General features: G+C 49.2%; 43 protein-coding genes across 43 annotated transcripts; 23 read left to right on the top strand and 20 right to left on the bottom strand.

Moving 5' to 3' along the window:
* Window positions 1-1,305: 1,305 nt before the first annotated feature.
* On the bottom strand, window positions 1,306-2,184 carry HETIRDRAFT_428428 (uncharacterized protein; the record flags this gene model as incomplete). The annotated part of the gene is made up of 1 exon (XM_009550406.1): window positions 1,306-2,184. One exon carries the CDS (start codon window positions 2,182-2,184, stop codon window positions 1,306-1,308), a length of 879 nt encoding a protein of 292 aa, XP_009548701.1.
* A 2,149-nt stretch (window positions 2,185-4,333) lies between these two features.
* Window positions 4,334-4,552, top strand: HETIRDRAFT_322226 (uncharacterized protein; the record flags this gene model as incomplete). The annotated part of the gene is made up of 1 exon (XM_009550405.1): window positions 4,334-4,552. A coding segment is annotated over one exon (219 nt), but the record flags the coding sequence as incomplete, so codon positions are not given.
* A 1,421-nt stretch (window positions 4,553-5,973) lies between these two features.
* Window positions 5,974-7,125, bottom strand: HETIRDRAFT_171330 (uncharacterized protein; the record flags this gene model as incomplete). Its single annotated transcript, XM_009550404.1, has 1 exon — window positions 5,974-7,125. The coding sequence occupies one exon, from the start codon at window positions 7,123-7,125 to the stop codon at window positions 5,974-5,976; it is 1,152 nt and encodes a 383-aa protein (XP_009548699.1).
* A 4,748-nt stretch (window positions 7,126-11,873) lies between these two features.
* On the top strand, window positions 11,874-13,097 carry HETIRDRAFT_322125 (uncharacterized protein; the record flags this gene model as incomplete). Its single annotated transcript, XM_009550403.1, has 1 exon — window positions 11,874-13,097. The coding sequence occupies one exon, from the start codon at window positions 11,874-11,876 to the stop codon at window positions 13,095-13,097; it is 1,224 nt and encodes a 407-aa protein (XP_009548698.1).
* Window positions 13,098-13,174: 77 nt separating this feature from the next.
* Window positions 13,175-13,552, top strand: HETIRDRAFT_49444 (uncharacterized protein; the record flags this gene model as incomplete). Its single annotated transcript, XM_009549655.1, has 1 exon — window positions 13,175-13,552. A coding segment is annotated over one exon (378 nt), but the record flags the coding sequence as incomplete, so codon positions are not given.
* Window positions 13,553-21,136: 7,584 nt separating this feature from the next.
* On the bottom strand, window positions 21,137-22,576 carry HETIRDRAFT_321458 (uncharacterized protein; the record flags this gene model as incomplete). Its single annotated transcript, XM_009550402.1, has 1 exon — window positions 21,137-22,576. The coding sequence occupies one exon, from the start codon at window positions 22,574-22,576 to the stop codon at window positions 21,137-21,139; it is 1,440 nt and encodes a 479-aa protein (XP_009548697.1).
* Window positions 22,577-26,116: 3,540 nt separating this feature from the next.
* HETIRDRAFT_49544 (uncharacterized protein) lies at window positions 26,117-26,482 on the bottom strand (the record flags this gene model as incomplete). The annotated part of the gene is made up of 1 exon (XM_009549659.1): window positions 26,117-26,482. A coding segment is annotated over one exon (366 nt), but the record flags the coding sequence as incomplete, so codon positions are not given.
* A 77-nt stretch (window positions 26,483-26,559) lies between these two features.
* HETIRDRAFT_321432 (uncharacterized protein) lies at window positions 26,560-27,783 on the bottom strand (the record flags this gene model as incomplete). The annotated part of the gene is made up of 1 exon (XM_009550401.1): window positions 26,560-27,783. One exon carries the CDS (start codon window positions 27,781-27,783, stop codon window positions 26,560-26,562), a length of 1,224 nt encoding a protein of 407 aa, XP_009548696.1.
* A 1,136-nt stretch (window positions 27,784-28,919) lies between these two features.
* On the top strand, window positions 28,920-30,046 carry HETIRDRAFT_103325 (uncharacterized protein; the record flags this gene model as incomplete). Its single annotated transcript, XM_009550400.1, has 4 exons — window positions 28,920-29,147; window positions 29,201-29,218; window positions 29,274-29,873; window positions 29,939-30,046. 4 exons carry the CDS (start codon window positions 28,920-28,922, stop codon window positions 30,044-30,046), a joined length of 954 nt encoding a protein of 317 aa, XP_009548695.1.
* Window positions 30,047-35,159: 5,113 nt separating this feature from the next.
* HETIRDRAFT_322917 (uncharacterized protein) lies at window positions 35,160-35,390 on the top strand (the record flags this gene model as incomplete). Its single annotated transcript, XM_009550399.1, has 1 exon — window positions 35,160-35,390. One exon carries the CDS (start codon window positions 35,160-35,162, stop codon window positions 35,388-35,390), a length of 231 nt encoding a protein of 76 aa, XP_009548694.1.
* A 3,860-nt stretch (window positions 35,391-39,250) lies between these two features.
* Window positions 39,251-41,520, bottom strand: HETIRDRAFT_103326 (AAA+-type ATPase; the record flags this gene model as incomplete). The annotated part of the gene is made up of 8 exons (XM_009550398.1): window positions 39,251-39,388; window positions 39,450-39,604; window positions 39,659-40,162; window positions 40,227-40,395; window positions 40,463-41,029; window positions 41,092-41,314; window positions 41,370-41,378; window positions 41,441-41,520. The coding sequence occupies 8 exons, from the start codon at window positions 41,518-41,520 to the stop codon at window positions 39,251-39,253; spliced, it is 1,845 nt and encodes a 614-aa protein (XP_009548693.1).
* Window positions 41,521-42,678: 1,158 nt separating this feature from the next.
* On the top strand, window positions 42,679-43,240 carry HETIRDRAFT_428423 (uncharacterized protein; the record flags this gene model as incomplete). Its single annotated transcript, XM_009550397.1, has 2 exons — window positions 42,679-42,840; window positions 42,872-43,240. 2 exons carry the CDS (start codon window positions 42,679-42,681, stop codon window positions 43,238-43,240), a joined length of 531 nt encoding a protein of 176 aa, XP_009548692.1.
* A 1,000-nt stretch (window positions 43,241-44,240) lies between these two features.
* HETIRDRAFT_322989 (uncharacterized protein) lies at window positions 44,241-44,527 on the bottom strand (the record flags this gene model as incomplete). Its single annotated transcript, XM_009550396.1, has 2 exons — window positions 44,241-44,420; window positions 44,471-44,527. 2 exons carry the CDS (start codon window positions 44,525-44,527, stop codon window positions 44,241-44,243), a joined length of 237 nt encoding a protein of 78 aa, XP_009548691.1.
* Window positions 44,528-48,139: 3,612 nt separating this feature from the next.
* HETIRDRAFT_477720 (uncharacterized protein) lies at window positions 48,140-53,211 on the top strand (the record flags this gene model as incomplete). Its single annotated transcript, XM_009550395.1, has 4 exons — window positions 48,140-50,124; window positions 50,662-52,306; window positions 52,364-52,959; window positions 53,016-53,211. The coding sequence occupies exons 1-4, from the start codon at window positions 48,182-48,184 to the stop codon at window positions 53,209-53,211; spliced, it is 4,380 nt and encodes a 1,459-aa protein (XP_009548690.1). The 5' UTR covers window positions 48,140-48,181.
* Window positions 53,212-53,710: 499 nt separating this feature from the next.
* Window positions 53,711-55,209, top strand: HETIRDRAFT_435264 (uncharacterized protein). The gene has a single exon (XM_009550394.1). It carries the CDS (start codon window positions 54,375-54,377, stop codon window positions 55,077-55,079), a length of 705 nt encoding a protein of 234 aa, XP_009548689.1. The 5' UTR covers window positions 53,711-54,374; the 3' UTR covers window positions 55,080-55,209.
* Window positions 55,210-56,477: 1,268 nt separating this feature from the next.
* HETIRDRAFT_35279 (uncharacterized protein) lies at window positions 56,478-61,262 on the top strand. The gene is made up of 6 exons (XM_009549611.1): window positions 56,478-56,924; window positions 57,204-57,437; window positions 57,483-58,679; window positions 59,337-60,236; window positions 60,306-60,913; window positions 60,974-61,262. Exons 2-6 carry the CDS (start codon window positions 57,252-57,254, stop codon window positions 61,167-61,169), a joined length of 3,087 nt encoding a protein of 1,028 aa, XP_009547906.1. The 5' UTR covers window positions 56,478-56,924; window positions 57,204-57,251; the 3' UTR covers window positions 61,170-61,262.
* A 104-nt stretch (window positions 61,263-61,366) lies between these two features.
* HETIRDRAFT_410586 (uncharacterized protein) lies at window positions 61,367-62,382 on the bottom strand. The gene is made up of 2 exons (XM_009550393.1): window positions 62,099-62,382; window positions 61,367-62,035 (listed from the first exon to the last, which is right to left on the bottom strand). Exon 2 carries the CDS (start codon window positions 62,019-62,021, stop codon window positions 61,857-61,859), a length of 165 nt encoding a protein of 54 aa, XP_009548688.1. The 5' UTR covers window positions 62,022-62,035; window positions 62,099-62,382; the 3' UTR covers window positions 61,367-61,856.
* Window positions 62,196-62,586, bottom strand: HETIRDRAFT_322244 (uncharacterized protein; the record flags this gene model as incomplete). Its single annotated transcript, XM_009550392.1, has 2 exons — window positions 62,196-62,375; window positions 62,524-62,586. The coding sequence occupies 2 exons, from the start codon at window positions 62,584-62,586 to the stop codon at window positions 62,196-62,198; spliced, it is 243 nt and encodes an 80-aa protein (XP_009548687.1).
* Window positions 62,587-63,136: 550 nt separating this feature from the next.
* On the bottom strand, window positions 63,137-63,466 carry HETIRDRAFT_103331 (uncharacterized protein; the record flags this gene model as incomplete). Its single annotated transcript, XM_009550391.1, has 1 exon — window positions 63,137-63,466. The coding sequence occupies one exon, from the start codon at window positions 63,464-63,466 to the stop codon at window positions 63,137-63,139; it is 330 nt and encodes a 109-aa protein (XP_009548686.1).
* Window positions 63,467-65,278: 1,812 nt separating this feature from the next.
* On the top strand, window positions 65,279-69,162 carry HETIRDRAFT_477710 (uncharacterized protein; the record flags this gene model as incomplete). Its single annotated transcript, XM_009550390.1, has 14 exons — window positions 65,279-65,378; window positions 65,512-65,591; window positions 65,791-65,913; window positions 65,967-66,368; window positions 66,424-66,777; window positions 66,841-66,995; window positions 67,043-67,111; window positions 67,169-67,328; window positions 67,389-67,506; window positions 67,565-67,797; window positions 67,844-67,980; window positions 68,038-68,061; window positions 68,118-68,738; window positions 68,832-69,162. The coding sequence occupies 14 exons, from the start codon at window positions 65,279-65,281 to the stop codon at window positions 69,028-69,030; spliced, it is 2,775 nt and encodes a 924-aa protein (XP_009548685.1). The 3' UTR covers window positions 69,031-69,162.
* Window positions 69,163-72,159: 2,997 nt separating this feature from the next.
* Window positions 72,160-72,641, top strand: HETIRDRAFT_419738 (uncharacterized protein; the record flags this gene model as incomplete). Its single annotated transcript, XM_009550389.1, has 2 exons — window positions 72,160-72,178; window positions 72,415-72,641. 2 exons carry the CDS (start codon window positions 72,160-72,162, stop codon window positions 72,639-72,641), a joined length of 246 nt encoding a protein of 81 aa, XP_009548684.1.
* Window positions 72,642-78,565: 5,924 nt separating this feature from the next.
* Window positions 78,566-79,789, top strand: HETIRDRAFT_322290 (uncharacterized protein; the record flags this gene model as incomplete). Its single annotated transcript, XM_009550388.1, has 1 exon — window positions 78,566-79,789. One exon carries the CDS (start codon window positions 78,566-78,568, stop codon window positions 79,787-79,789), a length of 1,224 nt encoding a protein of 407 aa, XP_009548683.1.
* A 77-nt stretch (window positions 79,790-79,866) lies between these two features.
* On the top strand, window positions 79,867-80,244 carry HETIRDRAFT_48849 (uncharacterized protein; the record flags this gene model as incomplete). The annotated part of the gene is made up of 1 exon (XM_009549634.1): window positions 79,867-80,244. A coding segment is annotated over one exon (378 nt), but the record flags the coding sequence as incomplete, so codon positions are not given.
* A 954-nt stretch (window positions 80,245-81,198) lies between these two features.
* Window positions 81,199-81,414, bottom strand: HETIRDRAFT_322932 (uncharacterized protein; the record flags this gene model as incomplete). Its single annotated transcript, XM_009550387.1, has 1 exon — window positions 81,199-81,414. A coding segment is annotated over one exon (216 nt), but the record flags the coding sequence as incomplete, so codon positions are not given.
* Window positions 81,415-83,781: 2,367 nt separating this feature from the next.
* HETIRDRAFT_428419 (uncharacterized protein) lies at window positions 83,782-85,221 on the top strand (the record flags this gene model as incomplete). Its single annotated transcript, XM_009550386.1, has 1 exon — window positions 83,782-85,221. One exon carries the CDS (start codon window positions 83,782-83,784, stop codon window positions 85,219-85,221), a length of 1,440 nt encoding a protein of 479 aa, XP_009548681.1.
* Window positions 85,222-89,154: 3,933 nt separating this feature from the next.
* Window positions 89,155-89,517, bottom strand: HETIRDRAFT_322539 (uncharacterized protein; the record flags this gene model as incomplete). Its single annotated transcript, XM_009550385.1, has 2 exons — window positions 89,155-89,331; window positions 89,395-89,517. 2 exons carry the CDS (start codon window positions 89,515-89,517, stop codon window positions 89,155-89,157), a joined length of 300 nt encoding a protein of 99 aa, XP_009548680.1.
* A 532-nt stretch (window positions 89,518-90,049) lies between these two features.
* On the bottom strand, window positions 90,050-90,407 carry HETIRDRAFT_322514 (uncharacterized protein; the record flags this gene model as incomplete). The annotated part of the gene is made up of 2 exons (XM_009550384.1): window positions 90,050-90,276; window positions 90,332-90,407. The coding sequence occupies 2 exons, from the start codon at window positions 90,405-90,407 to the stop codon at window positions 90,050-90,052; spliced, it is 303 nt and encodes a 100-aa protein (XP_009548679.1).
* Window positions 90,408-90,878: 471 nt separating this feature from the next.
* HETIRDRAFT_419734 (uncharacterized protein) lies at window positions 90,879-91,171 on the top strand (the record flags this gene model as incomplete). Its single annotated transcript, XM_009550383.1, has 2 exons — window positions 90,879-91,032; window positions 91,092-91,171. 2 exons carry the CDS (start codon window positions 90,879-90,881, stop codon window positions 91,169-91,171), a joined length of 234 nt encoding a protein of 77 aa, XP_009548678.1.
* A 1,223-nt stretch (window positions 91,172-92,394) lies between these two features.
* Window positions 92,395-93,010, bottom strand: HETIRDRAFT_171351 (uncharacterized protein; the record flags this gene model as incomplete). The annotated part of the gene is made up of 2 exons (XM_009550382.1): window positions 92,395-92,859; window positions 92,915-93,010. 2 exons carry the CDS (start codon window positions 93,008-93,010, stop codon window positions 92,395-92,397), a joined length of 561 nt encoding a protein of 186 aa, XP_009548677.1.
* A 999-nt stretch (window positions 93,011-94,009) lies between these two features.
* Window positions 94,010-96,555, bottom strand: HETIRDRAFT_386615 (uncharacterized protein; the record flags this gene model as incomplete). The annotated part of the gene is made up of 8 exons (XM_009550381.1): window positions 94,010-94,850; window positions 94,905-95,041; window positions 95,096-95,171; window positions 95,220-95,867; window positions 95,930-96,063; window positions 96,119-96,194; window positions 96,246-96,445; window positions 96,504-96,555. The coding sequence occupies 8 exons, from the start codon at window positions 96,553-96,555 to the stop codon at window positions 94,089-94,091; spliced, it is 2,085 nt and encodes a 694-aa protein (XP_009548676.1). The 3' UTR covers window positions 94,010-94,088.
* A 700-nt stretch (window positions 96,556-97,255) lies between these two features.
* HETIRDRAFT_453123 (uncharacterized protein) lies at window positions 97,256-97,831 on the bottom strand (the record flags this gene model as incomplete). The annotated part of the gene is made up of 1 exon (XM_009550380.1): window positions 97,256-97,831. One exon carries the CDS (start codon window positions 97,829-97,831, stop codon window positions 97,256-97,258), a length of 576 nt encoding a protein of 191 aa, XP_009548675.1.
* A 4,136-nt stretch (window positions 97,832-101,967) lies between these two features.
* On the top strand, window positions 101,968-102,186 carry HETIRDRAFT_321803 (uncharacterized protein; the record flags this gene model as incomplete). The annotated part of the gene is made up of 1 exon (XM_009550379.1): window positions 101,968-102,186. A coding segment is annotated over one exon (219 nt), but the record flags the coding sequence as incomplete, so codon positions are not given.
* A 1,046-nt stretch (window positions 102,187-103,232) lies between these two features.
* HETIRDRAFT_322785 (uncharacterized protein) lies at window positions 103,233-103,541 on the bottom strand (the record flags this gene model as incomplete). Its single annotated transcript, XM_009550378.1, has 1 exon — window positions 103,233-103,541. A coding segment is annotated over one exon (309 nt), but the record flags the coding sequence as incomplete, so codon positions are not given.
* Window positions 103,542-103,548: 7 nt separating this feature from the next.
* HETIRDRAFT_428415 (uncharacterized protein) lies at window positions 103,549-105,354 on the top strand (the record flags this gene model as incomplete). Its single annotated transcript, XM_009550377.1, has 6 exons — window positions 103,549-103,668; window positions 103,771-104,075; window positions 104,124-104,467; window positions 104,516-104,674; window positions 104,804-104,958; window positions 105,052-105,354. The coding sequence occupies 6 exons, from the start codon at window positions 103,549-103,551 to the stop codon at window positions 105,352-105,354; spliced, it is 1,386 nt and encodes a 461-aa protein (XP_009548672.1).
* Window positions 105,355-105,399: 45 nt separating this feature from the next.
* Window positions 105,400-105,765, top strand: HETIRDRAFT_171353 (uncharacterized protein; the record flags this gene model as incomplete). The annotated part of the gene is made up of 1 exon (XM_009550376.1): window positions 105,400-105,765. One exon carries the CDS (start codon window positions 105,400-105,402, stop codon window positions 105,763-105,765), a length of 366 nt encoding a protein of 121 aa, XP_009548671.1.
* A 4,753-nt stretch (window positions 105,766-110,518) lies between these two features.
* HETIRDRAFT_322118 (uncharacterized protein) lies at window positions 110,519-111,550 on the top strand (the record flags this gene model as incomplete). Its single annotated transcript, XM_009550375.1, has 4 exons — window positions 110,519-111,100; window positions 111,166-111,246; window positions 111,300-111,400; window positions 111,460-111,550. The coding sequence occupies 4 exons, from the start codon at window positions 110,519-110,521 to the stop codon at window positions 111,548-111,550; spliced, it is 855 nt and encodes a 284-aa protein (XP_009548670.1).
* A 696-nt stretch (window positions 111,551-112,246) lies between these two features.
* Window positions 112,247-113,872, top strand: HETIRDRAFT_322938 (uncharacterized protein; the record flags this gene model as incomplete). Its single annotated transcript, XM_009550374.1, has 8 exons — window positions 112,247-112,369; window positions 112,434-112,538; window positions 112,608-112,835; window positions 112,894-113,017; window positions 113,074-113,211; window positions 113,272-113,483; window positions 113,554-113,699; window positions 113,749-113,872. Coding segments are annotated over 8 exons (1,200 nt in total), but the record flags the coding sequence as incomplete, so codon positions are not given.
* Window positions 113,873-114,438: 566 nt separating this feature from the next.
* HETIRDRAFT_49589 (major facilitator superfamily) lies at window positions 114,439-116,823 on the bottom strand (the record flags this gene model as incomplete). The annotated part of the gene is made up of 19 exons (XM_009549662.1): window positions 114,439-114,505; window positions 114,569-114,582; window positions 114,635-114,684; window positions 114,742-114,814; window positions 114,869-114,897; window positions 115,070-115,138; window positions 115,198-115,260; window positions 115,335-115,389; window positions 115,447-115,457; window positions 115,520-115,565; window positions 115,616-115,797; window positions 115,851-115,899; window positions 115,957-116,001; window positions 116,053-116,112; window positions 116,165-116,293; window positions 116,350-116,383; window positions 116,434-116,505; window positions 116,613-116,653; window positions 116,701-116,823. Coding segments are annotated over 19 exons (1,212 nt in total), but the record flags the coding sequence as incomplete, so codon positions are not given.
* Window positions 116,824-117,637: 814 nt separating this feature from the next.
* On the top strand, window positions 117,638-119,380 carry HETIRDRAFT_103344 (uncharacterized protein; the record flags this gene model as incomplete). The annotated part of the gene is made up of 12 exons (XM_009550373.1): window positions 117,638-117,659; window positions 117,724-117,752; window positions 117,812-118,043; window positions 118,095-118,137; window positions 118,198-118,250; window positions 118,306-118,382; window positions 118,439-118,546; window positions 118,600-118,684; window positions 118,750-118,921; window positions 118,980-119,042; window positions 119,100-119,212; window positions 119,268-119,380. The coding sequence occupies 12 exons, from the start codon at window positions 117,638-117,640 to the stop codon at window positions 119,378-119,380; spliced, it is 1,110 nt and encodes a 369-aa protein (XP_009548668.1).
* Window positions 119,381-121,057: 1,677 nt separating this feature from the next.
* On the top strand, window positions 121,058-122,254 carry HETIRDRAFT_321666 (uncharacterized protein; the record flags this gene model as incomplete). Its single annotated transcript, XM_009550372.1, has 2 exons — window positions 121,058-121,695; window positions 121,780-122,254. The coding sequence occupies 2 exons, from the start codon at window positions 121,058-121,060 to the stop codon at window positions 122,252-122,254; spliced, it is 1,113 nt and encodes a 370-aa protein (XP_009548667.1).
* Window positions 122,255-126,103: 3,849 nt separating this feature from the next.
* HETIRDRAFT_428410 (uncharacterized protein) lies at window positions 126,104-128,983 on the bottom strand (the record flags this gene model as incomplete). The annotated part of the gene is made up of 7 exons (XM_009550371.1): window positions 126,104-126,540; window positions 126,724-126,844; window positions 127,101-127,120; window positions 127,226-127,299; window positions 127,673-127,719; window positions 127,891-127,978; window positions 128,250-128,983. The coding sequence occupies 7 exons, from the start codon at window positions 128,981-128,983 to the stop codon at window positions 126,104-126,106; spliced, it is 1,521 nt and encodes a 506-aa protein (XP_009548666.1).
* A 2,149-nt stretch (window positions 128,984-131,132) lies between these two features.
* Window positions 131,133-131,351, top strand: HETIRDRAFT_322127 (uncharacterized protein; the record flags this gene model as incomplete). Its single annotated transcript, XM_009550370.1, has 1 exon — window positions 131,133-131,351. A coding segment is annotated over one exon (219 nt), but the record flags the coding sequence as incomplete, so codon positions are not given.
* Window positions 131,352-132,772: 1,421 nt separating this feature from the next.
* On the bottom strand, window positions 132,773-133,924 carry HETIRDRAFT_171362 (uncharacterized protein; the record flags this gene model as incomplete). Its single annotated transcript, XM_009550369.1, has 1 exon — window positions 132,773-133,924. One exon carries the CDS (start codon window positions 133,922-133,924, stop codon window positions 132,773-132,775), a length of 1,152 nt encoding a protein of 383 aa, XP_009548664.1.
* Window positions 133,925-135,867: the final 1,943 nt, after the last annotated feature.

Here is a 135,867-nt window from a genome sequence, read left to right as displayed (position 1 = left end):
GTGTTGCTCCCAATTAGGAAATTAGACACTTTTAGATACTATCAACACTTTTAGACACTTTTAGATACTATTGGATATAATCCAGAGCTAATACATGAGAGTGGTTTTCCATATGTAGTTGTTTAATGGAACATCTGAATGCTTTATCATCTAGACTATCCATACTGGACCATCAGTGACACATCATATCACCTGATAGATAACAAGAGGATAGACGCATCAGTCATATTGCTTGAGTCAAAACAGTCCCTAGTGAATTAGGAGAAGAAGAGCAAAGGAAAATCATCATGGGATTCGTGGAGCATTTTGCCTGACCTCTCCCTTACTAGCAAAGGTGAGAGGTCAAGCAAAGCCCAAGTTTGAAACAGCAAAATATATTCATATTGGAGGAATAAGCAGTTATATCATCACTCCCATTCACTTAAACATGCAAGTTTCAAACTAGGCCCATTATACTGGAGCAAAGGTAACCATTGACTTCACATGTGAAGGGATTATAGTAAACGAAGGATAGGTCAAGAAACACAGATTCCCCATATACTCCATATTAGACATGAACCTTAAAATTTGGGATATCCATGGATGAACACACACCAAATGAGTTCAGATGTTTATTTTCAATTTGGGGAAATATTATCTTATCCTAGAGATAGATTGGCTGAAATACCACAATCTGTCACGAACGGCTGTTCGGGACGAGAGGATCCTAGGCCACAAATAACACAAGAGGATTTGGGAGGATGATCGGGACTGATCAGACTAGTGTCTTGCAATCAGAGAAGACTGTGTGAACAGCAGTTCTTAGATTGGACAGAAGTGGATAGCCTAGGGCTTCTATCCTGCGCCGCAGTATCTATAAATATGTACAAGCAGATGCACGGACCAAGTATCAGTGGAACGGGAACGCGAGGTATAGTCGGGAGAAAGGTCCTACGAGTCCTTATCAAGAAGGTGGGAATAGGTGAGTAAGCATAGGTGAAACGTTTCGTAACATTACCCCCCCCTCTAGGCCGTCAGTGCCAGAGACGGTAAGTAAAAGTTCAGGAAAAACATAAGCAATGCGCGTAGTCCGAGTCGTACAAAATAATACTTAGGGCACATATTCTCGCTGCCCACAGTCGAGTCATGACGCGATAGCCCTTGAGTACGGACGTCATGATACCCCACCTCGTTACCAACCATGCGGGGACTGCGTTCTAGAGCCGAGTCCCTCTTCTCATCATGGCAGTGGGTACCGGCCCAACGGATTCGAACCGTCGTTTGCCCCGGCAGTTTTACGTCATACCGGACGAGGGCGTCTGTCGTTTAAGCTCCACGAGGACGGAGTATAACGGGCGCGGTGTCGGACTCGCTGGAGTCGTATTCAGTGAAGGGGAGAGGGGGTCGGGTTCGTAGCGAAGGACGGATGAGGCCGGGGGGCGCGGGAAGAAGGTGAATGCGGGGGGAGACAGGTGTGAATCGATATACACCTCGTTCCCTGTCGGTTCTCGTGGGGTAGGTCCCCGGCATTGGGCGAAGCGGAGCGCCATTTGAGGCCGTAGACGAGGCATGAGATACCACAGCCGTGGTAGGCATGTGATACTCGGTGGAGGGAGTGGGGTCGTCGGCGGGGTGAAAGGAGTCTCGAAGATTCTGCAAGCCCATGAGTTTTCGCTCTCCAGCGTTAATACGGGCGATGATCGTGCCCTCTCGGATCTGCAGAGCTCGCTGTGCGTGTCGGACAAAACTCCTTTCTTCCTCTAGAATCTCCAACGCCCTCTGAATCTCTGGTCTGGTCGGTCCTGACACAAATTCTGTGTTAGGCGTCCCCTCGATAAGTCCCATCATATACGCAACGGGGGTCGTGAGATAAGTTTCTCTATCCGGAAAGATGACGCCTTCGTTAGCTTCGCGAATCAGAGGGGGTGGTGAGGGAGAGTGGGAAGGTGAAGGTCTATCGAAATCCTCCGTCAGTAGTCTGATCATCTCGTCTTGTCGTCGTTCGTCCTCGTCCAGTCCTTCCAGGTACTCGCTGAATCCTTCTTCCGCCTCCCGCGCTGCTTGTTCTTCGTCTGTGTCCCACGGTACGGACCGTTCTTCTACTACGGACATCTCGGGGGTCGAAGGAATGGAGGGGTCGGTGGAGGGCGTTTGTTCGATGAGAGTGTTCTCAGAAGAGAGGTGGGTGGACTCGTTGGAAGGCATGTTCGTTGGGAGGATGAATGAGTGATTGAAGGAATGGGGGAATTGTAATGATTGAATTTGGGTTTTTATACGTTTCTGATTTTGTTTGTCCGATGTTTGCAAGGGCTGCCCGTAATGGTAGATTATGATGTCGCGTATCGTATGCTTCCAGAAGTTCTTTGGCGTTCCCTAGGTTTGCTCTCGTGACCCATTCGTCCGCGGAGCTCGGGTATCCTTTCCAGTGTACTAGGTATTGATACCCGCGTCCTCGTTTCCTCTTGTCAAGAATCTCTTCGACTTCGTATTCCTCCTGTCCGTCTATGAGGTCGGGTGGTGGTTGTTCGAAGTTGGGGCCGTGAGCTGTTGTTTCTTTGTATGGTGTAAGTAGGGAGGCATGGAACACGGGGTGTATTTTCCATGTCGGCGGGAGCTTTAATCGGTACGTAATTGGCCCTAGTTTTTCTTCTATTTGGAATGGTCCGTGTAATTTAGGGGCTAATTTGTCTTTTGGATGCGTGGTGGTAATGTTTTTTCCCGAGAGCCAAACTTTCTGTCCTGCTTCTAATTTGACTTCGTTCTCGGCGGTTTTTCTTTTCATTAGTTCTGCCGCAACTTCCAAGCTGGCCTTCGTTTCTTTTCGGAGTTGGTCTAGCCTTTCCAGCCTTAGCTCCACTCCGGGGATGTCGGACCTTGGTGCGATCTGGGGTACGAAGGTCGGGTTGTAGCCGTACATGAGTTCAAACGGTGATTGGTGCGTGGCTGAGTGTTCCCTTACGTTGTGTGCGAATTCAGCGTATGGTAATAGTTCAGGCCAGTTCGTCTGCTCGTAGTTGCAGAACGCTCGTAGATACTGTTCTAACTCTTGATTTACTCTCTCCGTTTCACCGTCTGTTTCGGGATGATAGGCGGTTGATAACGCTGTTGTGACTCCTAGCTTCTTCCATAGTTCTTTTGTGAATCGAGCGGCAAATTGTGGACCTCTGTCGGAGATGATCTTTTGTGGGAGTCCAAATCGTCTCCAGACGTTTTTCATGTAGAGGTCGGCCGTTCCTTCCGCATCTATGGTCTTGTTGCACGGAGTGTAGACGACTCCTTTAGTGCTTCTGTCCACTGTTACGTGTATTGCGTTATATGGTCCGACTTGTGGAAGATCCGTAATGAAGTCCATGGTGACTGTCTGCCAGGGTCCTTCTGGTATTTCGTTAGGAATGAGTGGAGTGCGTGTGGGGTGTGTGATATTCTTGGTGTATTGACATGTTGCACATCCTGTTACGTACTCTTTTATGAACGTGGACATTCCTGGCCACCAGAAGTTATCGGATACTAGGACATAGGTCTTCCATCTTCCCGGGTGTCCCGCTGCTGGTGAATCGTGGTACATTTTCGTGATTTGTCTTTTAAGTCCGTCGTCTGGTGGAACGTATATTTTTCCCCTGTGCCAGATGAGATCGTCTTCGTAATTCCATTCTTGTAGACCTTTGGAGAGGGCTCTGGGTCCGGATGCTTTGATAAGTTCCATCGCATCTGTTACTTCTTTATCTTTGGCTGTGACTTCTCTTAGCTTTCGTCTCAGCTGGCTATCGAGCATTTCAATTGTTCCTCGTCCCGTTGCACTTTTGACGAACATTTGAGGTTGTAGTAGTACCTGGTTTTTGTTGTCAAATTTTACCCCCTCTTTCAGGTCTGGACGCCTGGACAGAGCATCGGGTCGGTGGGTAGTGCCCGGTTTGTGGACGAGGGTGAAGTCGAAGCGGGAGAGGAAGAGTGACCACCGTGCTTGCCGGCGGGAGAGAGTTCGCGCGGTGGAGAAGTATAGGAGGTTCTTATGATCGGACCAGATCTCGAATGGGTGCCGTGCGCCTTCAAGGTATACGCGCCAGTGATCAAGGGCGTGTATTACGGCGAGCAGTTCCTTATCGAAGATGTCGTAATTCCGCTCGGCCGCAGTGAATGACTTGGATAAATAAGCGACTGGGTGCCATCCATCATGGGGCGTCTCTTGTGACAAGATGGCTCCGGAAGCGAAGTCGGACGCGTCAGTCTCGAGACGGAATGGGCGATTACCGTCCGGGTACACAAGAACGGGAGTTGACGTGAAGCAATGCTTCAGTCGTTCGAATGCTTCGTTCCTTTCGGGGGTCCATTCGAATGGAACATCCTTCTTCGTTAGGTCGTTAAGGGGTCGGGCTATAGCGGCAAAGTCTTTGATGAACCTGCGATAGAAGTTTCCAAAGCCCAGGAAGGATTGTACTTCCTTCAGGTTCTTCGGAGTTGGCCAGGCAGCGATTCCATCAACCTTGACGGGGTCCATGGATATACTGTCCGCGGAGATGATGAATCCGAGGTATTCGACTGTGTCCGTTTCGAAGGTGCACTTGGAAGGCTTTAGGAATAGGTCATTGTCCAAGAGTATCTGCATAACTTGGGTTGTCACGCGTCGGTGTTCTTCGATGGTTTTCGTGAACACTAAGATGTCATCCATGTAGACTGCCAGGACTTGTGCTACGATGAGGTCATGGAAGATAATGTTCATCATTGTTTGGAAGGTGGCGGGTGAATTGCAGAGACCGAAGAACATCACGAGGCATTCGAATAAGCCGAATTTGGTCATGAAGGCTGTTTTCCATTCATCGCCTTCTGCTATGCGGATGTTGTTGTACCCCCATTTTACGTCAAACTTGGAGAAGATCCTCGCCTTCGATTTGGCGATGGTTCTTATTACGTCGTCAATCAGGGGTAGCGGATATTTGTTTTTTATGGTCCATTCGTTTAGTCTCCGATAATCTTGCACCGGTCGTAGACTTCCTTCCTTCTTTTTTACGAAGAAAAAGGGTGACGCTTGCGGGGATTTAGATATCCTAATGGTTCCTCTTTTTAGGTGCTCTTGGAGCATCTCGTGGAGCTGGTCTTCTTCCTCTTCCGTTAACGGGTACAGTTTACACCCCGTTGGCTCCCATCCTGGTTTCATATCGATCTTATGGTCCCATTGTGAGTGTTCTGGAAGTCGCTGTGAAGCTTCCTGACTGAAGATTTTGGCGAATCGTTTAAGTACGTATGCCGGAACGATTTCCTCGATAGGTCGTTCTGTTTTTGCCTTGTTTGCCTCTTCTGCTAGCTGTTGCGATTTGTTTCCGATGGAACCGATATGAATTGCTTCAAGGGGGTGTACTTCCAATGGATTTTGATAGTACCATTCCTCATAGAATTCGGAGAAGAAGGTATCGTCGATTTCGTCTTCTTCCGGATCGTCTTCTATTCTGGAATATCCGACTGTTCTGTTTTTCCTTTGCTGTGCGGGCGCCAGTGCTTGTATGGTAAACTTGGGCCGGCTGACTAGACATGTGGTAGCGCAGTTTGAAAACGTAAGGCTGTTTTTTGCCCAATTGATTTGTGGGTTATGTTCATGCAGCCAGTCCGTTCCCAAGATCACATTTTCGCCTCCTAGGTTAGTGACTAACAGCTCGCATTGTTCGTCGTGATAGTCGTCCTCTTTGTTTGTCATTCTCATAAGCATGCAGGCTTTGTTGGTGATTTTTCCTCCGTCGTTGGCCGTTCCATCTACGTTGAATACAGGGATAGGTCTGTCAATTTTCTGCATTGGTATGTTGTTTTTCAAGCAGAATTGTTTGTCGATGAGAAGTCCTTCTGCTCCTGAATCGATCAATACTCGAGCTTCGGTGGTTCCTCCTCTATGTTTCAGATGCACGTTTATTCTCATAGATGATTTCCGATTTGATTTGGTGAGCCGTACAAATGTTTTTACAGGAGGAGTTGGGACAGGTCTACGGTACACCGGAGCCGTAGGCCTAGTTAAAAATCCGATTCCTTTCGCTTGCTCATCTCGCTTAACTCCTGAAGGAGTGCTTCCTGTTCGTCCCACCTCATCTTCCCGATAACCCTTTGGATCTCTTCTCGGCTAATCTCAGGCTCCGTCTCACGTACAGGCGCATCCGGTCCGGGTGCGTGGGCCTGGCGAGCTGCGAGTCGGGCTCGGAACGGGTTAGTCGTCGCCACGCTTCTACCTTGCGTCGCAGTGCCTCCTTGAGGACTGCTTGAAGTTCCTGTCGAGAACGTTCGGCCATAGCTGCTTCCTCCGCCTCCCATCCTGCCGCCGGTCTGAGCCGAGCGGTTCCCCATCGCTCCACTACTCTGTTGAACATATCTAGCTGACCCTTCATGTACCCTAGACGAACCCCTGACAGGGCATTGGTTGGCCATATGTCCTTTTTGACGACAGTAGAAGCACCCACCCTCCATCCTGAGGCGGTTGCGTTCTTCGTCGGTGAGAGTCGTTCTGACCGAATCTACGGCCATGGGTACGACGGAGTTGTTCATGGAGGAGGGAGTGTTGGAGGAGTTGTAGCGGAATGGGTTGTTGGATCGAACAGTAGCTGAGGGTACGGAGCTTTTTATGCTCTGTAGCTCTCTCCATTGATTATCGAACCTTCGGGTGTATTTTACCCAATCATCCATTGTCGTCGGCATGTCAGGGAGTCTGTAAATTTGTTTGAGGATCTCCGGGTGTATGGCGCGACGGAAATAGTCGACGGTGGATTCGAGATCAAATCCACTTTCTCCTGCCGTCATGAGATAGTCCGTGACAAACTCGTCTGCGGACCGCTTTCCCATTCTCATTGTGAATAATTTTTGTCTCGCCTTCTGTTCGAGACTCTCATCTTTGAATGCAGCGGCCAGTTCGTTCAAGAAATCCTTGAACGTTCCCCATACTTTTCTCGTCTCCGTCGGTTTGTACTCCCGAAGTTCCCTATCGAAATAATATTTCTGTGCAAAAAGTGACGCCGTTCCTTCTCTCATGTATGATAGCACCATCAGGGTTTTGTCCTTGTCGGTGTCATACTTGGTTGGGTTGGCGAGGATATACATGTGACATTCGTATATCCATTCCCTATATTTTGACCTCGTGCCATCGAAGTCCTTCGGTTTGTTTCCTCTGTCCGACATTTCGTCTTCGTCGTCTGTGGTGTCTGTTGTCGGCGGAGGGTTCGGTTGTGGGTTTGGGTTTGGGTTTGGGTTTGGCTGGCTTGGTCCTGCTACAGGTTCCAGGTCTTCTTCGTCGACCGGGGTTAATACTCCTGCGGGAATTGGGGTTTCTTCGATATCTTCTTTGGGAATATCGATCGGTAATAGAACAGGTTTTGTTCGGATGGGGGAGTCTACGGTTCTGAGAGGTGCCTTCCTGTCTTCCCAGGGTACTAGCGGGGCGTCGACTGTTTTTCCACTGTTCTGTCCTCCTACGTAAACCCAGTTTCCCTTGGATGTTCTTCTGATCGGTTGTCCGAAGTGGACGAATGTGTCGGAGTGTTTTAAGTAGTCGGTTCCGTGTGGAACTCGTCCTACGCTTCTTCCTGAACTTTTGGAAGTCGTCTTGTTGGATCAAAGAGCCCGCGCTAGTCTCGACCTGATCAAGGTTCGAGGGTCAAGGCAACAGCAGCTCGTTCTGGCCTGGTACAGTATTTTCTGCTTTTGGTATAGTACCGTACGTAACGTCGAGTGCAGTTGTTTCGGTCGTACCTCCACTGGGTTGACTACCAGATAGAAGTATTCTACAACCTGAAACGACCCACACTAAAGTGGAATCGTCCAACCGTTCGCTCGAAGTGTATAGTAACTACTACGGTCGACGGACACTTGTCTTTTGGGACTGCCTAGTGCCGTATGTATCTAGCCGGTGTTCTGCTGCAAAGAAAAGGGTGGAGTAGGATTGTGTGGAGAGGCTATCCAGATGTCACGAACGGCTGTTCGGGACGAGAGGATCCTAGGCCACAAATAACACAAGAGGATTTGGGAGGATGATCGGGACTGATCAGACTAGTGTCTTGCAATCAGAGAAGACTGTGTGAACAGCAGTTCTTAGATTGGACAGAAGTGGATAGCCTAGGGCTTCCATCCTGCGCCGCAGTATCTATAAATATGTACAAGCAGATGCACGGACCAAGTATCAGTGGAACGGGAACGCGAGGTATAGTCGGGAGAAAGGTCCTACGAGTCCTTATCAAGAAGGTGGGAATAGGTGAGTAAGCATAGGTGAAACGTTTCGTAACACAATCCCTCCATTGAGTAGAGGCAATGTAAAGTGTACTTTGATCAGTGCCCTTAGAATTGCCACCAACTACATGGGTTTACCAAGGCAAGCATCTTGGAAACTACCCCCTTATATTAGCTCTGGATTATATCCAATAGTATCTAAAAGTGTCTAAAAGTGTTGATAGTATCTAAAAGTGTCTAATTTCCTAATTGGGAGCAACACATTGTGAGCATTGGATTGGTTTCTAATTTCATGATATTAGCATTAATTCCATACCAAAAAGTCTTTAATTAGCAGTAAGAAACAGTAAGTACTACTGCTCTATTAGTAAAAAGGTAAAGATGTGGCACATTCTACACTATTTTAGTATATTACTCTCCTTCATATATGCCTGCACCATTATCTTGTAGCTCTTTTGCTAACTTTCCAGCTGCCTTTACAAGGGATATAGAAAGAAAGAAATGTGCATTGATGCCCCCAGCCACTTTGTTGGCAGCTTGGCAGCTGCCACAAGAGGCTATGAAGACCTCAGTACCTTGGCCTTGCACACAAGATCATTTAAGTTATCATTGTTAGCCAATGCCTGCTACTGGTCATTATAGGACACAACCTGTGGGTTGGACTTAGGGATATGCTATATGTAGCCTTGCAGACCTTGTCTATTAGTACAGTGGCTAATACTGTCTTGTGCAGCACACAATCATCATCACTATTAATACTACAATTTTTAGCACTATTTATATTGTCTATTACTTGTTATACAGAAGATGCTCAAACTTGGTGTTTTTCTCTAGCTATTGGGGTGTGGAAAAGACAGTTATGTTGGTATGTGGTGCCAGAATAATATATTTGCCTGCCATACAGGAAATATGTGCACTAAGCATATTAAAATCATTTCTAACAATCTTGTGCTTATTTATATATAGGCATGCCATATATATACCCTTGTCCCCACCCTCCACCTCACTAGTGGCTATTTGGAAAACCCCTCTCTCTTATTAGATCTGAATTATTGATAATCATTAATGATACTAATTTGAGCTAATTATGGCCAATTATTCATAATTATGTTTTTGATCAAATTTGAAAATTAAGATAGCATTGTTTATACTAGTAGGGTCCCATTGGATATTATACTCAATTATAGTTTTACACATTCTAAATCTAAATTGTGTAAGTGCCACAATCTATTTTTATCCTATATAAAGTGTATTATTGATTTTCCATTGGTTTATTATCTTCTTAGCTGGTGTTTAAACTAAATCCTAAAAGACCTGACTTTTTGGGTATTTATTGTCCTGTTTATTTATTGGATAGAGGAAAGATAAATGTTGAATAAAATCAGAGATGTTGAGGTTGCCTATATTATGTCTACTTATTTAGATTACAAAGTTTATATATTAGACCTTGTGGCTTAGTGGCCTAGAGCATCTGTTTAGGGTGCTTGTATACATGAGGTTGTTGGTTCAACTCTGGCAAAAGGCAAGTTTGTTATAAGGTATATTCTGTGTTTAGGTATTTAATTAGTGCTCTAATAGACATGACTCTATAAGAAGGCTATGAGAACTGTGATGCTTGATTTATTATGATTTTTCAGAAATGACAAGCTATAATCAATTCTAATAATTCCTAATTTAGGAAAATTATGTCTAATTGGAACAGGTTTAGGGAGGGATAAGCAAATAATCTTTAATCCTAATCATTCTTAATTATGCATAAATAGAACTAATTAGAGCATAATACAAGAGAGTGATTTCCCAAATAATAGAATAGGCTCAGGATCTTTAGTCTATTCTCTTCATTCTGGGGTAGTCTTCACACTATCCTCTTTATTCATCACTGTCTCCCTACAGTGCTATCTTTGTTCTATAGTAATTGTCAAACTACTGTCCCATTGCAATATATCAGGCTTCTATGCTATGTATGCAGTTGAGACTATCATCCCACTCTTTCTCCTCAAGCAACCTAGGGAAAAACCTCCTACTCTTGCATCTGGAAAACCATATCCTTGTATTAGCTCCGGATTATATCTAATAGTGTCTAAAAGTATCTAAAAGTGTCAATAGCATCTAAAAGTGTCCAATTTCCTAATTGGGAGCAACATATTATGAGTATTGGATTGGTCTCTAATTTTATAATATAAGCACTAATTCCATACCAAGAAATCTTTAATTAGCAGTAGGAAATGGTAAGTACTACTGCTCTATCAGTGAGAAGGTAAATATGTGGCACATTTTATACTATTTCAGCATATTACTCTTCTTTATATATGCCTGCACCATTATCTTGTAGCTCTTTTGCTGAACAATAGCTGCCTTTACAAGGAACATAGAAAGAGAGAAATATATATTGATGCCCTAGCCACTTTGTTGGCAGCTTGGCAGCTGCCACAAGAAGCTATGAAGACCTAGGTACCTTGTCCTTGCACACAAGATCATTCAAGTTATTATTGTTAGCCAATGCCTGCTACTAGTCATTATAGGACACAACATGTGGGTTGGGCTTAGGGATATGCTATATGCAGCCTTATAGACCTTGTCTATTAGTACAGTGGCTAATACTGTCTTGTGCAGCACACAATCATTGTTATGATCATGTTCTGTCGGGCCTTAACGGCGGTCTATACCGACACAATCATCACAAATATCAAGCGGCCTCACAAGGTGAGGCGTACAAACAAGGTACAGATAGTAACCTTGGTCATCCACTCCCAACGGATCACCTTATCATTGGTCGAGTATCACGAGCCATATTGCGACGGGCATAGAATGCCACCTTACAAACTACTCACACACTGGGCATTGAGCTCCTAGTCTTTCCTGGCCAGAAGGAGACTAACGGAGAAGCACAAGAGTAGTCGTTAATGAGAGAGACGACTTAGAGAAATACCTACGGATACATATACGGTATTCTCACGCCCTATTTCCTAAAGTAGTATAAAAGGCCCATAGAGTAGGCTGAGGTTCTTCAGTCTATTCTCTTCGTTCCCCTGTATTTTCACATACAGGGATCTTCGTTCAGTACTATCTTCCTACAGTACTCTTCATTGCTACATCGCAATACACCTCTGGCTCCTGTGCTACACGTACAGTCAAGACCACCGTTCCACACATCCTCCACAAGTGACCTAGGCAAGAACCTCCTACTCTTGGGGTTATTGAATGAGCAGTTCGTAACACTAGAATAGACTCTTCTGCCCCTACCTTGCTCGCACTAGCTTGCTGCCACACTCTCTCTCATAACCTTACTCGGTGGGGACATAGACCCCCATTGAGAAAGCGTTACTGCACACACTCTGGAGCAAGACCTAGGCCAGGAATATCCACCCAGCACTAGACGTATCAATAACCAACTCCGTCACAACAATCGCCCTATCCGGCACGAAGGGGACTTCTGGATCTACGAAGACAATAACAGATTTGCCCCTCCGAATTACGATAACTGCTCATACCGAAACGGGTGTTATTACTTCACCCTTGAAGACGGAACAGAAGAAGAGGATATTTGGAACGAAACAGAAGCCCAGTGGGAACTAGCCCCACAATACAGGGAACCGGCGCCGGTAATCCCCGAAGACTCGGAGCAAGAGGAAACAACCTCAGAATCAGACTCCAACTCACCAGACCAAACACCGATCAACACCCGAAACGAACCGCTTGCTGACATGTCGGGACAAGCTTCGACTTCTACAGACCCCCCTTCCGCGACAGTACAACCCGGAAGAGGAAAAGTCAAACTCCCAGACAACTACACAGGCAACCACATTGAATCCCAGAAATTCATGCTCCAATGCCTCCTTCTTTTCGCAGCAGAATCCGATTGGTACAAGACCGATCAAGACAAGATATCCCTTGTGCTCTCATGCATGAGATATGGCACGGCAGGAGCTTGGGCCGAGAACTTCCTCCTCAAATCAGTAGGAGCGGACCCGCCCACTGATCTAGGTACCTGGAGGGACTTTTTAACAAAATTCAAGCTCCAATTTAGGGAGACAGGCAAGACCGACAAAGCGCGAAGCGCACTCATGGCCTTCTCCCAAGGACGAATGACGGTTGATGAATACTCCAACCAATTCATTCTCATTGCCGCCGATGCTGACATCTCCGACAAGGAACAAGTCCCTTACTTCCAACGCGGGTTAGACCCAAGCGTCATGGACAAAATATATGACAAAGAAGTACAGCCAAAAGACACCATTCAGGATTGGATTAACACAGCCTGCAAAATAGACAGACGACTCAGAGCTAGATCTGCTCAAAAAGCCATCCTCGCTAACTCCACCTCCTTTCGCAGCAATTACTTGAATCGTTTCCACACTCAACCAGCCGTCTGCTACAACTCCACCACCGCTCCTCGCAGAATGAACAACCAGGTGGTTGACATGGACATCGACACTACCAGGAAGCGTAACGCCGAAAGTCAAAAGAGAAAATTTGACGGCAAGCGAACCCCCCATTGCTCAAATTGTGGAAAGTTAGGGCACTCTAGCGCTAACTGCTGGTCGGCCCGTAGAGGCGTTCAACCAGTTCAAGGAAACTCGAAGAGACGCCTGGGTACGACAGGGAGAGGAAACCGCACGGTTGATTTGGAAGGAGAAGACTACGCACCCGCTATGGGAAACCAAGCGGGAATATATCGAGGAGTGGAGACAGAAGATGTTCCTCGCAATGACCAGCGGGTACCACAACCTGGTCCTTCGATGGAACGTCCTTATTCTGCCCCATCCGGACGACCCCAAAAGAACCATGGGCAACGCGCTGTGTTACCTAACGGACGACGGGGAGACGGAAGCGTCAGTCATTCTGCTCGAATCGGAGCAGTACTCGGAGAATTAGGAGAAGATGAAGCAAGAGAAGTGATCTTGGGACATGCGGAGCGTTTTTCCTGACCTCTCCCTCACCAGCGAAGGAGAGAGGTCAAGGACGACCCGAGTTTGACGCCCGCACTTGTATTCGTATCGGAGCAATGAATGATCGTATCATCACTCCCATACGCCTGAACGTGAAGGTATCAAACAGGGATCAATACGCTGGAGCAAAGGCGACCATCAACTCAGCATGCGAGGGGGTTATAGTAAACAAAACTTGGGTCAGGAGACATCGTTTCCCCACCTATACACTCAACAACCCCATTTGCGTCCGGAACGTCGATGACACCATTAATAAAGCAGGTCTCATCCGATCCGCCTTGGATGTGAACCTCACCATTCGGGACATCAGTGGACGAACACATACTGAGCGCGTCCAGATGTTTATCTCCAATCTAGGGAAGGACGACCTTATCCTAGGAACAGATTGGTTGAAATACCACGATCCCTCCATCGAATGGAGGCGACGTGAAGTGCACTTTGATCGGTGCCCCCAGAAATGCCAGCAACCGCATGGGTTCACTAGGGCAAGGGAAGAACCGCAATACAATAGGCGGTTATCAGACGTGGAGCCACGGCACAAACCACGCATTAACGAGCGCGAAAAACAGCGCCTAGAACATCTCCGAAGGTTATCGGAAGATGTAGGACTCCGCGATCATAGTGGAACGTTTGGTGTCCAACTACGAGCATACCTCAAAAGGAAATGGCTCCTACAGGACATAAGGAAATATGCAGAAGAGAAACAAAAGGCTCAAGCCAAACCATCTCTTTCACCAAACGAGGGAGAGCCTGATCTCCCAGACAAAACCTCAGGAAAACAGGCCATAGAGGAACCAGTTATTCGGAAACTGGCTCCCGAACCGTCAGGATTTGCCAGCTTCGACCAGGACTTGGAGGACGAAATCGTCGTCACCAATCTAGAGGAAAGAGTCCCCAAGGCGCATCACGAATTTTTGGACATTTTTAGCGAACGAAAGTCGCAGCGACTCCCAGAGCACACTTATTGGGACCACGCCATAGACCTGAAACCAACTTTCAAACCTCAAGTACCAAAAATCTACGCCTTAAGCCCAGAGAAACATGATGAACTAGGAAAATTCATCAAGGAACACCTCACTCGGGGGACCATCCGACAATCCACCTCACAAACGGCAGCCCCATTTTTCTTTATAGGAAAGAAAGATGGAAAACTGCACCCGGTACAGGACTATCGCCATTTGAACTTGTACACCATCCCAAATGTGTGCCCCCTTCCACTAATCCAAGAACTATTAGACGTGATCAAAGGGGCCACCATTTTCAGCAAATTGGACGTACGGTGGGGATATAACAATATACGAATCAAAAAGGGCGACGAATGGAAAGCAGCCTTCATCACTCCACTGGGTTCTTACGAACCCACGGTGATGTTCTTTGGTCTTACCAACTCACCAGCCACCTTCCAGGCCATGATGAACATGATCTTCAGAGAACTTATCACAGCCCGGAAAATAACCGTATATATGGACGACATTCTCATCTTTTCCAAAAATATGGTGGAACATATTCAAGTCCTGAACCAAGTTTTCCAGATCTTACGCGACAACGACCTCTATTTAAAGCCAGAAAAATGCGAGTTTTATAAAGAAAAACTCCAATACCTGGGATACACAATTTCAAAGGACCATGTCGCTATGGAAGACTCAAAGGTGGATGCCATACAAGATTGGCCAGTCCCACGCACTGTCCGAGATATTCGCTCCTTTTTAGGTCTAGGAAACTTTTACAGGCATTTCATCGATAAGTTCTCCCTTATCGCACGCCCTCTACATGACCTCACCAAAAAGGACGCAAAATGGAACTGGACTTCGAAGTGCCAGGAAGCTTTCAAACGATTAAAAAGGGCATTTATCAGTAAACCCGTTCTGAATTACCCGGACCCCATGCATCCATATCGACTAGTAACGGATGCCTCACTAATTGCTTATGGAGCCACCCTCCTGCAAGAAGGAAAAGATGGCGACTGGCACCCAGTCGCATTCCTTTCCGGGTCATTTTCACCAGCAGAACGGAATTACGACGTCCATGATCGCGAACTCCTGGCCATCATAAAGGCGTTGGAACACTGGAACCACTACCTCGAAGGCGCACGACACCCATTCGAGATTTGGACAGATCACAAAAATCTGGAACATTTCCAAACGGCGCGAGACTTGTCACGACGACACGCCCGTTGGAGCCTTTATTTGAGCAGATTCGACTTCACACTCAGCTATAAAGCAGGGTCAACGAATCATTCCGATGCTCTGTCCAGGCGTCCAGATCTAAGTGAGGGGGTGGAATCAGACAACAAAGCTCAAATCTTGCTCCCGGCCGACCTTTTCAATAAATCCGACGAAACACTGGTAGAACCGTCCCCGACAAGGCATATTAAGTCCACAGAAATTGCATCCTCGGACCTCATCTCCCTCATCCGACTCTCAAAATCGGAACACGATGCCCTGACAAGGGTAGCCCTCGCCAAACTCTTACGAGTAGGGCCACAAGGAATGAGAGGTGTATTGGGACATTGGACACACGAAGACGGAATCACCAGACGAAATGGCCAAATATGCGTCCCAAAAGACGACGCCATTCAAAGACTTATTGTCAAAACGCATCATGATGCACCCGCAGTAGGACACCCGGGGAGAGCCAAAACACTGGAAATGGTACAGCGACACTATTGGTGGCAAAATATGACAAAGTTCGTTCATGAATACGTGGACGGATGTGCCGTATGTCAATCGACCAAGAACTTGACACACAAGACACACCCTCCTATCCATCCCTTGGAAACTACCAACGTCCCCTGGCGATTTATTTCGACAGACTTCGTTACGGACTTACCCAAGAGCAAGGGTTTCGACTCAATCAACGTAGTAGTGGATCAAGGTCTGTCCAAAGGCATAGTCATCACCCCATGCAAGAAAACGATCACGGCAGAAGAAACAACCGTGCTTTTCCTGAATAACGTCTTTAATCGACATGGGTTGCCGACCAAGATAGTATCCGATCGCGGCCCTCAATTTGCGGCCAAGTTCACCCGAGAACTCTGGAAGCGGCTAGGAATCACCGCTGCTCTCAGCACGGCTTATCATCCCCAGACGGACGGAGAGACAGAACGAGTAAACCAGGAGATCGAACAGTTCCTGAGAACGTTCTGCAACTACCACCAAGATAACTGGGTGGACCTTCTGCCGTTTGCCGAATTCTCGCACAATACGCGAAAACATTCAGCCACCGGAAAATCTCCTTTCAAAGTGCTATACGGGTTCAATCCTCCTTATTCAGCCGACACGGCGCTAGAAACAAAGGTACCCGCGGTAGCTGAGCGTATTAAGGTGATCGCAGAAGTCCAGGAAGAAGCCGCGGCCAGCCTACAAATAGCTAGCAATTACGCCAAAGACCGGGACCTCCATAGGAAACTCCCCCAGTGGAAAGAAGGAGACCAAGTATGGCTAGAAGGAACCCATATCCGGACGACCCACCCAAAGTTCAAGCTCGCCCCTAGGAGGTATGGCCCCTTCAAAGTATTGGCAAAAATAGGAACCCTGGCATACAGACTTCAAATTCCCCAACACTGGAGGATCCACCTGGTGTTCCACGCCGCAACACTCACCAAGTACAGGGAAACCGAGGCACACGGGGAAAATTTCGCAAGGACATTACCGGAGGTATTAAACGATGAAGAGCATTACGAAGTGGAAATGATCATGGACTCAAAAAGACAAGGATGGGGAACCAAGTACTTGGTCAAGTGGGCGGGATACCCCGAGGCAGATAACACCTGGGAACCCTACACTCTCCTAAAAGGGACAGCGGAAGAAGCTATGAAGGAGTTTCATGACCAATACCCTGATAAACCTCGTCCGAGAGCACCCTGAAAGGCAGAGGAGAAGTCTATAAAAGAGCAATCCGAGAGCTCTAAAGAATCATCTTCCCCCACTTTTCGCTCAAGCCCCTTTTCCTTCACTCAAATGCTCCTTCACAAAGACCACAATGCTTTATCACCATCCAGAAACTCCTCCCCCGATGTCGTCCTTATGGTGTCCAATCCAGACATCGGACAAGTGGATAGAGGAACCAGTCCTCACCTAGGAAATGCTGGACGAATTGATAAAGGAACCAGTCCTCACCGCCCAGAGCCCGCCGTCGTCACCCTCACTCCACACCTCAATAACTTCTCAGATGACGACGCTGAGGACTACGCCAAGTTCAAAGAAAGAGAAAGAACTCGCTGTTACGACTGCTCGTCGGTAACCCCAAGAGTAGGAGGTTCTTCCCTAGGTCACTCGTGGAGGATGTGTGGAACGGTGGTCTCGACTGTACGTGCAGCACAGGAGCCTGAAGTGTATTGCAGAGTAGCAATAGGAAGTACTGTAGGAAGACAGTACCAGAACGAAGGTGCTGTGGTAGGAAGACCACAGTGAACGAAGAGAATAGACTGAAGATCGTCAGCCTATTCTATGGGCCTTTTATACTACTTTGGGAAGTAGGGCGTGAGAATACCGAATATGTATCTGTAGGTATTCTCTAAGTCGTCTCTCTCAATAACGACTACTCTTGTGCTTCTCCGTTGGTCTCCTTCCGGCCAGGAAAGACTAGGAGGTTCATGCCCTGTGTGTGAGTAATTTATAAGGCGGCGTTCCATGCCCGCTAATACAATAGGCCCGTGATACTCGACCAACGATAAGGTGATCCGTTGGGAGTGGATGACCAAGGTTAATATCTGTACCTTGGTGTACGCCTCAACCTGTGAGGCCGCGTGATATTTGTGATGATCGTATCGGCATAGACCGCCGTGTAGGCCCGATAGAACGTGATCATAACAATACCCCCTTTCTACGTCCTATTCGCCTGGTAGGACCACGCCTTGCGTGTCATCGCCACCCCATATACGATTTGCTTTCTTGATCCAATGATGGTCTTCGGATGCGACTTCCGAGACATGACTTCGTTTTCTGGGAGGAAGACCGACTTACGTCGTTTGATCCTCTGGGAGTTTTCCATCTCCGTTGAGCTGTTTGTTTGTCGAGTCGTGAGGGTATCCAAGCCTCCGCTCTCTAGGATGTTCTTCCTTCACCCGTGGGATTGATTTTGCCGCGGGTAAACCCCATCGCGGTCTTACTTCCAGCCCGCTTCTGGAATAGCATCAAGAAAGGCGTATGAATGCGAGTGGTGTGTGGATGTGTAGAAATTCGAGCGTGTGGGTTCCAGTTCGTGTCATCAGGTTCTTCTTCTTCCTTCTCCGAGGGCCAAACCTCAGTGTTTCCAGGATAGTCGTCTATCCTCATGATTTGTTGTTCCTCTTGACGACAGTGGATGGCGCCCATGGACAAGTAGGTTGATCGCTTTACGAAGGCTTAGGCCTACTTCTCCAGGCTACCAGTCATGACGCCCCAAGCAGTATCGCTCCCATACGGTGAGCTCATCTCCGGTGAGGTTGCAGCCAAATCCCAAGCAGTATTGTCCCCATACGGTGGACTCATCTCCGGTGAGGCAGTTTACGGCGTCCAGAGTTTGTTTTTCACAAACGTGGGCCTATGGTGGGGAATACCACGTGTAGTGTTGGGTTCGAGGCAAGGATGTGAAGAGAATTAGACTTGAAGGGCGCAGCGAGGAATAAGGAGGAGTCTGACTCCTTTTCCAAGTCTGCCCGTTCGTTTGCACGAATGGACATCAGGACCACAGCTGATATATTTGTCGGGTTGCGAGATATATCCACGACTGGCAGTTTAAAACGTCATGCGGGACGGTCCGTAGTTTATCGTCGTTTCGGACGATCCGTAGTTTAACGTCTTTGCGGACGTCCTTCATCATCAACATGGAGTATCTGTGGGGAAAGGTGTTTCTGCACGCCGGAATTTCCATCGGTTGTGTGCATAGGGCCATAGACCAGACTTTACCCACTCCAGATTCCACTGAGGCATGATGGACGGTTTATACTATATCAAACCGGATAACTTGTACGTCTCAATTTTTGGAGACCGCTCAGTTTAATGCCATGAGGTAGGCATCCTCGCAGTTTAATGCCGTGCGATAGGCATCCTCGCAGTTTAACGCCGTGCGATAGGCGGACTATCGTCTGACTGTGTCCCTCGAGTCACGATAGGCTTTTCCTCCGAGGATGAGGGTAGTTTAACGTCATCTCGGACGTTGTCGACATATTCTCGTCAAGAATGATGTCGACCGATGATCCCTGTACTAAAAGGGACAAGTAGTTTAACGTCGTTGCGGACGATTGGTGACCACGGTCTTGGTCAACAATCACAACTCCTATCCGGTAAGGAGCACGTAGTTTAATGTCATTGCGGACCGATTGACACCATGGCGGTCAATCCACAACTCCTATTCGGTAAGGAGCAATAGTTTTGTGTCATTGCGGACGATTCAGCACCAGAGTGATGAATCACAACTCCCATACGATCGGGAGCAAGTAGTTTAGCGTCGTTACGGACGCATTGGCGGCCAGGGGATTGGACGTCAATGACAACCCCTAGGTTCAGGGGCACTAGTTTAACGTCGTTGCGGACGCGCGGTATCTTGTCAAGATCGCCACGCACAATCCCTAGAACGAAGGGACGGTAGTTTAGCGTCGTTTCGGACGCCCGTAGTTTATCGTCTTTGCGGACGTCGAGATACCATTGGCCTCGAACAATCCCTATGTGGAAAGGGACAATAGTTTAGCGTCATCGCGGACGTTGTTTCGCCACAAATATTGTGGAAAAACAATGCTTAGTTTAACGTCATCCCGGACGCGACCTAGTTTTACGTCGTCGCGGACGATTGGCGGAATAGACTTTGGATGAGTGGCCCGCTCTTTGTCGTTCTTCCGCTATGTGGGCCAGACGAGAGTCGCGTGATCTAGTCCCTTCCCACTAGATCTTCGACTCGAGGCACGTGTCCTAGTTGCCTCCTGACTAGGTCTTGGAGCGGAATTTCTTGTACTTCGACTCCAAGACTAGACTGAGCACTCCATGAAGAGATGCTTGCTCTTCCACGTCCCCAGACCCCTCGCTTGGATTTGAACCAAGACGACCCGATATTCTTTTACCGAAAAGCGAGTGAATATCGGAAGCGCTTCGACCTTTTATAGGCAGGGTTCTGTGACGCGAGTCCTTCCGCGCTTCGCCAGAATGCAACCACGCTCCTTTGGTCAATGGTAGTTTAACGTCATCTCGGACGGGGATAGTTTTCCGTCGTTTCGGACGAAGACTAGTTTAACGTCATTGCGGACCCTAGTAGTTTATAGTCATTGCGGACCAAGCCTTTGGTAGTTTTACATCGTTCCGGATGTGATTTGTGGCCTCGCATCATTAGGAAGACTTGTGAGGTAGAGGCGGCCCGCTCTCTACATCATCTCATGCGCCAGCTGTAGGATCCCCTAATGCGGAAACGATCCTGTAAAACGGGAGATCCAAAGTGGGACGTCCCAAAACACCAGTCAGACCTTGACTGTGAGGGTTCACGATACGAGTTATGCATCATAATTTCTTGACTCGGACTTGCAACCGGTTATGTATGGGCACTTCGCTGTACCAAGGCGAAGGGCCTGCTTGTCGACACCTACGAGTAGAGTATATGTCATGTAGAGGGTTCCCTAATGCGGAAAAAACCCTGTAAAACTGAGGATCCAAATGGGACGCTCGATGCATCTGTCAGATTAACTCCTTGACAGCGAGGATGTGAAAGGATTCTGCCGTAGGTCGTACGTGGAATTATGCCCGCTGTTGTCCTTGATTCGTACCATCATTTGAACCTAGGACTAATGGTCAGGTACTTCCCCTGCCTTCTTATCTTTTCACAGTTTTAAGACATGCAGGTCCGATAGTTTAGTCGTCATTCCGGACGCGGGGTAGTTTAACGTCTCTTTCGGATGAGGTCGTACAGTTTAACGTCTTGAGGGACGATCCTAGTTTTACGTCGTTGCGGACGATTGTAGTTTTACATCGTTTCGGATGTTTTTGTGTCAGGGGAAAGGAGTTCCTCAACTTCCTTACCCCCTTTCTTCTTCCTATGCCCTGTTATTAGTCCGTTTAATAATCGAAGGGTCCTTGATAATCCCCGCCCCCTTCGTCAGGTCGGTAGTAGGGGTCAGCGTCGTCGTAATTTCCTGGATCGTCTAGAGCATCCCATGCATCGAGCTCGGATCTAGTCCAAGAGCTATTTCTTCGAGCCTCCGAATCAGCGCGGCGAGTTCTGCGGCTACTTCGGTTATCCTCTCTTTCGTTCGTACGAAATCGAGCACTAGGAGGAGGCGATCCAGGCCGGTGTCGAATACTCCGGCCAGCAGTTGTTCCGCGTCCGAGGGTTGCCTGGTTTCCCCGACTCCGCCTTCCCTCATTTCTTCGATAGACGGGCGGTTCCTCCTCGTCGGTATTTCCTTGGGATAAGGGAAAACCTCGTATCCGGTGAGAGGGGGGAGTCGCGGTATGGCTATGCGCTGTAGGAACCTCTCGTTGTCTCGGTGGAGGGCGCTCCACGACCGTACGCGGAACCCTTCTTGGATTTGATACAGGCGTGGGATGTTCTCCGGGACGTGGTACGTTCCAAGTGACAACTCGGAAAGGGTCGGTTCTGCTTGGTTGGACGTTTCCCAGTTCTCCTCCGAAGAGGAGAGCTGGAAGGAGCTCTCGGTTGACATATTGGGAGAACTCGTCAGGGTGGATGAGGAGGGCTCGGGGTCGCCCGTCATTATGGGCGTACCAGGAGGCTGTGTCCGGGTCGGTTTGGAGGGCAAGCGTCCTGATCTGGAGACTGGCACTAGCCAGTCGTCGAGGTACGTCGCTATGTTCATTCCCGGGTTGTCCTGCCGAGAAGTTAGCAAGTCTTTGGAGGGCCATGGCTGTGGCCATTTGTATTACCGCGGAGATGGTGTTCCGCTGGAGGAGCGCGTCCGCGTGTCGCTCCAGTTCTCCGGTGTGAGGATCTGTACGAGGGGTAGGTCCTCCCATGGAGCTGGGAATCGGTCCACTAGTTGGTACTGGCGGAGGTGCAGTTTCTGATAGAACTGGTATTGGTTCAGCTTCTCCATGGCCTGGGAGTTGAGCTGCCGTTCTTGCTCGAAATCCCGAGGGACCTGAAACTCCACTAGGACGCGTGCCTTCACTAGGAGGTGGAACTCCCACTGGTAATGGGCCAAGGCTCGACTGGTTTCGGTCATCAGAACCTTCATGCCGTGGTGCATCTCGTGAGGCCCTCTCCGGTGAGGGTCTTCGGGTTCTTTCCCTTTCCTTGAACTTGGCATAGTCTTCGGCGTCGTCGTCGGAGAAGTTGTTGGTATGAGGGGTGAGGAGGACCCCGGTAGATCCTGGTTGTTGAGGACTTGTTCCTCTATCAATTCGTCCAACATCTGGTCGGTGAGGACTTGTTCCTCTTTCCACTCGTTCGACATCTGGATTGGCGACCATAAGGACGACATCGGGGGAGGAGTTTCTGGATGGAGACGAAGCATCGTGGTCGTCGTGGAGGAGCATTCGAATGGGGGAAAGTGTTTGAGAGGGAAAGAAGGTGAGAAGATGTTCTTGTTGGAGTCCTCTTGTCGCTCCTTTTATAATCTTTTGTCTCTCCTCTCAGGCTGTTCCCGGACGAGGTTTGTCAGGGTATTGGTCATGGAAATCTTTCATGGCTTCTTCCGCCGTTCCCTTTAGGAGAGTGTAGGGCTCCCAGGTGTTGTCTGATTCGGGATATCCCATCCATTTGACCAAGTATTTGGTTCCCCGTCCTTGCCGTTTTGAATCCACGATCATTTCCACTTCATAATGCTCTTCATCGTTCAATACTTCCGGTATTGGTCGCGCGAAGTTTTCTCCGTGGGCTTCGGTTTCTCTATATTTAGTGAGCACTGCGGCGTGGAATACCGGGTGAATCTTCCATTGCGGAGGAATTTGGAGTTTGTACGCCAGGGTTCCCACTTTTCCCAGTATCTTGAAAGGGCCATATCGCCTAGGGGCGAGTTTGAACTTAGGATGGGTTGTTCGAATGTGGGTTCCTTCTAGCCATACTTGGTCTCCTTCTTTCCACTGGGGAAGTTTCCTGTGAAGATCCCGGTCTTTGGCGTAGTTGCTGGCTATTTGTAAGCTAGCCGCGGCTTCTTCCTGAACTTCTATGATCGTCTTAATGCGTTCAGCTATCGCAGGTACCTTTGTCTCCAGTGCCGTGTCAGCTGAATAGGGAGGATTGAAACCGTATAGCACTTCGAAAGGGGATTTTCCGGTGGCCGAGTGCTTCCGTGTGTTATGTGAGAATTCGGCGAACGGCAGAAGGTCTACCCAATTGTCTTGATGGTAGTTGCAGAACGTTCTCAGGAATTGTTCGATCTCCTGGTTTACCCGTTCCGTTTCTCCATCTGTTTGGGGATGATACGCCGTGCTGAGAGCGGCGGTGATTCCTAGCCGTTTCCAGAGTTCTCGGGTGAATTTGGCCGCGAATTGAGGGCCCCGATCGGACACTATTTTGGTCGGCAGTCCATGTCGATTGAAAACGTTATTTTGGAAAAGCACGGTTGTTTCTTCTGCCGTGATTGTTTTCTTGCATGGGGTGATGACTATGCCTTTTGACAGACCTTGATCCACTACCACATTAATTGAGTCGAAACCTTTGCTTTCGGGTAGGTCCGTGACGAAATCCGTCGAGATGAATCGCCAGGGAACGTTGGTGGTTTCCAGAGGGTGGATAGGTGGGTGTGTCCTGTGTGTCAAATTCTTCGTAGATTGGCATATGGCGCATCCATCCACGTATTCATGGACGAATTTTGTCATGTTTTGCCACCAGTAGTGTCGTTGCACCATTTCCAATGTTTTTGCTCTACCCGGGTGTCCTACCGCGGGTGCATCATGGTGTGTTTTGACGATAAGTCTTCGGATGACGTCATCTTTGGGGACGCATATGTGGCCGTTGCGTCTGGTGATTCCGTCCTCATATGTCCAATGTCCCAATAATCCTCTCATCCCTTGTGGTCCTACTCGTAAGAGTTTCGCAAGAGCTACTCTTGTTAAGGCGTCATGTTCCGATTTCGAGTGTCGGATGAGGGAGATGAGGTTTGAAGAGGCAATTTCCGTGGATTTTATATGCCGTGTCGGGGACGGTTCTACCAATGTTTCGTCGGATTTGTTGAAAAGCTTGGCCGGGAGTAAAATTTGAGATTTGTTGTCAGATTCTACCCCCTCACTTAGATCTGGACACCTGGACAGAGCATCAGAGTGATTTGTCGCTCCTGCTTTATAGCTGAGTGTAAAGTCGAATCTGCTCAAATAAAGGCTCCAACGGGCGTGTCGTCGTGATAGGTCTCGCGCCGTTTGGAAGTGTTCCAGGTTTTTATGATCTGTCCAAATCTCGAAGGGGTGTCGTGCGCCTTCGAGGTAATGATTCCAATGTTCCAACGCTTTGATTATAGCCAAGAGTTCCCGGTCGTGAACGTCGTAATTCCGCTCTGCTGGTGAAAACGATCCAGAGAGGAAAGCGACTGGGTGCCAGTCACCATCTTTTCCTTCTTGTAGAAGGGTAGCTCCATAGGCGATTAGTGATGCGTCCGTTACTAGTCGATATGGGTGCATGGGATCTGGATAGTTCAAGACAGGTTTACTGATAAAAGCTTTCTTTAATCGTTCGAAAGCTTCTTGGCATTTTGTGGTCCAGTTCCATTTCTCATCCTTTTTGGTGAGGTCATGTAGGGGGCGCGCGATGAGTGAGAACTTGTCAATAAAGCGCCTGTAAAAATTCCCTAGACCCAGGAAGGAGCGAATGTCGCGGACTGTACGTGGGATTGGCCAATCTTTTATTGCGTCCACCTTTGAGTCCTCCATGGCGACATGGTCTTTTGAAATTGTATATCCCAGGTATTGGAGCTTTTCCTTGTAAAACTCGCATTTTTCGGGTTTCAAATATAGGTCGTTGTCGCGTAGGATTTGGAAAACCTGGTTTAGGATTTTGACGTGTTCTGCCATGGTTTTGGAGAAGACGAGGATGTCGTCCATATATACGGTTATCTTCCGGGCTGTGATGAGCTCTCTGAAGATCATGTTCATCATAGCTTGGAAGGTGGCTGGTGAGTTGGTCAGGCCGAAAAACATCACCGTGGGTTCGTAAGAACCTAACGGAGTGATGAAGCTCGCCTTCCACTCATCTCCTTCTTTGATGCGTATATTGTTGTATCCCCATCGCACGTCCAATTTGCTAAAAATGATGGCCCCTTTTATCACATCCAGTAGTTCCTGGATTAATGGAAGGGGGCACACATTCGGGATGGTGTGCGAATTTAAGTGGCGATAGTCCTGTACCGGGCGTAGTTTTCCATCCTTTTTTCCTATAAAGAAAAATGGGGCTGCTGTTTGCGAGGTGGATCGACGGATGGTTCCTCTCTCCAGATGTTCCTTGATGAATTTTCCTAATTCGTCGTGTTTCTCTGGGCTCAGGGCGTAGATTTTGGGCACTTGAGGTTTGAAGGTTGGTTTCAAGTCGATGGCATGGTCCCAGTAAGTGTGTTCTGGGAGTCGCTGCGACTTTCATTCGCTAAAGATGTCCAAAAACTCGTGATGCGCCTTGGGAACTCTTTCCTTTAGATTGGTGACGATGATTTCGTCTTCCAGGTCTTGGTCGAAGCTGGCAAATCCTGACGGTTCGGGGGCCAGTTTCCGAATAACTGGGTCCCGGGTGGCCTGTTTTCCTGAGGGTTTGTCTGGGAGATCAGGTTCTCCCTCGTTTGGTGAAAGAGATGGCTTGTCTTGCGCCTTTCGTTTCTCTTCTGCGTATTTCCTTATGTCCTTTAGGAGCCATTTCCTTTTGAGGTATGCTCGTAGTCGGACACCAAACGTTCCGCTATGGTCGCGGAGTCCTACATCTTCCGATAGTCTTCGGAGATGTTCTAGGCGCTGTTTTTCGCGCTCATTGATGCGTGGTTTGTGCCGTGGCTCCACGTCTGATAACCGCCTACTGTATGGCGGTTCTTCCCTTGCCCTGGTGAACCCATATGGTTGCTGGCATTTCTGGGGGCACCGATCAAAGTGCACTTCACGTCGCCTCCATTCGATGGAGGGATCGTGGTATTTCAGCCAATCTGTTCCCAGGATAAGGTCGTCTTTCCCTAGATTGGAGATAAACATCTGGACGCGCTCAGTATGCGTTCGTCCACTGATGTCCCGAATGGTGAGGTTCACATCCAAGGCGGACCGGATGAGACCTGCTTTGTTAATGGTGTCATCGACGTTCCGGACGCGAATGGGGTTGTTGAGTGTATAGGTGGGGAAACGATGTTTCTTGACCCAAGTTTCGTTTACTATAACTCCTTCGCAGGCCGAGTCGATGGTTGCTTTTGCTCCAGCGTATTGACTCCTGTTTGATACTTTCACGTTCAGGCGTATGGGGGTGATGATACGGTCGTTCATTGCTCCGATACGAATACAAGTGCGGGCATCAAACTCGGGTCGTCCTTGACCTCTCTCCTTCGCTGGTGAGGGAGAGGTCAGGAAAAACGCTCCGCGTGTCCCAAGATTACTTCTCTTGCTTCATCTTCCCCTAATTCTCCGAGTACTGCTCCGATTCGAGCAGAATGACTGACGCCTCCGTCTCCCCGTCGTCCGTTAGGTAGCATAGCGCGCTGCCCATGGTTCGTCTGGGGTCGTCCGGATGGGGTAGAGTGAGGACGTTCCATCGAAGGACCAGGTTGTGGTACCCGCTGGTTGTTGCGATGAACATCCTCTGTCTCCATTCCTCGATATATTCCCGCTTGGTCTCCCATAGCGGATGCGTCATCTTCTCCTTCAAGATCGACCGCGCGGTTTCCTCTCCCTGTCGTACCCAAGCGTCTCTTCGAGTTTCCTCGAACTGGTGGAACGCCTCTACGGGCCGACCAGCAGTTAGCGCTAGAGTGTCCTATCTTTCCACAATTTGAACAAGAGGTGGCTCGCTTGCCATCATATTTCCGCTTTTGGCTAAGGGCATTGCGCTTGCGTGTTGCGTCAATGTCCATGTCAACAACTTGGTTGTTCATTCTGCGAGGGGCGTTTGTGGAGTTGTAGCGGGGAGAGACTTGGTTATGAAAACGATTCAGATAATCGCTTCGAAAGGAGGTGGAGTTGGCGAGGATGGCTTTTTGAGCTGTTCTGGCTCGAAGTCGTCCATCTATTTCGCAGGCTGTATTGATCCAGTCCTGAATCGTATCCTTTGGCTGAACTTCCTTGTCGTATATTTTGTCCATGACGCGCGGGTCTAACCCGCGTTGGAAGTAAGGGACCTGCTCTTTTTCGGAGATGTCGGCATCGGCGGCGATGAGAATGAATTGGTTGGAGTATTCGTCAACCGTCATTCGTCCTTGGGAGAAGGCCATGAGTGCGCTTCGCGCTTTGTCTGTCTTGCCCGTCTCCCTAAATTGGAGCTTGAACTTTGTTAAAAAGTCCCTCCAGGTTCCTAGATCAGTGGGAGGGTCCGCTCCTACTGATTTGAGGAGGAAGTTCTCGGCCCAAGCTCCTGCCGTGCCATATCTCATGCATGAGAGCACCAGGGATATTTTGTCTTGATCGGTCTTGTACCGATCGGATTCTGCTGCGAAAAGAAGGAGGCATTGGAGCATGAATTTCTGGGATTCAATGCGGTTGCCTGTATAGTTGTCTGGGAGTTTGACCTTTCCTCTTCCGGGTTGTACTGTCGCGGAAGGGGGGTCTGTAGAAGTCGAAGCTTGCCCCGACATGTTGGCGAGCGATTCGTTTCGGGTGTTGATCGGTGTTTGGTCTGGTGAGTCGGAGTCTGATTCCGAGGTTGTTTCCTCTTGCTCCGAGTCTTTGGGGATTACCGGCGCCGGTTCCCTGTATTGTGGGGCTAGTTCCCACTGAGCTTCTGTTTCGTTCCAAATATCCTCTTCTTCTGTTCCGTCTTCAAGGGTGAAGTAATAACGCCCGTTTCGGTATGAGCAGTTATCGTAATTCGGGGGGGCGTATCTGTTGTTGTCTTCGTAGACCCAGAAGTCCCCTTCGCGCCGGATAGGGCGATTGTTGTGACAGAGTTGGTTATCGATACGTCTAGTGCCGGGTGGATATTCCTGGCCTAGGTCTTGCTCCAGAGTGTGTGCAGTAACGCTTTCTCAATGGGGGTCTATGTCCCCACTGAGCAAGGTTATGAGAGAGAGTGTGGCAGCAAGCTAGTGCGAGCAAGGTAGGGGCAGAAGAGTCTATTCTAGTGTTACGACTGCTCGTCGGTAACCCCAAGAGTAGGAGGTTCTTCCCTAGGTCACTCGTGGAGGATGTGTGGAACGGTGGTCTCGACTGTACGTGCAGCACAGGAGCCTGAAGTGTATTGCAGAGTAGCAATAGGAAGTACTGTAGGAAGACAGTACCAGAACGAAGGTGCTGTGGTAGGAAGACCACAGTGAACGAAGAGAATAGACTGAAGATCGTCAGCCTATTCTATGGGCCTTTTATACTACTTTGGGAAGTAGGGCGTGAGAATACCGAATATGTATCTGTAGGTATTCTCTAAGTCGTCTCTCTCAATAACGACTACTCTTGTGCTTCTCCGTTGGTCTCCTTCCGGCCAGGAAAGACTAGGAGGTTCATGCCCTGTGTGTGAGTAATTTATAAGGCGGCGTTCCATGCCCGCTAATACAATAGGCCCGTGATACTCGACCAACGATAAGGTGATCCGTTGGGAGTGGATGACCAAGGTTAATATCTGTACCTTGGTGTACGCCTCAACCTGTGAGGCCGCGTGATATTTGTGATGATCGTATCGGCATAGACCGCCGTGTAGGCCCGATAGAACGTGATCATAACACTCGCCGACCATCACCCCAGGGGGCCCCACGAGATGCATCATGGAATGAAAACCCTGATGACAGAAACTTACCAGGCTCTGACGAAGTACCAGTGGGAGTTCCACCTCCTGCTACAATCACGGCAAGCATTGGAGCTGCAGGTCCCTCGGGACTACGAGCAAGAACAGCAGCTCAACTCCCAAGCCATGGAGAAGCTGAATCGATACCAGCTATACAGGGAGCTGCATCTCCGCCAGTATCAACTGGTGGACAGGTTCCCCGCCCCATGGGAAGAACTACCCTTGGTACAGATCCTCACTCCGGAGAATTGGAGCGACACAAGGACGCGCTCCTCCAGCGAAGCACTATCTCCGCGGTAATACAAATGGCCACAGCCATGGCCCTACAACGACTCGCTAACTTTGCCGCAGGGCAACCCGGGAATGAGAATAGTGACATACCTTGACGACTGGCTAGTGCCAGTCTCCAGATCAGAGGACTTGCCCTCCAAACAGACCCTGACACAGCCTCTTGGTACGAACATAATGACGGACGACTACGAGCTCTTCTCATCCATCCCGACGAATTCTCCTAGTATGTCAACAGAGAGCTCCTTCCAGCTCTCCTCTTCACCAGAGAACTGGGCGCCGTCCAACCAAGTAGAACCGACCCCTTCCGCGTTGTCGTCTGGAATGTACCACGTCCTGGAGAACGTTCCACGCCTATACCAAATCCAAGAAGGACTCCGCACACAGTCGTGGAACGCCCTTCACCAAGGCCACGGGAAAGTCGTACAGCACATAGCAATCCCACGACGTCCTCCTCTCACCGGGTACGAAATTTTCCCTTATCCCATGGGGGTACCGACGAGGAGGAACCACCCGTCTATCGAAGAAACGAGGGAAGAAGGAGTCGAGGAACCCAGGCAACCCTCCGCCGCGGAACAACTACTGGCGGGAGTGTTCAACACCGGCCTGGAACGCCTCCTCCTAGTACTCGATTTCGTACAGACGAGGGACAGAATAACCGAAGTAGCCGCAGAACTCGCCGCGCTGATTCGGAGGCTAGAAGAAATCGCTCTTGGACTCGATACAAGCTCGATGCATGGGATGCTCTAGATGATCCCGGAAATTACGACGATGCCGACCCCTATTATCGACCTGACGAAGGAGGCGATGGCTATCAAGGACCCTATGATTACTAGGGAGGATCAACTGTGGGGTAAGAAAGGGGGTAAGGAAGTTGAGGAACTCCTTCCCCACGAGGGTCCAAAATGACCTTAAACTACCGATCATCCGCAATGACGTAAAACTAGGTTCGTCCCTCAAGATGTTAAACTGTATGACCTCGTCCGAAAGAGACGTTAAACTACCCCACGTCCGGAATGATGTCTAAACTATCGGACCTGCATGTCTTAAAACTGTGAAAAGATAAGAAGGCAGGGGAAGTACCTGACCATTAGTCCTAGGTTCAAATAATGGTACGAATCAAGGACAACAGCGGGCATAATTCCACGTATGACCTACGGCGGAACCTTTCACATCCTCGCTGTCAAGGAGTTAATCTGACAGATGCATCGAGCGTCCCATTTGGATCCTCAGTTTTACAGGGTTTTTTCCGCATTAGGGAACCCTCTACATGACATATACTCTACTCGTAGGTGTCGACAAGCCGGCTCTTCGCCTTGGTACAGCAAAGTGCCCATACATAACCGGTTGCAAGTCCGAGTCAAGAAATTATGATGCATAACTCATTAAGTGAACCCTCACAGTCAAGGTCTGACTGGTGTTTTGGGACGTCCCACTTTGGATCTCCCGTTTTACAGGATCGTTTCCGCATTAGGGGATCCTACAGCTGGCGCATGAGATGATGTAGAGCCCAGGCCACCTCTACTTCACAAGTCTTCCTACAAGGAATGCGAGGCCATATAATAACATCCGGAACGATGTAAAACTACCAAAGGCTTGGTCCGCAATGACTATAAACTACTAGGGTCCGCAACGACGTTAAAATAGTCTTCGTCCGAAACGACGGAAAACTATCCTCGTCCGAGATAATGTAAAACTACCATCGACCCAAGGAGCGTGGTTTTATTCTGGTGAAGCGCGGATTTTTCGGGAGGATCCGCGTCGCAGAACCCTGCCTGTAAGAGGTCGAAGCGCTTCCAATATTCACTCGCTTTTCGGTAAAAGAATATTGGGTCGTCTTGGTTCAAATCCAAGCAAGGGGTCTGGAGACATGGAAGAGCAAGCATCTCTTCATGGAGTGCTCAGTCTAGTCTTGGAGTCGAAGTACAAGAAATTCCGCTCCAAGACCTAGTCAGGAGGCAACTAGGACACGTGCCTCAAGTCGAAGATCTAGCAGGAAGGGACTAGGTCATGCGACTCTCGTCTGGCCCACATAGCGGAAGAACGACAAGAGCGGGCCACTCATACCGAGAAGTTTATTCCGCCACTCATCCGCAACGACGATAAACTACGAACCGTCCAGGATGACGTTAAACTAAGCATTGTTTTTCCACAATATTTGTGGCGAAACAACGTCTGCAAATGACATTAAACTATTGTCCTCTCAAGAATGAGGATTGTAATGGATATCTCGACCAGATGTCCATTCGTCCGCAATGACGATAAACTACGACGCGTCTGAAACGACGTTAAACTACCGTCCCTCAACCCTAGGGATTGTTCGAGGCCATTTTTGCAATGGAAATGGCGTCGACGTCCGCAACGACGGTAAACTACGGGCATCCGAAATGATGTAAAACTATCGTCCCTTTGTTCTAGGGATCGTGCATGGTGGAAATCAAGGTTATCCCCACGCGTCCGAAACGACGCTAAAATACTTGTCCCTTCAAGCATAGGGATCGTGTGTGGTGATCTTGACAAGATACCACGCGTCCGCGACGACGTTAAACTAGTGCCCCTTGGACTTAGGGGTTGTCATTGATGTCTATGCCCCTAGACACCAATGCGTCCGCAATGACGGAAAACTATTTGCTCCTTACCGCATAGGAGTTGTGGATTGACCGCCATGCTGTCAATCGTCCGCAATGACATTAAACTACGTGCTCCTTACCGAATAGGAGTTGTGGTTGTTGACCAAGACCATGGTCATCAACCGTCCGAGATGACGTTAAACTATTCGTCCCTTTTGGTACAGGGATCATTGGTCGACATCATTTTTGACGAAAATGTGTCGACAACGTCCGAAATGACGGTAAACTACCTTCATCCTTGGAAGGAAAAGCCTATCGTGACTCGAGGGACATAGTCAGACGATAGCTCGCCTAAAGCACGGTATTAAACTGCAAGTCACCTACCTCACGGCGTTAAACTGAGCGGTCTCCTAATATTGAGACGTTATAAGTTATCCGGTTTGATATAGTATAAACCGTTCCCATCATGCCTCAGTAGAAACCTGCGGGACAAAGTCTGGTCTAGGGCCCTATGCACATAACCGATGAATGGTCCGGCGTGCAGAAACATCTTTCCCCACAGATATTCCATGTTGATGATGAAGAAGGTCCGCAAATGACCTAGAAGTAAACTACAAGGCAGCGCAGGGCGCCTTAATGACATCCGAGACGATGTAAAACTATTGTCGTCCGCAACGACGTAAAACTAGGTATCGTCCGCAACGACGATAAACTACGGAACGTCCGGCAAGACGTTTAAACTGCTATCGTGGATATATCTCGCAACCCGACAAATATATCAGCTGTGGTCTTAATGTCTATTTGTGCAAACGAACGGGCCGATCAGGAGAAGGAGTCAGACTCCTCCTTACTCCTCACGACACCCTTCAAGTCTAATTCTCTTCACATCCTTGCCTCAAACCCAATACGCATAGTGAATCAAACAAACTCTGGACGTCGAACTAACTCACCGGAGATGAGCCCACCGTATGGGGGCAATACTGCTTGGGACGTTAAGATGGTAGTCTGGGGAAGTAGGCCTAAGCCTTTGTAAAGCGATCAACCTACTTGCCCGTGGACGCCATCCTCTGAACGCCAAGAGGAACAACAAAAATCACGAGGATAACGACTATCCTGGAAACACTGAGGTTTGGCCCTCGGAGAAGGAAGAAGAAGAACCTGATGACACGAATCAGAACCCACATGCTAGAGTTTCTATTCATCCATACACCATTCGCATTCATACGCCTTTCTTGACACCTGTCCGGAGACCAACCGGACTGACATCCTAGCTTGAGAACCCAGGAAAGATCACAACAACCGAGGGGTGAAGGAAGAACATCCTACAGAGCGGAGGTTTGGATACCCTCACGACTCGACAAACAAACAGCTCAACAGAGATGGAAAACTCCTAGAGGATCAAACGACGTAAGTCGGTCTTCCTCCCAGAAAACCAAGTCATGTCCCGGGAGTCGCACCCAGAGACCAATTTTTGGATCAAGAAAGCAAACCGTATATGGAGTGGCGATGAAGCGCAAAGCGCTGTCCTACCAGGCGAATAGGACGTAGAAAGGGGGTATTGTTATGATCACGTTCTGTCGGGCCTTAACGGCGGTCTATACCGACACGATCATCACAAATATCAAGCGGCCTCACAAGGTGAGGCGTACAAACAAGGTACAGATAGTAACCTTGGTCATCCACTCCCAACGGATCACCTTATCATTGGTCGAGTATCACGAGCCATATTGCGACGGGCATAGAATGCCACCTTACAAACTACTCACACACTGGGCATTGAGCTCCTAGTCTTTCCTGGCCAGAAGGAGACTAACGGAGAAGCACAAGAGTAGTCGTTAATGAGAGAGACGACTTAGAGAAATACCTACGGATACATATACGGTATTCTCACGCCCTATTTCCTAAAGTAGTATAAAAGGCCCATAGAGTAGGCTGAGGTTCTTCAGTCTATTCTCTTCGTTTCCCTGTATCTTCACATACAGGGATCTTCGTTCAGTACTGTCTTCCTACAGTACTCTTCATTGCTGCATCGCAATACACCTCTGGCTCCTGTGCTACACATACAGTCAAGACCACCGTTCCACACATCCTCCACGAGTGACCTGGGGAAGAACCTCCTACTCTTGGGGTTATCGAACGAGCAGTTCGTAACAATCATTATCACTATTGATATTACAATTTTTAGCACTATTTATATTGTTTATTGCCTTGTTATACAGAAGATGCTCAAACTTGGTGTTTTCCTCTAGCTATTAGGCTGTGGAAAAGACAGTCATGTTGGTATATGGTATCAGAATAATATATTTGCCTGCCATATAGGAAATATGTGCACTAAGCATATTAAGATCACCTCCAACAATCTTGTGCTTATTTATATATAGGCATGCCATATATATACTCTTGTCCCCACCCTCTACCTCACTAGTGGCTATTTGGAAAACCCCTCTCTCTTATTGGATCTTGATTATTCATAATCATGTTTTTGATCAAATTTGCAAATTCAGGTAGCATTGTCTATACTAGTAGAGTCTCATTGAATATTACACTCAATCATAGTTTTACACATTCTCAGTCCAAATTGTGTAAGTGCCACAATCTATTTTTATCCTATATAAAGTGTATTATTGATTTTCCATTGGTTTATTATCTTCTTAGCTGGTGTTTAAACTAAATCCTAAAAGACCTGACTTTTTGGGTATTTATTGTCCTATTTATTTATTGGATAGAGAAAAGATAAATATTGAATAAAATCAGAGATGTTGAGGTTGCCTATATTATGTCTACTTATTTAGATTACCAAGTTCATATATTAGACCTTATGGCTTAGTGGCTTAGAGCATCTGTCCCAGGTGCTTGTATATATGAGATTGTTAGTTCAACTCTGGCAAAAGGCAAGTTTCTTATAAGGTATATTCTGTGTTTAGGTATTTAATTAGTGCTCTAATAGACATGACTCTATAAGAAGGCTATGAGAACTGTGATGCTTGATTTACTATGATTTTTCCGAAATTTCAAGTTATAATCAATCCTAATAATTCCTAATTTAGGAGAATTATGTCTAATTAGAACAGGTTTAGGGGGGGGGGGGGGTAAGCTAAAAATGTCTAATCCTAATCATTCTTAATTATGCATAGAACTAATTAGAGCTCAATACAAAGGAGTGGTTTTCTAGATGAACTCTGTATTACTCTGAAAATTGGGAGCAAGATTTCAAGCAGACTTTATTTACTATACATGACTATCCATTGACTTTTACTTGACTGTGCACACTTGACTTTTCAGATGAAACTTGACTTCCACATGACTTCCACATGACTTTCTTTCCTTGTCATTCAAGCAGCGTTTGGACATATCAACATTAAACTTTCCTCTCACCACCATGCTACAGCTCAATAACCTCTTCAAATTTCTCCCTCCTAATACTTTTGTTCTATCTTCTGGAAGCAAGAGCACCACCCCTAGTGCTACTGACACCTGGCTACAACCACTCCCTCTAGTGGACAATCTGAGCTCACTATGTGATGAGTCTATTGTGTATGGTGAGTCAACCTCACAGGCTTCCAGCTCTCTGAGCTCAAGTTTGATTGATACAGCCAATAAGTGCCTCTAATCACACATATTCACCTACTAAATACCACTATTAAATGATATTCAGGTCTTGAATAGTGAGTCCACGAAGAGCCACTGACGACACAGTCTGTCTCTGTTCAGATTCAACCTTTCTGCTCCAATCCCACCTAGTACAAGCTCAAGTGCAAGGCAATTGCCTTGTGCTAAGCACTGCCAGTGTATACTAGGTGCATGTAGTTGAGCATGGCCAACCATGGCAGCCTTGTACACTTTGGTGGCCTCTTTTTTTTCATATAACTCATCTCATTCATTCTTCATGCAAACAGAGGTGGGTAAGAGATGGGCAGCCCTAGAACTAAGTAGTCATGGAATTGCTCAGACATCCACTCTGACCTTGACAATAATTGGTTTACCTGATATGGCTTTGTATCTGACTGGCTTGGTGAATTGTTCTGCTTTTTGAGCATGTGGATGATGGAGAGGCAATACTTGAACTGTGCATTTGAAAGTGTAGAGGTGTGAGGTTTAGAATCAATGACCATTAGAAGTGTTTAAGCTGAGGAAAGAGTGGCAGCAGTCTTCAGAAGAGAACCCAAGTAGATTCCATATCAGCACCTCTATAAGGGCATACAAAATATCCAACAACACTTGCATACCTTCTTTTATATACATTGGTTTGACTTCTCTTAATAACAAATTGACTTTTCAATGACTTTCAATATACTTGACTAATACTGACTGAACATGATGCATGTGCAACTTTAAGTTGACTGTAGTCAAACCTAAGTAATTGCCCTTTGAGGAACATCAACTTGACTTTGACTTGACTTTGCCTTGACTTTGACTTGACTAAGTTTCAGTGCTCTCAACACCAAGAGAATTTAAAAATAGATGGATATTGATGTCAACTTTTGCACAACTTTGTCAGTCAAATCTCAGTCACAAAACTGGGCTTTTCATCAATTTTTAGTCAAACATGAATAGAACATGCTAGGACCACAACTATTACATGAATTTCTGTTTTTACTAAGCTTGATGAAAGAGAAAACTTGAGAGCGATGTTGGCACTTGCCAATTGGCCCTTGGCATAGAGTTCAGTGAGGTTAGGGTTCAATTCCTTCAATGCCTCTGACAACCACCTCAGTGACTCAATCACTGCTCCTTGCACCATGCTCCTGTTGATGGATCCGCTTTCACAGAGACTTCATGTTGAATCCTATTGTACCCTAGGCATATCCAATCAATTTCTTTGAAGATTCTGCATAAGACGTCTATTAGTCAGTATTCTAAATTGCTAATGCTCCTACTAATAACATTCTATCTTTTTTACTACTCATCACATACAAAGACTAACAGGTTGATTCAACGGATGTGGATGGAGTAAATCTCTCATTTAACCAGTTTGGAACTCAACATATCATAGGTCAGCTCAGTCACTCTTAATGATTGATGCTGACTTTGACCTGACAGATCATGGCAGAACCTCTTGTGTGTCCCAATATCTTGTATGGGATGTCTCTTTGTCTCTCTTTGACAGCTATTTGACAGAAACACAAAGATTAATCCATTGTGATAGAGGATGATACCAATGAGATGGAAGAGCTTACAACATTCATTGTCAGGGAAACAAGGAAGAGAGCCAGTCATCATTACTGGAGACAGCTCTATATCTTTTCTGGGAATTCTTCAATCTCCATTCTGTAAATCACCCCCTTTACTCAAACTCTTCTCATAATCTAGCTAATGAAATCCTATTGGACAGGAGATAGCTTGGCTATGAATGAGGCCACACTCTTAATACAATCCAAGCTGACTGGAGGCATTGTTAAACATCTGTCATGATGTGTTTTTTGAGCAGACAAGACATATAATGGACCTCAATGAAGGAATATTACTTTACCAAGAAGCCCCCAGTTTCATGCTCTCCCACCTAGCCACCAGTCTCCTTATGAAACCTAGCTCAAGTTATTCTTCTTCCAATAAATCTCTGAATACCACAATCAACCTGTTTTGGATTGCAGTCAGATGTGAAACTGCATCTGCATTTGATTGCCTAAAGGCTGCTTGAGCATGGGCACACCATGCAGATCAACTAAACCATGCATCTGCATTGGAAGCATATTAGGCCACCATCTAGTTATATCCTCTTGTTTCAATGCTCATCTCAAGTGTCAAGTCTTGGTCCAAACTCCTCCTTAACAAACTCGATTGGAATTTTCCTGCAAATACTGCAGCTTGTGCTATCTGGATGTGCAAACTCAAGCAGGCTATTGAACTACTTTAGGGCTTAGAGATGTCTTTCAATGTCTTTGATACAAGTGGCTCTGTGCTGATGAGGGTATTCCATTTCACACACATTTCTTCCTCCATGGTCTATACCTCTCCACTAGTGATGTATTTTCCAGAGATGTTGATGATCTGGCTGCTGGGAGGGAGTGATACACTGTTTGCAGATTTTGTTGTGAAGACCTATTTCTTAAGGTCCTTGGTACCTTCAACTTTACACTGTGAGTGATTTATTTTTCCATTTATGTTTGTACTCTAAGGCTATCACATTGCCTAACCTTTCTTCATAGAATGCCACTTCTTCCTATGTGGTCAATACCTTCACATTGTTATGCTTGAAAGACAGAGCAGGCCCATTTCTTGACACAACATAACACAACCTCCCATCATGAAGCTGGCACTTCTTTTCTCAACCTATCATTCCTCCTCTCATAAGCTTACTAGAAGCTCCTCAGGTGCCCATTCATCATGCAAAGGTCAATTTAGGCTCTCAATTAACCTTCTCAGTGTCAAAACTGCCATATACATTGACTTGGGTGCAAAATGAGCTGTACTTCACTTGTAGCAGTGATCCACTCAATGTATACTGCATTCATCTATTCTCAACCAACATTTCCTATAATCTGGAAGAGGTATGAATTCCAAAGAAAATGGTGCCCTTGCCTGTCACGGTGCAGCCCCAAGTGGTATATTACTTTCCTTATGCAGGTAAGAAAAAAGAAGGCTGAATTATTATTAGGGACCCTATATCTGGTTTGAAGGGGGCTTGGCTGTCACCTATTGGATGCTTTTTGCAGGAGCAAGAGGACTTGGGGGGCAGAACCAGGTGATCACTTGGCCATTCCAGATGATTCAAGTGTAGGGAGGTTGAATTACTATCAGTAGAATCAAATCAAAAATATGCTTGTGATTGTAAGTGCACTACTCTCAGCAATAGCAATCACTCACTCAAATTTGCACAGTGAAACCATGCCTTGTCTAACTGTTGAAGGACTCTGGAAATGGGTTAAATTGAATCTGCTTATTGTCAAATGTATGTACAATGTATCTGAACTCTACCTGCCTCAAAAAAAATTCCGTGCATTCTGCCAATGCGCCTGTATTTGAGAGACAATGAGATAGCGAACTACGAAGGAGAATAAAGGACTGAATAGGAAGAGTGAATGACTTCGAAGGACCCTCTCGCGCTGACGTCACCACACCATTGTGAAGTCAACGATCAACCTCTTCCAGCACGAGTGGGATGGGATTACAGTTCGAAGACAATAGATGCACTTGTACACGATTTGGTACCGCGAATGAGTTCGCCTCAACCATCGCTTGCTTTGGAAATTGAGATTGAGGACTGGGATCAACATGTGTCAAGCTCTTGCAATCGAAATTTAGATCCTCTTGTGCACCAATCTTTGCAATAATCTCAACTAGATGAATCCTTGATTCAAATAGGACAAATGCATATACAAACTCAGACGTTCGGTAACAAAATCAAGTACATACGATCATGATCATGATCACTATTTTTCAAGTTTTCCAACAATTCCCAAGACCTGATCATATCCTTCTCTAACGATCATTCACAGTCGTCTATATCTCCCTGTACGAGACAGAACCTGATCACACATTCGTCAGCTGGCGTGTGTTGGAGGAGTGCCAAGCCGTCACGACTTCGAGCACAGCGTTCACGTGCTCGATGGACAACGGGGAATCGCTCTCCAGCGCGATGCACTGTGCACTGCTGATCGCATTCTTGATCTAGCAGTGGCAGTGTTAGCGGTATGTACGTCGCAGCAAGGAGACATGCTGAATAACGAACCTGGCGCCCATTCATCTCGTGCACCGCCAGCCGATCGATGTCCTCCTCATTGAACTTCTCAGCACCGCTCGTGGCCTTGCCAAAGAACATCTTCCAAATCCTCTTGCGCGCCTCGAAGTCCAGATCCGGATACGGTATAGAGAAATGAATCCGGCCTGTGATGTAGGTGAGGACCAGCCAAAGATAGAGCAAGGAATAATCATGCGCACTCTCGAACGCCGCGTCGCACTGATCGAGCAAGTTTGTCGTCAGAATCAGGATCCCCTGATAATACTCCAGTTGTCTCAGGAAAATTGACACGAGCGCATTCCTCTTGACGTCCGTGGCGCTCCTCTGCTGCAGAAACACCTCCGCCTCGTCGAGCAGCAACACCGCGTCCCACGTCTGCGCCAGCTCCAGGATCTCGGTCAAGCGCTCGTCCAGGTCGCACGGCTGGATGCCCAGGTCTCCCGCACTGATGACGTAGAGAGGCCTGTGCGTGATCTCCGCAACGGCTTCCGCAGTAAGCGTCTTTCCGCACCCAGGTCTCCCGGACAGGAGCCCAATGAGGCCTTGGCCCTTGCCGGGGATAACGTCATCGAAGCGCGTGGTGTGGGCTTTGTGCTGCTTGACGAGCGAATGGATGAGTGTCTTTTGCTTGGGCCCGATGACGAGCGACCGGAAGGCCTCGTCCGACCAGACTACATCGCGCAAACGGTCCATTGCAAATCCACCTGAAACAGAGGGCAGGACATGTGTACACCGAGACGATGGTGTCAAAAGGGCAGGGGCACGTACCCCATGTCTTAGTAGCAAAGGAGAACCCGAGCACAACAGGCGTGCATATGACATACTGCTCTTCGGTGAGCGTGGCCCTCTCCAGAAGTTTGTGGACAAAGAGATTGTAATCTGCGTTCGGCTGATGAACACGGAACGCGACGGGGTCGATCATGACGCGTCCATATATCTGCACATCCCATCCCTTGATCAGTACCAACGACGAGAAAGTACATTCCAACGGAGCGAACACATACATGGAACTTCTGTTTCTCACCACGCATCGCCTGCCCACTAATTTCACAAAAGGTAGGCTCGACCATCTTTGCAAACTTTCTGCCCCTCTCCGCGGCATGCCTGCGGAGGGTGTACTTGTCCCGATGGTAATCGAGGGGGTACACCACCAGCTCTTGAATCTTGCGCACCCCAGCAAACCTCGGGATCGAGAGGCAGACTTGTGCGAGCCCAAAGGCGTTCCCGTCATCAGTAACGACATCGCACTTGATGTTAGCGTACAGAACGCCGTTGCTGCGGTCCAGATCAAAACTTCGAGCCAAAAGGATCTCGTCTTGCTCTGTGGGGTCGTGACGGTTGTACACGAGTGTGTTCGGCACGATCAGCGCCCACAGGAGGTCGAACGTGATTTCCTGCTGAGTGGCGAGCTTCTTGAAGTCGACGAGGGTGCTGGCAAAATCTTCTTCGACGAACTGGATAGCCGTCTCGAGGTCGGCTATAAGCTCGGCGTTGCGTAAGCATCGTGCTTCCTCCTGTGCGAGCCTGCTCTTGAGGCCATCGTAGGAAAGGAAGAACAGCTGCGAGTTTGCCTGGTGATAACAAAGATGAAACAGTCAGCAACCTGTCCAGTTGCTTTGACCTGGCGGCTTACGGTGGGCTGAGCTCGAGTCAGTTCCAGGCCTTCGACATCTCGATTGATCTCCATGAGCACTTGACACAACGCCGCACTCTTGATGTCGATTTCGGTGCTCTCGACCTGGCCCTGCGTATTGACGATCCGTCGAACAACTAAGACCACCTTTTTGGAGACCTGGTGCTGGCGACTCTGCTTGACGTCTTTGTTGGTCTTTCGAAGAGCGGTAGAGGACGTCCGTCTAGTAAGAACAAGTCAGCTGAAAACCTCAGCATAATGTCGGGAAATGAGCAGACGTGTCGAAGCTGGTATAGTTCCGCGTCAGCATGGCCCTTCTCTGTCAGTGGAAGTGACAGCAGAGGCTCACTATTGATCATAACGAGCAATGCGCTTTGTGATAGGCGTAGCAACCGGCTCTTCGGATGCATGAACTTCGGTGAAGCTCATGGTGACTGTCTAGCTGGATAGCTTAGTATGCGTTTGAGGATGATCTTGGGGCAGAACGTCTCAGTACTCGCCTGCTTCTTAAATCTTCTTCGAGCGCGTCTATCGTCTTGGTCAAGAGGCGCTGTAGCACTCGGCTTGGAAGGGCTGATCATTGCTCTCGTTATAGCATTAGGAGGTGCGTTCCACAGAAACCCACGATACATTGAATTTAAAGAGTGGCACACCGCCATTTGCACGAGACTTGACGCTGTGCTCTGACGCGAAGAGTATGCGATGCTTGAAAAGCAGGTTCAACATTAGTCGACATGTCATGAATGGAATGAGAACTTTCGACATGTACACTTGCGATTCAAATAAGCTTGCCTTCCGCATCGAGGTGTGCCATGTGAACGTGAGAGAGAAGATTGATAATGGCGATGCCTGCATGACATACCCGTTCTATCCTATGGAGCTGCCAAAGTAGAGTTCCTCTTACATGATAAGGAGTCATACTTTGACGTAGCGCTTCTGACTGCGATCTTGATACGACTCGCCCTCTGATGAAGCTGCTCTCTGCCTGAATGGAATATCAGGATCCCGGATGGTGACGATGTGGAAGTGGTAATGCTAGAAAGCTCTGCGGGGCGCTTAACGCGCGCATATGACCAGCTTTTACGAGGGCAGCACAGCGCTTTCAAAACACGTTGTGAGGCGAGAATGGCGCGCACACCGCTGACATCTGTCTGGAAAAAAGGAGGGGCAGCAGATATCGATCGGGCGGCGCGCCCAAAGACAAGGACTCCGCGATCACCGGGTGGCTCACGATGTAGCACGGAGGCCAGGCGTTATGACAGTGTCGTGAGCGATGGAGAGCGCTCGCATTTGTAGTCTGGAGCGCTAGGAAGTGTAAGGTGGGGACGTTGGATGGATTCATGGAGTCGTAACGGGGAGACAAGATGATACCGCAAGGGCAGCGGAGAAACGCAGACCCGACAAGACAAACGAGAGTCCACGTCGCGCGCGCCAGGCACCCGCAGTCCCGAAGCCTCCTCGCTAGAGACTGTATAGCGCGATGCGGTAGGGAAATTTCAGAGCAGAGAGGGGATCAGATAAGGAGGTAGGAAGCGGAAAGGGTCTGAATGGGGCCGTACCTCGCGTATGTCTATCGCCTCGCCGACAATGACCGCGCGAGGCAGTACACTCATAGATCATGGATCACACGGTGAAGACAACAACACAGTGGCCGGGGGCGGGATGCACGCGGGACGTGCGATGAAGCCAGTCCCAATGGGGCGCGACGAGCCCAGGGCCGATGCGCGGCTACAGACAGACGATAGAGAGGTTAGGGCTTGGGCTAGATGGCCTCTCCCAGCTCGAACCAGCAACAACGCTCTCGACTAGGATCCGCCCCCGGAAGCGCAACCCGGAGCGCCGATCGTCGTGTCGCGAGCGGGATCCGCACGGACGACGGCTAGCGGGAGCACCGGCGGAGGGCGCGGGGATGAGACAGGCGGGCGCAGATCGGGCCCAGCTGCATCCGGACGACGCTAGCCGCCGTCTGTTGCGCGCGATCCGGCGGCGTCACTTCCGCTGCTCGCGATGGTGCATATATGCGCCGAAAGAGAACGAGAGGAGGGACGAGGGTGGATTGAATAGACATAGCGGTCTCATTTTGAACGCGTGGGGCAGACAAAATCACCGTGCATCGGCTGGACCTAATGCGTCTGCCCTCGCAAGATGAGATGCTGGATCGAAGGTGCCGCGGAGGGGCACGTGAGGATCGCGAGGGCGGACTCAGAAGACTATTCATCTGCGTCTCTTTCTCACGGCATTCGTATCCCCGGAGGCCTCGTCATCGACGACCACTCTCAGGTGCGACAAGGACCCACCTTCGCTCCAGGCGCAACTCGGATCTGTATCGGCAGGACCGGTCAGTCGGATCCTGCTTCCATCGGCTGTGAGGAACGAGAGCTGCGCTGCTAACGTTGAGATTATAGACCCCTTTGCGACCGCTTCGCTGCGGAGATGTGTCGACACAACAAAAGAGTCAAAGGGGTCCTATAAAAAACGTAACGAGAGTCGTACTGTACTCACCTCGCTGTATGTACTACAGTCATCCTTGCTCCTTTGTTTGGAGTATGGAAATTACCGCGCACATACAGCCAGAGGCAGCGTCGACGTCAAGCCCATCCGCTCTCGTCACTTCATCTCAACGTTCAGTGGAGCCAAGTGCAGGGAAGGATTTCAATGCGGGTTGGGTGAGGAAGAAGGCTCATCGAGAAAGTAGGCAGCGACCTCGCTGTTGTGATCGTCGGCCAGCGCGAACCCAAGCACGAGCGCTCAGCCTTGGTCTATCCTCTGATCCATCAAAAAGAGATCCGTCAGGAGAGGTAGTGGACATGAAGGACAGCGTCACGATAAAAGGCGCCTGAGGCATAGTACCGACGATTCGGTCGTAGGACGACAACTCACCTGACTACTGCCGCGCGGATACTTGGCTTGCGATATCACATAGCCGATCAGAATGTATATCGCCTACAATGTGGGCTTCTGCGCCGTACAGCGTCACCAGGGGTCATATGAAAGGGGACGAAGTGTGTCGTGCGAGAAGGCGATGGTCTGACCTCGATGTATCGTCCGACCGACGGGGAACTGACGGGGGTGGTACGATGAGAAGAACGCTTGATATCCAATAGAATCGAAACGCAGCGTCTGACGCCTGCGCACGCACAGAATGACGTTCATGATCCGGGAGTGCATTGCGAGACCGGAGGAGATGTGGAGATGTTAGGTTCAGAGAACGCAGAAAGATTGCGATCGTCGGGCGATGAACGGCATCGATCTGGTTCGTGGATGGATATCGGTGACTTGAATGTTGGGACCGGTAGCGGATCGTGCGAGGTCGATGATGTCAAGAAGAACTGGCACATCAAGTCAGGAAAGCGCAGGCGAGTCAATAGGAGAAGCGTACCAGCTGTTCTCGCTGTCTCCTCCGCCAATCTTCCCGAAGCTCTCCTTGAGTCCCCATTCAACGTCCTACAATAGCGACCACTGAATCGTGAGGGGATGCAACAGATTCGCGTGCCGAAATCACCTCAGGGAGTGATCCGTTTGAGAAGATGACGTGGACGTGGACGACAGACGTCCAGAATCTGATAAAAACGATTGGAGAAAGGAAACAGACGTGAGGGTGATGAGAAACGCGGAATGGGGAAAAGAGAGCCGCGGAAGTGAGAAATGTAGGGAAAACAGTGTGAGGCGACCTGTGAAGATAAACAGCAAAGCGTACTTATAGACACCCGATTCCAGAGCCCTTCCTCTTCTCCTGCTTGTTGTTGGCCGTCAAAGCGCCTCATGTGCGGCCTTCTTGAATGAGGCTTGCCTGTGATGAATTGGCTCCATGGCCTGTCCCAGGTGGGCGCGCTTGGCGGCAGGGTTAGGGTCCAACTGCCCGCCTTTGCTACCCGACTAAATCCATGTCTAAGGCCTTTCTAGATAATATTTGATTATCTCAGCCTGCATGCGCCGCCTTTCTTGGAAGCGGCTTACGAGTGTCGCCTACTCTGGATCTATCTCTGCTCAAGATGAATTGTACGAGTCGCAGTGTTTGACTAGCCTTTGATACAATTCCTTCATCTTCAATATCCGTTCGCGACTTGCATGACACCATTTCCCACTTTTCACTCTTCCCTTCTTCTTGAAAACCCAACCCGCGCTCTATCGTGCCTCTATCAGCCGCCGTCCACAGCCGTACGTGTACTGCCCGTCTCAGCGGATGCAGTCGGACCAACATCGCCAATGCTTCCACCGACAATTACTCACCCCATTCGGCGCAGGGATGCGAGCCCCGCCTAATGCCTCAAGCATGAAGAAAAAAGAAAAGAGGCTGTATCGTGCACAGGATTGGAGGATGTCAGAACTCAAGGAAAAGTCGACGAGGGACCAGCAGGAGACGCTGGACGCCACAAACGCGCACGGCTCCATCGACCAGTGCACAACACACCGCCGCCTCAGAGTTTTATCGCCATACAAAGTGCATAGCTGTCTTTCCATTTCGATCCCATCAGACTCAGTCTGGAGCGGATGTAGCCCTTTGCCCACAGTCCTTGCCGATCATGACAGACTTGATGCTGTGAACCAGGTACATGACAACTACCCACCACTCACATCTGGTCCGATACGTCTATCCGATAGAATGGGTGCGACTGGAGTGATCTAATATTGAATTGCTGATCCTGTGCAGACTCGCCGACTCGCTCCTGTGCTGATGGCCGGAGAGCTCTTCATTTCGAGCCCTTAGCCTCGGTACCGTGTTTTTGAAACTTCACACTACTCTTACTTGCGAGTAAATTCTATCTCTGCTTTGACGTCTTCTCGGCTCTTGACGCCTGTCCCACCCTCGAGCGCCGCTACGCGTACCTGCTTGGTCAGGAGTGTCTCCGCTCGAGTTTCCTCCAGTGCAATACAACGATCAATGCTGTTTTCTCCTCCACCAATGGATGTGAGGTCTGTGATGCCTAGAATGCATCTTGGAAGATCTGAGCGCTAGTGCGCTGATACAGATGGTTTGGGGCCAAAGGTCAGCGCTTAATCAGTATTCGGGTCCCAAATGTTCTTCTTTCTGACCGATCGAATCAACACGCACAGGCCCCGTGGAATGCACGGGCTTATGGGTATATGCGAGTCCATACCGATTGCTCCACGTTGAAAACACGCAGCGTGCACTGCAGTCTGAAGCGGGTGTGGTGAATATGACTATTACACATGTATGCTACTGATCTCCTCCGTCTCGTTTGGCTGATAACGATGGAAAATGTACAGATGTCCGTCTAGCTCTAACAACGAGACGGCCACCACTTCCCCTGGACCTGACTCCCTCCTGCTCCATATTGTTTCGTAGTGCGGAAGCCGCGTTGCCTTGCCTCCACTTACACCGCAAGATATCTAGCGCTCGTTATCGACTCCGATACGAACATCACCTTCAGCCTCACCTGTGCCCAGACCCATTCTCTAGATGCTCTACCGTCTCTGCTGTGACCTAGCTGTGGTCCATGTTATCACTTCAAGGCGGATATCATTCTTCTAGAGTTCCGATTGGAAAGTCAGAAGCTCACGAGTTCGGTATACAGTTTTATCAGTGATTACAATGCGATGTACCAGTCGATGCTCAGGTTCATTTGGAGATTCTTTGATTGGAATCATAATACAATTAGGTATTGGGACCCAAGAGAGCACTCGGAAACGATCGAGAAAGCGCTACCCACCAAAAGGGTCATATATCCGTGGCATGAACTTCTTTCGACCGCTGTGCAAAGGCATCGAGGGAAATGTCGTATTTGTTTTCTGAGGACACTGCACCTCACTTTGGTGCGTATGCAACTGTGGACATGGAAAGAAATCTACCGAATACTGGCATGACCACTTCATGATGTGCATCATATCTCTTTCCGCGCTGACGTTCATGAAAGAGACGCTGTCAAAGACATGCTGCACCCGTATTTGGTTGCTCATCAGATGTCATAGAATTGGCTCGAACGAGATCGTACAGGCTTGGGCATAAGCTGTGCGCACCTCATGTTTTCAGTGAGTTCTCTTGTCTTCATATAAGACCGCCAGGATACTTCTCCACGCTAGCACTCTTTACACCTTCACTCAACTGCATTCCACCTTCTTCAATAATCATTATGAGCGACGACCCGCAGGTTGATCTAATGAATGTCGACGGCCCGACCCCTCCATCTGATCAGTCTGGAAATAGAGATATTGTAGGTCTGCTCGGTTACTCTCGATGACGGATGCTGACTTTGATGACAACAGATCATGGCAGAGCCCCTTGTACGTGCCGATATCATGTATGGGACGTCTCTTTGTCTATTTCTGACAGCTCTCTCGTAGGAGCGCGAGGAACGATTTGTTGAGATCGGAGACGACGATCTGTTTGGTGATGAAGGATTGGATTCCGACGAGATGGAAGAGCTTGCAGCATCCATTGTCAGGGAGTTCAAGGAAGAGAGCCAGTTGTCATCGCTGGAGACACCTCTGTATCTTCTCCGGGAATCTCTTGGCCTCCGTCCTGCGGATCACCCCCTTCACTCGAACTCTTCGGACAATCTTGCTCTAGCTTTGCTCGTTAAGTTCCATTGGACAGGAGACAACTCGTCTTTGAACGAGGCCATGCTCCTGATGCACTCCAAGCTGAGCGAAGGCACGCTTCCACAACAATCGGCTCGAGCGCAACCCGAAATCGAGGTCTCGGAAGAAAAGAGACTACGAGTATGTCAATGTATACCATCGTTCTCCAAAATTTTAACTCATTTCACTGCAGGACGAATTTGACAAGGAGAGCTACGATGCCCTTCCAAACGAGGACGAAGCCTCCTCAATGACAGAGTTCGCTCTTGACTCATTGACAACCTTTTGTCAGTCTGAACCGATCTCGAGCCTCGACACTGCAATCCTTCTCTACCGCCAGGTCGCCAGTAGGTGTGGACATACAGGTGGCAAACAAGTAGCTGCCATGTATGGACTTGCAGACGCTCGCGTCTTGCGATGGTTTCACAGCCAACAATCCGAGGATCTGGATGAAGCGGTGTCCATATTACGGGACTGCATCCGACTCCCGCCTGCTGCGTATCCTAATAGACCACAGCTGCGTTCCAGGCTCTGTGCGTGTCTGGTGACAATGTTTCTTGTGACTGGGCAGCCCAACCTCATCGCTGAGGCAGTGCGTCTGCGTTTTCAGGAATCTCGACATAATCAGGATATGGAAGCATTGTATTTGGCGCAGCAGGCTACGGAGCTCTACCAGCAATACGTGTCGTCTGGGGACATCACAGACCTCGACTGTGCTGCCCTGATTTTTGAGGAGGCCGTTTGCATGATAGCGGAACAGCATCCTGCGCGTTGCGAAATTCTCAAATTTTTGGCTAGCATGTTTATCCTCAGGTTCCGGCAGACTAGTCAGAGCATGGATCTGGATCGTGCTGTCGCATTGCTGGAAGAGATGATGCCACTCGTCTCGACCACTGACGAACATGTTTCGGCTATTTTGGGAGCGGTCGCCAGTGGTCTCTTGGAACGATTCGTGGACACGTCTCAGAGAGCTGGAGACCTCGAGCAGGCGATTTCAATGTATCGAAAGGGCCTCACGCTTCTCCCCTTCCCGCATGCCCTTCGTTCGACCTCTTTGAACAATCTCGCGTCTGCAGTCCTGACGCGATTTGAGCGGACAGGACAAGCGGTAGACCTCGAGGAGGCCATCTCGCTTCACAGACAGTCTCTCATGCTCCACCCTGCCCCGCATCCCCATCGTTCAGGCTCTCTGAACAATCTCGCTGGTGCAGTCCTGACGCGATTTAAGCAGACAGGACAAGCGATAGACCTCGAGGAGGCCATCTCGCTTCACAGAGACTCTCTCATGCTCCGCCCTTCCCCGCATCCCGATCGTTCAACCTCTTTGAACAATCTCGCCAATGCAGTCTGGACGCGATTTGAGCAGACAGGACAAGCGGTAGACCTCGAGGAGGCCATCTCGCTTTACAGAGAGTCTCTCATGCTCCGCCCTGCCCCGCATCCCGATCGTTCAACCTCTTTGAACAATCTCGCCAATGCAGTCTGGACGCGATTTGAGCAGACAGGACAAGCGGTAGACCTCGAGGAGGCCATCTCGCTTCACAGAGACTCTCTCATGCTCCGCCCTGCCCCGCATCCCGATCGTCCATCCTATTTGAACAATCTCGCCAATGCAGTCCTGACGCGATTTGAGCAGACAGGACAAGCGGTAGACCTCGAGGAGGCCATCTCGCTTCACAGACAGTCTCTTATTCTCCGCCCTGCCCCGCATCCCGATCGTTCAACCTCTTTGAACAATCTCGCTGGTGCAGTCCTGACGCGATTTGAGCAGACAGGACAAGCGGTAGACCTCGAGGAGGCCATCTCGCTTTACAGAGACTCTCTCATGCTCCGCCCTGCCCCGCATCCCGATCGTTCAACCTCTTTGAACAATCTCGCTGGTGCAGTCCTGACGCGATTTGAGCAGACAGGACAAGCGGTAGACCTCGAGGAGGCCATCTCGCTTCACAGACAGTCTCTCATGCTCCACCCTGCCCCGCATCCCCATCGTTCAGGCTCTCTGAACAATCTCGCTGGTGCACTCAAGACGCGATTTGAGCAGACAGGACAAGCGGTAGACCTGGAGGAGGCCATCTCGCTTTACAGAGACTCTCTCATGCTCCACCCTGCCCCGCATCCCCATCGTTCAGGCTCTCTGAACAATCTCGCCAATGCAGTCCTGACGCGATTTGAGCAGACAGGACAAGCGATAGACCTCGGGGAGGCCATCTCGCTTTACAGAGACTCTCTCATGCTCCGCCCTGCCCCGCATCCCCATCGTTCAGCCTCTTTGAACAATCTCGCCAATGCAGTCTGGACGCGATTTGAGCAGACAGGACAAGCGGTAGACCTCGAGGAGGCCATCTCGCTTCACAGAGACTCTCTCATGCTCCGCCCTGCCCCGCATCCCCTTCGTTCAACCTCTTTGAACAATCTCGCCAATGCAGTCATGACGCGATTTGAGCAGACAGGACAAGCGGTAGACCTCGAGGAGGCCATCTCGCTTCACAGGCAGTCTCTCATGCTCCACCCTGCCCCGCATCCCCATCGTTCAGGCTCTCTGAACAATCTCGCTGGTGCACTCAAGACGCGATTTGAGCAGACAGGACAAGCGGTAGACCTCGAGGAGGCCATCTTGCTTTACAGAGACTCTCTCATGCTCCGCCCTTCCCCGCATCCCGATCGTTCAGCCTCTTTGAGCAATCTCGCTGGTGCAGTCCTGACGCGATTTGAGCAGACAGGACAAGCGGTAGACCTCGAGGAGGCCATCTCGCTTCACAGAGACTCTCTCATGCTCCACCCTGCCCCGCATCCCCTTCGTTCAACCTCTTTGAACAATCTCGCGTCTGCAGTCTCGATGCGATTTGAGCAGACAGGACAAGCGGTAGACCTGGAGGAGGCCATCTCGCTTTACAGAGACTCTCTCATGCTCCACCCTGCCCCGCATCCCCTTCGTTCAACCTCTTTGAACAATCTCGCGTCTGCAGTCTCGATGCGATTTGAGCAGACAGGACAAGCGGTAGACCTGGAGGAGGCCATCTCGCTTTACAGAGACTCTCTCATGCTCCACCCTGCCCCGCATCCCCATCGTTCAGCCTCTTTGAACAATCTCGCCAATGCAGTCCTGACGCGATTTAAGCAGACAGGACAAGCGATAGACCTCGGGGAGGCCATCTCGCTTTACAGAGACTCTCTCATGCTCCGCCCTGCCCCGCATCCCCTTCGTTCAACCTCTTTGAACAATCTCGCGTCTGCAGTCTCGATGCGATTTGAGCAGACAGGACAAGCGGTAGACCTCGAGGAGGCCATCTCGCTTCACAGAGACTCTCTCATGCTCCGCCCTGCCCCGCATCCCCTTCGTTCAACCTCTTTGAACAATCTCGCCAATGCAGTCATGACGCGATTTGAGCAGACAGGACAAGCGGTAGACCTGGAGGAGGCCATCTCGCTTCACAGAGACTCTCTCATGCTCCTCCCTGCCCCGCATCCCCATCGTTCAGGCTCTCTGAACAATCTCGCGTCTGCAGTCTCGATGCGATTTGAGCAGACAAGACAGGCGGTAGATCTCGATGATGCGATCTTCCTTTTTAGAGAAGCCCTCGACTGTCTTCCTGAATCACACCCTGCTAGATGTGCCACTCTTTACCATCTGGCCCTCAGTCTCCTCAAGAAAATCAGCTCAAATGATTCTTCTTCCAATGACTCCCTGAACGCCGCTATCAACCTGTTTCGTACCGCAGTCAGATGTGAAACCGCATCTGTACTGGATCGCTTGAAGGCCGCTCAACTGTGGGCGCGCCATGCAGATAAACTCAACCACGCATCTGCATTGGAAGCATATCAGGCGGCCATTCAATTATATCCTCTTGTTTCCATGCTCGTCTCAAGTGTCAGTTCTCGCACTCAACTCCTCGCCGAAAAACTAGATTCCCATCTCCCCAATGATGCAGCGGCGTGTGCTATCCGGATGGGCCATCTCGAGCAGGCTGTTGAACTCCTTGAAGAGGGGAGAGCTGTTTTTTGGTCGCAGGCCTTGAAGCTCAGGACTCCCTTGGATGATCTTCGGCCGGCACATCCTGACCTCGCGCAACGATTCCAAGATACATCTCAGGCTCTGGAGCGACGCTCACTTCAACCCACTCCAATGACTATACAGGACAATGCACGAGGCGTAATGACTATGGAGGCTGAGGCTGCGGCATTCCGTCGACTGCACGAGGATTGGTTAGCGAGACTCGAAGACATCCGGGCTCTTTCGGGATTCGAGGAGTTCATGCGTCCGAAGAAATTTGCATTATTGAAGCGAGCTGCATCTCATGGACCAGTCGTTCTTCTCAATACTGCCAGATCATCATGCGATGCATTGATAGTCACGTCAGCTGGCATTCAGCACATTCCGCTTTCCACTGATGATCGATCTCCCTCGGATGCTATCGTTCTTGCCAACTCCATACTGAGGGCTCCGCACGCATTATCGAATTCGTTTCCGCAAGATCTCCTGGGTACCCTAGACACACTTCATCAAAATGCACTGAAGGCTCGTGACATTGCTCTATCCGAACAAGACCGTCACTGGAATAAGGGTGGAAAGCCTCGTCGAACAACTCATTTGAGTCCAGACGACATTATCAATAGGGTGCTGGTGACACTATGGACATTCGTCGTCAAACCAGTGGTCTGCGGATTGAAGCTCGAGGTAAGCTAATCTCCTCCGCCGCACTGTTGAGACACGGCTAACCTATAACCTGTGCAGAGATCAGAGTCACCGCCGCGAGTTTGGTGGTGCCCAACTGGCCCATTCGCGTTCCTCCCGATCCATGCAGCTGGAATTTATGACCCAGATCTAGGAGATCTCAAGAACGCATCAGAATACATGGTGTCATCTTACACACCGACGCTCAACGCCTTGCTTGTTTCTCCACCCACTACAAGCGCAAATCCATTCAGAATGTTGGCGGTCACACAACCCAATGCCCCGAGGCAAGCGCCGCTGTATAACGCCCAAATTGAAATGGATAAGATCGAGGCACGCGTACCGGCGTCGAGCCTCATCAAGCAGTGTTCTTCATCGGCATCCGAGGTTCTGTCCTCCCTTCTGAATATCTCCATAGCACACTTTGCATGCCATGGTGTCCAAGATCCCTCCGATCCGCTCGAGAGCGCGCTGATTCTCCACGACGGTCCTTTGAAGATCTCTAAAATCATGGAAATGGCTCTCCCGAACGCTTCCTTGGCTTTCCTCAGTGCATGCCAGACTGCCAAAGGAGACCTGAAACTTGCCGATGAAGCGACACATCTTGCGGGGACGATGCTATTCTCTGGATTCCGCGGAGTGGTTGGTACTATGTGGTAATTCTTTAATCTTTCATCCGACCATGATATCCATCTCACTCGGAATCCACTAGGTCCATGTCTGATCCTGACGGCCCCGTGATTGCCGACGAATTTTACAGTCACCTTTTTGAAGGTCATCAAGACGGCTCACATCCCGACACTACGCAAGCCGCTCGAGCGCTGCACCTCGCGGTGAAGAAGTTGCGTGAAAATCTTGGCGACAAGTCTTTTTTGCGATGGGTTCCGTTCGTTCATTTCGGGTTGTGATTATTCAATGTGAGGGTGGAAACGAGGGTGGTAGGGTACGCTGGTCATCCCTGTTTGTCTTTAGAATGCACATTCCGTATTTCATCATGTTAATTCCTCTGTTTCTCGACCCCTGCTCTCATTTCTTGCCATATCCGTACTGTGTTCTGCTTTCAATAGTCCTATCGCTGCCGGACAAGATTGTTCCTGTTCATGTGTTTCATTGACGCGTCACTCTTTTTGTTTGTCTCACAGTGCCTCGCCCCGTTCGATTATGTACTATGCATATGCTCTCGTATAGAAATGCACCACATGCATACGTGCGGACAGGTGGGGTTCGCCTACGTCGAGATCCTGAGCTGAAGACCCGATGCAGTATACTTGTGTTGCGAATGAGAATGCTGCTCGATTATACGAGGCCTGGATCCTGCTGCGTTATACGGACCAAGGGTCGCGAGTAACAACAGCGTGCAAGAACTCATGTAGGGTTGTGCTTGTCTGAGTCGACACTTCTGCATGCCATCTTAGACTTCCTCACGCTCCGTTGCGAAGAGATTCGTGCTGGTGACAAGGAAAAGGGTATGCAAGTAGGTCAGAAGCTGGTTTATCAGGGTGGAATGGGTGTGGGTGTGGTTCAACGCGCGCGCACTACGGATCTCAGCAGATAGAAAAAGAAATTTGCGCGACGCTCGTTGGATGCGTCTGCCAGCCACCTGCTCTAGCAGAGGCGAGAGAGGAGACGCATACAGCAACGGAATGAAAATCAGCATACATGCCGAGGGATGTATAGTATTTTGCACGTACCAGACTCTGTACGGCCCCGACCGGCGACGTCGAGGTGAATGTATGCGCGATCGTCGGCCCAGCGCTGTCGCACAGAAAGTGAAGGGTGCTGTCGTCGACTCGACGCGATCACTGACGGCTGCCAGTGGACGGCGCACGTGCGAAGCCGCGGATGCTCGGCGAGCTCGAACGAGCACAGTGTTGATCGGGCAGAAGATCGGTCTTTTCTAGTGTCACACGAAAGCAGGAGGGCAGAAGGACGAGGGAAATGATGATGGTCTTGCTGAAAAGACAAGTGTACGCGCCGATCATGCGGGCACGCTGCGAATCAGCAGGAGGATAGAGAAGAGGGAGGATGGCGAGGTGATGTAGAGCCTTCTACGTGTAAGCAAATAAAACGTATGAAGTACGACCTGTCGCATGGCATCGATGCGCGGCGTCGAGTACCGCCCACCGCCTGCTCTTGCACGCCTCGGCCGAAGTGCTGCGAAAGGAGTGCTAGCGAAGGGCAGTGTCGGTGGCGAAGACAAGTGCCAGGAGATGGGATCTCGCGGGGAGCAGCACGACCGCAGAGGATCGCAGAGGGGATCCGCGCTAACCCAGGCCTTAACGAGCCGGATCGAGCGAGATGTCGGCGTTGCCAATCGCCGAGTCTGTCGATGGGCGGATCTGGTGCGATCACGTTGCGGGGAAGAACAGAGGGCGAGGATCCGCGCTGCTCTGATTCGCAGGCTCCGCATCGGCGGGGAGTGGATCCAGCGTCCTGGAGAAGGGAGGAAAGACGCAGTGATGGGCGGCAGGATGGGGCCGCATACGCAATGGGGAGATGCACACTTGAGAATAACGAGGTCGGAGATCTTGGAGGGTATGCGAGGCCAGTATCAAGGCGTACCAGTCAATTAAACCCTACACTGAGATCATTCTGCCTTTCCAGCTCTCCCCAAGGTCCTTCCGCATTCCTCGTTGAAGCAATGTCCTTTAAGACATCGCACCCTGCAGAGCACCCCTTGCCTCGCAAGATTTTTTGTTCAAAGATAGATCAAAAGGGATTCAGAGAAGAACAGAGCATGGTTGCAGGTGCTCTGAACACAAGCAGGAGTGAGTGAGTAGGAGACGCCCGGTGGGAACCAAACTCTCTGGAGTCTTCTTCAAGGAGGCTTGGCCTCGGTCGTGCGGTTTAGTCGGACTGGCTCGAGGTTCGAAGAGCAGGCAATAAGACAAGAGAGTCGATAGCCCGTTAATGTGGGCGTCTTGACGTCGTGACGACAAAGCGGAGGCAGCAGCAAGGCACTTGACGGCGGGGTTAGGGTCAAACTCATCCTTTGCCTCCGAAAGCAGTGACCATTGTTCAAATGACCTGTGCTCACATGCCCTTGCCAAGTGGACAGCATCCTCCGCAGTCCCCACCCGGTGAATCGGGCGACAGCTGTATTTGACAGAGAACTCGTAGCGCGGGTGCATTTCCACCGCCTACCCAGCCTTCGCTTGGCCTCACGGACTAGCGACCGCTCTGCATTTGCACTCTAATTCCCGGTGTGAACCAGATCAAGGATTCAAGGTGAGCTCGCACGATTTCCTGGGGTCACTATCCCATTTGCTTTTGCTCAACGCTACATATCTAAACCGCACCCCAAATTAGAGCGTACGCGATGCTAGACAAGGAAATAAATTTCACGAATATGGTACGACCAGTCGATCATGTGCGTATCCTCTCTTTGTGCGCTGTCATTCGAATAGACACTGACAAATACATACAGCACCTCTATCATAGCACTGGCCCGGAGAGACATGCAGTCCTGTTCATGAGCTGTACATCGCCTCGTGTTTTAATTTGACTCCCATCGACATAAACCCACCAATGGCCAACTCTCTAGCGGGCGTGGACGGCGTAACTCTCTCATCTGACCAGTTTGTAATTAGGAATATCGTAAGCCTCCTCGTTTGCTGGCGATGATTGATGCTAATTTTGACGATGACAGATGATGGGAGAGCCCCTTGTGCGTCCTTGTATTGTACCGGTCATCTCTTTGTCACTTCCCGACAGCTATTTTGAAGGGACTCGAGGAATCCGCGGAGATAGGAGAGGACGATCTCTCTGACGATCAAAGGATTGATCTGGATGCGATGGAACAGCTGGCGGCACCCATTGTCAGGGACTACAAGGAAGAGAGTCAAGTAATACCACTAGAGGCTGCTCTGGATCTTCTCCATAAACCCCTCGACCTCTGTCCTGCGGATTATCCTCTTCACTCCAACTCTTTGGACAATCTTGCTCTTCCTTTATCAGATAAATTCCATTGGACTGGAGACGTCTCGAATATGGACGAGGTCATACGTCTGATGGATATCAAGGTGACCGAAGGTACGATGCTACAGCAGTCAAATCAAAAGATTGAGGTTCCCAAAGACAAGGAATCACGAGTATGTGGATACACGTTATTATCTCTCGACAATGAGAACTCATCGCACAGCAGGGCGAATGTAACAACGAGAGCTACAATCTTCTGCCAAACAAGGACAAAGCATCTTCGATAATCGAACTCGCTCTTGACTCGTTGACAAAACTCTGTCAGTCTGGATCGATCTCGAACCTCGAATCTGCAAACCTTCTCTACCGCCAGGTCATCAGTCAGCGTGGGCGCCTGAATGACAAACATGCGGCTGCCATATATGGGCTCGCCGAAGCTCGTGTTTCACGCTGGTTTCATAGTCGACAGACTGGGGATTTGGATGAAGCAGTGTCCACATTTCGGGACTGCCTCCAATTCCCGCTTACTGTCTATTCTGATCGACCACAACTTCAATCTAGACTTTGCGCATGTCCGGTCACAAAATTTCTTGCGACAGGGCAGCCCCACTTCATCACCGAGGCAGCGCGTCTGTGTCTTCGGGTCTCAGAACGATATAACCAGGGTGCAGAAGCATTGTATTTGGCGCAGCAAGCCGTGGGGGTTGGCCTGCTACTCATATCGTCGAAGGACGCGACAGACATCGACCGTGCTGCTCTGCTTCTAGAGGCAGCTGCCTGCATGATACGAGAACAGAATCCTGCATATTGCCATATACTCAAACACCTCGCTATCGCGGTTACTCTCAGGTGTCTGCAGACTGGTCAGGGTTCTGATCTGGATCGTTCCAGTGTATTACTGGAAGGCATGATGCAGTCTCTACCGAACAAGGACAGAAGTGTTTCATTCATGTTTGGGGAGGTCGGCGATTCATTTGTGGAGCGATTCAAGCATACGACCCAAACTGGAGACCTCGAGAAGGCTAATTCAATGTGTCGAAAGGGTCTCATGCTTCTCCCTACCCCACATCCCGATCGGTCTTCCTATGTGAACAGCCTTGGAAGCGCATTCATGGTGCGATTCAAGCAGAGTGGCCAGGCGGTAGACCTCGAAGAGGCCATCTCGCTTTACCGAGAGACTCTCATCCTCTGCCCTGCCATACATCCTATTCGTTCAGTGTCATTGAACAATCTCGGGAACGCAGTCAAGACGCGATTTGAGCAGACAGGACAGGTGGCAGACCTCGAGGAGTGCATCTCGCTTCACAGAGAGTCTTTCATGCTCCGCTCTGCCCCGCATCCCCTTCGTTCAGACTCTTTGAACAATCTCGCGTCTGCAGTCAAGACGCGATTTGATCGAGCAGGACAGGTGGCAGACCTCGAGGAGGCAATATCGCTCCACCGAGACTCTCTCATCCTCCGCCCTGCCCCGCATCCCGATCGTTCGGCCTCTTTGAACAATCTCGCCAATGCAGTCCTGACGCGATTTAAGCAGACAGGACAAGCGGTAGACCTGGAGGAGGCCATCTCGCTTTACCGAGAATCTCTCAAGCTCCACCTTGCACCGCACCCCGATCGTTCAATGTTATTGAACAATCTCGGGAACGCAGTCAAGACGCGATTTGAGAAGACAGGACAGGTGGCAGACCTCGAGGAGGCCATCTCGCTTCACAGAGAGTCTCTCATGCTCCGCTCTGCCCCGCATCCCCTTCGTTCAGACTCTTTGAACAATCTCGGAGCGGCTGTCCTGACGAGATTTCAGCAGACGGGACAGGTGGCAGACCTCGAGGAGTCCATCTCGCTTCACAGAGAGTCTCTCGGGCTCCTCCCAGCCCCACATCCCAATCGTTCAATATCATTGACCAACCTCGGAAATGCAGTCTTGATGCGATTTCATCGAGCAGGACAGGTGGCAGACCTCGAGGAGGCAATATCGCTCCACAGAGACTCTCTCATCCTCCGCCCTGCCCTGCATCCCGGTCGTTCAAGGTCTTTGGCCGGTCTCGCCAATGCGATCATAACGCGATTCTGGCAAACAGGACAGGCGGTAGACCTCGAGGAGGCCATCTCGCTTTACCGAGAATCTCTCAAGCTCCGCCCTGCACCGCATCCTGTTCGTTCAGCGTTATTGGACAATCTCGGAGTGGCAGTCATGACAAGGTTTCAACAGATAGGACGGGCGGTAGACCTTGAGGAGGCAATTTCGCTTCACCGTGACTCTCTCACTCTCCGTCCAACCCCACATCCCGATCGTTCAATGTCATTGATGAATCTCGGAAGCGCGGTCATGGTGCGATTTCAGCAGACAGGACAGATGGTAGACCTTGATGAGGCAATCTCGCTTTACAGAGGCTCTCTCATGCTCCGCCCTGCACCGCATGTTGATCGTTCCAAGTCGTTGAACAACCTTGGAATCGCAGTCAAGATGCGATTTGAGCGGACAGGACAGGTGACAGACCTCGAGGAGGCAATCTCGCTTCACAGAGATGCTCTAATGCTCCGCCCTCCATCGCATCCCGATCGTTCAATGTCATTGAACAACCTCGGTAACGCAGTCATAGCGCGATTTGAGCAGACAGGACAAGCGGTAGACCTCGAAGAGGCAATCTCGCTTCACCGAGACTCTCTCATCCTCCACTCTGCCCCGCATCTCGATCGTTCAACCTCTTTGAACAATCTCGCCATTGCGGTAATGACGAAAGTTGAGCAGACAGGCCAGGCAGTAGATCTCGATGAGGCAATCTCGCTTTACCGAGAATCTCTCATCCTTCGCCCTGCCCCGCATCCCTTTCGTTCAGGCGCTTTGCACAATATCGCAAATGCACTCATGACACGATTCAATCAGACGCGGCACATTGCAGACCTCGATGAAGGAATCTTACTTCGTACAGAAGCCCTCGACTGTCTTCCTATGTCACATCCTCATAGATGCTTCATCCTCTTCCGCCTAGCTTCCAGCCTCCTCAAGAAAATCAGCTCGAATGATTCATCCTTGAATGGATCCCTGGATACAGCGGTCGACCTGTTTCGTACCGCAGTCAGATGTGAAACCGCATCTGTACTGGATCGCTTGAAGGCTGCTCAAACGTGGGCTCGCTGTGCAGATGAACGCAACCATACATCTGCATTGGAAGCATATCAGCTGGCCATTCAATTATATCCTCTGGTTTCTATGCTCGCCTCAAGTATCAGTTCTCGCACTCAACTCCTCGCTGACAAACTCGATCCTCATCTACCTGCTGATGCCGCGGCATGTGCCATCAGGTTGGGACAACTTGAGCAGGCCGTTGAGCTCCTTGAAGAAGGCAGAGCCATTTTTTGGTCCCAGGCCTTGCAGTTTAGGACTCCCTTGGATGATCTTTGGCAGGCACATCCGGACCTCGCACACAAGCTTCAAGATCTTTCGCAAGCTCTCGAATGGAGTTCATTCCGCGATAGCCAGATGTCTCTCCGTGAGGATGCACGAGGTGTGGTGACGATGGAAGCTGAGGCCGCAACATTCCGCCGACTGCACGAGGATCGGTTGGCGACCTTGGAGCGAATTCGGGCCCTGGAAGGATTCAACCAGTTCCTTTTTCCGCAGAATATCGAGTCGTTAAAGAGGGCTGCAGCTCGTGGGCCTGTCGTTCTCCTCAATGCCAACCTAGCTTCATGCGATGCATTGATAGTCACGCCAACTGGTGTCCAGCATGTCCCACTTTCCATCAACTTGACTGGTCTAGATATCGCTACTCTTGCCGCCTCCGTATATTCTGCCGCATCCAAGTCTCGGCTGCCCCAGACGATTCAAGATTCCCTCAAATCCCTAGTGCAAGAAGCGGGAGGCAGTCGTAGTGGTCTCGATGAAGAGGATCGCAAACAACGGCCAAGCGCTCAATCTCGGCCTAATCGACCTCCTCCCGACATCTTACGCGACGTCCTGGCAATATTATGGAGATCGGTGGTACGACCCGTGATCGTCACTTTGAAGCTGAAGGTACGTTTCGAGCTTGCACAGTCTGACATCGGTTGGCTGACATGATTTGATCAGAAAATGGATTGCGAGTCAATCGAGGGTCTTCCACGCGTATGGTGGTGCCCAACTGGGTTATTCTCCATTCTCCCTGTCCATGCCGCCGGAATCTATCACACCACTATGGGCGACCTCGAGAATGCATCGGAGTACATGATCTCATCCTATACTCCTACTCTGCGATCTCTACTTGTTCCTCCGCCTATAATCAATAGACATCCTTTACAGATGCTGGTCGTCATACAGCCCGAAACCGAGGGTTACAATGCTTTACACGGCACCAGAGAAGAAATGAGACGAATCGAGCGACATGTTCCATCGCCCAGTCTCGTCAAATTCGGGTCTGTCGGTGCTCCACCATCAAATGTTGAAGCTGTTCTTGGACATCTTCCTCATGTTTCGATCGCACACTTTGCATGTCACGGTGTGCAAGACCGCGACCCGCTCGAGAGCGCACTTCTTCTGAACGATGGTCGTCTTGATATCGCCACCATCATGAAGCTGCCTCTCCCGAATGCTTCGCTGGCTTTTCTCAGTGCATGCGAGACTGCGCAGGGAGATCTCAGACATATCAATGAGGCTATGCATCTTGCCGCCACGATGCTGTTTGCTGGATTCCGCGGAGTGGTCGGCACCATGTGGTGAAGCATTGTGTTTATAATTCACTCGCTCTCGATGTGTACTCACTCGGTGCTCAACAGGTCTATCGCTGATCCTGACGGCCCTGTGATCGCGGACGAATTTTATGGCCACCTGTTTCAAGGACATGAGGATGGATCACAGCCCGACTGCACACAAGCTGCTCGAGCACTGCACCTCGCTGTCATTAATCTGCGCAAACGGTTCCAAGAGGGGTCCTTTCTACGCTGGGTGCCGTTTGTTCATTATGGGCTGTAGTAGATCGCTCGGGGGTGCAGTTTCGGGTTATAGGACTCTATGTTGGTTATCTCTGTCTGCAGAATAGGAGTACTTCATTGTGGAGTCTATACGAACGACAGAGCGTGAATACAGATTGTGGGAAAGGAACCGTTTAGGTTGAACATGTATTTGTCGACACTGCTGCCTGCCAATCCATGGGCTCCGCAGCGAGAACAAACCTGCCCAAGCAATGTATTGACAGAGATATGTTCGTACGTCAGACAGCGGTATATCGGGGGAAAAGGGGTTTGGGAATGATGTAACACTTGGAGAGCGTACTCTTCTGTGCTCCAAGTCCAAGTCACCCTCTGCCTCCGAAAGCATCACCTTTCAAACGCCCGAGCTCGGAGAACCCGCGCCTGCCACCCTCGCTTGTCCTCGCGGACTAGTGACCGCTCTGCATCTGCACTCCAATTCCCAGCGTGTGAGCGTTGGGAACCAGATCAAGAATCCAACTGAGCTCGCACGGTTTCGTGGTCGCTGTCCCAATTGCTTTTGCTCGATGCTACATATCTTCGCGCGGCAGGTTTCTTTCATGATTTCCTTTCCCTCCCCTGACGTGTGTCCAGCCCGTACGAGCGTTCTCAATCGGCACCGGCTAATGATTCTCATGCCTCGACCAGCGCGCCACTGGCTTTCCGGACAAGCCCGCGCCCGCCCTCACGATCACACCTGATACCACTTGACCTCTAGTCGACTATACCATGCTGGCAGAAACGCTGCGGTACGCATAGCGCATGTAGGATTGCCTTCTTCTCTTGAACGTGTATGGGATAGATTTACGAGGAGCTGGAGGAGAATCCTCGAGGAAGCGAGGTTCATGCACTTCATGGTGCACTCGCCGTCTGCTTTGTCGAGCGTTTCCCTCAGAGACGGCGCACGAGCTAGCAAGGTACACGTCCACGCACCTGAATCTCACTGCCCATGCCACGGTATATCAAAAATATTCACGGCCATCAGGTCCATGGCCTCCCACACGAGCCACGACGTCAGCGAGGTTGTTGCTCACGCTACCTTCGACTGCTTCGGCGCGTCGGGATCTACAGCTGCTCGCTTGCAATAGTCGAGCGCCGCGAATACCGGTAGCGTCACATGCGGCAAAAGTCGACCATGAGCGGTCCCTCCTTGGTCAAGGCGTGAGATGCTCACCGCGCATGCTTGGACTCGTCCAATCCGAAGGATACACTGAGCCAGGCTATGAGCATTGCATATGGGCGATCACATGCGAGCGTTCATAGTGAAAGCGACGCAGACAGCCATCAGCGGCTACGCGCCTCCACTATCGACAGTCTGGCCTGGAACAGCGTGCTGGGCGGAACGAAGGACCACTCACCTGGCCTCGAGTGAGTTGCGACGAGTCCGCGAGCGACGCAGAGCGCTCAAGAGCGTAAAGCATGACAGCCACGCAGGGAGTGGGAAGCGGGGACGTTGAGCGCGGTGTATGCTGTCGTGATAGGGAGACGAGGAACTACGGCGACCAACACAAGAGCAAAGCGTACACATTCATTGCGAGCGCCGCACGGTGTCCTCAGCCGCTCTCTATCGGACGTGCAAAACGCATATATGCAGGAAGAGAATCGCAAAATGACGATCGATGATGAATCCACGCAAGCACGCACCCATCCTGCTTTGCTGAGTTCCGCGCGGAGCCTCCGCGAGCTCGTTGCCTCTGATGAAAGAGTATGCATGGCATCATTCAATCGAGAGTCGTTGCGCAAAAAGGGAGAGGAAGAGAGGGGCCCAAGCCGTCGCTGGTCTGCAGACGAACACGAGGGACAGACACGAAAGGGTGTTCACGGCGGACTCACGGCGCGAGCGCCATACGTGCGCACCGCTGACTAGATGCCTTTCACTCACCAGTTCCTCTGCAAAACCCCTCACCTAAAAGCTAAAGGCTGCTTCGTTGACAAGAGCAGATCAGACGGTGGGCAACGCGATCAGAATGATCAGGGAGAAAACGAGCGCGCGATGGGGATGGCTTCGGTAACGAGCGAGGAGCACAGCGTCGATGCGGGGCCGTGGACAGGCACGAGGGAGGGGATGGGCCCGCGAGTTGCTCTATATATAGCCCGCGGGTTGGAGGCAGCCTCGAGCGGCGTTGATCTGCGCCGGAAGAGCGACGTGGAACGCCGAGCTGCGTCGCGTTCCGGGCCCAGGCAAGGGCGGGATCCGCGTCGATGAGCGAGCGAGAGCACCGGCGGAGGGCGGAGCGATGAGACAGACGGGCGTGGATCGGGCCCGGCCGGGACCAGTCGAGGCCAATCGCTGTGTCCCATCGTGTCACTTCCGTCCATGTATGCGCTGTGAATATACGGTCAAGGCGTCTTCAGCGCATGGCGAGTGGAGCTGACAATGTGTCCGTCCGCTCGCAAGCTCACGCCCAGCACGATCCAGGTGCAATGAGTGGGCAGGAAGTGCGTTGTGCAATGCGACGAGTGGAAGAAATCACCGTCGGTGCCGCCGTGGAGACTCCTTCGGAATCCATTTGTCCAAATGAGAAACCCTCGTATGCCGGTTTAGGTTAAACGCATCCCGGTGTCCCCAGCCGCCGGGCGACACGGACGAGCGATAGATTTGGAAAGGGACTGGTGGTCGAAGATCCGCGTCAATCTGGCATGCCGGTGCTAATGGGGCATCTCGATTCCGGGAAGTTGGAGGGGAATCGAGAGATTTCAGAGAGCTGGTGTTCGGGCGAGGAAGTAGGGAGAATACAGCCACGGCACCAGGAGACAACTAAAATGATGATCAGACTAACCATAAATGTCCGCAGGAGAGACTGTGTCCTCGCGATAGAGACCTAGAGAGTTAGAACATTTCAACTCACTGTTTCACAAGCATTATTGGCCCAACGGCGAGATAGAGCGTTGGCAACAAGGAAGGGGGTAAAAATGTCAACTTCGCAAAGTCAGCACTTATTGTCAGGGTTAGGGTTACACCTCTTTGCTCCTCCCGCCGCTCTACGGTTACCAGAAGATTTTCCTCTATGCCGATCGCTATAGCTTCCTGATGCCGCTGCACGCAAATTCTCATTCGACATGGATATTTCAATGATAGAAGGGTGGAGCTGGTTCCCGTGCAACAAATTCTACTTCGGCAAAGTTCACCAGAGCCGGGAGCATACGACACTGGCTCGGAGTAATCAACACACTGTCATGACGCTTCGACACACCTTGACAAACCGAGAGGTCTTTTGCAGCCCGTGTGCGTAGCTTTTGATCTCAACTTGTGAGCACGCAAGAGCTGGAACATCACTTCGAATAGATTTCGAACCCTCGAATGACAGGTAAGGCTCTAACTATTCAATTGCTCTACTTGAGATGTTTTCTTACGCCCGTTTGGCTCCATCGTACAGAACATACGCCTCCTTCGATATCGTGATGCCTTTCGTGGTACGTCATGCCTCTGCATAACATGTTGAACTTTGGTGGTCGGCCGGGTCGTCTACTGTCTCATATTTTTGCCGATCACGCAATAACATGAATGATGCCGTAGGATCGACCGACCCCTCCCCGAACGCCGAACGCGTGAAAGTGAGCGGCCTTGGAATGAGATCAATGGATTCCGGAAATGCCAGCAGCGGTGCCGACGCCATTTGTCCAACGATCCAAGTGGCGACGTCATCCATCGTGCGCCAAGCCCGAGATCCGCTATCCATGAACATTTTTGAATCGCAGGACGGAGCATCGGACGAGACAAAAGTTCTGTGGGTCCAGAATAGTATAAATGCATGGTTGATAGCACTGTATGACGTGATGGAGTTTACACCGCAAGACTTGCTCTGACCCCGCTCAGAAGACGCGTGCAATGGATATGCAGGGTTCCCCCCGAGGATCAATGTCGCCAACCTTCGAATGTTTCATCTTTCGGGGTTGCTCAGACGTTGCGTGGTAGAGATTTCAATTCTATGGCGCCCGAAGACATTCCGTGAAGAGCCCAAGTGCTCACCAGTATCGCCCGTACGGAGTGCTTATGTCTCATGGATTTGTCATTTACTTCCCTATTAATACTGCCATCGACGACAGTGACTTCAGTCCGCTTGTCTCTACTCATCATCCAGTCAATTCTCCTGTCTCTAGCATTCAGCAACTATGTCTTCTGCAGAAGATTCATCTGACCCGATCTCTCGAATCGTGAAAAAGAAAAGGCAACAAACTCAAAGAGCGTGTGACCGATGCAGGAAAAAAAAAGGTTTGTCACATGTCTTGACTCCTTGCCCTGATCTCACCGATCTCGCAAATCGTCAATCTCGGATTTAGTTCGCTGTGAGAGACGACATTCGCTTGCTCTGGTGGAAGCTTTCTGACTTGACATGGTTTCTCAGGCGATGGAATGGAACAGCCAGGCCACTGCTGCTCCAATTGCCTCTCTTTCAATACAGAATGCACTTATCTGTACGTCAAGGTGAGTTACTCGTCCTAACCTCTTTCTGGCAGAGCTCGGCGTTCTACCTCTGACCTCGGATCATAACTTGGAGTGTGCTCGGAGTTGTCGCTGATACTGGCACTGTCCGAGTTCGAGGTCAGGCTCGGTAGGGGTATGCCGATCCGTTTGCTTTTTGTTTCTGACGTTGAGCGCTCGAATGACATTCCTGACTATCTAGAAACGTCGAATCGCGAAGGAGCCCAAGAAAGGGAAACTTCGTTTTAGTCTAGATGCAGGCATGCAAGGATATGTAGATGGTTTGGTAGCGCGAATACAGTCCATGGAGGGCCTCCTCAAGAAGGTACGTCTTCATCGAAGTTGACTTGGTGCATTTATGAATACGCAAACATGCAGGTGTTCCCAGACACTGACATCGATGCCGCGTTGGATGACCGTACGGCGACAACCTCCAGGGAAACCCACAACATCTCTCTAGCAATGACGACGCTTCCGGGGGCAACGCAAATTCAAAATTTCGATCATCCACGGTCCACCGATCGCTTGCCATTCGCTGATCGAGATCCCGACCCCAGCGACGACGAATACGAATACGGCATGTCGCCACAGATCATGGAAAAAATAGAAGCCCTGTCTCTCTATCCTCTTCGCTCTCTCTGGCTGGGGAAATCAAGTGATGTCCGATTGCTCCAGAGGGCCGTCGATGCGAAGTCCAGTTTTTCGGGCGAGCCGCGTGAACGTGATAACTTGGATCCTTTATCATCAACCGCTAGCGCTCAAGTCCCAAAACAGTACCCAGTTTGTCCCGTCCTCTCTCTATATATGTTTTCTTGACTCATCGGAACTGGTTTAGTGGGAGCATCTCGGGGACGACGATAGGCACTATCCGTATCTTTTCCCAGAGGACGACCTCCTTCACAGGCTTGTGAACGTATACTTCCAGCGCATCAACACTTTTCTACCTCTCCTCCACCGACCTACATTCGAGAAATCTATAGCTGACGCTCACCATCTAACCGATGCGCAATTTGGGAAGGTTCTACTGCTGGTCTGCGCGGTCGGTGCCAGATACCTGGACGATCCACGGGTTGTACTAGAGAGGGCAAGTGACTGGTATTCGGCCGGTTACAAGTGGTTTTCGCAGGTTGAGATGGTACAGAAATCTGTGGTGAGCATACCAACTCTGTACGATTTGCAAATTCACGCGGTCAGTGTTCATGTCGTATCCTCGTTGCCTGATCGTTGAATCCGCTTATTCGGCTCAACACAGATTACTGTTCTATACCTGTACGGTTTACAGTCACAAGCGGCTTGGGTGACTGCCGGCGTCGGTCTTCATCTCGCAGTCGACGTGGGCGCGCATAGGAAAAGGGCATATAGAGCCGAAACAACTGTGCGAGATGAGCTTTGGAAACGCGCATTCTGGTCAGCACCGTTGTCGTTGTCCTGGCCGTGAACTGACTAGTTTTCAGGGTCTTGATGTTTGAGGACGTGGCGTTGAGCTCTTATTTGGGCCGACCGTGTGGGATTCTGGAAGAAGAGTGAGTGCGAGCGAGTGTCAGTTGTACTTCTTTGTTGATTGGCTGAAATTTTGCCAGATATGATCTCGAATTTCCAACAGAATGCGACGACGAGTTTTGGGTGCATTCAGATCCCAGAAAGGCGTTCAAACAGCCTCCGGGGGTGCCGTCAACAGTAACAACCTTCTCACTCGCCCTACGGCTCACACAAATACACGCTCGTACCCTTCGAACCATTGTCAGTGTATCTATGAAACATGATTGGACGCGACTGATAGCTTGGAATTTATGACAATAGTATCAGACCAATAAATCCAAAATTTTACATGGATTCCATGGACCTGATTGGGAGCAGCGAGTAGTCTTAAAGTTTGATTCGGATCTTAACAATTGGGTAGATTCTCTTCCCAGTCATTGTGCGCCAGCTCCATTGTCTGTTCCATATGGTCTGCTGACATCACACTCTTTGAATAGTACAGTGGGACATATCACGAAATGACGCCTACACCGACAGCTCTGCTTTTCTTCGTTGTATCTATCATGCCGCTCAGATTCACTTGCACAGACCATCCATTAGCGCGAGAAGCATTGAGTCTCCACTCGCTAGTACCTCGCTTTCAATCTGTATCAATGCCGCACGGTCAAGCGTTCGTATAATATTGATCGAACGGCAAAGGACACATCGGGTTGCAGGCCCACTGCAACAGGTGAGCATTATATCGCTATTCATGGATATTTTCTGATCCTCCGCAGGCAATTTCATTCGTATCTGGTGTGGTTTTGGCTATCAACATCCTGGGGATGAATCGAGCGGATCCCGCCATGGATTTAATCCCACAGTTGAACACTGCGCGTACATGTGTACAGATTTTGAAAGAAGCCGAAGTGAGGTGAGCTCCCTTGTTACCACGCAATCGTCTTGTGCACCGCTAAGTGTTGAAATACAGATGGCATGACGCGGGCAGGATGCGGTAAGTCTCTCTAAGTATCGCTCGCTTCGTCGTTGGTTACTCACAATGACCGGAAGGGACGTTTTGGCCGAGTTGGTCAACTGCGCTGATCATAATCAGCACACGCCCTCATTAACTCACGTTGGCGATCCAGTACCTTCTCACAAAGAGGCGACCATTTCTCCCGAAGCCTACACTTCTGCTTCTACGAGGGCCAAATTCAATGTGACAGGCTATGCCTCTTCTGAAGAATCGCGACCACCGCCAAACTGGAACGGCATCGAACTCCCCCGTGCCGCCATGGTTGACCCTCCAAGGATGGGCGAAAGGACCCCTTACAGTACTGATAACGCGAACGCTGCGTATGCCGAGTACAGCGACTTGCCGTCCATGGTCGCTAGTGACGCCCCATCTGACGTTGCGTGGAACACGCATCTTCCCCAAAACCCGACCGCTGAAGAACAAACCCCCTTGGCGCCGACGACAAACGCGTATAGCTTTGTCCCAAGGTTCTTGCCTGACACATCTCTGCCTGAGTCTTTTACGAGTGGGGCAAGCCAGCAATTATCGGGTCACGCGCCCATTGAAGCTGATTTTACGGCTCTGGTGGCCTCACGGCCTCGCCTCGGCTTCGACGAGTCGGTGCAGGCTCACGACGGCACGTTGGCGACGTGGAATGGTGTGCCGACTTCCTTAGGGTACGTTGATCGCTGTTCAGCTTCCCTTTTGTTTTTGTGATTGTTTCTGTCGCTGACTCGTGGACGTGCGACGTGCAATGTACGGCAGCTTAGACCAGTGGGATGCTTATTTTCGACTTCGACAAATGCACGCTCCACCCGGCGCGCCATCGCAGACGCCCTACCACCGATGAGGCATACAGCAGCTCGGGTTGGCGCGTCCGTGGTGTCATTAATATGTACGATGCATGCAAACGCTGTCAAACAGTGTTTTTATAGCCGGACTATCGATTTGTTCTATTGTCTCTCCTGATTAATATTGCGCTTAGCAATACGCCTTCCGATTCTGGCTTGTGCCTTGGGATATACCTCCAGTTTGCATGTATCATTTGTACAGTCTCTACTGTTATCACTCAGAATTGACATCATTCCGGATTCCATACGTAACGTTGACCTTGACACGAATGTAAAAGGGCAACAGAAAACCACAGGAAAGGAGAAGGTTTTGATCCTACATTTGTCAATGCCATCGAAACGCTACTGCATATTCGGATAAGTGTAGGGAGGTTGTCGTTGTAGCCAATACAAGGCAAGGTTGATATTCTAAGGAAGATTACGAAGGGTTTTCTTGGACAAAATTCGAACTTTTTAGGGTCTGGTCAGCAATATATAACATTTTGTATCAATTGCTGGCACATACCACGTAAACACCACAATTGCCGGCAATTGTGAAAAATTGTCAGGTGATCTCTTGTCAGCAATTGTCAGCAATTGTTGTCAATCAGGCACTGTTGGCAAGATGTGTCAATTGCCTACAATTGCCCACAATTCCTGGCAATCTGTCCTCAATCTCATTGCTGATAATTGTCCACAATTGTCCACAATCATGATTGCCTTTTGATCCTGCCTGATCTCAATGTCATATCTGCTCTTCAACCTTTCTTGGATCTTGTTGGATCTTGTCCAATATTATTACACCTTGCTACTCTATCTCTAAGTCATATTTGGATGCACTATGCTGCACTGCTCATGAACCTGGATAATTGTCAGCAATTGTTGGATATTGTTGGGTCCTGGGCTAGGTTGTAGACTTGGACATTGCTGGCAAATGTTGGCATTTGTTGAATATCTGAGCAGAGTTTTTGATGGGCTAAAAATTGGTGAGTCTAGTAGAATAGAATTGCCAAAGTGGTAGTTGGATGAGTTGTGCCCAATTGCGGCAATTTGCAACAATTGTGTTTGAGCATTGTTTCAAATTGCTAACAAAAGCTGGGAATTGCTAGCAATTCCTGCCAATTGTCAGCAATTGCCAATAATGTCCAACAATTGATGGCAATTGGCAGGAATTGCTAAGATTTGTTGAAAAATAGGTAATATTGAGGTAAAAGTTTTGATTTTTGTCCAGGTTGGTCCCTTATAGAAGATACAAAGATACCAAAGGGGTGACTAGGTCAGATGCTTACTTTGTTGATAGGGAAAATAAGATGGTTCCAAACAATCAACTTGCAATACAATTCTGGTCAACAATTTCCAAGAAACTCAATATTTCATATATCAAGCGCAAGCAGATTATACCCTTCACAATGATATAGAGAATAAGCTGCTACCAGAGCCAAGCAGGTGCTTGGCTCTGGTTTATGAGGGACTATGCCCACCTCAAACATGCCAGCTTGGAATGTGAACAATACTTGAGGAACATATGTAGTGTGTAGATCCAGTGACATCATTAGCATTGGCGATGCCAAGTGACTTTTCTATGAGATATGACAAGTCACCAACATAAGTCTTATAAGAGTTGAGATAAAAATGCATCTATAGCTCTTTCCTTCAGTCTGTGTCATTTTATAAGCCTGTAATGTGCCGCACAAGCTATGAGTACCATCTTAATATACTGGGAGAATAATCTTTCAGACCATATGGTATTTATTCAAGGTTACTGATAGATATCAATGAGAATGGTGCCCTTGACAAAATATGCTCTTGAGTTTGTAATTGTGCAATGAAGCAATGAAAACCTATGAAGACTCCCTTGTGCCACAATCTGAGTAGAGATACATGTGACTGTGACTTACTGTGACAATGATAGCTCTACCAGTCACAAATGGAACAATCTCAGTAATTAGTGAAGATAACTTTTGAATCATGATAACTGTTCCTTTGTTAATTGCTTCCTCTTCAAAAAACATCCTAACTCCCTATCCTGACCCTCTAGCTGATGAGTCATTGCTCAGCTCTCAATTGCAGTCTATGTTAAGGGTCTATAACTGTAAGCTATGGCACCGTTATCCTGCAGATTAAAGCACAAGGCTACAGAAACACCAATACACCAGCCCAAAGACCATATAGATTGATGCCCCATCATAGAGACTTTTTCTTTCAAAACACAATTGTATTGTTGTCATTTACTAAAAAAACACCACTGGATCAACCATCTCATGGTCTGTTACTACTTATGCTTTATGCTCATCACTCATGATTAGGTCCTTTTTAGCTATCATATATAGATAGGGCTTTCAGAATGCAATATAATTCAATAGATTTGAATACTAGCTCAAACACTGTAATACATGCATGAGCTTCTTCCTACCCTATGGTACCAACTAATGCCCTTTCAGTTTGCCATAAATAGCATTATCTGTTAAAATCTGGGTATTTTTCCTTTGATAGACATTATAGATAAGCTATGGGATTGGTAGTTTCAAGTTGATCCTGGAAAAAGCTGTAAAATCCCCTCTATCAATAATGTAGGCATCTCAAACAAGCAAACTGACTTGTTTGCTTATTTCCTCTTTAGCTTTATAATAGCACAGAGACATTTGAATATTATCTTATCCCATTATTTGATAATCTTTCTAAGATCACGTAGTTTCAACAAGATAGTTTCAACTCACAAGTTGAGATCCTTGTATCCCTTTAACACCCTTCCACCACTAATATTAAGAGTCAAGCCACACTTTGTCATGTTGAATGCTGGAAAAAAACTTGGCAACTTGGTGTTTTGTCATATGTCTGTTATCTCTAGCATCTGCAGCAAGTATGGAACCTCAAATGAATATATGTAGCCAGTCATATTACTTATGAGTTAAGCCAAATCCTCCCCTATCATTTGTCTCTCAACCTCAGACATTTGCCCCTCAGTGCAAACATTGAGCTATTCGGAAACTTAGTATTGAACCTTCAGAATGGACCCCTTGCCAACTTCATAAGCGGCAAAAGTTAGGACCCCCACTTGTCAGCTCCAATGCTTCTACAGGTAGAAGTCGGGCACCTTACCGCAACCTTCTCACCCCAAGTATCCCAGATACTAATTTAGGCCACTTATTTGATGTTGTCCCAAATTACAAGGTCAATGATGAGCAGCTGGAATCAGATGTTGGCCAATGGGTGCAGTGTTGTGCCGTAGCAGTAGCAGGATCAGGAGGCTAGACTAGAAGTCTCCTCAATGAAGAAAAAGCTGAAAAGTATTGTTGTGATACTACTTAAAGGACATGGCGTAAGATTAGGACTTAGAGAGGGGATTGTCTTGCATTCATTTATGCTGTTTATTGTCATCTTAATTGTTACATTTCTTCTATCCCAATTTATCCTTGTCTTCCTCTTAATGTTTGCGCTGCTATTCAATGCATTGACTATTATTCTGTCTATTTTTTGTCAACTCTAGGCTACAGACCAAACAACTCATGGTAGCCACATATAGGTAGCGGTGATGAGCATGCACCCGCGCTAGAGTCCGAGGGAGGAATTCAGGAAGCTTGGGGGAGATACCAAATAGTGCTCGACAAGTACCGAAGATGCCAACTTTTACCGAACATGGTCAGTCCCTACCTGACCAACGACAAGCCACCGAAGGACGTTCAGCAGCACTTGGGTCAGTTTGCCCACACTTCACGCACCCACCATGACCACATAGGAGTGTTACAATAAGTGTTTACAAGATCAAAGCCAGTAGGCCGTATTGGCCAATATCCTCTGTGAGTCGGTTGGTCCTTATTGCTTATCTTCCCGACTTCCATATAGTCGGTCAAACACAAGCTTGCACCATTACTTGGCTATCCTAGTCATACGATATGTCTTCTTTATTTTCATTGGTTCTCCAATGCCTGTTCTGGCTACCTACACTTGGGCAATGGATCCCAAACGTTTGGGATTTCGCCATCGCTGATTAACTTTTACCTTGTCACCTTTGGAACCCATATGGACATCTCACCTACCTTCTTATCTTCTCTGATTGCTAAGGCTTGGCACCCATTTGACATCTACTCTCATTTCTTGTTTAATATTTTACTTAGGGGCTCTGTTTACTATAAAAACCTACATACACCTCTGGAATAAACCAGCTTTTGCACCCCACAGTTCAGAGCTCATTCGCACTTGTCTCAACCATCGAAATCATCTCCATCAACTCCTAAAAACTTGTCATCTTTGTCGTTTGGCCTTGTTCACGTTCGTACTCGTCTCTTTGCTCATACCCCTTGTCCTCCCTCATATATTGTCAGAGTCCTGTGCGGCTCTTAAAGCACATAGTTGTCGGTCACGACACTACCCCCCCCGTTACTGGCCGAATTGCCAATACGACTGACCGAACGTTTGGTCGGTGTTTGGTGCAGTCCTGAAACTGTTTGGGCGCTATAATCTCACACTCCTCGCTGCTTTTCAAGTGCGCCATCTATTTCTAAAGTCCTCATTAACAATTCCTTGTGTATCAGATACTAGCTCTAGCACCCCCTGCATTAGAGGTTGTTTTGGTGTTGTGCTCGGCACTTAGAACCACCTCTAGCATATCAGCGGAACTATCTATTGTTCTCCCACTTACATCTGCTGGCTCATTGCATGGATGTTATAAACTGCTTGTTCAGTAACCCAAGAGTAATAGGTTCTTCTTTAGGTTACACAAAGGACTGAGTGGATGAGGGAGTCTCAACTGTATCAAAAAATTAATACAGGAGTGGTTGCAGTGATCTTACTATAGAAAGACAGTAGGGGACAAGATTTTGTATGTGAGGATATAGAAAGAACAAAGGTTCCACTGTAAAAAGTCAGTGGCAGACAAAGAGAATAGACTAAAGTTCCTCAGCCTATTCTATGGGCCTTATATACTGTATAAGGCATAGGGTAAGTGTCCGTGTGCTTTTCCTAGTTCCCATTCCAGGAGAGCATGGGTCACTATCTTTCTCAGTCAGCACCTACTTTTGTACTTTTCCAATCGAACCAATTTATCTCAGTACAATAAAGTGCTTGCCTATATGCCCTTAGCCTATGGCATGTGAATGCTATCTTACTAAGCTGCTCTACCTATAACCCTGTCATTTATCCTCTTCTGATGTCTTGAAGATCCATTAGACCAGTTAGCTCCTAAGGACATGCCAAATACCTTGATGTATGCTCCAGAGTAGAGCTGCCTAGCATGTAATGCTAGGACTATCAGATAGACTGACTTCATAGGGTCCCAACAGGTCAAGTCATAACATCACCCCCTCTCTAAGTCTTAACTCCTAGGAGGACTACCCACTGCTTATGAGCCTCATTGTCATTCCATAAGCAATTGCTTTCTTAACTGGTAAGACCAGATGCAACTTCTTGTATGACTTCATTGATACACTAGAGGTGTCTCTAAGTGCCTACCACAACACCAAAACAACCTTTAGAGCAAAGGGGTGCTGGAGCTAGTATTTAATACACAAGGAATTGTTAGCAATGACTTTAGAAATTGAAGGTGTACTGAGAAGCAATGGGGGTGTAAGATTATGGTACCCAAATGGTTTTGGGACTGTGCCAAACACTGACCAAATGTTTGGTCGGTCATGTTGGAGATTTGGTTGGTAACAAAAAGGTAGTGCTGTAACTGACAACTGTGGGCTTCAAGAGCCACATGGGACTCTGACAATATATAAGGGAAGACGAGGGGTACAAGTGAAGAGATGAGTACAAATGTGAATGAGGCTGAATAACAAGGATGACAAGTTTTTGGGAGTTGACAAAGACAATTTTGATAGTTGAGATGAGTGCAAATGAGCTCTGAACTGTGGGGTGTGAAAGCTTATCTGGGAAACTACCCCCTTGTATTGACTCTGGATTATATCTAATAGTGTCTCAAAGTATCTAAAAGTGTTAATAGCATCTAAAAGTGTCTAATTTCCTAATTGGGAGCAACACATTGTGAGCATTGGATTGGATTTCCAAATTAGGAACTACCTCTTTCTGTGGCTAAAAAGATAGTTTCTAAGTTCATGAGATTAGCACTAATTCCACACCAAGTCTTTTATTATCAGTAGGAAATAGTAGGTACTACTGCTCTATCAGTAAGAAAATAAAGATATAGCACATTCTATGTTATTTCAGCACATTACTCTCCTTCATATATGCCTGCACCATCATCTTATAGCTCTTTTGCTAACATTCTAGGTGCCTTCATAAGGGACATGGAAAGAGAGAAATGTGCATTAATGCCCCCAGCCACTTTGTTGGTAGTTTGGCAACTGCCACAAAAGGCTATGAAGACCTCAGTATCTTGGCCTTGCACACAAGATCATTAAAGTTGTTATTGTTAGCCAATGCCTGCTACTAGTCATTATAGGACACAACATGCAGGTTGGGCTTAGGGATGTACTATATGCAGCTTTGTAGACCTTGTATATCAGTATAGTAGTCAATACTGTCTCATACAGCACATAATCACCATCACTATTGATATTAGAATTTTTAGCACCATCCATATTGTTCATTGCCTTGTTATATAGAATATGCTTAAACTTGGTGTTTTTCTCTAGCTATTAGGCTGTGGAAAAGACAGTCATATTGGTATGTAGTGCCAGATTGATATATTTGCCTACTATGCAGGAAATATGTGCACCAAGCATATTAAGATCATTTCCAATAATCTTGTGCTTATTTATAGATAGGCATGCCATACATATACCCTTGTCCCAACCCTCTACCTCACTAATAGCTATTTGGAAAACCCCTCTCTTTTATTGGATCTTAATTATCAATAATCATTAATGATACTAATTATGGCTAATTATGGCTAATTATTCATAATCATGTTTTTGATCAAATTTACAAATTAAGATAGCATTGTCTATACTAGTAGAGTCCTATTGAATATTACACTCAATCATAGTTTTACACATTCTAAATCCAAATTGTGTAAGTGCTATAATTTGTTTTTATCCTATATAAAGTGTATTATTGATTTTCCATTGGTTTATTATCTTCTTAGCTGGTGTTTAAATAAATCCTGAAAGACCTGGTTTTTTGGGTATTTATTGACCTATTTATTTATAAGAGAGAGGAAAGATAAATGTTGAATAAAATTTGAGATGTTGAGGTTGCCTATATTATGTCTACTTATTTAGATTACCAAGTTCATATATTAGACCTTATGGCTTAGTGGCTTAGAGCATCTGTCCCAGGTGCTTGTATATATGAGATTGTTAGTTCAACTCTGGCAAAAGGCAAGTTACTTATAAGGTATATTTTGTGTTTAGGTATTGAACTAGTGCTCTAATAGACATGACTCTATAAGAAGGCTATGAGAACTGTGATGCTTGATTTATTATTATTTTTCCGAAATTTCAAGCTATAATTAATATAATCAATCCTAATAGTTCCTAATTTAGGAAGATTATGTCTAATTAGAACAGGTTTAGGGGGGGGGTAAGCAAATAATCTCTAACCCTAATCATTCTTAATTATGCATAAATAGAACTAATTAGAGCATAATACAAGAGGGTGATTTCCCAGAGGCTCTGATTGTTTTCTTAAGAAAATTTTCTGCCCAAATGCCAGTGGTACCATCTCTCATATATAAGAGGACTAGGGAAACTTTGTCTTTGTTGGTCTGATACCGGTCTGATTCTGTTGCAAAAAAAAGGAGACAGTTCAATATGAACTTCTGCAATCATTTCTTATTGCTGGAGAAATTGTTAGGAAGTTTGATTTTGCCCCTTTTAGATTGTGCGGCTGTAGTAGGGAGGTTTGTTGTTCCTAGCACCGATATATTGGTAATACTTGATTTCAGGTGTTGATTGATGTTTGAATATCCAAGGATTCAGACTCAGATGCTTCTTCTTCTTTTTCTTTGTTATAAACTGCTTATTCAGTAATCTAAGAGTAATAGGTTTCTCCCTAGGTCGCACAATAGACTGAGTGGATGAGGAAGTCTCGACTATATTAGAAGATTAATACAGGAGTAGTCATAGTGATTCTACTGTAGGAAGACAGCAGGGGACAAAGTGTTCATATAGGAAGATATAAACAAATGAAGGTCCCACTGTAGGAAGACAGTAGTGAATAAAGGGAATATACTGAAGCTCCTCAGCCTATTCTATGGGCCTTATATACTGTATAGGGCATAAGGTAAGAGTCCATGTGCTTCTTTGGATATCTATCTCAGGAAAGTGTGGGTCACTGTCTCTCTCAGTCAGTGCCTACTCTTGTACTTCCCCAGTCTCACCAATCCAACTAGGTATGACAAGGTGCTTACCTATAAGCCCTAAGCCCATGGCATGTGAATGATCTTATTAATCCCTATGCTTATGACTCCCATCATATATCCTCTTCCAATGTCTTGAAGAACCATCAGACCAGTTGGCTCTTAAGGACATGTTGAATACCTTAATGTATGCTCTAAAGTGGAGCCGCCTAGCATGTGATGCTTAGACTGTTGAATAGACTGACCCCACAAGGTCTCAGCAGGTCAAGTCATAACAGACATGCCATGTATCTTGATGTATGTGTTATGATCACGTTCTGTCGGGCCTTAACGGCGGTCTATTCCGACACGATCATCACAAATATCAAGCGGCCTCACAAGGTGAGGCGTACAAACAAGGTACAGATAGTAACCTTGGTCATCCACTCCCAACGGATCACCTTATCGTTGGTCGAGTATCACGGGCCTATTGCGTAGCGGGCATGGAACGCCGCCTTACAAACTACTCACACATCGGGCATTGAGCTCCTAGTCTTTCCTGGCCGGAAGGAGACTAACGGAGAAACACAAGAGTAGTCGTTATTGAGAGAGAACGACTTAGAGTATACCTACGGATACATATATGGTATTCTCACGCCCTATTTCCTAAAGTAGTATAAAAGGCCCATAGAGTAGGCTGAGGTTCTTCAGTCTATTCTCTTCGTTCTACTGCAGTCTTCCTACTGCAGCCTTCACTCTCCTGTATCTTCACATACAGGAACCTTCGTTCTTAGGCAGCCTTCCTACTGTCTACCATTGCTACATCGCAATACACTCCTGGCTCCTGTGCTACACGTACAGCCGAGACCATCATTTGACACATCCTCCATGAGTGACCTAGGGAAGAACCTCCTACTCTTGGGGTTACCGAACGAGCAGTTCGTAACACTAGAATAGACTCTTCTGCCCCTACCTTGCTCGCACTAGCTTGCTGCCACACTCTCTCTCATAACCTTCCTTGGTGGGGACAATAGACCCCCATTAAGAAAGCGTTGCTGCACACACTTTGGAGCAAGACCTAGGCCAGGAATATCCACCCGGCACTAGACGTATCGATAACCAACTCTGTCACAACAATCGCCCTATCCGGCGCGAAGGGGACTTCTGGGTCTACGAAGACAACAACAGATACGCCCCCCCGAATTACGATAACTGCTCATACCGAAACGGGCGTTATTACTTCACCCTTGAAGACGGAACAGAAGAAGAGGATATTTGGAACGAAACAGAAGCTCAGTGGGAACTAGCCCCACAATACAGGGAACCGGCGCCGGTAATCCCCAAAGACTCGGAGCAAGAGGAAACAACCTCGGAATCAGACTCCGACTCACCAGACCAAACACCGATCAACACCCGAAACGAATCGCTCGCCAACATGTCGGGGCAAGCTTCGACTTCTACAGACCCCCCTTCCGCGACAGTACAACCCGGAAGAGGAAAGGTCAAACTCCCAGACAACTATACAGGCAACCGCATTGAATCCCAGAAATTCATGCTCCAATGCCTCCTTCTTTTCGCAGCAGAATCCGATCGGTACAAGACCGATCAAGACAAAATATCCCTGGTGCTCTCATGCATGAGATATGGCACGGCAGGAGCTTGGGCCGAGAACTTCCTCCTCAAATCAGTAGGAGCGGACCCTCCCACTGATCTAGGAACCTGGAGGGACTTTTTAACAAAGTTCAAGCTCCAATTTAGGGAGACGGGCAAGACAGACAAAGCGCGAAGCGCACTCATGGCCTTCTCCCAAGGACGAATGACGGTTGACGAATACTCCAACCAATTCATTCTCATCGCCGCCGATGCCGACATCTCCGACAAAGAACAAGTCCCTTACTTCCAACGCGGGTTAGACCCGCGTGTCATGGACAAAATATATGACAAAGAAGTACAGCCAAAGGACAACATTCAGGATTGGATAAACACAGCCTGCGAAATAGACGGACGACTCAGAGCTAGATCTGCTCAAAAAGCCATCCTCGCCAACTCCACCTCCTTCCGCAGCGACTATCTAAACCGTTTCCACTCCCAACCCGCTATCCACTATAACTCCACAAACGCTCCTCGAAAGATGAATAATCAGGTGGTTGATATGGACATCGACGCTACCAGGAAGCGTAACACCCAAAGTCAAAAGAGAAAATTTGACGGCAAGCGAGCCACCTCTTGTTCAAACTGTGGAAAGATAGGACACTCTGGCGCTAACTGCTGGTCGGCCCGCAGAGGCGTTCCACCAGTTCGAGGAAACTCGAAGAGACGCTTGGGTACGACAGGGAGAGGAAACCGCGCAGTTGATCTTGAAGGAGAAGACGACGCACCCGCTATGGGAGACCAAGCGGGAATATATCGAGGAATGGAGACAGAGGATGTTCATTGCAACAACCAGCGGGTACCACAACCTGGTCCTTCAATGGAACGTCCTCACTCTGCCCCATCCGGACGACCCCAAACGAACCATGGGCAACGCGCTATGTTACCTAACGGACGACGGGGAGACGGAAGCGTCAGTCATTCTGCTCGAATCGGAGCAGTGCTCGGAGAACTAGGAGAAGATGAAGCAAGAGAAGTGATCTTGGGACACGCGGAGCGTTTTTCCTGACCTCTCCCTCACCAGCGAAGGAGAGAGGTCAAGGACGACCCGAGTTTGATGCCCGCACTTGTATTCGTATCGGAGCAATGAACGACCGTATCATCACTCCCATACGCCTGAACGTGAAAGTATCAAACAGGAGTCAATACGCTGGAGCAAAGGCAACCATCGACTCGGCATGCGAAGGGGTTATAGTAAACAAAACTTGGGTCAGGAGACATCGCTTCCCCACCTACACACTCAACAACCCCATTCGCGTCCGGAACGTCGATGACACCATTAATAAAGCAGGTCTCATCCGATCAGCCTTGGATGTGAACCTCACCATTTGGGACATCAAGGGACAAACGCATACTGAACGCGTCCAGATGTTTATCTCCAATCTAGGGAAAGACGACCTTATCCTAGGAACAGATTGGTTGAAATACCACGATCCCTCCATAGAGTGCAGGCGACGTGAAGTGCACTTTGATCGGTGCCCCCAGAAATGCCAGCAACCACATGGGTTCACTAGGGCAAGGGAAGAACCGCAAAACAATAGGCGGTTATCAGACGTGGAGCCACGGCACAAACCACGCATTAACGAGCGCGAAAAACAGCGCCTAGAACATCTCCGAAGACTATCGGAAGATGTAGGACTCCGCGATCATAGCGGAACGTTTGGTGTCCAATTACGAGCATACCTCAAAAGGAAATGGCTCCTACAGGACATAAGGAAATACGCAGAAGAGAAACGAAAGGCTCAAGCCAAACCATCTCTTTCACCAAACGGGGGAGAACCTGATCTCCCACATAAAAACTCAGGAAAACAGGCCATAGAGGAACCAGTTATTCGGAAACTGGCTCCCGAACCGTCAGGATTTGCCAGCTTCGACCAGGACTTGGAGGACGAAATCGTCGTCACCAATCTAAAGGAAAGAGTCCCCAAGGTGCATCACGAATTTTTGGACATCTTTAGCGAACGAAAGTCGCAGCGACTCCCAGAGCACACTTACTGGGACCACGCCATAGACCTGAAACTGACTTTCAAACCTCAAGTACCAAAAATCTACGCCTTGAGCCCAGAAAAACATGATGAACTAGGGAAATTCATCAAGGAACACCTCACTCGGGGGACCATCCGTCGATCCACCTCACAAACGGCAGCCCCATTTTTCTTTATAGGAAAGAAAGATGGAAAACTGCGCCCGGTACAGGACTATCGCCATTTGAACTCGTACACCATCCCAAATGTGTGCCCCCTTCCACTAATCCAAGAACTATTGGACGTGATCAAAGGGGCCACCATTTTCAGCAAATTGGATGTACGGTGGGGATACAACAATATACGAATCAAGAAGGGCGACGAGTGGAAGGCAGCTTTCATCACTCCGCTGGGCTCTTACGAACCCACGGTGATGTTCTTCGGCCTTACTAACTCACCAGCCACCTTCCAGGCCATGATGAACATGATCTTCAGAGAACTCATCACGGCCCGGAAAATAACCGTATATATGGACGACATCCTCATCTTTTCCAAAAACATGGCGGAACACATCCAGGTCCTGAACCAAGTTTTCCAGATCTTGCGCGACAATGACCTCTATCTGAAGCCAGAAAAGTGCGAGTTTTATAAAGAAAAACTCCAATACCTGGGATACACAATTTCAAAAGACCATGTCGCAATGGAAGACTCAAAAGTGGACGCTATACAAGATTGGCCAGTCCCACGCACCGTCCGAGACATTCGCTCCTTCTTAGGTCTAGGAAACTTCTACAGGCGTTTCATCGATAAGTTCTCCCTTATCGCACGACCTCTGCACGACCTCACCAAAAAGGATGCAAAATGGAACTGGACTTCAAAATGCCAGGAAGCTTTCGAACGATTGAAAAGGGCATTTATCAGTAAACCCGTTCTAAACTACCCGGACCCCATGCATCCATATCGACTAGTAACGGATGCCTCACTAATCGCTTACGGAGCCACCCTCCTGCAAGAAGGAAAAGATAGTGACTGGCACCCAGTCGCATTCCTTTCCGGGTCATTTTCACCAGCAGAACGGAACTACGACGTCCACGATCGCGAACTCCTGGCCATCATAAAAGCGTTGGAACACTGGAATCACTACCTTGAAGGTGCACGACACCCATTTGAGATCTGGACAGATCACAAAAACCTGGAACATTTCCAAACGGCACGCGATCTCTCACGACGACACGCCCGTTGGAGCCTTTATTTGAGCAGATTCGACTTCACGCTCAGCTATAAAGCAGGATCAACAAATCATTCCGATGCTCTGTCTAGGCGTCCAGATCTAAGTGAGGGGGTGGAATCTGACAACAAAGCTCAAATTTTGCTCCCGGCCAACCTTTTTAACAAATCTGACGAAACTCTGGTAGAACCGTCCCCGACACGACATATCAAGTCCACAGAAATTGCATCCTCGGACCTCATCTCCCTCATCCGACACTCAAAATCGGAACATGATGCCCTGACAAGGGTAGCCCTCGCCAAACTTTTGCGAGTAGGGCCACAAGGAATGAGAGGATTACTGGGACACTGGACACACAAAGACGGAATCACCAGACGAAACGGCCACATATGCGTCCCAAAAGACGATGCCATACGAAGACTTATTGTCAAAACGCATCACGACGCACCCGCGGTAGGACACCCGGGAAGAACAAAAACGTTGGAAATGGTACAACGACACTATTGGTGGCAAAACATGACAAAGTTCATCCATGAATACATGGACGGATGTGCGGTATGCCAATCAACCAAGAATCTGACGCACAAGACGCACCCTCCTATCCACCCTTTGGAAACCACCAACGTCCCCTGGCATTTCATCTCGACAGATTTCGTCACGGACCTACCCGAAAGCAAGGGTTTCAACTCAATCAACGTGGTAGTGGACCAAGGTCTGTCCAAAGGCATAGTCATCACCCCATGCAAGAAAACGATCACGGCAGAAGAAACAACCATGCTTTTCCAGAACAACGTTTTCAGTCGACATGGGTTGCCGACCAAAATAGTATCCGATCGCGGCCCTCAATTTGCGGCCAAGTTCACCCGAGAACTCTGGAAACGGCTAGGAATCACCGCCGCTCTCAGCACGGCTTATCATCCCCAGACGGACGGAGAAACAGAACGAGTAAACCAGGAGATTGAACAATTCCTGAGAACGTTCTGCAATTACCACCAAGATAACTGGGTGGACCTTTTGCCGTTTGCCGAATTCTCGCACAATACGCGGAAACATTCAGCCACCGGAAAATCTCCTTTCGAAGTGCTATACGGGTTCAATCCCCCTTATTCAGCCGACACTGCGCTGGAGACAAAGGTACCCGCGGTAGCTGAACGCATTAAGGTGATCACAGAAGTCCAGGAAGAAGCCGCAGCCAGCCTACAAATAGCCAGCAATTACGCCAAGAACCGGGACCTCCATAGGAAACTCCCTCAATGGAAAGAAGGAGACCAAGTATGGTTAGAAGGAACCCATATCCGGACAACCCATCCAAAGTTCAAGCTCGCTCCTAGGATGTATGGCCCTTTTAAAATATTGGCGAAAATAGGAACCCTGGCATACAAACTTCAAATTCCCCAACAATGGAGAATCCACCCGGTGTTCCATGCCGCAACGCTAACCAAGTATAGGGAAACCGAGGCACACGGAGAAAACTTCGCCAGACCATTGCCGGAGGTATTAAACGATGAAGAACATTACGAAGTAGAAATGATCGTGGACTCAAAGAAACAAGGACGGGGAACCAAATATTTGGTCAAATGGATGGGATATCCCGAGGCAGACAACACCTGGGAACCCTACACTCTCCTAAAAGGGACAGCGGAAGAAGCTATGAAGGAGTTTCATGACCAATACCCTGATAAACCTCGTCCGGGAGCACCCTGAAAAGCGGAAGGAAAAGTCTATAAAAGAGCGTCCAGAGAGCTCTAAACAGACCATCCTCCCACATCTTCCCCACTTTTCTCTCAAGCTCCTTCTCCTTCACTCCAAATGCTCCTTCACGAAGACCACGATGCTTCATCACCATCCAGAAACTCCTCCCCCGATGTCGTCCTTATGGTGTCCAATCCAGACATCGGACGAGTGGATAGAGGAACCAGTCCTCACCCAAGCAATGCTGGACGAATTGATAGAGGAACCAGCCCTCACCATCCAGAGCCCGCCGTCGTCACCCTCACTCCACACCTCAATAACTTCTCAGATGATGACGCCGAGGACTACGCCAAGCTCAAAGAAAGGGAAAGAACTCGCCGACCGTCATCCCAGGGGCCCCCACGAGATGCATCACGGAATGAAAACCCTGATGACAGAAACCTACCGGGCTCTGATGAAGTACTAGTGGGAGTTTCACCTCCTGCTACAATCGCGGCGAGCATTGGAACTGCAGGTCCCTCGGGACTACGAGCAAGAACAGCAGCTCAACTCCCAAGCCATGGAGAAACTGAATCGATACCAGTTATACAGGGAGTTACACCTCCGCCAGTACCAACTGGTGGACAGATTCCCCGCTCCATGGGAAGAACTACCCTTGGTACAAATCCTCATGCCGGAGAATTGGAGCGACACGCGGACGCGCTCCTCCAGCGAAGCACTATCTCCGCGGTAATACAAATGGCCACAGCCATGGCCCTACAACGACTCACTAACTTCGCTGCAGGGCAACCCGGGAATGAGCATAGCGACATACCTCGACGACTGGCTAGTGCCAGTCTCCAGATCAGAGGACTCGCCCTCCAAACAGACCCTGACACCGCCTCTTGGTATGAACATAACGACGGACGACCACGAGCTCTCCTCATCCATCCCGACGAATTCTCCCAGTATGTCAACAGAGAGCTCCTTCCAGCTCTCCTCTTCACCGGAGAACTGGGCGCCGTCCAACCAAGTAGAACCGACCCTTTCCGTGTTGTCGTCTGGAATGTACCACGTCCCGGAGAACATCCCACGGCTGTACCAAATCCAAGAAGGGCTCCGCGCACGGTCGTGGAACGCCCTTCGCCGAGGCCACGGGAGAGTCGCCCAACACATAGCAATCCCACGACTTCCCCCTCTCACCGGGTACGAAATTTTCCCTTATCCCATGGGGGTACTGACGAGGAGGAACCGCCCGTCTATCGAAGAAACGAGGGAAGAAGAAGTCGAGGAACCCAGGCAACCCTCCTCCGCGGAACAACTACTGGTGGGAGTATTCGACACCAGCCTGGAACGCCTCCTCCTAGTGCTCGATTTCGTACAGACGAGGGACAGAATAACCGAAGTAGCCGCAGAACTCGCCGCGCTGATTCGGAGGCTAGAAGAAATCGCTCTTGGACTCGATCCGAGCTCGATGCATGGGACGCTTTAGATGACCCTGGGAATTACGACGACGCCGATCCGTATTATCGGCCTGATGAAGGAGGCGATGGGTACCAAGGACCCTATGACTACTAGAGAAGGGCAGTCGCGGAGCGAGAAAGGGGGTAAGGAAGTTAAGGAACTCCTACCCCTACTAGGGTCCGAAATGACCTTAAACTATCGATTGTCCGCAACGACGTAAAACTAGGTTCGTCCCTCAAGACGTTAAACTGTACGACTTCGTCCGAAAGAGACGTTAAACTACCCGCATCCGGAATGACGTCTAAACTATCGGACCTGCATGTCTTAAAACTGTGAAAAGATAAGAAGGCAGGGGAAGTACCTGACCATTTTAGTCCTAGGTTCAAATGATGGTACGAATCAAGGACAACAGCGGGCATAATTCCACGTACGACCTACGGCGGAACCTTTCACATCCTCGCTGTCAAGGAGTTAATCTGACAGATGCATCGAGCGTCCCATTTGGATCCTCAGTTTTACAGGGTTTTTTCCACATTAGGGAACCCTCTACATGACATATACTCTACTTGTAGGTGTCGACAAGCCGGCTCTTCGCCTTGGTACAGCGAAGTGCCCATACATAACCGGTTGCAAGTCCGAGCCAGGAAATTATGATGCACAACTCGTTAAGTGAACCCTCACAGTCAAGGTCTGACTGGTGTTTTGGGACGTCCCACTTTGGATCTCCCGTTTTACAGGATCGTTTCCGCATTAGGGGATCCTACAGCTGGCGCATGAGATGATGTAGAGAGCGGGCCGCCTCTACTTCACAAGTCTTCCTATAATGATGCGAGGCCATAAAACACATCCGGAACGATGTAAAACTACCAAAGGCTTGGTCCGCAATGACTATAAACTACTAGGGTCCGCAATGACGTTAAACTAGTCTTCGTCCGCAACGACGATAAACTACGAAGCGTCCGGGATGATGTTAAACTAAGCATTGTTTTTCCACAATATTTGTGGCAAAACAACGTCCGCGATGATGCTAAACTATTGTCCCTTTCCACATAGGGATTGTTCGAGGCCATTTTTGCAATGGAAATGGCATCGACGTCCGCAACGACGGTAAACTACGGGCATCCGAAACGATGTAAAACTACTGTCCCTTCGTTCTAGGGATCTTAGGATGTGTCTCAAGATTGGGATGTCTCCTAGTCCGAAATGACGATAAACTATTTGTCCCTTTAAGCATAGGGATCGTGCGTGGTGGAAATCAAGGTTATCCCCACGCGTCTGAAACGACGCTAAACTACTTGTCCCTTCAAGTATAGGGATTGTGCGTGGCGATCTTGACAAGATACCACGCGTCCGCGACGACGTTAAACTAGTGCCCCTGGACCTAGGGGTTGTCATTGATGTCCAATCCCCTGGACACCAATGCGTCCGCAATGACGGAAAACTATTTTGCTCCTTACCGTATAGGAGTTGTGGATTGACCGCCATGCTGTCAATCGGTCCGCAATGACATTAAACTACGTGCTCCTTACCGAATAGGAGTTGTGGTTGTTGACCAAGACCGTGGTCATCAACCGTCCGAGATGACGTTAAACTACTCGTCCCTTTTAATATAGGGATCATCGGTCGACATCATTCTTGACGAGAATGTGTCGACAATGTCCGAAATGACATTAAACTACCCTCATCCTCGGAGGAAAAGCCTATCGTGACTCGAGGGACATAGTCAGACGATAGCCCGCCTATCGCACGGCGTTAAACTGCGAGGATGCCTACCTCACGGCATTAAACTGAGCGGTCTCCTAATATTGAGACGTTATAAGTTATCCGGTTTGATATAGTATAAACCGTTCCCATCATGCCTCAGTGGAAACCTGCGGGATAAAGTCTGGTCTAGGGCCCTATGCACATAACCGATGAATGGTCCGGCGTGCAGAAACATCTTTCCCCACAGATATTCCATGTTGATGATGAAGAAGGTCTGCAAATGACCTAGAAGTAAACTACAAGGCAGCGCAGGGCGCCTTAATAACATCCGAAACGATGTAAAACTACTGGCGTCCGTAACGACGTAAAACTAGGTATCGTCCGCAACGACGATAAACTACGGAACGTCCGGCAAGACGTTTAAACTGCTATCGTGGATATATCTCGCAACCCGACAAATATATCAGCTGTGGTCTTAATGTCCATTCGTGCAAGCGAACGGGCCGATCCGGAGAAGGAGTCAGACTCCTCCTTACTCTTCACGGCACCCTTCAAGTCTAATTCTCTTCACATCCTTGCCTCAAACCCAATACGCATAGTGAATCAAACAAACTCTGGACGTCGAACTAACTCACCGGAGATGAGCCCACCGTATGGGGGCGATACTGCTTGGGATTTATGGCTGCAACCTCACCGGAGATGAGCTCACCGTATGGGAGCGATACTGCTTGGGACGTTAAGATGGTAGTCTGGGGAAGTAGGCCTAAGCCTTTGTAAAGCGATCAACCTACTTGCCCGTGGACGCCATCCTCTGAACGCCAAGAGGAACAACAAAAATCACGAGGATAACGACTATCCTGGAAACACTAAGGTTTGGCCCTCGGAGAAGGAAGAAGAAGAACCTGATGACACGAATCGGAACCCACATGCTAGAGTTTCTATTCATCCACACACCACTCGCATTCATACGCCTTTCTTGATGCTGTTCCAGAGGAGGCTGGAAGTAAGACCGCGATGGAATTGCCGCGGCAAGATCAATCCTTACGGGTGAAGGAAGAACATCCTAGTGGCCCAGGGCTTGGATACCCCTGCGTTATGGCCGAGAAACAAACAGCTCAACGGAGATGGAAAACTCCTAGAGGATCAAACGACGTAAGTCGGTCTTCCTCCCAGAAAACGAAGTCATGTCCCGGAAGTCGCATCCGGAGACCGTTTTGGATCAAGAAAGCAAATCGTATATGGAGTGGCGATGAAGCGCACAGCGCTGTCCTACCAGGCGAATAGGACGTAGAAAGGGGGTATTGTTATGATCACGTTCTGTCGGGCCTTAACGGCGGTCTATTCCGACACGATCATCACAAATATCAAGTGGCCTCACAAGGTGAGGCGTACAAACAAGGTACAGATAGTAACCTTGGTCATCCACTCCCAACGGATCACCTTATCGTTGGTCGAGTATCACGGGCCTATTGCGTAGCGGGCATGGAACGCCGCCTTACAAACTACTCACACATCGGGCATTGAGCTCCTAGTCTTTCCTGGCCGGAAGGAGACTAACGGAGAAACACAAGAGTAGTCGTTATTGAGAGAGAACGACTTAGAGTATACCTACGGATACATATATGGTATTCTCACGCCCTATTTCCTAAAGTAGTATAAAAGGCCCATAGAGTAGGCTGAGGTTCTTCAGTCTATTCTCTTCGTTCTACTGCAGTCTTCCTACTGCAGCCTTCACTCTCCTGTATCTTCACATACAGGAACCTTCGTTCTTAGGCAGTCTTCCTACTGTCTACCATTGCTACATCGCAATACACTCCTGGCTCCTGTGCTACACGTACAGCCGAGACCATCGTTCGACACATCCTCCATGAGTGACCTAGGGAAGAACCTCCTACTCTTGGGGTTACCGAACGAGCAGTTCGTAACAGTATGCTCCGGACATCAGGAAAACAGCAAATTACTTTTTGGAACTTACAGGGCTTGTGCAAGACTGTAAGTTCCAAAAAGTGGCCTAAGCTTCCAAGAAGATCCTACTTAGATAGGTAGATTCACCTCTTAGAAAAGTTCGATAAGTGGAATCCCTCCTTAGAAAAGTCCAGGTGACTTGTCTAAGGCAGGTTAAAAGTCATAAAAGTGTCATAAAAAGCCATATAAGCAGCACACAAAAGGTGTTCAAGATGCTTCACACCGATATGAATTCCAAATTTCCAAAAAATATTTATTTATTGGCTGTAGTTTAACTAAGGCTTGTCTATGGTAACTATGGATATGAACTTCAGAAAACTTAATAAATGCATGACGTCGCAGTGCCCACAGCCCACCCACATCGCTCCCCGCAAATGCCTAGCTGATTGCCAGGCAGATGAACTTGTGGCCCGCAAGCACGTCTGGCACCACTGCCGCCTGCACCGCCAGCAAGCCAAAGTTGAGCACTGGCGGCAGCCCAAAGATCATCCCTGCCATGAGCTCGTCCATATACGCACGCATGCTGCACCGCGCGAGCTCGAAGTAAACAATCAGCTGTGGGCCCACTACCACATGCATGAGTGAGGGGCCATGGCAAAAGGCGCGCTCAGTGCTTACCTCATGAAAATAGTCGAATTCTTCGGGCATGATAACACCGCCCATCCACGTGCGCCCCTTCAGGTGCTTCCCAGGTCCCAGCCACATTGCCGTAATATTCATCTCTGTACCACAACCGCACATCAGCCTTTGCCCCACAACCCAAAAACAGTATCCACGCGGCACGCACCCCATCTTATCCACCACCTCCTGCGTGATCTGCTGCCCGCCTTCCTCGCAGCGCTGCGCATCGGGGTACACGACCTCCATCATGAACGTGCACACCACCGCCTGGAAGCGCCGGTGCCCCGCACTGTAGTACGGGCTGCTGTACCTGTCCACGAGCCATGTTGGCTCTGTGTATGGCACCCACACATGACCAGTGTCATGCCTGCGAGTGAACCGATCCGCAGCTATGCGTATGCCAGGCAGCACAGCCCGAAGAACGCCTCCGTCGCACCCTTGCTAGCTGCACCATGGGTCGCATGCGCACGCAAGTGTGTGTGTGGGGGCAGAGGGGTCAGTGAGACTCTGGTGTGCAGTGCGCCATGGCGGGCATAGGTTGTGACGTACCTATGGTCGAGGCGAGCAGGACGCTGGCCCCCCCTGGGTGTAGGTTCGTGAATTTCGAGAGGTCGTACACCATGGTGTCTATAACAACCCACTGCACCGCTTTTCAGTGCACATCCAGCCCAGCCCATCCATTCATTCCGCAGACGTACCAGGTCACCCTCCTTGTTATGCTGCAATACACACGAGTCGACTGTGACATGGCGATCCATGGTCGCTGCACTATCACCCGGCCTGGTATGTCCTGAACATTGTGGCCTGCAATGGCGCCTTCCAGCTCGTAGTGCTTGGTTTCGGCAGAGCTCATATGGTTATCGTACAACGTGATGGTTCCTATCAACAACGTCAGCTTGAGAAAATAACTGAGGTGAATGAAGAGAAACAATACCTGGCTTGTCGAAGCTCGACTTGCCCACCAAGCTCCCTGCACTCTTCCTCAAGCTCAATGTAAGCGTTTTGGGCATGTGCCTCCAACAGCGCGATCTCCGTGTTCCTTGCCTCGAGCGTGGCGTTTGTCTTGCTCTCGCCGGCCTTGTTTGCCTCAAGAGTGGAGGTCCTTCATCAAAGACTCCTCATTGTCAAAGCAGGACTGCAAGTCATGGAGCCGCACCTTGCCGTTGCTTCACCATCTCAATGTCAGCAGCAGCATGTGCGACTGCGCGCTCGAGGCCTTGTATTTGGGTGTCTGCTCACTCAAGAGCTGTGACGGCAGCGTTCACATGGAGTGGTGGTGAGAGACAAGCTGAGACAAGTGAAAACCCGGAGAGGCCGCGTGTCGATGAGGTAATTAAGTGAGGCAGAGTGTGTACATAAGCGTGCATGCTTACCGGCTGTCCACTATTGGAGCTTGAAGTCGGAAGTCGAGCATTACACTGATTGCTGTCTCACAACACCTCTCAGGTGTGTTCGCAAAAGACACCTTCAGCGAGCTCAACATGCACTTCCTCTATCGCACCATCTCCATGTTCTCCCTCCTCAGCAGGCTCAACCAACTCAACCGGGACAAGACCATCGTGTACCTCATGCAAAGCAGGAGCTTTGATGGTGGGTTCAGGAGCATTGCTGGCGCGGAGACTCACATCATGCAAGGTGTGGTGTGCCTCGTTTCCATTGTCCTTCTGACCTGACACTGACCCAACCGGACCCAGTGCACACAGTGTTCATGTGTACGGCTGTGCTCGCAATCCTGGATGGGCTCGTCATCATCAATCTGCCCACACTAGGGTGATGGCTTGTTAAATGACAGACACCGAGCAGTGGAATAGATGGGCTGTATGTACTAACGTGCACACATGGTCCATTCCTTCAACCATAACATCAACTGTCTCCAAGATGAGTGGAGCTCAACTCCCTCTTGGACATGATGATTGAAATCCACGAAACACTGAGTGGTGTCCCAGTATGATCCTGCCTCCCTACCCTGAACCTTCATTCCTCATCTAACAGAGATGCCAGCCCTCAGATCTCACTATCAGCTACCGCCTCCGAGCAAGCCACTCACCAGTAAGAGCTCGGTGCCATTGTCTGCGAAAAATTGAGTCTCAGGCAGATGGCATATGTGATGGTGTCCAAACATTGGGCAGAAGATATCATGTTTAAACTACTTTTTCCACTTGTTACAATTTAAGGACTTTTCTCCTCTTTTCTTGACTTTTTTGCTTGCTTGTCTTTTGAATGGACTTGTTGGACTTTTATACTATTCAACTCACAAAGGGCAAATTTCTCTAAGTCTTTAAGTTGGTCAAAAAGCTGATAAGAATGAATAAGTGCAGAAAAGTTCAGAAAAGTTAGCTAAGTAATCTGCCCTTTTCCTGATGGAATGGAGCTGCCTAGCATATGATGCTTGGACCGTTGGATAGACCGACCCTGCAGGGTCCCAACAGGTCAAGTCATAACATATTCTTACCTTAACTAATAGTGGGAAGGATATACCAGCCTAACTGGACACCTACAATAATGCAACAGATACTGTCCAATTGTTTCTCCAGATCTCATCGAAAGACCATGGGTATCCATTCTTGTTTCTAAATTACATTTTTCTCTTAAAACTTGCAGACAAAAATCATTGTTATATTCATCTCTAGCTAGCACTGAGCAAGCTCGCGGCCACAAGTCTTTACATGGGGGTCAAAGAGATATCGCATCATCACAATTGCGATCGCGGAGTTGGAGACATTCCGGCGGCCGCCTCCTCACCGGCGCTATCAGCTAAACATCTAGAAATAGAACCCTGGTGGTATTGAAAACAGCGGGAACTGAAATACTAGTGAATAACGCTACAAGCAGAGGAACTAAGGTAACCAATAACTGTAATAGCATACAGAAACAGTACACCAAAAAAATGGCCAAGACTTGTCACAACACCGACGCCCAAAACATAACAATAGAGAAATGTGATCAAGAGTATATGCATATGCAGCATATCTTGTCACCTTTTGCGCGGGTTTCACGTCACAATCCAATCTCCGTTCGCGGCCTCTTTGTTGGACGAGACGTCGACGACTCAGGTTTGGACGTTGGGAGCGGTTGTGGCATGTCTGGCGCAAAATGTACAGGAACCTTTGTATCGACCCATGAGCCGTATATCCTCTGAATGTCTTTGATAATTTGAACGGCGCGTTTCCCGTCAACGCCCAACACATCAACGATGGCATCCCTGACGTGCGTTGGGATTGACTCCATGCCATACAGCTTTTCTACTGCGTTGGCAATCACGAAATGAGGTAAAACATGTGAGTAGAGAGGAGGAAGCGTGTCGAAAGGATACTTGTGAGCTGAGAATTCTGTCTCGGCTGCAGGGAAAATATCAGGATAAGGTCCCTCGACAACAACAGGTCGATTGTATCGAATGATATTGGTGAGCTTATCCCTCAACGGAATTAAGCGATATTTAAAAACTCGTTGTGAACCGTAGGTCTTTGAATAGCGTCAGCCACGAAACAAAGAAAAATTGACCATGAAGACAACAGACCTTCATAATATCTTCAGCGGCACTGGTGGGTGAAGCCTCTAACAGTCGTACACGATCGTGAAACATATCAATGATATCCAACGTAGGCAGAATCATCAAGGCGTTCTCGTCGAATAAGTCATGCCACCTTGGGTCAACTGCATTCGAAACGTTGACGGTGAGCCTGCATAGGAAGGATATTCTCATCAAGGATGCTCACGAAAAACTAAATTCGTAGGTTCGTCCACATGCAATGAGTTGTGAGGAAAGCCTAGGACCCATTCAAGAACAGTCAACTATTAAAGGAATACTTAAATCTTGTCAAAATGCAGGAGGAACTGATTGAGACTTGCCCAAAGCTCCTTTGCTCGTGTACGCTGTGGAAGCAAGTGGCACACATCCACTTTCGATTGTGGCTTCACCTCCCGTGTAATCAAACATTGCCCGTTGTTCGGGTCTCTAAGTTCAGCCTGGCGCTTGGCTTCCTCCTTTGCACCTACGGATTCTCCGTCCCCTTTCCTAGACGGGTATAGCGAACGTGCCGAGCGTCGTTTTGAAAGTCCTGTTGGTGGTTGATAAGTCGAGTCCTTCCGTTCGTTGGGTGTGATCGTGGGACCCGGAGGATCATCAGCCGTGCGCATCGAGATATCAGACGTGATGGATGGATGCCTTGGCCTCTGCATGGGGAGAGAGTCTGTGCGCAGACGAGTTCTGTATCTAGTTTGTCCTAGAGGCACAAGAACTTGTGATCGGATTTGAGAGGGCGGTGGCATGGTGGATGAGTGTGCTGATACATTGCTGTTGCTAGGACAGTCAGTGTAGAATGAGGGAGAAGAGAGAGAGGGGAAAATGATATTAGATTTTGGGGACATGACGAGGATAAGGTGAAAAGGAGAGTAACTGGGCTGGGGAGCATGAAGCGCGTTGAAATGAGAGTGAAGGAATGTTTATACCAAAGCGATTGTCCACTTCGCCACCAAGGCCACATTCGTGATGGCGTGGACATGAATAATTATGAACACCTCAGAAACAATGGCCTTCGGGACAAGCCGTTCTTCAACGGGGCCACTTGCGGCAATAATTCAGTGGCAATTAGTGGCATGAAGGCCGATCATGGACAAGCTTTACCTTACAATTTGGCTGACTAGACTTGATATTGGTACAAAGAATACACGTCCCCAGAAGTGTCCAAAATCTATGTTAATCTACGGCGTACCCTGCGGTACTTCTCAACTTGTCCGTCGTTTGAAACGCAAGAGGCCCATCCACCAGATTTCTTCACGTCACTGATGCACCGTGCGACCCAATTCCTTATGAAGAGGTCGATTTCGCCTTCAGACATGGGATCAATGTCCGAGCTTGGGTCTTCGATACCAGCTCGTGAGGAGAAGATGTGCCTTGCATCTCGACTCGAGTCAGAGGAAGTCGAGGTATCGAACCTAGCTGCAGTGAGGCTAGGGCATGAACGAATGCCCACATGCACCTCAGAACTGTATAGATCATCAAGTATAAGATCATCATGTGGGCCTCTACGCCGTTTTCTTGAAGAGCCATTTGTCAGCGCAAGGAAATCAGAACAAGTCGCAGAATCAGGCTCTAGACACCGTGTGGGACAAGGATCCCGTGTCGATGAGACAAAGCCGGCGGGAAGGGTAGACTCTGTCCAGGCTTCATAAGACTGCGATATGGCGGAGATGGCGAATTTCCCCTGTTCTGGCGGCACTCTGTAAGTACGAGCTATACTCTCGACGACTAGGTTATAGTTTAGGTTTGTCAACGAAAGAAGCAAGGGGCCTGCATGGCATGCGACAAAGTGAGGCTTCAGTTTCGAGACAATGGGCGGCAGGGTATAGAACGGATATGTGGAGTATACGTCGCCTGCCGGGTTGTCAGCGTATGAGGCATCTTTATGAAGTGGGATGACGCGATATTCGAAGGTATCCTCTCCCTCGTAGAGCTGTAGGTTTTGATTTTAAGTTCAAAAAACGAGCCAATGGCGAGAAGCACGTACATCCTCAATTGAAGAAGAGACGCTATCCATATCGAGCGCAACATCGACCCAGCGTTTCCATAACTGCTCCATGATTTTCATCGAAGGCATCAACGTACAGTCACCAGATTCAAACAATTTGCGCCAGTCTTCCCTCACTGAAGATACCAAATTCCAGTGACAAGCGAGACAAGACAGAAAACCACACTCACAATAAACGGTGTTCTCGACGGTATCCAGTTGTATTGAATTGGATCTCATTCCCCAAGACCATTCGAGATGTGATAGCTACAACCTATTTCAGCGCATAGTATTTAGGACCAGATGTTTACGAACCAAATAGTGATCGATGCCTTGACGGTCGTGCAGCATATAGTACTGACGGATTGTCGATTCTGGTACAGAATCTCCCGTGATAAAGCATTTTGTGAAGGAGGGAATAGGCTCTGCTTCTGAAAGGTCTGCAGTAAATCCAGCTGCAGTATGACTTCGACATGAAATGATGTTCAGATGCGCATCAGAAGTATCTGGGTCATCAACATCATCATCAGAGTATCTGAGTCGATTTCTTGAAGGGCCAGATGGACACGGGAGGGCATCAGGGCAGGCTGTGGTGTCAGTCTCCAGGCGCCGGGCAAAGCGAATAGTCCGTGGAGAAGAGACGAATTTGACGGGGGTGGATGAATTTTTCCAGGCTCCATAAGACTGGGCTATCGCGGAGATAGCGAATTTTCCCTGTTCTAACGATACTCCGTATATGCGAGATATACTCTTGGCTGACAAGTCATAGTGTATGGACGACAAAGGGAGCAGTAGGGGGCCCGCGTGACATGCGACAAAGTGAGGCTTCAGCTTTGAGACAATAGGCGGCAGGGTGTAGAACGGATATATGGAGGATACGTCGCCTGTCGGGTTTCCGGCGAATGAGGCATCTTTATGAAGTGGGATGACGTGATATTCGAAAGTATCCTCTCCCTCGTAGAGCTAAAGGTTTTGATTAGAGAATGAATGATCAATACGACCGGTCAATGTAGGAAACCACGTACATCTTCGATTGAGGACACGCTGTCAAGATCGAGCGGAACGTCAAACCAGCGATTCCATAACTTCTCCATGATTTCCATCGAAGGCATCAGTGTACAGTCACCGGATTCAAACAATTCCAGCCAATCTTGACCCACTAGGCATGCCTATTCTCAGTGGCAAGCTAAACGAGCTATGGAAACCACACGCACGGTAAAGAGTGTTCTCATTGGTATCCACTTCCATCGAATCGTATTTCATACCCCAAGACCATTCTAGATGTGACAGCTACAGCATATCTCAGCGCAACATGCAGTTCAGAGATAGACAGAGACTGACTAAAGGGTGATTGATCCATTGACGTTCGTGGAGCATATGATACCGATGAATTGTCGATTCTAGGACAGAATCTCCCGTGATTTGACATTTTGGCGATGCTAGAATAGGCTCTTCTATGATTTGTGGAACAAATGGAGTATGCTCTTCTTCTGGAGATTCTGGGACGTCCATAGTTGGGGATAAGGATCGTTTCATTCGATCTAACGTCTGTATGTTCAGGCCGTGTGCAAGAGAATCAATACCAGCAAGCGAACTGACCACGTAGGGGCTGTGTGAAGCGTGAGATGAGCTTCTGGAATGACAGGTACATTTTCGTGAATCTGCAGAGTAGAAGATGGGCAAGGCTTTCAGCCGCGAAAGCTTGAACTAGTCACTATTGGTGTTGTTGAAGCGTTTGTGCCACTGCCATATAGGCACGTGAAGCACCTGACCCTCGTCACGCGCTTCCTCGCGTGTCCCTTCAAGATCGTCGAGTGCCTGCTCACGTCTGAATAGCCCAGAGGATGATTGTTCCTTGACTTTAGCATCAAATAATCTCACTTGCGATGGCACCGTTGTAAAATTGTGGGGGAAAAAAATCCTGAAGAGCGAGGTCTTGTATCAAGAATCGGCTTTAAGGGAGGCTGATTGTGTTTGAAACCTTAGAGTAGACCGAACATGTTGACTCGAGAAAAAGTATATACAAGTTGATAACAATAGCGCTACTGGCATCTACGTGCATGCGTGACTGGCACATTTGTTTACCGGTACATCTGCCCTTAGTGGTGGCAGCGTGCTTGAAGAATGTCGATCATATCTTGAATCTAACATAAATCGATAGGATTTTATGCTTTCAATGAGACTGCAGGATGATAGAGTATAGTCCGCCATTCTGTTTGATAACCTCGAACACCAACTCTCCTATCTCAGCGCCAGCCCAATACGAAGTCACGAATCAATCTATACGCCGAGTGCTAGGACTAACAAGCTGAACAAACGAGATTGTCTAGAAGTCATAAGAACCGCACATATCACTTCTTTCTCAACCTTTTCGAAGAACGCGCGTCGTCAACGTCGACGTCCAATTCTCCATGATCATACACAGCCCTTTGCTGATAATAACAAGATAAGAAGTCAATCTCGTCCGGGCTACGGCCCCTGCTTCGTTCAGGAATCAGAGCATTGACGCTCGCTTCGTTGTCTAAGTTGTCTTCGTCGTTCGAGGGTTTCTCGCGATAGGTTTCATCGTCTGAGGTTTCGTAGACTGAGGTTTCGTTGGCGGAAATTTCGTTGGCGGAAATTTCGTTGGCTGAGCCTTCGCTCAAGGTTTCGTTGTCCGATTCGTCGGCTGAATCCTCGGGTTGATGACTAAAATGCTCGAGAACAATGGCATCGCGCCAGGAGCAATATAACTGCACGATATCCTCAAGATATGCGGTCGCTTCCTCAGAGTTTAACCCGAAAGCTCTGCGGACAAATTTGACCAGATGCTTCTCCAATTTTTGGAGTTTCTCCAACTTGGCACCAGTGTTAACGATGACGAAATGAGGCAGCACATGTGAGATGAGGGGCGGAAGTGTGTTGCACGGGTGACTGTGCCGCTGCATTTTGGTTTGGGCAGCAGACCTTTTTGTTCTGCCTCGACAATTCAACCTACAAATGCAGGTCATATTAGTCGCTAAACAGATCATGCGATATTCAAAGAATATTTGTTGCCCGTCAACGTAGAAAGACGAGCAGTAAGTCATGATGATCGCAAAAGAATCAACAATGACCGACTTCGACGATGTCTGGCAAGTCATCCGGAGAGAAGGAGAGACGGGCTACGAGCTGCGCAACAAGATTAGGGCAAGGGAGCATCGCCCATATGCTGGCATCGAAAAGTCGATGCAGGTTTGGGTCCACTAGAGCGGCACGTCAAGACCAAATGCATATGGAGAGCAGATGCAACGTACAGAAAAACAAGTTCCACAGCTCATCCACGTGCAGCGTCATATATCCTTGGCTCCACATCCATTCCAGCCGCATCAACTTTGAAGTGGTGAGATGCATATTCGAGAACTATGACCATGATACTTACCAGGACTCTGTTCCTTCTCTCTTTTTGCGCCAGCAGGTGGCAGGCGTCCACGGTCGATTCGGGCGAGAAATTGAGGGTGAGAAGGCATTTTCCTCCATGGGGATCCTCCACCCGTGCATGCTTCTTAGCCTCGTCACTGGCGCCTTCAGGGATAATGTTTACGGGAAGCGTAGATGGAATATTGTGTATTGCGGCGGAAGGGTTTCCTAGGTAGGGTATACGTTGGATCGTGTGAGGACTCGGTTTCCTCGTCCAGCGATTCAACCGACTCTTCTGTGTCTGAAACTTCCACTCCCATGATCTCATACGCCGCATCATCCGGTTGGCCCAGAGCGGTTTGATTTGACGACGAAGGCGGGCCAGTCACCTCAGGATATGGTCTACGTCTCTTTTGACCCTTATGCAGAAATGAACGATTCATGAAGTGCGAGGTGGCCGCGCCGGAAACTGTAAAGGACGGAAAGCCACGTAATCGAGACCGCCAAGGCGCCGATCCGGTAGCTGATGCCTCTGAGTGCGAAACACACCCAAGAAACACCCCTACAAGTGCAGGTAGGCAGGAGCTGGTTCTAGTATGCAAGGAACTATAAGCTGTGCAACAACCAACAAGGGAGCGTACTAACAGTGTTTGGAGTGTAGTGAACAAACAACTCCAAAATCAAAATATTCGGTCAGTAGGTTGGTTGGTTGGTTGGTTGGTTGGTTGGTTGGTTGGTTGGTTGGTTGGTAGGTCGGTCGGTCAGTCGGTCGGTTGGTAGGTTGGTAGATCAGTAGGTTGGTCGGTTGGTAGGTTGGTCGGTTGGTAGGTTGGTAGGTCAGTTGGTCGGTGTTTGATCAGGATTTGATCGGGATGCAAAGGGAAAGGAATGGGTGCAAGGCCACACTGGACACTGGCAGGGGATGACAAACTAGATGAGAGGGAGAGAGTAAGACGACGAGGGCTCTGACAGAGGGCTGTGATCAAATGCAACAACACAAACAAAGGGGAAAACTGTGAACAAGGATCGGAATGCAATAGCTCAAAGTCTTATGAACACAAGCGCACAAATGGAATCAGAACAAGGGGGGAGTCAAAGCTGCTGTATTGCAAGGCCATAGGTGCCCTTTTATAGTAAGTCCGAACAGGTACAAGATAAGGAGATCGGCAGAGGCATAGAGCAATCGGAAATGTGTGCCAAGAGTGATCAAAGGTAAAGAAGATAAGGAAGTGATGTTGCAAACACTATAAAATAAGAAGCAATAACTCTAAAGTCTAAATAAGTGGGAAGATTGCCAAGGTGAGTGCACATGGACCTGGAGATAGGAACCACATGCCACATGGGTAAACCATTTAGAAACTTGGGAGCTCTGAAGATAATGAAGGATAGGTCAACAGAAGGCATAAGGACAATAAGAAATAGAAAGACAGATCTGTTCTGAGTCAACAAAGTGTTCAGCCACCTCTGATTTGGGACACCAAAGCCGACTGAATGTGCCGACCATGTGAAGTGTACCGAACCGATTGGCGATCAGCTGCGACAGTCTGTGGAGAGCCCCTACTGCTGAGAGTGATGACAGATGTATCGGATGACTGTGAACAGCTCCGAATGACTGTGCAGAGGTCTAAATGGAAAGTCAGCACCTGGAAAATCGCTGAGATCGCTGAACAGGTTGGGATTGGTTGGTCTTAAGTGTGCGGAACGGTCAAAGAGTACTGAAAAGCTGTGAAAAGTGGGGTATTGGTGCTTAGAGCATACCCATGCTCATCAACGTACCACGTCCTGGAGAACATTCCGTGCCTGTATCAAATCCAAGAAGGCCTCTGCACACGGTCGTGGAACGCCCTCCTCCAAGACAACAAGAGGTTTATACAGTGCCTAGTCATCCCTCAACCTCCTCCTCTTACCAGGTACAAAACATTCCCGTATCCCAGGGTGGTACTGACGAGGAGGAGCCACCCATCTATTGAAGGAACAAGGGAAGGAGGATTCGAGGAACCCAGGCAACTCTCCGATGTGGAACAACTGTTGGCCAGGGTATTTGACACTGGCCTAGAACGCCTCCTACTGGTACTCAATTTCGTGCGGACAAGGGACAGGATAACCGAAGTAGCCGCCAAACTTGCCATACTGATTCAGAGACTCAAACAAATTGCTCTTGGACTTGATCCAAGCTCAATGTGTGGGACGCTCTAGATGATCCCAGAAACTATGATAACGCAGACCCCTACCCCTACTATTGACCCAATGAAGGGGGCGACGGTTATCAATGACTTTACAATTATTAGTGGGTATAGACAAGGGCAAGAAAGGGGGTAAGGAAGTAGAGGAACTCCTTACCCAGGAGCATCTGAAATAGGGTCCGAAATGACCTAAAACTAGTTCATCCACAATGATGTGAAACTAGGTTTTGCCCACAATGATGTGAAACTAGGGTTTGTCCGCAACAACGTAAAACTAGGTTTGTCCCTCATGACGTTAAACTATATGCCCTTATCTGAAAGAGATGTTAAACTACTGCACGTCCAGAATGACATCTAAATTATCGGACCTGTATGTTTTGAAACTGTGAAGGCAGGGGAAGTACCTGACCACCAGTTCATGTTTCTGAGATGGCAGAACCATGGTCACACAAGCGGGCATAATTCCATGTACAACCTATGGCGGAACTCTTTCATATCCTCGCTGTCAAGGAGAAATCTAACAGATGCACTGAGTGTCCTATTTGGATCCTCAGTTTTACAGGGTTTTTTCCGCATTAGGGAACCCTCTACATGACAAATCTCTACTTGTGTATTAGGTGTCAACAAGCCGGCTCTTTGTCTTGGTACAATGAAGATGCTCGTACATAATTGGTGCAAGTCCAAGGCCAAGAACATTATGATGCATAACCATAACTCGTTAAGTGAACCCTCACAGTCAAGGTCTGACTAGTGTTTGGACATCCCACTTTGGATCTCCAGTTTTACAGGATCGTTTCCGCATTAGGGAATCCTAACTGCTGACGCATGAGATAAGTAGAGTCCGGGCTACCTCTACTTAACACGCTTCCTCCAAGGAATGTGAGGCCACAAAATACATCCGGAACAATGTAAAACTACCAAAGGCTTGGTCCGAAATGACTATAAACTACTAAGGTCCGCAATGACATTAAACTAGTCCTTGTCCGCAATGATGGAAAGCTACCCACGTCCAAAATGACAACTAAACTATTGACAACCCAAGGAGCGTGGTTGTATTCTGGTGAAGCGCGGATTTTTCGGGAAGATCCGCATTGCAGAACCCTGCCTATAAGTGGTTGGAGCACTTTTGATGTTCACTTGCTTTTCAGTAAAAGAACATCAGATCATCTTGGTTCAAATCCAAGCAAGAGGCCTGGGGATGAAGAAGAGCACGCATCTCTTCACGGCGTGCCCAGTCTAGTCTTAGAGTCGAAGTACAAGAGATTCTGCTCCAAGACCTAGTCAGGAGGCAACTAGGACATGTGCCTCGAGTCAAAAATCTAGTTGGAAGGGACTAGATCACATGACTCCCTTTGGCTTGCATAGTGGAAGAACAACAGGAGTTGACCACTCATCTGGGAAAGTCTATTCTGCGCGCATCCAAAAAGACGTTAAACTACCATCCCTCTGTTCTAGGGATCATAGGATGTCATCTAAAGTTATGAGATAGCATCACGTCCGCTAATGAGCATGCATCCACACTAGGGTCTGAGGGAGATATTTGGGAAACTTTGGGGAGATACCGAACAGCGCTAGACAAGTACCGAAGACGCCGACTATTACCAAACACGGTCGGTCCCTACCCGACCAACAACAAGCCACCGAAGGACATTTGGCAGCACTTGGGTCAGTTCGCCCACACTTCACGTACTTACCATGACTGCATAGGAGTGTTACGATAGATGTTTACAAGATCGGAGCTAATATTCCGTATCGGCCGATGTCCTCCATAAGTCGGTTGGTCCTTATTGCTTATCTTCCCGACTTCCACATGGTCGGTCAAACATGATCTTGCACCATTACTTGGCTACCCTGGTCATACAATATGTCTTCTTTATGTTCATTGGTTCTCCAACGCCTGTTCCGGCTACCTACACTCAGGCGACGGATCCCGAATGTTTGGGATTTCGCCATCGCTGATTAACTTCTACCTTGTCACCTTTGGAACCCATATGGACATCTCACCTACCTTCTTATCTTCTCTAATTGCTAAGGCTTGGCGCCCATTCAACATCTACTCTCATTTCTTGTTTAATATTTTACTTAGGGGCTCTGTTTACTATAAAAACCTACATACACCTCTGGAATAAACCAGCTTTCGCACCCCACCATTCAGAGCTCATTTGCACTTGTCTCAACCACTGAAATTATCTCCATCAACTTCCGAAAACTTGTCATCCTCGTCGTTTGGCCTCGTTCGTGTTCGTACTCATCTCTTCGCTTGTACCCCTCATCCTCTCTTGTATATTGTCAGAGTCCTGTGTGGCTCTTGAAGCACATAGTTGTCAGTCACGGCACTGCTTTCTTGTTACCGGCCGCATCGCCGGCACGACCGACCGGGCGTTTGGTCGGTGTTCGGCGCAGTCCCAAAACCGTTCGGGCGCTATAATCTCACACTCCCTGTTGCTTCTCAGTATGCCTTCCCTTTCCAAAGTCATCACTAACAATTCCTTGTGTATTAGATACTAGCTCCAGCACCCCTGCATTAGAGGTTGTTTTGGTGTTGTGCTTGGCACTTAGAGCCACCTATAGTGTATCATTTTGGAGCCCACCGCGAAGGGTTAGTATTCAAAATTACCTCAAGGAATCTACGTCGCTCGTCCCAACCAACAGTGGAGCGCGAAGAATGACAAACAGTTATCGACAGCTTCAATACTCAGGAAACATCTGCCAACCAAAGTTTGTTCGGAGACGCCAATATAGTCCTGGAGCATCTATCCCACCATCACTATCTTGATCTTGAATCCTTGCCATTGCTCTTGCCGCCACCCGACTCCACTTTCTTCTTAACCCCACCTTCATCGCTGAACCGATCGCTACTCCCGCCGATTTCCCCCATCCTTGACCTTGCACTCTTAGAACAATCACCCCCGTCTCCTATACCATCTCTCCACAACTCCATCTCTCTGTTAATCCCATGCAGCCCCATCTTCTGGACACCGACCATCCGACTAACTTCGCTAGAACGCTCCTTCGAACCAGCGACTCCATCACCGATCACCTTAGCAAACAATACCTTCTCCCCCACCTTTGACTTTCACACTATGGTGACCCCATCCATGCCCACTCGTGGAGATCGAACGGCTCCAACCTTTGACCCCCATCAACCCCACGAATTGAGCCGATATTTTGCCAATCTTGACTTCCACTTCGTTTGGTCTGTGGTAGAAGATGAGCAGGAAAGGAAGAAACACGCTTGCTGATTCCTGGACGTTGACACTTACGAGCTTTGGGAATCGCTCACCACTTTCACTGACACCACGAAGACATTCAAGGAGTTCTGTGAAGAAGTCTACAGACTGTACCCCGGATTGGAGGAAGAGCACAAATGGTCGGTATCAGATATGGACAAGCTAGTCAGCGAAACGAGCAGGGTTGGCATCTTGTCTCTCAGCGAACTCGGCAACTATCATCGGCAATTCCTGGCGATCACGGTATTCCTCCTCAGCAAGGCACAAATCTTGGTCGCCGAACAAGGACGCGCCTTCGCTAAAGGATTCCAACCGGAGCTATGGGCAAGAATCTCTCAACGTCTACAACTCAAGTTCCCCGATCATTTCCCAGACGACCCGTACAACCTCTAGGACATCCACAATGCAGCCCGATTTGTCTTGCACAGCACCACGTCCGCCTACAGTACGACCTCTACCAATGTCTCTCGAGCAGCCCCTGTCACGCCGCCCACCAACGCAATCAAAGCCAAAGACCTGGCAACCATGTTCGAACAACTCACCGACACTTTTGTCAAGGCCATCGCAGCTCAGGGGACGTCCAGGCCAGCCAATCGACCATCTCGACAGCCAGGACAAGGAGGCGACAACTGCATGTTCTGCGGCAGTCCCGAACATTTCATGCGTGCCTGTCCAGAGGTCACCAAATACATTCGGATTGGCAAATGCAAGAGGAATATCGAGGGGAAGGTTGTATTGTCAAGTGGGGCATTCGTACCCAGAGAAATCACAGGTAGTAACCTGAAGGACCGAGTTGACGAATAGCATTGCAGGAATCCAGGACAGTTGGCGACTGGACAGATGATGTTCACGGTAAATGCAGCACCGACTCACCCCTCATTTCTGGATGTCACCCCGACTTACCAACTCACCAACGTCCAGCGAACCGCAAGCCTTGAACGCGAACTATTTGCGCTCCGAACGCGGGGCAGGAAGGCACGTAAAATGGCGCAGACAGGACGTTCGGCACTTTCTCCTTCACTGGCTCCCAAACAACGAGCAAGGACTGAAACTCCCAAACCTAAACCCCGACCGACGACCCCAACTCAGTGACCGCCCCCGGTACCAGCCAAGGACGATGCTCCGATCCACCCATACACCAAAGCCCAGGACGCCACTTATGCACCACCGCACGAGTGCAACATGGGAGCCCCAGCAAAGATACCATCGGCAAAAAAGGATGCGCCAGCCTACAAGACTACGGCGCCGATCTATGATGAGAAGGTAGCCGCCGAGGTCTACAACAGGGCGATGGCCACTTAGGTGACACTTATACAGCACGAACTACTCTCCCTCTCCACAGAAGTCCATTTGCAGGTCAGGGAAGCCACATCAGCGCACCAATCACCTACCAAAGACGCCAGCAATGTTTGGACCTTCTACCAAGATGCTGATCTACCCTACGCCATCGACAATCTCAAACCACCGACTCGACCGACCGTCTCCTCCTTTGTCAATGTCCTGCACCAGCCTGAAACACCTCCACCTGGTGCGATCATCATCCCTGACACGTACGAAACATATCTGAAGAGTCTACAGCCTGGTCAGGTTCCTCAGCTGTTGATAGTCGCTAAAGAATCTTCAGCCCTAAGGTCCATTGTTCCCCTCGTTGATCACTAACAGGAAGTTGAATGCATCATCGACCCAGGTTCACAAGTCATCGCTATGTCAGAAGGCATTTGCAACAAACTGGCGCTCATCTACGACCCCGAAATCGTCCTCAATATGCAGTCGGCAAATGGCGAAATCGACCGATCCTTGGGACTTGCACGCAACGTCCCATTCCTCATCAGTGACATCACCTTGTACCTCCAAGTCCACATCATTCAGAACCCAGCCTACGACGTTCTCCTCGGTCAGCCCTTTGACATCCTCACCGAAAGTATCGTCAAGAATTATTCAAACGAAGACCAGACAATCACCATCAGTGACCTGAACACGGGACAACAAGCCACCATTCCAACGATCAGACAAGGACCCCCTCAAGTCCTTCACCAAAGACAAGCAGGTTTTTGCGATTTGATGAATTGATCCGAGATCAAGGAGAAGTTGCACTGATCATTTCCACTGATCATGATACCCCTAATTTCCCAATTATCGAAGCGTCCTCAGATTTCCATTCTCCATCTCCCTCTCGTCATGATCTTTGTCTCAAGTATATTATGGCCTCCAATTTGGGGCCCGAAAATCATCTCAAAAACAATCTCGATTCCGATATGTCGTCCTTATTTTCCTCAGTCGTCCCCGGTTCTTTCCATTCCACTAATATCACCGACCCAGTCGCCATCTTTGCTGCCAAGCGCAAGTGCAAACCGGTCGCACAGAAAACGCAACCAATCTTAACCGACCTCCCCAAAAAGTTCCGAATCATTTGGAACATCCTTGGTGACCCTCTCACTACCCTTCCAACGCCGACACCAAACCCCCCACCCTTCACGCTGACTGGCAGATACACAGCCAAATGATGCGACCTCATCGACAAAGTCCACTCGGATGACTTTCTTTGGCCCGCCGAACAACAGCTCATGCACCATTTCATGTGTCTACAAGAGATGGGATTCGCCTGGGACGATTCAGAACGTGGACGTTTCTGCAAAGAATTCTTTCCTCCAGTCAATATGCCGGTGGTCGAACACAAGCCCTGGGTTCAGTGCAACATTCTGATTCCACCAGGCATCTACGACGAGGTGTGCCGACTTATCAAGACCAAGATCGCTGCTGGAGTCTATGAGCCGTCAAATTCTTCCTACCGATCATGCTAGTTTACAGTCATCAAGAAGATGAATAGCACCTCCACTGGCACCAAACTCCGAATCGTTCACAGCCTCGAACCCCTGAACGCCGTCACCATCTAGCATTCAGGTGTGCCCCCATATACCAATCAGATCGCTGAACAGTTTGCAGCTCGCGCTTGTGGCAGCATTCTGGATCTCTATGTCGGCTATGACAAAGGAGGGCTCGCCAAATCATCTCGCGACTTCACCACGTTCCAGACCCCATTTGGTGCCCACCGACTCGTCACCCTGCCCATGAGATGGACAAATTTGGTCCCGATCTTCCATGACAATGTCACCCACATCCTCCAGCCAGAAATTCCAGACACCACCATTCCTTTCATTGACAATGTTCCAATTCGGGGCCCGCCGACTCGATACAAACTTCCAAACGGGGGCTTCGAGACACATCCCAACAACCCCGGCATACGACGATTTGTGTGGGAACACTTTCAAGGCCTCAATTGGGTGGTCCAGCAAATGAAGTACAGCGGAGGAACATTTTCGGGACACAAGGCGACACTCTGTGCAGCCAAAATCACGGTGGTTGGCCATTGCTGCACGTACAAAGGAAGATTACCCAACGAGTCGAGGGTAGAGTCAATTATGAAGTGGGGACCTTGCAGGGATCTCTCGGACGTTCGGGCATTTCTGGGGACAATTGGTGTCGTTCAGATCTTCATTCGGAATTTTGCACACCGGGCGCATGCACTGACTATGTTAACGCGCAAAGATTTTCCATTTGTGTTTGGCCCAGACCAGATAGCAGCCCAAGACGATCTCCGGTCAGCACTGCTCGAATCGCCAGCCCTTCGACCAATCGACTATGGGTTGGCAGCCAATGTCATCCTTGCTGTCGATACCTCACAAATCACGGTCGGCTTCCACCTCTGCCAATGTGCACTCGACAATCCATGGGTCTGGTACTATGCCCGATTCGGCTCCATCACCCTTAATGACCACGAATCGCGATTCTCCCAGCCGAAGCTCAAACTCTACGGTCTCTTTCACGCACTCCGATCACTCAAAATGTATCTCATCGGCGTTCGGAACCTGATAGTCGAAGTAGACACACGCTACATCAAGGGCATGCTCACTAACCCGGACCTCAAACCCAGCGCTAGCATCAATCAGTGGATCGTCTCCATCCTCACCTTCCATTTCACACTCGTCCACGTCCCCGGCACCTCTCATGGCCCTGATGGACTCTCCCGGCGACCACCACAACCCACCAATCGACCCGAACCTGAAGACAACTTTGACGGCTGGATCAACAATCTCTATGGCTTCCTCCATCAGATCAACAATACGTTCCCCACCGCCATCTCAACTTCGACCACTGCCATCTTCACCTCCTCACTCGTAGGCGACCCCCCGACCCATACCAACTCCGATGACGAAGGCCTGACTATCAACTATTCGGATATCCCAAGATTCCAAAAAGTGTTGGAAGCGGAAGAATGCCTATAGTCGGTCTGCGACTGGCACCGAACATTGGTTCGGCCCCCCTCTCTCTCCGACTCCGAATATGCCACCTTCCTACGATATTGCACTGAGTTCTTTATCATAGCCGACAAGCTATGGAGAAAAGACTCGCACGGGCAACACAAAATTGTTGCAGCCCCTTCGAGTTGGATCACAATTCTCACCACTGCCCATGACGACGTTGCTCACAAGGGATTCTACGCCATGACCGCTTTGATTGCCGAACGCTTCTGGTGGCCACACATGAGGCAAGATATTTCTTGGTTCGTTTGGAAATGTCACCTTTGCCAGATTTGCCAGACTCGCAATGTCCTCATTCCCCTGACCGTCGCCTCGCCCACACCACTCTTCGCAAAGATGTATATGGATACCATGCACATGCCGACCACCGGCGGTTTCAAGTATCTCATTCAAGGCCGCTGTTTGGTATCACACTCAGCACCACTTCCTTGTTGGTCACTTCCCACAGATTGCCTCGACTTCCTTCTCCATGCTCCTTCCATACAATGGCTGTCCAGTATCAGCAAGATAATTAGTCCAGTCTCAAAGAACACCCTCCTCATGAGGATCAAGGTGATGACAAGCAGCATATGCATCATGTGCAGCAGAGTAAAGACACTGCACACAATTGTGAAGAGTTTGATAAGGGACACCATGTTTCTTTGCAACCTTGGGAAGGCTAAGGCTGTTCTTTCTTAGTTCATTGATGGCTGCTTGGATTTGCTCTTCAGTATACTGGATGCATGGTTTATGCTTGTTGCATAGGATGCTGGGAGGCTTGTGTTGGCCTGTGGTGTGGCTGAAGAGGGGAAACAGTTTGGGGGACAATGTTTAGACACGACTTGTTGGGATGCCAGCTGGTTGCTGGTAGAGCTATGTGCAGAGAATGAATTTGCACTCCCCTTCTTTGATGCTCCATGCCCGAATGTCATGCTTGATACCTTGTATTTTCATATGAGTGCAACAACACACTGTGCGTTTTCTTCACATACCGGAACAAATATATATGGGCTACACTAGACTACATAAAAAAAATGGATCATCAGGATCCTTCCTCACATGCTCCAACTCATCCGAGGCGTGACATTGTGTTAGGACCGTGTCCTAACACGTGCTTGGCACATGAACAGAAGGGAAGGTCAGGTGCTTCCTCGGACTTGAACTATTAATGACTAGGACTGTGACTTGACACGCGTCTAGGCATGTGACTCAGGACACGGTCATGAGCTACGCACATGACTCGGACTTGGACTGTTTACCATTTACATGCTGATGCATGAACGCTTACATACTATGATCTCCTTTCTGCTGTGGTTACTAACGTCGATCGTGATCGAGTTCTATTTGATATTGCTGCGGACAGACATTTGATATACTTACTATATATGGTTACATCGAAGAGCCGCGGAGTATGAACAATGACTGCAGCTTACATGCGTCGATCATTGATGGTACTTAGCATTTAGAAGCACGGAACATATGTCCGTCTCGCCCTAAATAGCCCTGTACTATATATAGGAGAGCTGAGCTTCTTAGAAGCCTCAGCTCGTTCACTTTGTATACATCTTGATCTCAGCACTGCGCCCGGCGTTTGGCTACCTTCAGCTCACGCTTCGCGATCTCTGTCAGATCTAAAAGAACCATACTCAGTCTGACGACGCACTGGATTCGTCTCATTGCTCTTATCATTCTCTACCGCCTGCAACCTATCAAGGACTCGCCGCATATCAAGTCATCCGTTGGGATCCCTCCGAAGTTATCTGTTGTATTGGAGAGGACTTGTTCGTACCAGACGAACACCGCCACGTGATCAATCAGCATCTCCTTCGACTCTTCGAGGAGAAAATCAATACAGACCAGCCTTTCTTGGAACAAGCCCAAAGACGAGCCGTCGTCTTTATTTGTTGGGCCGTCACAATCAGCTTTAGCCCAGGGAACCCCTCTTAGTGCATCACGTGCACGTGACTAAGCCTAGCCAGCTTAACACATTGGGCTCGCAAAGACACATTTTCGACATTTAGGAATGTAAATCACCTTTAAAAAATCTCAAAGTTTCAGAAACCAAGTCTACACTATTTAACACGATTTATGGTCAAAATATTGAGGTCGATATGTCGAGCAATGAGCGAGAAACACAGACTGTCCGAACATCGGTATTGTCCGAACATAGGGCCAGTGATAGTACCAGTCCAACTGAAGTCCCTCCGTTATTACATAATATGATTGTTTGATAACTTCCGGCAATGGCCTGGTCCGCGTTTTCCCATCCCCACTCTCTCGCTGTCATCCATCTAGAAGATACCCGCGACCACCAATCTCTTGAGGACCTGGCCCACATCTCTCACCACTATAGAGGGCCATCTTCCCCTAACCAACAACCGTAACATTTCACTGAAGCGGACGCTATAAGCACCACCCGGGAACGTCCTCACGTCAGTAAGTCTCACTTGGAGCAGGGCTCCTGCCAAATGACTTATGTTCCAATTATTAATGCGCTTATTGTATCTTAAGTTCCATAGCTCACCATGTCAAGCTCACTCTTTCGCCGCATCCTAACCTCCCAGTCATCGGCTCTCCGCCAACGTTTCCTGACAACCACGATCCCTCCAACGCCACCTGCGAAGTCTAGCCGCATTTTTCGTACTCTCCGCAATGTATCAGTAGTATCCTCCCTAGCGCTTACGACATATACCTTTGGCGCTTTGTACCCGCCAACGCCGTTTACCTATCTCTCCCCCCGCATCGCGCCCCCTCCTCCAGACCCAGACCACCCAGACGCGCTCACCTATATCGCCTCTCTCGAGGAACAGCTGCACAAACTTCCTCTTCTCGCGCAGCACAGACAGCAGACCTCGCTGGAAGACGGAAACGCGTGGTACGAAACGCGTCCGTACATGAGCTTACCGGAGGAACGAAGAGTAAACAATCTGACTGCGGGTGCGTTACGGGGGCCGGGGAAGCTGGCTCTCCCACCATTGGTGAGAGCCAGGAGAGATGAGAGTGAAGGTTGGATATTCATACATGTTGGTCGAGGTCTTTGTGGGCACGATGGTATCATACATGGCGGATTGTTGGCGACGCTTCTGGATGAGGGCCTGGGACGTGTGGTGAGCTTTCGTTTCTTTCCATCTGCACGTTTTCAGGGTGTCTGACATGGTAATTATCTGGCCAGGCTATTTTGAATCTCCCAGATAAGATTGGCGTCACGGCCAACTTGAGTGTCAACTATCGGGCGCCTACGCGTGCTGATCAGGTATCTCCAATCCGGCATCTGCATTCCTTCAAATCCAAACTCACTCTCTTCAGTTCATCGTTCTCAAGACTCGCCTTGTTGAAGTGCAAGGCCGTAAGGTCAAAGTCGCAGGTGTAATCGAAGATATGGACGGCACCGTCCTCGTGGAAGCGACGTGAGCCTCCCTCCACTTAATCCCACCTCGAAACTCCCCAATATTGATAAGATGAGCAGCGCAACATTCGTTCAGCCCCGCTATTCTAAGCTTCTGAGCTCATCCAGCATCCACAAAGCAATGGGAGAACCGCAGAAAATCGCCACCTAGTCGCAGCGCGCAGCTGGCGAGGTGCTGCCCAATGTCGCTGTGAAGGCTTGATAGTCGACCGATCCGACTCTGCGGATCGACTCGTTGGGTATACAGCAGGCCGCCTTGCTATACTGACTGGCCCAGCCTGTATCGCGACGGGGGTCATGGTCGATGCTGGATGTTCTCTATTGGGTTACACACTCATTTTATGCTTGTTGTAATTGTGGGTCGAATCTATGAGTTCACTTATTCAGTCATCTTTGGCGACCCGTATATTCTTATGGCAAGTCATGTTTTGCATTTCTCGGGCTTCATGCTCCGTGTCTATGGAACTCATACCATACCAACGACGAGCGCAACATCTGGGTTTGACCTTGGTGGAGCTATGTGAGGCTTTCTATCTCAGTGGAGTACGGGGCCGTAGCTGCCAGGGCACGTGTGGCGCTGAATTTGGCGATTTTGTATTTTGTAGTAAGCGCCCAGTACGCCTAAGATACTCTCCATCGACTCAGCTCACCAACCTCCCATTCCCAGTGTCTTCACTTTTCTTCAAATGTCAATGGTCAAGCTCGACAGCGTGCAAAGATCCGACAAATTTCTTATAGAAGCGGTGCGCGATGCCTATAGTGACAAGGCTAAGAACGGCGCAGATTCATCTTGTGCGTCAACGTGAGCCGTACAGACTCGATATAGCACGGTGTTTACCATGCTATTGAAGATGTTCAGCAAGTCGCGGAAGCGTTCGGGTACAGCCTTCAGGATCTCCAATCGGTCCCTGTGGAATCTCATCTGGGACTGAGCTGCGGTAACCCTATAGCCGCTGCGAGTATCAAAGGGGTGAGCGCATACAGCACTTGCACCTGTCGGTCGCGATGAACTGAAACAGCACTGACGTGATTAGGGAGAAAATGTGCTGGACCTTGGGTCAGGCGGTGGCATTGATGTCTTCCTAGCAGCGTCCAAAGTTGGCGCTCAAGGACATGTCATCGGCTTAGATATGTCTCCAGTGCGTCATGCACCAATCCGTTCCTTCAATCTGCCCAGATGCTGACTTTTATCCCAACAATTTATTCAGGATATGGTTGCTCGAGCGCGGCTCAATGCCGAAAAGAATAACTTGCGCCCGCCACGCGTGGCTTTTGTTCAAGCACAATTGACAGAACCTTTGCCCATAGTCTCAGACTCTATTGACTGTGTCCTCAGCAACTGTGTTATCAATCTACTTCCGGGCAGCAGAAAGGCTTCGATTCTCAAAGAAATCTACAGGGTTCTCAGACCAGGAGGCCGCCTTGTTTTAGATGATGTTCGTGCCCAATGTTTAAAAAATGCTTGCGGTCTCTCATTCCTCCGAACAACTATAGATCATCGCAAAGCAGCCGCTCCCAGAATATATCCGCAACGATTTGGCTTCTTATGTCAGTTGCATCTCTGGCGCTATACAGGTCGATGAGTATCGGGTGCTTCTCGCTGCTGCCGGATTAGAAGGTCCTTTCCCCTTGGCTTTCGAATCGTGAACATTATGTGTCTAATCTCCGCGACAGACGTGGTCTTTGTGGACACCAAGGGAGACATCAACGTTTACTATCAAACGCAGCCTGCTAGTTCACCGTGCTGCAGTCCAGCGGCATCCTCTGGTCCTTCCAAGCCGACTCCGGATTTCAACGCCAATGAATGGGTCGGTGCGTTAAATATATATGCGCACACTGATGACATACGAGCCATTTTCCCCCGTTATGCAGCATCCTATCAGATTTACGCCATCAAACCTCAGCTCGAGGATTACGACCCTCAGGCCGGACCGACGGCACCACTGCTAAGATGGTGGGATGCATATCCGGATTCTGAATCCGCTGACCTACCGAGCCTGTCCGCCCAGGCTGTCGCAGAGCTCGTGCGCGATAAGACTAGGAAGGACTTTGCTGTCATCGACGTTAGGCGCAATGATCATGCAGTGCGTTGTCTCCCTGGTGCGCTCATCTGACTCGCATGTCTGACAGGTCGATGTGACTGTAATTGTCCAGGGTGGTCATGTGCGCAGCAGCTATCAGTGCCCTGCTCAGACGTTTTACGACGATCTACCTGAGTTTTACCAGCGCTTTAAGGAGGTCGAGAAAGTGGTCTTCTATTGCGGAAGCTCAAACGGACGAGGTCCACGTTGCGCTGGATGGTAAGTTTCCCGATCAGCTTTTGCCCGGCAGCGTTAATCCGGTGTATAGGTATCGCAAACATCTGATGGCAGTAGGAAATGCGAAGTCCCAGGCATATATTCTGGAGGGAGGAATCAAAGCGTGGCTAAAGGAATTTGCTCACATAGATGAGTTAGTCGATACAGACTGGTAGGGCTGATGGAGGTCGGACAAGGCGTACTTGTTGACCCACATTTATCTCCACTCACGCCCCACGAAGTTGGAATCAGCCCTCACAAGTGGAATACTCAACGTGGATACATCATGACATGAATCCACTTACCTTCCGTGACCGTCTCTGACAATCTTGCAGGACACGTTCACCTATTTTTGACAGCACTAGCACGGAAGCGGAAACTCCATTGCCTTGACACGAGCATCAAAATCGATCCCGACCCCTCCGGCTTTATACTACATTCCTCAGTGCTCCGTCCGCTCTGCCGGAAGCTCTGGAACCGTAGCTATCAAGTCTCTCGTGTGCACTACCTTCACAACATCTCCATCTATCGAGACAGCGTCCTCCTCCACACTTGCATGGCTTCGAAGATTGAGTCGCTTCTCCCTCCGTTCGTCACAGCGAGACAGGTAGAGGGTTCCCATAGCAAAGCTCACTATAAGACAATTACAATCACGTTTCGCAGGGAAAGTACAGAGAACGCACTCATGCCAAAGTTGATGCACGCTGTGGCGATATTACCCTTGTGTACACTGGATATGTCGTCAGACAAGTATTATGAAGGGCTTGCACCGAACGTACCGAGGCTGCTCAACCTGAGGAAATATAACGCTAAAAAATGATAGTCATCAGGGTCTGGATCTATGACCATGTTCGAGTGACAGGTCGTCTCACATCGGCAACCAAGCCTTTATTAAAAAAAACGTTAGCCTCGCGACATGTTCAGATGTTCTGCATTACCTGCACTACGTAAGCCCACATGTTGCACGAAGCGACCACGAATGATCTCTCTAGAGACAACCGCGTTCGCGTTGAGCGGCAGACATCAAGATATCCGGGCGACTTACTTTCACTGTCATTCCCAGTTAATTCGTTAGCCCACGCAAGAATCAATCCTGACAACCCGCCAGCGCAACCAGTCTGACAAGAAATGTGAGTTTTGTCAATTGTGACGCATGCTTCAATCTATCTTACGAAATAATAGAAGATCCATCGTCTAGCGACTGTATGTCAATAACTCTTCAAACAGTGGCACATAGTGATGTTCGACGACATACCTTGTGATGTGCGAATATAGAGGGGTGGAAGCAAGCACAATGTATGTAATCATCGACCAAGTCTATTTGATGAGCTAAATTATCATCTGGATCAAGCAATCCGCGCAAAAGAAGGAACTCGCCCCTGCAAACACCATAGGCGGCCACCGTTTACCTAGCCCATCACTTGTCCAGGCGTAGACAAGGGCTACAACCAGGTTGTCAAGGCGAGCCACCTTTTATAATTTCCGGGTCAGCTTGGCTTACTCGTGATAATTTGGACTGTTTGAATGCCAAGTGGATATGTATTGATTTGGCCCACAGTATAGACTGTATGGTCTGGCTTATTGAAACTTTTGAGCCTATATATCATAATTCGTGAATTGATACATTCTTATCGCAACGGTATAACGCATACCAGAAAATCATCGAGTTCGATCCACCGTTCCCATTATTGAACTGAGCGTAATCAGCATCAGTTTGTATAAGAATGTAACGAAACGCAGATGGACTCACCAGGACATATACTTGGATGATGACCGGGATCATGTCAGCAACGATATGTGTGTGGAAAACAATACCGGCTTACGAGGAACGAGGAGCCAAAGATGCCATGTCTTGAAAAACCCTAACACCTGACGATAGATGAGCAAAATCCGGGACCTTGCTCGACTTTATTATTCACCTTCGCTTTCGTAAAATGAGCAGGAGGCTTCCTCCCTATCTCTTCCATTCGCCTCTTCCCGATGTTGAGGTCTGCCTCAGTAAATATAAAGGAAGGCTTCGTGGTTGTGGGGAGATCAGGCATGATGAGGAAGCCGAGTAACGCGATGGGAATTGTGATGATGCCGTCGATGATGAACAACCCTGCGAAAAAAAGTTAGTATGCATATAATATCGGATTGAATAAAATTGCAAACATCTCCACCCCGCAAGTCGGTGGACTCCGTTCAGCCCCTTGTAAGCACCCTGCATAGATGCTGATTGAGACATCAAAGAAGTTTCTGGGTAATAGAAGTGACATACCGCTTGCAAAAACCCGCTGACCATCGGGCCCACAGCACTGGCCGTCTACCACGATCGTCAAGCCACAAATTTTGACACAAAGAAACTCTCACTTACATGAAATATACAAGCCCTCTTCGCTAGCTCCTCCTTTTTATACCAACTGCCGATCACATACTGTTACAGATCAATGAAGGAAGATACATGACTGAGTTCTTTAAGCGCATACCTGAATCGCCGGATAGAATGTAGACTCAGCAAGACCAACAAAGAAACGTATGGCAACGAGGGTTGCGAAGCTGTTGCTAGATGCGAGAACCATAGTCAAAGCGCTCCATATCAGCTCCATGGCGGGGATCTAGGTGATGAATGTGTTAGTGGACAGTTTTGAGAGGAGACAGAGCGTAAACGCACCCATATTGAAGGCCGAATGCGCGTAATGAGCAGGCTAAGGAAAGAAGCGTGAGCTGAGACAGTCTGCGATTCAGCGACACGCACTTGGATGGAATCTGGCCAATAACATATCCGCACGTCCATGCCGTGGTGATGTAGTTGAGCTCGTTTCCGTGTCTGTCGCAGAAAGCTTAGACGAGCAATCGACTAACAAGTACGAGACGTACAATCCAAGGCTAAAAAGGAGGTGATATTCAATATAAAGCAGGTAGTGTAAACGGAACTCAGGTACGCACTCCTCTTGCATCCCCGACACATACGCATTCTGAAAATAGGGTCAGATATGATGGAAGCACCGGAGGGCAGACTCACAGTGATATTCTGTTGGTCGAGATACTTGCTGAAATACGACAACGCTGCATATGTGATAAGGCAGCCGTCGAGTCGTCGCAAAAACTTCTGCTCTTCAGGCGACTTGTCCCATGTATCCCTAAGCTTTGATGAGTCCTTATAAAACAAGATCCACTCACGAAACGTACCAGAGATAGCTACTCCAAGAGCGCCTTTCAGATTTAATGGAGGACATGACAAGAGAGCTCAGCCCAAAAAGCTTAGCCTGAGTGTAGAAGGCGTCGACTGCTTAAGTATCTCAAAGATGTAGATTGGCTAGACAAAGGGGCAGACGGGTCGATTTTCGTGAGTGATTTTCAGTGCCAATGACACAAGAGCCAAGATTATTAGCCGGATTCCATGTACTGTGCAAGGTACGCCGCTGCAAGCGAGCAGAAACGACTTGTGTTGCTCAAGACGACGGAAAGATAGCTGAAGATAGCCATTCGTAAAGTGTGGCTGAAAGCATGCCATTGCACGTCAGTCTACTATGAATGCTTGCCATCGTGGCCTATTTGATCGCAATGAGGCAAGTAGCACCATCAAGAAGCGCGATGAGGTGACGAAGATAGACGCCAGATCTAATGATGAGTTTGAGACGTCCACTCCTTCATCAAAGAAAGCAACATTGAGGACCCAGATATGATAAATGCTTGCAGAGCGCAGCGGAGGGCCGACGTGAAGAAGTCATGGGTCGAAGTCAGTGTCATCGAAAACGGTTATGAGGTGACCACGGCTGACAAACAGGACACCAGACACATCAGGTCATCGGTTTGGTTATCTGCAACTCGACGGCCGAGGCGAAGAGTAGGATATAAAAGACTTCGAGAGGGGGTGAACGAAAGGTACTTTAGTTGCGAGCAGAATCAGCAGAACCGAAGAATCAACCAAGAACAACCAAGCCAAATCAAAGCACGTGATGCCTGCTCCTGTTTCTCTCGGTCCGTTGAGCGATTACTCCGCGTTCACAACGTCGACATAACTGACCCTCCTGACTATCCGTAGGATCCTACTCCTACGTCCAGGAGACGAAGGTACGTACTGGCGAGGGAACTTGTAATTTTTGTGGACTTTTCGACTGACTTCGAAACAGGAAAACCTTGATTGGGCCGAGCTCGTCACTCTTGATCTCTCGCTGTACGACACTCCAGGGGGCAAGAAGGAGTTGGCTAGTTTCCTTCTCAAGGCTCTTCGCGAGAAGGGCTTTTTCTACGTGAAGAACTTTAATATCTCCCAGGAAGCCGTCAACCGCCAGTTCGCTCTTGGAAAGGAGTTCTACGAGCTTCCCCTTGAAGAGAAACTCAAGTACGTACCCGAAGGTCTTGGTACGTCGTCTTCTATCTGTAGCTCTTAATTTAATCTAATCTTCCGAACAGATGACGGGAAGTTCAACGGATATGTTCCCGCTGGGCGCCGTGTGTAAGATCTTCCTCGGTCGGTCGCCTCCACGTGTTACTAATTTCGTCGCTCTGCAATCAGCGTGGACGCAGCTTCGGGTCTCAGAGATCGCGTTGAGGTCTACAACATCCCAAGTATGTCAATCATGCGGGGCTCAGATGCCTCGATCTGATGGTCTGCTTGATATAGAATTCAACGGCTCCTTCAAGCACGAACACCCTGAGCTCCTGAAGGAACACATCCAGGAGATTGAGACTTTTGCTAGGGTCAGCGTACCTTTATATCACTCGGCGCTTCATCTGACATGCAGACAACTATCCAGTCCCTTCACACTGAAGTTTTGGACCGTCTCCATGTACTTCTTGCCATCGCTCTTGAGCTACCAGAAGATTATTTCATCAACATCCACCAATACGAAGTGAAGAGCGAGGTAAGTTATCATTTGTTAGCCGTCGCGCTTCGCGCTGATGAAAACCTGTCCAGGATCACCTTCGTTATATGAAGTACAGCAAGTACACACCGGAGGAGAATGAGAAAATCGGCAACGTCTGGGTTCGTGGTCACACCGGTAGGCCTGACGCTTTTCCATTCCATTGAGGGGTTATCGACTGAATAATACGCCTTGCATGTCAGACCTCGGGAGTTTCACCCTCCTCTTCCGTCAGCCCGTCGCCGCGCTCCAGATCAGGGACCCGGTCCACAACGAGTGGAAGTGGGTCAAGCCGCAAGACGCCACCTTGACCGTGAACGCCTGTGATGCTCTCTCGTTCTTGACCGGCGGCTATGTGAAGAGCACCATTCATCGGTACAGTATTTTCGAGGAACAAATAGAGCACCGCCGCTCACGACGTCTTCATGTCCAGTGTTGTAGCTCCTCCCAAGGACCAGCAGCACGTCGACCGTCTCGGATTGCTCTACTTCTCTCGGTACGTTAACTGCACTTGTTCGCGTTTTTGGCTCGTGCTGACATTATCATCTTGTAGGCCCCATAACGATGTCGTCCTGAGAACTGCCAATGAGTCTCCTGTGCTGCAGCGAGCGGGTTACACCCAGAACTCGTTCGAGAAGTCTGGAAACCATGTCCCAACCTCCGAAGGTCAGCCTTACTCATGTTCTCGTTCTGCTCCGCGTCCTAATCGCCGCGGTTTCAGAATGGACATTCGCCAAGCAGAAGTGGCAGCGCACCAAGAACGTCCCGACGAACGACCCAAAGCACGGCACTGCCGTCATCCTCCCGGGCTTCCAGGAGCAACTTTACGCCTGATTGAGACGCAAAGAGGTATGAGAGGGGGAAGATGAAATCTGGATGTATTTATATTTTTCGCAGCTGTATCCTTTGTCCGAGTGTGGGATGGCAGCAAAGCAAGCCCATCGGCGTTGTAACATTTAGCTTCGTTCGCAGCTTCTGCCTTCAGTTTCGTCATGCGCTCCTATCGATGATTTAAGGAGGTCCGCGTGTTTGTTCTGCTATAACGATTGTGATATTTTTCGCTCTTCGTCGACAGTTGGCCTAGGAACTAGGCGAGGTGTAGATCAATTGTGGCACTGCCTTGATACGGCGAAGAGTTAGTGAGTTCAGTGAACTCTTACAAAACAGATTTTTAGATGACCAAGGTGTCGCCGACCCGAGGTCTGAAGGCCCCGTACCCAGCCTGACCCACCTTCCGACCATCCGCCAGCAGCCGTTAGTGACCCAGTACAAAGGCGTGTAGGCTTGTCAAGCAAGTTATCCGGATGCTCTGAGCATGCAACGCACGTTGTGGTCAGCACAAGGACAATATTTGCGGCATCCGCGATACATTCAAGCTGATTTGTAAGATCTTGTAAAATTCGGCTTTACTGGACAGGAACTCGAACTCGATGCCATGTGGCATCAACTGGCGTCAAGGCTGTCTCATATGTAGGGTGGGGAGTGAACCGATCCTCGAGAGAGAGCTTAGGCGGATGCGAGACGTACCAGTTTGGGGAAATTTTCGACACGCCTGCTAGATCGCTTAGTTGCAGTCCTCGCCTGTAGATACGGCAAGTCATGCGCTTCGAGCATCTTGTGAGCCGTCTTTGCAAAAGAGGTGAGATACACAGCCGCCCTGATCATATGCAGTTGCGATGTGAAAATGCGCAGAGAGATGCGGCTTGTGAGAAACGCCGCCGAGACCCAAGGCTTATGTTGACTTCTGGGCTGGCAGGCTCAGTTGATTGTGTGCCAAGTTGTTAGATAGCATACACTGATTTATGATCGCGCCACTCTATGACCATAGCCCATGTGATAAAGGTAAAGTTGCCGAGCTAGCATTGTGAGTCTTGGGCCGAGGTTGAGCGAGATAGCAGTGATTTGCGACCGGGGACCGGCGAGCGTTAGTGTCTGCGTGTCGCTGGGAGGATATGAGATCCAGTATAGAGAGATCGGGGAAGTGCCAGAATGAAAATTTGAGCGACCAATGTTCGATCTTGTTGCGATTACTATGAGCCATGTGCCTTTTGGCGAAAGACAAGGATAAATCGATGATTCAGAAACAAGCATTTGAGAGATGTGGAGAATCGAACCCACTGAAACATTACTGAAACGCCCCTTGGATCTGTCGGACTAACGCTAATAGGTGGGTGGAGGCGATCATGATCGAATATTATTGGAGAAGTGTGTGGTTCACTGGAAATTCTGGATCACATAGATATAGAACAAACATGGCGTTGAGCCGAAGAATCAATGGCACTGAGCGCTACTGAGCGTGGCGTGTGGTACGGTGGGAAATCTACGAGCCAGCATGGGTTCTGTCGGGTGTCGATTTTGAGGAATGTAAGTGGCTATCTTTTGGCCGCTTTGGGTTGGATAAGAGCTAAAGGGGAGAAGTAAACAGGGATAAACAATTGCCTGGTACTTTTCTTCACCGTCCTCAACAACGGCGACGGCGACGACAACGTTTACAGCGACGTTGACAGCCTCATGAAAGACGATGCAACAGAGGCTGCTCTTGGTCTTCTTGGTCTCAATGCTGCTTCCTCGTCCTCAATAATTCCGCGCAAAAGGACAGCCCCCGACGACGAGAAGGAGCCCGAGGGACAAAACGCCAACCCGGACTCCATCAACTGCATATGCGGCTCCGACTTCGACGACGGCTTCTCCATCGCGTGCGACGGGTGCTCTCGATGGTGTCACGCGGCCTGCTTTGATATCGTGGAGGGAGGAGTGCCAGAAGAGTGGCATTGTTGGGTTTGCTTGCCGAGGGACATCGACCGAGAGCGGGCGGTGCGGTTGCAGAAGGAGAGGCAGCGAAACGTGCTGAGGGCAGAGGCGGAGAAGAGGCGGCGGCATGTCAGTCCTGGTGTTGAGAGAAAGCAAGGCCGACGAACCAGCGCAGCCGCCATCGACGGCGGCGGCAACGGGGGCACTAAGCGCAAGCGACGAACGTCAGTCAACGTCCCGCAACAGTCCGCAGAGGACGAGCACATCGATATCGACGAGCCGTGGACGCACAGCTACGTTCACATCACGAAGAACAACATCCCGCACCAGGACACTCGAGACCGATTGCAGCGTCAAGCCCAACATTGGCGTGGCGTCACCGCCCTCTCGTCCTCGACGTCGTCCTCGCCCTTCGATACCTCCCCCGTCTCCCTCAGCGCCTGCTCCGACTCTCCCCGAACGGCCCTCTACCCGCTCTCCAGCTCGTCCTTCTCCCACCCCGTCTTATCGTCGAACACAAATCCCGCCGTCCGCCCTCCCTCATACGCGATGCGCACCTCCCGCCCCATCCCGTCCTCCAAGTTTATCACACCATTTACTTCCACCATCATCCCCTCTTCTGCATACCTCTCCGAACCTCTCAACGCATACGCCCACCACGGTATGCCGAAGCCATTCGTACATCTCTTTGGGCCACCGCTCGACGTAGCTTTGGACGCCCGCATACAAGGCAACGAAGCTCGGTTCGTCAGGAGCGGGTGCAAGCCCAATGCAGTCATCAGGCCTGTGATATGCGAGCAGGCCAAGTTAGATCCAGAGGACCCGCTCAAGTTTGGCGTCTTCGCGCTGCGCGATCTCAAAGCGAACGAGGAGGTTGTGCTAGGTTGGGAATGGGATGATGGGAACGCAGTTCACAGCCTGCCGGCTCTGATTGAATCTCCCCATCTCTTCGCGTAAGTGCTCGCTGAAACCGTCCGGGGTGCATATATTGACAACTACATAGTCCGCATCAGGTGCATCACCTGCGCAACCAGATGACATCCATGCTACATGCACTGAGCTCGACGTTCACGACTTGTGCGTGTGGGTCGAAGGCGAAGGATTGCGCGCTCACGCTCATGGCTGCTTTCGTTGATGGCGATCTTCCCAAATCTCATGTCAGACAGACATCTCCTTCACAAATCTCCTCCAACGTCAAGCTCGACCTTGGACCTCTCGTTGGCGTCGAACGCGGCTTCAGGACAAGGGAGAAATCACCTTGGAGCGGAGGGATGAATGGGGTGGAGATGGTGTCTCCAATCCAGCAGACGCAACCTATGGCTGGTCCTTCCACTGTGCTCAGCGACAGGAGGAACACAGTTGGCAATATTAGCGGGTTGAATTCGCGCAGAACACCGCTGCCGGAGCTGCGATTGAGTCCCGCCACCGGTTCGCCGACGCCCAAGAAAGACCGGAAGGGGAAAAGCAAGGCTCCAGGTGCGTACGTGGCAGCCTCCCCACAATGATCTCATGCTTATGAGCGTTCTGCAGCTGTCAACTCGGACGAAAGCGATCATATTACAGCCAATGGGCGCAAGTCACCTGTATCTAAACGCCGGTATCGACGCGTTACGATCGATTCGTCCCCTCACCGCTCGCCCTCGCCAGCTGACATCGAGGACGAAGACAAGATGCCGCCAAAGCTGCGCAAACGATGGATTCATCGCAGTGCGGAAGCTTTGAGGAACATGTCTTCGTCGGCGTCGCCTAGTGCCAGCGCGGCCAGCTTAGGAAGCCCAACGGGCACGAATGAGGTGGACAAGATGGACGTCGACACAGGTGCGTTTCCCCTTCGCGTGCCAAGTTTGTTCGCTCATCCTTTGCCCGATCCTTTTACTTTCAGACTTGCGAAATATGCCGCCGCCACCAGTTCCTTCGACCTCATCCGCTTCGTTGCCATCCCTCTTCCCCCATATATCCACTGTTCCAGGGCTGCACGCGACGCCTACTCATACACACCCTTCTTTCCCAGACGTTCCCGCTTCGCCTTCGCCTTCTACACCGTTTGCTAATTTATCATTACGCTCGCCTATCGTACCGGTTTCCATCTCGGTCCCTTCCCACCATCCCCATTTCAACCCTCACTCCCCTCACCTTCCCCGTCCATCCCTCTATCGTCCTTATTCTCGACAGAACTCGGGCATCCACGACCACGACCATGACCTTTTACCTGGGCCACCCAGCTCTGGCTTCTTTCCCACGGCGGACTCTTTTTCATCTCTTTCGTCTAAATTATCCAGTTCTTCGGTTTCCGTTCCAGTTTCTACCAGCAACGTGAGTGAGGGCATGCAGGGCGAGGGCGAGAGGCGTGATGACGATACCACGAACGATGTACGGATGGATGTTGACGAGGAGTTGACGGGCATGCAAGCTTTAGAAGGGAGCGGGGTGTCAGGAGAGGCCGCGCCGCGTGGAAGTGAAGGATTGATGGAAATTGTACTCGGGGACCCACCACATGCTCGACCTCGATCGCTTTCACCGCAGCCACTAGTGTCGAGCGAACCCATTCGACGACTAGATCCCGATCCACCGCCAGTATCTCGATCTCGGCCACTTGACGAGCAGCCGTCTCTAGTACCTTCGCATGCGCATCCCGATGCATACTTTTCACCGCGGCCTCGTTCGCCCATGCCGTCGCCCGCGCGGCGAACAACGACGCCCCCCACAGATAGTGAACGGTATACTCATCCTCCTCCCAGGCCGGTGACTCCTTCCCCTCCACACCACTCTCCCACGCCGCCTCCGCCGCTGAAGGTCAAGCTGACACTGCAAGACTTCAAGCTGCGGAAGCAGAAGCGCAAGGAGGAGGAAGAGCTCGCCAAGGCCGTCAAGTCACCCGAGATGGCGATGATGGGGCTCGGTCCACATGCGGAGACCTCGCCTACAGATAGCAGGTCGCATCAGGAGACGGAGGCCAACGGTGTTAAACCGAGTGCGGGAGCGATGGAAGAGGGTGAAGTGGATTTGAGAACCAAGGCCTCCGATTCTCAACGTGGAGGCCTAGTGGATGTTGAGATGAGATTGGAGACCAAGGTTCTATCCGACGAGCCTGCAAATGACATTACCTCTCTTGTGCTCGATACACCTCAGCTCAACCGAGGTGCGGCCTCCCTGAAGGCGAAGATCGAGCTCGTCGAGGAAGATCACTTGTCTCACAGTGAGCCTGCTGCCGAAGAGGATGGCAATCCGAATCGTGAGCAGCACAATCAGCCTACTTTAGACTTGCCCATAGAGCCTGAGCCTGAGCCCCTTGAAGGTACCAACGGGCACACATCCTCCGCTTCGGTGTCCGGCGATCCATCGCCACCATCATCTCCGCGGCTGGGCAAATCAGATGCCAGCTCGTCCCGTCTCTCGACGACGAGCAGCAGCTACAGTCAAACCGCAGGGCCTGAAGACGGCGAGATCACGAACTCGGCTCCATCAGCCTCCTTCCTCCTGCGCTCCCACTCGCCACCGACGCAGCCGCGCTCGTTTAACGGTGGCACTGGCAGCAGCATTGTCTCCGCGTCGTCATCGCAGCGCGCGGCAAGACTGAGTCCGACGCTCTCGCGACCGCTGCCGAGTGGACCGCGCGCTCTCCGGGGGATGGGCGGAAGCAGTGTCGTGTCTAGTGCGACGCCGGCGGCGTACCCGCCGAGCCGCACGTTTGGAAGCTCGTCGCAGTACATTCCGCGCGGGCCGTCTGCGGACCGTGATCGGAAGGATTGGGAGCGCGAGAGAGGGTGGGTAAGCGTGGCGAGAGGGCGTGGACGAGGCTCGAGTAACGGGTGGAGTCGATGATCGATGATGGTCAATGTGATGGCCGTCGCGATGGGTAGTGACGATGCATGCGCGCCTTTTCGTCTTTTGCGGGTCGCGCTGTGTCTGTCCGTGTCTCTGCGGCCTGGATCTTGCGACTGTCTTTCTTCTTGTCACTTGCAGTATTCTTTTTTGAATAGGATGTTCTGTATGTTATTTTTTTTCTTAACGGTCTCAGGTTTGACGCTAATCTCATCTTCTCTGTTGTGCATCGCTTGTTCGTCCCTTTGTTCCTTATTTGCGATTTTTATCTCTCTTCTCGCTTTGTCGTGTTTTTTCTCATCTTTTCTGTCTTTGTGGGAGGAGACAGAGAGACTGCATGCGCGGTTGAGCGAGATGCGATACTTCTGGTAGAGTCGTACGGTGTAATGAGTAGCGTAGTTAGTGATCAGAATAGCAAAATAGTCAAAGAACTCAAACGGCGTCGCAGAGGCAGAGTCCGCTTTTGGCTCACCCAGTAGCAAGGATACAAGGGTACTCAGCTCACGGTTAGCCGACGGTCGACGGTACAGGGTATGTTGAAGAGGGGGCTTTGTATCCCGTTTTACTGTAAACGTTCTAACGACTAAACACGGAGTGGCGAGTAAGTGACGAGAAGATGAAAGGGAATGGACACAAGCGCGTACGTATTGAACCCCGATCTTCGTAGTGAGGTCTATTAAGTGCCTGTACAGGTTCGCTGCGAATGTTCCTGGGGAACGCTCCTGAGCCAATTCACGGGCCGGTGAAGGTGGAGGTCGAGTTGGACGCGCGCGGCAGGACGCTTGCCTCCTGCGTCGTGTTCGTCAATAGGACCCTGACCTCCTCTGAGCTGTTGGAGAGGATCAAGGGCGTGTAGGCGGTGACGTTGGCCGCGTATTTAGCTTCCGCGACGGCCCCGCCGATGCGCGCATTAACGGAAAACGTGCATAGTTAGTCGGTGTATTAAGATCGTGCGGGCTGCGACTGGATTCTGGGACGTGGCGCTCACCGGTGAGATAGCAAGGCCAGGAGGATCGCCTCTAGGTTCATCGCTGCGTCGTCATTGAGCGTCGAATTGTCCAAGTGGAAGAAGAAAGAGGTCGGTGCCTGGAAGAAGTCTGGAACGAGGGTGCCGACGTAGAACGATATGAGGTTCGCGTTCCCGTTGAACGAGTCCTGGTGAAATCGCCCGGGAGGGAGCGTGTCGTTTTTCGTCGCGCTGTCAGGGGCAATGGGAGAGAGCGCAAAAGGATATTCGAGTTTTCCGTAGTCGAAGCGACCGGATGCGGCGGACGCGTTCTCGCGCGCGTTGATGAACTCCAGGAGCCTCTTGTCGCCGTCGGCGTAGATCGCAGGGTCAGTGCAGTATGAGGAACCAACCCGGACAAAAATCAAAACTTTTACCTCAATATCACCTGTTTTCAACAAAATCTTGGCAATTCCTGCCAATTGCTGTCAATTGTCGAACATTGCTGACAAATGCTGACAAATGGCGGGAATTGCTGGCAATTCCCTTCTTTTGTTAGCAATTTGTAACAATGCCCAAATATGATTGTCACAAATTGCCGCAATTGGGTGCAACACATCTAGCCATCACTCTGGCAATTCTATTCTACTGGACTCACTAATTTTTAGCCCATCAAAAACTCTGCCCAGATACTCAACAATTGTCGACATTTGCCAGAAATCTTTAAGTCTACAACCCAGCCCAGGGCCCAACAATATCTGATAATTGCTGATAATTAGCTAGGACTATGGATAGTCCAGCATAGTATACCCCAATATGACTTAGAGATAGAGTAGCAAGGTATAACAATGTTGGAGAAGATCCAACAAGATCCAAGAAAGGTTGAAGAGTGGATGTGACATTAAAATAAGGCAGGATCAAAAGGCAATCATGGTTGTAAACAATTATGGATAATTGTTGGCAATAAGATTGAGAGCAGATTGCCAGGAATTGACACATCTTGCTGATGGTGCCTAATTGATGACAATTACTGACAATTGCTAACAAGATATTATCTGCCAATTATGAACAATTGCCAACAAATTTTCACAATTGCTAGCAATTGTGGTGTTTACATAGGATTTTCTAGCAATTGATATGAAATGCTATATATTGCTGACCAGACCCTAAAAATCTTGAATTTTGTCTAAGAAAACTCTTGATAGTATAGAGGCTGATGTTTTCTATGAGTATACTATATATTGCATAGAACATAAATTAAGCCATAAAAAGTAAAAGAATATATAAAAGAGACTAAATTACCTTATAATGGATGCCTCAATTTATAAGAAAATGCCCTAGATCAGTGGTTTAAGAAAAGCATCAGAGACTAGGGATAATCACTAGTGGCAAACACCTTGTCACGAACGGCTGTTCGGGACGAGAGGATCCTAGGCCATGAATGATGAGAGAGGGTTTGAGAGGATGATCGGGACTGATCAGACTAGTGTCTTGCAATCAGAGAAGACTGTGTGAACAGCAGTTCTTAGATTGGACAGAAGTGGATAGCCTAGGGCTTCCACACTGCGCCGCAGTATCTATAAATATGTACAAGCAGATGCACGGACCAAGTATCAGTGGAACAGGAACGCGAGGTATAGTCGGGAGAAAGGTCCTATGAGTCCTTATCAAGAAGGTGGGAAGAAGTAAGTAAGCATAGGCGAGACGTTTTGTAACATTACCCCCCCCTCTAGGCCGTCAGTGCCAGAGACGGTAAGTAAGAGTCCAGGAAAAACATAAGCAATGCACGTAGTTCGAGTCGTACAAAATAATATTTAGGGCACACATTCTCGCTGCCCACAGTCGAGTCATGACGCGATAGCCCTTGAGTACGGACGTCATGATACCCCACCTCGTTACCAACCATGCGGGGACTGCGTTTTAGAGCCGAGTCCCTCTTCTCATCATGGCAGTGGGTACCGGCCCAACGGATTCGAACCGTCGTCTGCCCCGGCAGTTTTACGTCGTACCGGACGTCAGCGTCTCATTTTTCAAGCACCTCGAGGACGGAGGACGATGGGTTGGGTGTCGGACTCGCTGGAGTCATACTCGACGAAGGGAAGGGGAGGTCAAGTTTGGGTAGAAGGGCGGATTAAGCCCAGTCGTGCGGGTACAGCGTGGTAGCGAGGCGATATTTGTGCGAACCTATAGACATCCCTTCCTCTGCCGCGTTCCATGGGGTAAGCCCCCGGCATTGGGCGAAGTGGCGCTCTATTTGAGGCCGAAGACGAGGCACGAGATACCACAGCCGTGGTCGGCATGTGATATTCGGTGACAGGGGTGATGTCATCGGTGGGATGAAAGGTGTCCCGAAGGGGCGTTGTCTGGTCTAGACCTATGAGCTTCCTCTCGCCTGCATTAATGCGGGCGATGAGCGTTCCCTCTCTGATCTGTAAGGCTCGTTGTGTGTGTCGGACGAAGCTCCTTTCTTCTTCCAGGATCTCCAACGCCCTCTGAATTTCCGGTCTAGTTGGTCCCGATACAAATTCGGTGTTCGGCGTGCCTTCGATAAGCCCCATCATGTAGGCAACGGGAGTCGTCAGATACGTTTCTCTGTCGGGAAATACGATCCCCTCGCTTGGTGTGTGGATAAGGGGTGGTGGAGAGGGAGAGTGGGAAGGTGAAGGTCTATCGAAGTCCTCCGTGAGTAGTCTGATCATCTCATCCTGTCGTTGTTCATCCTCGTCCAGTCCTTCCAGATACTCGCTGAATCCCTCTTCCGCTTCCCGCGCTGCTTGTTCTTCGTCTGTGTCCCATGGTACGGACCGTTCTTCTACTATGGACATCTCGGGGGTCGAAGGAATGGAGGGGTCGGTGGAGGGCGTTTGTTCGATGAGAGTGTTCTCAGAAGAGAGGTGGGTGGACTCGTTGGAAGGCATGTTCGTTGGGAGGATGAATGAGTGATTGAAGGAATGAGGGAATTGTAATGATTGAATTTGGGTTTTTATACGTTTCTGATTTTGTTTGTCCGATGTTTGCAAGGGCTGCCCGTAATGGTAGATTATGATGTCGCGTATCGTATGCTTCCAAAAGTTCTTTGGCGTTCCCTAGGTTTGCTCTCGTGACCCATTCGTCCGCGGAGCTCGGGTATCCTTTCCAGTGTACTAGGTATTGATACCCGCGTCCTCGTTTCCTCTTGTCAAGAATCTCTTCGACTTCGTATTCCTCCTGTCCGTCTATGAGGTCGGGTGGTGGCTGTTCGAAGTTGGGGCCGTGAGCTGTTGTTTCTTTGTATGGTGTAAGTAGGGAGGCATGGAACACAGGGTGTATTTTCCATGTCGGCGGGAGCTTTAATCGGTACGTAATTGGCCCTAGTTTTTCTTCTATTTGGAATGGTCCGTGTAATTTAGGGGCTAATTTGTCTTTTGGATGCGTGGTGGTAATGTTTTTTCCCGAGAGCCAAACTTTCTGTCCTGCTTCTAATTTGACTTCGTTCTCGGCGGTTTTTCTTTTCATTAGTTCTGCCGCGACTTCCAAGCTGGCCTTTGTTTCTTTTCGGAGTTGGTCTAGCCTTTCCAGCCTTAGCTCCACTCCGGGGATGTCGGACCTTGGTGCGATCTGGGGTACGAAGGTCGGGTTGTAGCCGTACATGAGTTCAAACGGTGATTGGTGCGTGGCTGAGTGTTCCCTTACGTTGTGTGCGAATTCAGCGTATGGTAATAGTTCAGGCCAGTTCGTCTGCTCGTAGTTGCAGAACGCTCGTAGATACTGTTCTAACTCTTGATTTACTCTCTCCGTTTCACCATCTGTTTCGGGATGATAGGCGGTTGATAACGCTGTCGTGACTCCTAGCTTCTTCCATAGTTCTTTTGTGAATCGAGCGGCAAATTGTGGACCTCTGTCGGAGATGATCTTTTGTGGGAGTCCAAATCGTCTCCAGACGTTTTTCATGTAGAGGTCGGCCGTTCCTTCCGCATCTATGGTCTTGTTGCACGGAGTGTAGACGACTCCTTTAGTGCTTCTGTCCACTGTTACGTGTATTGCGTTATATGGTCCGACTTGTGGAAGATCCGTAATGAAGTCCATGGTGACTGTCTGCCAGGGTCCTTCTGGTATTTCGTTAGGAATGAGCGGAGTGCGTGTGGGGTGTGTGATATTCTTGGTGTATTGACATGTTGCACATCCTGTTACGTACTCTTTTATGAACGTGGACATTCCTGGCCACCAGAAGTTATCGGACACTAGGACATAGGTCTTCCATCTTCCCGGGTGTCCCGCTGCTGGTGAATCGTGGTACATTTTCGTGATTTGTCTTTTAAGTCCGTCGTCTGGTGGAACGTATATTTTTCCCCTGTGCCAGATGAGATCGTCTTCGTAATTCCATTCTTGTAGACCTTTGGAGAGGGCTCTGGGTCCGGATGCTTTGATAAGTTCCATCGCATCTGTTACTTCTTTATCTTTGGCTGTGACTTCTCTTAGCTTTCGTCTCAGCTGGCTGTCGAGCATTTCGATTGTTCCTCGTCCCGTTGCACTTTTGACGAACATTTGAGGTTGTAGTAGTACCTGGTTTTTGTTGTCAAATTTTACCCCCTCTTTCAGGTCTGGACGCCTGGACAGAGCATCGGGTCGGTGGGTAACGCCCGGTTTGTGGACGAGGGTGAAGTCGAAGCGGGAGAGGAAGAGTGACCACCGTGCTTGCCGGCGGGAGAGAGTTCACGCGGTGGAGAAGTACAGGAGGTTCTTATGATCGGACCAGATCTCGAACGGGTGCCGTGCGCCTTCAAGGTATACGCGCCAGTGATCAAGGGCGTGTATTACGGCGAGCAGTTCCTTATCGAAGATGTCGTAATTCCGCTCGGCCGCAGTGAACGACTTGGATAAATAAGCGACTGGGTGCCATCCGTCATGGGGCGTCTCTTGTGACAAGATGGCTCCGGAAGCGAAGTCGGACGCGTCAGTCTCGAGACGGAATGGGTGATTACCGTCCGGGTACACAAGAACGGGAGTTGACGTGAAGCAATACTTCAGTCGTTCGAATGCTTCGTTCCTTTCGGGGGTCCATTCGAATGGAACGTCCTTCTTTGTTAGGTCGTTAAGGGGTCGGGCTATAGCAGCAAAGTCTTTGATGAACCTGCGATAGAAGTTTCCAAAGCCCAGGAAGGATTGTACTTCCTTCAGGTTCTTCGGAGTTGGCCAGGCGGCGATTCCATCAACCTTGACGGGGTCCATGGATATACTATCCGCGGAGATGATGAATCCGAGGTATTCGACTGTGTCCGTTTCGAAGGTGCACTTGGAAGGCTTTAGGAATAGGTCATTGTCCAAGAGTATCTGCATAACTTGGGTTGTCACGCGTCGGTGTTCTTCGATGGTTTTCGTGAACACTAAGATGTCATCCATGTAGACTGCCAGGACTTGTGCTACAATGAGGTCATGGAAGATAATGTTCATCATTGTTTGGAAGGTGGCGGGTGAATTGCAGAGACCGAAGAACATCACGAGGCATTCGAATAAGCCGAATTTGGTCATGAAGGCTGTTTTCCATTCGTCGCCTTCTGCTATACGGATGTTGTTGTACCCCCATTTTACGTCAAACTTGGAGAAGATCCTCGCCTTCGATTTGGCGATGGTTCTTATTACGTCGTCAATCAGGGGTAGTGGATATTTGTTTTTTATGGTCCATTCGTTTAGTCTCCGATAATCTTGCACCGGTCGTAGACTTCCTTCCTTCTTTTTTACGAAGAAAAAGGGTGACGCTTGCGGGGATTTAGATATCCTAATGGTTCCTCTTTTTAGGTGCTCTTGGAGCATCTCGTGGAGCTGGTCTTCCTCCTCTTCCGTCAGCGGGTACAGTTTACACCCCGTTGGCTCCCATCCTGGTTTCATATCGATCTTATGGTCCCATTGTGAGTGTTCTGGAAGTCGCTGTGAAGCTTCCTGACTGAAGATTTTGGCGAATCGTTTAAGTACGTATGCCAGAACGATTTCCTCGATAGGTCGTTCCGTTTTTGCCTTGTTTGCCTCTTCTGCCAGCTGTTGCGATTTGTTTCCAATGGAACCGATATGAATTGCTTCAAGGGGGTGTACTTCCAATGGGTTTTGATAGTACCATTCCTCGTAGAATTCGGAGAAGAAGGTATCATCGATTTCGTCTTCTTCCGGATCGTCTTCTATTCTGGAATATCCGACCGTTCTGTTTTTCCTTTGCCGTGCGGGCGTCAGTGCTTGTATGGTAAACTTGGGCCGGCTGACTAGACATGTGGTAGCGCAGTTTGAAAACGTAAGGCTGTTTTTTGCCCAATTGATTTGTGGGTTATGTTCATGCAGCCAGTCCGTTCCCAAGATCACATTTTCGCCTCCTAGGTTAGTGACTAACAGCTCGCATTGTTCGTCGTGATAGTCGTCCTCTTTGTTTGTCATTCTCATAAGCATGCAGGCCTTGTTGGTGATTTTTCCTCCGTCGTTGGCCGTTCCGTCTACGTTGAACACGGGGATAGGTCTGTCGATTTTCTGCGTTGGTATGTTGTTATTCAAGCAGAATTGTTTGTCGATGAGAAGTCCTTCTGCTCCTGAATTGATCAATACTCGAGCTTCGGTGGTTCCTCCTCTGTGTTTCAGATGCACGTTTATTCTCATAGACGATTTCTGATTTGATTTGGTGAGCCGCACAAATGTTTTTACAGGAGGAGTTGGGATAGGTCTACGGTACACCGGGGCCGTAGGCCTATTTAAAAATCCGATTCCTTCTTCTTACTCATCTCGCTTAACTCCTGGAGGAGTGCTTCCTGTTCATCCCATCTCATCTTCCCGATAACCCTTTGGATCTCTTCTCGGCTAATCTCATGCTCCGTCTCACGTACAGGCGCATCCGGTCTGGGTGCGTGGGCCTGGCGAGCTGCGAGTCGGGCTCGGAATGGGTTAGTCGTCGCCACGCTTCTACCTTGCGTCGCAGTGCCTCCTTGAGGACTGCTTGAAGCTCCTGTCGAGAACGTTCGGCCATAGCCGCTTCCTCCGCCTCCCATCCTGCCGCCGGTCTGAGCCGAGCGGTTCCCCATCGTTCCACTACTCTGTTGAACATATCTAGCTGACCCTTCATGTACCCTAGACGAACCCCTAACAGGGCATTGGTTGGCCATATGTCCTTTTTGACGACAGTAGAAGCACCCACCCTCCATCCTGAGGCGGTTGCGCTCTTCGTCGGTGAGAGTCGTTCTGACCGAATCTACGGCCATGGGTACGACGGAGTTGTTCATGGAGGAGGGAGCGTTGGAGGAGTTGTAGCGGAATGGGTTGTTGGATCGAATGGTAGCTGAGGGTACGGAGCTTTTTATGCTCTGTAACTCTCTCCATTGATTATCGAACCTTCGGGTGTATTTTACCCAATCATCCATTGTCGTCGGCATGTCAGGGAGTCTGTAAATTTGTTTGAGGATCTCCGGGTGTATGGTGCGACGGAAATAGTCGACGGTGGATTCGAGATCGAATCCACTTTCTCCTGCCGTCATGAGATAGTCCGTGACAAACTCGTCTGCAGACCGCTTTCCCATTCTCATTGTGAATAATTTCTGTCTCGCCTTCTGTTCGAGACTCTCATCTTTGAATGCGGCGGCCAGTTCTTTCAAGAAATCCTTGAATGTTCCCCATGCTTTTCTCGTCTCCGTCGGTTTGTACTCCCGAAGTTCCCTGTCGAAATAATATTTCTGTGCAAAAAGTGACGCCGTTCCTTCTCTCATGTATGATAGCACCATCAGGGTTTTGTCCTTGTCGGTGTCATACTTGGTTGGGTTGGCGAGGATATACATGTGACATTCGTATATCCATTCCCTATATTTCGACCTCGTGCCATCGAAGTCCTTTGGTTTGTTTCCTCTGTCCGACATTTCATCTTCGTCGTCTGTGGTGTCTGTTGTCGGCGGAGGGTTCGGCGGTGGGTTTGGGTTTGGGTTTGGCTGGCTTGGTCCTGCTACAGGTTCTGGGTCTTCTTCGTCGACCGGGGTTAATACTCCTGCAGGAATTGGGGTTTCTTCGATATCTTCTTTGGGGATATCGATCGGTGATAGAACAGGTTTTGTTCGGATGGGGGAATCTACGGTTCTGAGGGGTGCCTTCCTGTCTTCCCAGGGTACTAGTGGGGCGTCGACTGTTTTTCCGCTGTTCTGTCCTCCTACGTAAACCCAGTTTCCTTTGGATGTCCTTCTGATCGGTTGTCCGAAATGGACAAATGTGTCAGAATGTTTCAAGTAGTCGGTTCCGTGTGGAACTCGCCCTACGCTTCTTCCTGAACCTTTGGAAGTCGTCTTGTTAGATCAAAGAGCCTGCGCTAGTCTCGACCTGATCAAGGTTCGAGGGTCAAGGCAACAGCAGCTCGTTCTGGCCGGGTACAGTATTTCTGCTTCTGGTATAGTACCGTACGTGAAGTCGAGTGCAGTTGTTTCGGTCGTACCTCCACTGGGTTGATTACCAGATAGAAGTATTCTACAACCTGAAACGACCCACACTGAAGTGGAATCGTCCAACCGTTCACTCGAAGTGTATAGTAACTACTACGGTCGACAGACGCTTGTCTTTTGGGACTGCCTAGCGCCGTATGTATCTAGCCAGTGTTCTGCTGCAAAGAAAAGGGTGGAGTAGGATTGTGTGTGGAGAGGCTATCCAGATGTCACGAACGGCTGTTCGGGACGAGAGGATCCTAGGCCACGAATGATGAGAGAGGGTTTGAGAGGATGATCGGGACTGATCAGACTAGTGTCTTGCAATCAGAGAAGACTGTGTGAACAGCAGTTCTTAGATTGGACAGAAGTGGATAGCCTAGGGCTTCCACACTGCGCCGCAGTATCTATAAATATGTACAAGCAGATGCACGGACCAAGTATCAGTGGAACAGGAACGCAAGGTATAGTCGGGAGAAAGGTCCTATGAGTCCTTATCAAGAAGGTGGGAAGAAGTAAGTAAGCATAGGCGAGACGTTTCGTAACACACCTTATAGTGGATAATATACTCTGATCTAGTCTAGCATAGGTACTATAAATGAAGGACACAATAGCAGCTTATTATAAGCTACTACTAGAATTGTGATTGTCAAAAGCCAGTAGAGGACCTTTATATAGAAAGAAGTTGGTTAGAACTTAGTTGCCAGTATAGAAGTTGCAAGTGTTGGTCCAGCTATTGCCAGCACTATGATTTTCTGGTGCTTATCTCATGGTCTAATCTGTTCAGACTCTATCCTGGCTTGATGCTACTACTCTCATTTATTAAAATGTTTCTTTTGACTTACCATAGATCAGGCTCTATATACTCTTTTAGCCTTTGAGATTGGGCTATTCTCCTGACTCTTAGTCCAAATTTTCTTCCTAGAATCACATAAGAATAAAGCTGATAGTATTAAAGAGCCATTCTTAGATTCTCAATATTTATAAGCTGAGACATGCCACCTATTCTTAGATAGGTTAGGCACTCAAGAGTCAAGCAATATTGAGCAATAGATGTACCTAGTTATCTAGGAAATTACTCTCTTGTATTAGGCTCTAATTAGTTCTATAATTAAGAATAATTAGGATTAGAGATTATCTGCTTACCCCCCTCTAAACCTGTTCTAATTAGACATAATTTTCCTAAATTAGGAATTATTAGGATTCATTATGACTTGATATTTCGGAAAAATAGGAATAAATCAAGTATTATAGTTTTTATAGCCTTTTTATAGAGTCATGTTTATTAGAGCACTAGTTAAAACCCCAAACACAAAATATACCTTATAATAAACTTGCCTTTTGCCAAAGTGAAACCAACAATCTCATATATACAAGTACCTAGAAAATATGCT

Source organism: Heterobasidion irregulare (genome assembly GCF_000320585.1).
Source record: "Heterobasidion irregulare TC 32-1 unplaced genomic scaffold scaffold_07, whole genome shotgun sequence".
Classification (NCBI taxonomy): Eukaryota; Fungi; Basidiomycota; class Agaricomycetes; order Russulales; family Bondarzewiaceae; genus Heterobasidion; species Heterobasidion irregulare.
This window is presented reverse-complemented; position numbering and strand designations above follow the sequence as displayed.

Bases quoted from the DNA above. Each gene is read 5' to 3' on its own strand.
- HETIRDRAFT_435264 (XM_009550394.1), top strand. From the start codon at position 54,375: ATGAAGTACGACCTGTCGCATGGCATCGATGCGCGGCGTCGAGTACCG.
- HETIRDRAFT_35279 (XM_009549611.1), top strand. From the start codon at position 57,252: ATGTGTCGAAAGGGTCTCATGCTTCTCCCTACCCCACATCCCGATCGG. The intron at 58,680-59,336 runs GTCAAGATGCGA...GATCGCTTGAAG, and splicing joins TGAACAACCTTGGAATCGCA to GCTGCTCAAACGTGGGCTCG. The intron at 60,914-60,973 runs GTGAAGCATTGT...GGTGCTCAACAG, and splicing joins GGAGTGGTCGGCACCATGTG to GTCTATCGCTGATCCTGACG.
- HETIRDRAFT_410586 (XM_009550393.1), bottom strand. From the start codon at position 62,021: ATGAAGTGCATGAACCTCGCTTCCTCGAGGATTCTCCTCCAGCTCCTC.